This window comes from Astyanax mexicanus, chromosome 17 (genome assembly GCF_023375975.1).
Source record: "Astyanax mexicanus isolate ESR-SI-001 chromosome 17, AstMex3_surface, whole genome shotgun sequence".
NCBI lineage: Eukaryota > Metazoa > Chordata > Actinopteri > Characiformes > Acestrorhamphidae > Astyanax > Astyanax mexicanus.
Genome location: NC_064424.1, coordinates 15,462,530 through 15,606,113, shown reverse-complemented (window position 1 = coordinate 15,606,113; position 143,584 = coordinate 15,462,530). Strand labels below are relative to the sequence as shown.

General features: G+C 37.6%; 8 protein-coding genes, 1 long non-coding RNA gene and 1 other non-coding gene across 18 annotated transcripts; 6 read left to right on the top strand and 4 right to left on the bottom strand.

Moving 5' to 3' along the window:
- Window positions 1-5,839: 5,839 nt before the first annotated feature.
- On the bottom strand, window positions 5,840-18,629 carry stx5al (syntaxin 5A, like). Of its 3 annotated transcripts, XM_007244526.4 has the most exons (12): window positions 18,544-18,584; window positions 17,287-17,332; window positions 10,064-10,292; window positions 9,779-9,849; window positions 9,360-9,415; window positions 9,187-9,257; window positions 8,979-9,095; window positions 8,828-8,884; window positions 8,655-8,736; window positions 8,476-8,573; window positions 7,489-7,610; window positions 5,840-7,375 (listed from the first exon to the last, which is right to left on the bottom strand). In XM_007244526.4, exons 3-12 carry the CDS (start codon window positions 10,271-10,273, stop codon window positions 7,216-7,218), a joined length of 1,044 nt encoding a protein of 347 aa, XP_007244588.1. In that variant the 5' UTR covers window positions 10,274-10,292; window positions 17,287-17,332; window positions 18,544-18,584; the 3' UTR covers window positions 5,840-7,215. The 3 variants fall into 3 exon arrangements, with proteins under 3 accessions (XP_007244588.1, XP_007244587.1, XP_007244586.1); XM_007244525.4 differs by lacking the exon at window positions 17,287-17,332 and having other exon boundaries at window positions 18,544-18,629; XM_007244524.4 differs by lacking the exons at window positions 17,287-17,332; window positions 18,544-18,584 and adding an exon at window positions 11,253-11,399.
- Window positions 18,630-19,487: 858 nt separating this feature from the next.
- Window positions 19,488-25,355, bottom strand: adssl (adenylosuccinate synthase, like). The gene is made up of 13 exons (XM_007244527.4): window positions 25,101-25,355; window positions 24,410-24,512; window positions 23,134-23,202; window positions 22,904-22,954; window positions 22,710-22,776; window positions 22,505-22,612; window positions 22,310-22,391; window positions 22,081-22,207; window positions 21,817-21,971; window positions 21,162-21,286; window positions 20,941-21,038; window positions 20,696-20,845; window positions 19,488-20,566 (listed from the first exon to the last, which is right to left on the bottom strand). The coding sequence occupies exons 1-13, from the start codon at window positions 25,323-25,325 to the stop codon at window positions 20,514-20,516; spliced, it is 1,413 nt and encodes a 470-aa protein (XP_007244589.2). The 5' UTR covers window positions 25,326-25,355; the 3' UTR covers window positions 19,488-20,513.
- A 2,464-nt stretch (window positions 25,356-27,819) lies between these two features.
- LOC103028746 (CAAX prenyl protease 2) lies at window positions 27,820-35,114 on the top strand. Its single transcript, XM_049466764.1, has 8 exons — window positions 27,820-28,103; window positions 28,298-28,400; window positions 29,371-29,454; window positions 29,584-29,662; window positions 29,768-29,935; window positions 31,405-31,476; window positions 31,561-31,623; window positions 33,373-35,114. The coding sequence occupies exons 1-8, from the start codon at window positions 27,868-27,870 to the stop codon at window positions 33,594-33,596; spliced, it is 1,029 nt and encodes a 342-aa protein (XP_049322721.1). The 5' UTR covers window positions 27,820-27,867; the 3' UTR covers window positions 33,597-35,114.
- A 17,237-nt stretch (window positions 35,115-52,351) lies between these two features.
- Window positions 52,352-55,227, top strand: cd248b (CD248 molecule, endosialin b). Its single transcript, XM_007244529.4, has one exon. The coding sequence runs from the start codon at window positions 52,517-52,519 to the stop codon at window positions 54,626-54,628; it is 2,112 nt and encodes a 703-aa protein (XP_007244591.2). The 5' UTR covers window positions 52,352-52,516; the 3' UTR covers window positions 54,629-55,227.
- Window positions 55,228-56,345: 1,118 nt separating this feature from the next.
- On the top strand, window positions 56,346-59,363 carry LOC103029369 (prefoldin subunit 2). Its single transcript, XM_007244530.4, has 4 exons — window positions 56,346-56,489; window positions 58,114-58,202; window positions 58,548-58,671; window positions 59,075-59,363. Exons 1-4 carry the CDS (start codon window positions 56,397-56,399, stop codon window positions 59,258-59,260), a joined length of 492 nt encoding a protein of 163 aa, XP_007244592.2. The 5' UTR covers window positions 56,346-56,396; the 3' UTR covers window positions 59,261-59,363.
- Window positions 59,364-60,632: 1,269 nt separating this feature from the next.
- Window positions 60,633-60,714, bottom strand: trnas-gcu (transfer RNA serine (anticodon GCU)). The gene has a single exon. It is a non-coding gene; the product is annotated as a tRNA-Ser (tRNA).
- Window positions 60,715-64,150: 3,436 nt separating this feature from the next.
- On the top strand, window positions 64,151-68,085 carry zgc:110540 (deoxynucleoside kinase). Its single transcript, XM_007244531.4, has 7 exons — window positions 64,151-64,395; window positions 65,771-65,886; window positions 66,207-66,400; window positions 66,545-66,692; window positions 66,775-66,890; window positions 67,085-67,184; window positions 67,439-68,085. Exons 1-7 carry the CDS (start codon window positions 64,302-64,304, stop codon window positions 67,463-67,465), a joined length of 795 nt encoding a protein of 264 aa, XP_007244593.1. The 5' UTR covers window positions 64,151-64,301; the 3' UTR covers window positions 67,466-68,085.
- A 5,393-nt stretch (window positions 68,086-73,478) lies between these two features.
- Window positions 73,479-108,286, top strand: ankhd1 (ankyrin repeat and KH domain containing 1). Of its 6 annotated transcripts, none has more exons than XM_049466178.1 (34): window positions 73,479-73,951; window positions 88,127-88,280; window positions 91,880-92,036; window positions 92,318-92,480; window positions 92,709-92,856; window positions 93,011-93,244; window positions 93,377-93,471; window positions 93,701-93,938; window positions 96,173-96,364; window positions 96,461-96,570; window positions 96,689-96,776; window positions 97,159-97,286; window positions 97,486-97,629; window positions 97,839-97,941; window positions 98,050-98,952; window positions 99,109-99,242; window positions 99,939-100,050; window positions 100,137-100,282; window positions 100,426-100,568; window positions 100,712-100,925; window positions 101,528-101,703; window positions 101,809-101,971; window positions 102,102-102,197; window positions 102,313-102,429; window positions 102,573-102,738; window positions 102,864-103,365; window positions 103,616-103,738; window positions 103,845-103,994; window positions 104,143-105,782; window positions 105,870-106,055; window positions 106,149-106,403; window positions 106,568-106,743; window positions 107,361-107,525; window positions 107,701-108,286. In XM_049466178.1, the coding sequence occupies exons 1-34, from the start codon at window positions 73,673-73,675 to the stop codon at window positions 107,758-107,760; spliced, it is 7,860 nt and encodes a 2,619-aa protein (XP_049322135.1). In that variant the 5' UTR covers window positions 73,479-73,672; the 3' UTR covers window positions 107,761-108,286. The 6 variants fall into 6 exon arrangements, with proteins under 6 accessions (XP_049322135.1, XP_049322134.1, XP_049322136.1 ...); XM_049466177.1 differs by having other exon boundaries at window positions 103,583-103,738; window positions 106,571-106,743; XM_049466179.1 differs by having other exon boundaries at window positions 73,480-73,951; window positions 92,333-92,480; window positions 99,112-99,242; window positions 103,583-103,738.
- A 3,545-nt stretch (window positions 108,287-111,831) lies between these two features.
- On the top strand, window positions 111,832-117,127 carry eif4ebp3 (eukaryotic translation initiation factor 4E binding protein 3). 2 transcript variants are annotated; one of them, XM_007244533.4, is made up of 3 exons: window positions 111,832-112,161; window positions 114,646-114,810; window positions 116,628-117,127. In XM_007244533.4, the coding sequence occupies exons 1-3, from the start codon at window positions 112,029-112,031 to the stop codon at window positions 116,657-116,659; spliced, it is 330 nt and encodes a 109-aa protein (XP_007244595.1). In that variant the 5' UTR covers window positions 111,832-112,028; the 3' UTR covers window positions 116,660-117,127. The 2 variants fall into 2 exon arrangements, with proteins under 2 accessions (XP_007244595.1, XP_007244596.1); XM_007244534.4 differs by having other exon boundaries at window positions 111,835-112,161; window positions 116,631-117,126.
- An 11,431-nt stretch (window positions 117,128-128,558) lies between these two features.
- LOC103030867 (uncharacterized) lies at window positions 128,559-132,237 on the bottom strand. Its single transcript, XR_001518602.3, has 3 exons — window positions 131,940-132,237; window positions 130,552-130,637; window positions 128,559-128,735 (listed from the first exon to the last, which is right to left on the bottom strand). It is a non-coding gene; the product is annotated as an uncharacterized LOC103030867 (long non-coding RNA).
- Between the last annotated feature and the right edge of the window lie 11,347 nt (window positions 132,238-143,584).

Genomic DNA, 143,584 nt, shown 5'->3' with positions numbered 1-143,584 from the left:
AATTATTAATTGAATTTACAATATTATTAATATTATACAATTATTATTTACATTATTAAGCATTAAAATGAAAAGTCTAATAATGTTTAATAAATAACTAATATTAACTAGTGCCAATTAGTAAATTGTGAAGACAATACTTACATTTAACAATGTTTATTATAGTCATAAGTGACTGTAATAATACAATTCAATTTCCATTCCATTCTCACTTGTACATTTAATTGTACTGTATTTGATTATCAGTTTAGTATTAATTGTCAGAAAATGTCATTATCCTTTTACCTATTTATAATACCTCACATAGACACAAGATAGAAATATTTTTCCAAACACCTTCTACTCCAGATTAATAATGTGACTGCTGTTGGTTTTGTGTTCCTTCAAGTCTGAATGATAAGTAGGCAGAGAAACACCTGCAGAAGAGCAGCACTCTCCTGCACTTGATCAATACGCAAAGGAACTCTTACATTACGCATTAATCTAATCACAGCAACTCCAATGAGCTTTTAACACAGAGTGGAGACAGGTCAGTGTTGAGAAAGGAAGAACAGGAGTGAGGAGTTCAATGAATTACAGTCACTGCTCTGAAAATCATGTCTGAGCTTCAGCTCACATTTCCTAGACCTGAAGGTGCTAGTGGGTTCAAACTGTGGCATTGTGGCTCGAGGAATGTTTTATTCCCAAACAATTTCAGAAATAGAATGTCCCAACTTCGATAATTCATATCACCTTGCCATGAGCACACTGGCCAGTGTTCAGCCTAACAATATACAATGCCCTCCAAAAGTAGTGCAAAGCTGTAACAGTAAGCCTAATCCCTTTTTTATTTCCACTGTAGACTCAACATATTTGGGTTTCATTAAAAGATGAATATGACGCAAAAGCTCAACACTTTAGCTTTTATTTGCAGGTATTTACATCAGGATCTGATGCACAGTTCAGAAGATAGCACCTTCTTTCTGTTTTCACCCATTTTTCTTGTGAGCAAATGTATTGGAATATATAAACTTATAGTAAATTAAAGTAAATAAGACTTAATATTTAGTTGCAAATTCTTTGCTTGCAATAATTGTATTAAGCAACCTACATCACTAAACATCTGCATTCTTCTTTTATGATTTATGATTTATGTTTTTCCAGGCAGTGTGTTTTAGGTCATTATCATCTTGCTGCATGAAGAAGAATCTCTCCCAGTTAGTTTGGTTGTATCTTTCTTTAAACTGACATTCAACATGTTTCTGTAGACTTCTGTAGACTAGAGTTCATTGTACACCAATGAAGACTAAAGAACCTGTTCCAGAAGAAGCCATGCAAGCCCAAATAATGACACTACTTTCACTGTGTTTCACAGATGAGATGGTATGTTTGGGATCATGAGCAGATCCTTTCTTTCTTCAAACTTTAGCCTTTCCATCACATTAGTAAATGTTAATCTTTGTCAAGAAGTCTTCTGTGAACAGTAAATTGTGTAACACTTACTCCTGCCATCTGGCAGATTGTTGCTGATTCCACTAAAAGTTATTTAATGGTCTTTTTTAAAAGAACTCACAATGTCTCTGTCATCAACTGCTGTGGTTTTCCCTGATATACCTGTTCAACATATGTTACTTAGTACACCAGTGACGACTTTCTTCTTCAGGACATTCCAAAAGGTTAAACTGGCTATTCGGGCAATATTTGGGAAAATGGCTCTGATTGATTTTCCATCTTCTCTCAGCTTCACAGTTGCTTGTTTTTCACCCATAGACAGCTCTCTGGGTTTCATGTTGGTTACTCCTCTAACTGTAAAAGCACAGTCTGCACGGATAAAACCCAAATCTAAAACTGAGCGCAGACATTCAGTGCAGTTTATTGTATGAATAATTAATGTATGAGGACACACCGTGGTGCTATCTTCTGAACAATGTATTAAATACCGATGTAATTATCTGGAAACAAAAGCTGAAATATTGACTAATATCTCCACAAAACTGTAGGACACCTGGTTTCAGTTACATTTTGAAGCATTTAAATGTGAGGTCACTGTACAGTAAGAATTAATTAATAATCATCTTCCGTTGAGAGGCGAGGTTTATTAAGTCATTATCCAGACATGCAGGACAGACTGATCTCTTCAACTCTTACATATTTAACTCTCTAAAACAATTTTAAAAAGCTAACCCAGCACTCTTCTGCATATTCCACAGGGTCTGCTTGTGTTCTGAATATAGTTCTGAACACTCAGAACTACGCCCAGATATTGGTATTTGTGTCTTTTAAATTTAAGGGGTCAACGCTGCACTAGTTAATCTGTGCTGACATGAGACAAGACTTTGGCAGACGTTGCTGTCTGCTCCATCTTTATCTTACCTACTCAGATTTCCAGTAATGTTTTATTTTGATGATCCCCTGTAGCTTTGAAGTATCTCATATCGTCTTCAGTCTACATTTAAACACTTGCTGTGCAGTCCGATTTCACAAAGTATTCAAACCCATGTTGTTACACAACCCCACATCAGAAAACAGTATGGGACGATATAAAAAATGCAAATAAAAAAAAATTGTGTTTCTAACATTTAATTTCATTTAAATAATTTTATTTCATTGCAGACGGTATGAATTATTGATATTTTATCTATTTCAGGCCTGCAATACATTCCAAAAAAGCTGGGACAGGGCAACAGAAGGAGCAGAGTCTCTTATATGCAGATATGATAGGAGATTAAACAGACTGTAAAAAACTGTGACAAAAAATTGTGGAACCTTTTCAGAAAACCAAAAATCATCTACAGTACATATTTAATTTTATCAGAAGATTCAGAGAATCTGAAAAATCCCTGCAAAGGACAAGGCAGATTATCAAGATTGGATGCTGGTGATCTTTGCCTCCTCAGGCAGCAGAGCATTAAAAACAAGCATGATACTGTATTGGCAATCATTGTCTGTGAACACAGTTCTCTGTAAAACGGCGTCATATTTTCTGGGGGAAAAAAAAACACATTTAAAATGTAACCTTTTGATTAATCTGACCACAGAACAGTTTTCCAATTTGCCTTAGTCTGTTTTAAATAAAAATAAAATGTAAATATTGAAAATAAATAAAGGTCCAAATAAATATTGGAAACAATATTTTTTATTTTAATTTCATTTTTTTTCATACTATCCATTTCAAATTGTATTACAACTCCACTCAAACAATCATATAGGCCTCTATGTCTTTCAACTCCTTATTTATATTGCTAATAAGATTTTATTAGTGTACTATGTGTATTTCCTTGCCTTTTGAAAGTCTTTTCTCTTGATACTTTGTTAGTAAGAATTTGTGAGTCAAATTCAATTGAACTGAAGATTTGGTACACATTAATAGGTTAGGTAATATTCATGTAATAATAAGGCAAACAGATAGGCTTGTACACACAGAGCAATCAGACACAGGTGACACAGATAATTACTAATGAGTCACAGCAGAGGCAGATTAAGCACTAGTGTGTTGGACAGTTCCTGGGGTGCAGAGCAGAGACATGTGGCAGAGTTCTTCAGATATAGAGGATTATGGCAAGTGTAGTAAAACAGGACAGTGGAGATAGGACAGAATAGACAACTACATTCCTGTAGTCGTAGCTGGCGCCATGTTGTTTGTGCCCATATTTGGGGTTTCGTGTCTAGACTTGCAATATATTTGAGGTTCAGTGTAGCATTAGCTAAAAGCTAGCAGTTTTTTCTATTACGACTCTTAAACGATCTCATAATTCAGAGTATTCTGACTCAGGAGACAAATGTACACGGAATAAAACATATAGGGTTCTGAACATATTTACCACAGAATATGACAGAGTTTTTGAAAAGCCCTTTCATTCTGGCCATATAGAAATGTAGCTTAGACACCCTTTAGAACCCTAAATATGGGCATACGGGGACTACAGAGTGACACAGGACTGAAGTCTATGAAGAGAACCCCCAAGCATTACTGGAACATTGACTGTTAAAAGTACCTCAGTTCTTGAGCTAGTTAAATGTTTTTTTTTCCTCTTCAAACTAGATATGTCACTAAAAATGGTTCCATCCTACCTTTCAAATCTTGCAGCTGTAACTACTGCAAACAGTGAAAGGGATTTTCAGCTATAAAATTGAGCAACTTTTAATTAAATATTTTACTAATATCTCAGCTGTAAGCAAAACTAAACATCACTGCATTTATACACTGAATAACAATTATTAACCTTCTTAACGTTCACACATTCATGCTGTACCTGGACTTTATAATGAGGCATACTGGGTGCCACCACCACCAGGAGAGGGTAGCAGAGAGCTACAGGCTAAATTCCGGTACCTTTTAGTCCTGTAGTCTTCGTGTGTATACCCACAAGGACAACAAGGCTGTAGGACCCCGGTATATATGCATCACTGAGGTCCCTGCTCATAGAGGCTTGAACCCATTTCTCTGTAAAGATGCTTTGAGACATCTGTTGTAAAAGCTCTATATACATAAAATAAAATAAATTGAATTGAATAGTTAAATGAACAAACTATATGAACAGTTCATCACATACATTAAGACATTAATTAATAAACAACAACAAAAGAAACAAACATACATGAATACATTCATACACATAGTAATAATAATGTATATTTGAAAAAAGAAGGTGACTAATGCGGGTTTGCCCAAAGAAAATAGATCTGGATCAGAGTCTTCTGATATCTTTTAAACTGAGAGGTCATAAACACATCCTCTATGGCTACGTTTTTTATTATTATATCAGGTTTATTAAGTCTTAAATAAACATTGTTATTGATACATTAACACTGAGTGCCAGTGTTTTAACACTAAATATTCTGTGTAAAGTATTGTATTTTATTATTATGCATAGGTTCATTAACAGGCTAAAAATATGGCATGCGGGTGCCAGAATCAGCCTGAGGCATATCAACAAGATAGCTGGGGTTCCATACTGTGCTTCTGTTTGTCATTAGTCAAATCCCACCATCACTACTCATCAAAGGACTCTATTTGGTCTGGAAGATTTGTACAAGCAAAATTGCCTGCTCTGCAAAAGATACCAGACTGAAACAAACAAACTAAAACAAATGTGGGCTCACAAGTTTCAGAAGACTTCTACAATTATGCAGATGACATCAGTCAAAAAGCTTTGACTATAAAACTTGTTTTTTTCCAAGAACACTCTGTCCCTGACCCTGAAAGTGTAACTAGGCAAGGACATAACAATACATGTATCACAATAGAGGAGTTACAATTTTAGATATTTTGATATATTGTAGTACTGCAATTTTAGGAAAACATAGTTTAGGAAAACTATGAAAAACAATATTTTTTGCATAAAATAAAAAAAGTCAACTTTTTCTTCAATAATTTTAGGAACAATTACTATAAACAGTCTCACAATTCTCACTTTATTTTTTGTCATTTGAACTCAATATTGATATCTATCTATCTATCTATCTATCTATCTATCTATCTATCTATCTATCTATCTATCTATCTATCTATATGCCCTAATTTAAGATATAAAAGCAGGGATTTTTGATTAATTCAGGTCATAATTCAAGAATTTTGAGATCTAATAAATTGTACATTTTTGCTCACTCTAATGACATTTTCTTTTGCTTATTATAATATATAAATGTCTCAATTTATATAGTTTGTCTAGTTTTTCCTGATGATATTTTTTGCAGTGTAGGTGGACAACAATGTGCACCACTGTCTGACACCAGTCTTTACCTTGTAAACTACATAATGAAATTGTATTCTGTGCTTCTGAGAATCAATACAGTATTGCCAAACACAATATTGATATATCAATACTTAAAGTATAACCAGAGAAAAAACACAAAAAGATGTGAGAATCTGTTTTTAATTGTAGACTCTGATATCTGTACAAACATTGAACACTTAAGAGTGTTTTACATTTAGATAATATCTGTAGCTACAGTCACATATTACAGAAAGATTCAGTTCCCTCATTAATATGTAAGACAATTATCAAATATAATACACCTGAAAAGCATACAGGACATGTACTGGCTTTTTGGAACAGAACTGAGTGATTGATAAACTGCAACAGAAAATAAAAGACATGTATAAGCTTACAAATGAAGACTAACAGGCTAACAAGCTAAAGGAAATGCAAATGTGTGAGAAATTAAAGCTAAATGCAGCTCCATTAACCTTAACTGTCACTGCTGTAAAGGGGTCACTCCTTCCAGTTCATAGTAAAGCTTAATTCTATGGAGGGGAATGTTGGAGTAAACAGAGAGTCGACATTCACTGCTTTTCTAAACATTTAAACAAATTCACACAAATCTGCAATAAATTAGGTTTAGTTCCATTAAGAATAAAATCATTCAATATTTATTATTTCTCTGACACTGGATTCATGATAATACAGTATGACAAATAAAATGGCACTTGGGCAGCCACCACGATCACTGACCAAACACCTAGACCATGTTTACACTTCTTCATGGGACTCGTATCTGGACTGTATCCGGATTAGATGTTAGCAGTGTGCATTTACAGTTTGTTACTAAATGCTTCTCTGGTTTATATCCCTTTTGGGATTCTGCAGTAGGTTTTCAGCCTTCGGTCAAAAGTTTTATTTTGGAAAAAAAAAATAATTTTGGTGCATTCCTATTAAAAAGTAGGACAGGAATATTAGCTTAAACAGATTAATTTTGTACACAAATACTAAACAATGTTTTCAAGCCTGAGCGAAGAGAGAAAAGGCAGTTACTGGCCAGTGTATAATCAAATGCCTCCTGCAAGTTGATGATGAGCTATACAAGCTATCTGCACACCTGTATTTGGGTATCTAGGCAGAATAAATCAAGGATAATATTAATGTCTTTTTTTAATAATACAAAAACTAACCTAAGCAAACCTAACACTCAACTCATTTTGGCCATAAAAATAGGATCTATCCAGCATTACCATGTTATAGTAGCACTGGCACCAAATAACACTGCTCATGCTCCAAAGGCTTCTTTTATAAACTGATAATTTGTTTTCATGTAATAAAAGTATTTGTATTTGCAGACTTATATCCAGTCAGCGTAAGTGAAGAATAAAGGGAGCAGGAGGTCGAGAAAGAGTGTGTACACACACTCTTTATACTATTTCACATTTTAAACACCCCCACTTATTCACTCCTGTCAGAAATGGCTTCCTCTCAATAACATCTCTCAGGACTAAATACAACCAGGTGTCCATTGCTCTCAGGACAAGAAAACCACAAAAATAAAGAAGAAAATGATGAGGATGAGGAAGATTTTGATGAGCAACCAGCGGTTGTTGGAGACAGACTGAAAGTACTTGAGTATTTCACTGTGTGCAAGGTCGACATTGAGCTGAGTGTCCTCAACATTAGCATCAATCCTGTAAGCAACAAAAAACATACAATTAGAGAGAAAATATTTACAGATATCTATAAGTGTTGGTACTCTCTAGATCAGGTAAGATGACATCTTTTTTTTTTTTTTTTTCCTCACCTGTGAACAGTCTCTTCCTGTTCTTTAACCATGTGAGCCAGCTGCTGAAATATAGATCCCAGTTCCACGATTGTAGTCTCTATGTTCTGCATAGTGTTTGCTCTGTCCTGAATAAATGAGTCCTAAATACAGAGGTTAAATTTATTATGTTCAGAGGTTAGTAGCTTGGACATGTTTAGTGATTGCATGGTAACAATTTAATCTAATAAGCCATCAGTAAAAACTTTCACAGTCTTCTAAAAAAAAAAAAAAAAAAAAAAGAATTTGCCAACTCATGTAATGCACCCTTTAATGAGCGTCAGTCAGTGACTGGAACTTTAAATAATGTATCACCTAATGAAATAATGAAAATGTAATAAAAAACAAATAATCACTATTAAAACATTTCATAATAGAATATATATTGAACTACTGTCCAACCCAAATACATGGCAATATGATTTTTACAAATACGGCGAGCGAATTGAGACCAACTCTTAAAACACACACAAATGTGACTTAAAAATATAATCTACTACATCGTGATATGTAAATTTGTTGAGAAAGAAAATCAGCCTAAAAAACTATTAAAAAACACTGCTTCAGTATGATTGCCTTGTGGTCCAATTGTATAATGATGCCCTGAGGAAACATTTTAAAAATCTATATTTCAAAATGTAAATGAAAACAAATCAGCCAAAGTAGGCCTTTACATATACTTCTTTACATAAAATAAATTAAGGGACCGTGTAGTAACGAAAAAAAAAAAGGTTTGTTACCTTTAGGGTTAAATAAGAAAACTTGTTTGTCTGCCTTTATTCATGAGGACATTGTTTTTCCAAAATAATAGACATTTATCGGATCATTATATTTTCTAGTAACCCTTTGGACTACTATATACATTTTTAACAGTATATAATAAGTAAAAACAAAAAAGTAAAATTACGTATGTGAATGTTGCTGCTTAAATAACCCACCCAACCCTGTACACCATAGCACACAATTTACCTTCTTATTGATGAGCTGCATCTGCTGGCTGGAGTGCAGGTCCATGTTTATGGAGATATCCGCTTTTCCAGAACTATCTTGCATCAATACTGAGTTATCTATTTGTAAACCAGAAATCAGTGATAATAGAACACAAAAAGGCACATTTATTCACAGCATAAAAAAGTTACTGCTCTTACTAAAGCTGCTATCCTGGAATGAAGATGTGGAGGCTGAAGACTGGGAAAACTGCTCTTGTCTGCTCTTCTGCTGTTTCAGGTTCTACAGAGAGACAAGGATTCTGTCAGTAGCCACAAAAATGCAGTATTCATAAAACGAATTCACTGAATTAACTTGTTATAAAAGAATTTACCTCTGTTCTGACTTCCAGGACTGACTTAAAATCACTTGACATGGATGCCAACTTTGACTGGAAGATACAAAGTAAAAGGTTACATTTGTTTTACACGTATATGTTTTATTCTTCTATTTGTTTTACTGCAGCATATGTTTGGAAGACATACCTGTAATGAAACAACAATGGTATTGGAATGTGTTTGGAGATGTCTACTGTTTTGACTATTCTTAGAGCGGACCAGCTCCTGCAGCTGGGCTATCTGTTTATTTAGGTTGTTAATGTCCTGAAAAACAAAGAGTTTAATTATAAGTGTAGAAATAAAAAAATAAAAAAAGATTAGTAATGTGCCCATGCAAGACAAACAAATGGTTTACCTGTTTCACAATATATGTCAACTCATCGATCTCGGCAGCTTTGTCGTCAAAGAGGGATTTTCTTTTGGCAACTGTAATATAAAAAAAATAAAAACAATATGAATCTTAGCACATACATGCACTCGAGTTGTGCGCAGTGAAAATGTGGCTTAAAATTAAATAAAGACACTTGCGTATTGTGAGTTTTTCCAGCTTGGCAAAGGTGTTGCTAAGGTCCCTGCCTATCTGCCTGCAAAGGGGACGAAAAAAAAGAGATGTTTTTGTTTGCAGAAAAGAAAATGCAAAACAAATTAACACATTGTCTGTTTGTGATTTAAAAAATGCAATGTATATCCAGCAACAAAAGTCATTCTACCAAAACAGCATTGTTATTCAGTCATTTATACAGACCAGTGACCTTTTTGATGGTGTGACATTGGACGCTGAAAAAAAGTTTCTAATTCAAGTTAAAAGCAATGGTGGAAAAACAGATTTTTTAGTATTTACTATTCTGCCTTTGGTCAAATGCTCCATTTTGTTTGGTTTCAGTCATAAATTAGCATTTCGGTGCATCCCAAAAAAGTCTCATTTTTAAGAACATTGTAATACTCACTTTGCCACAAGAGTGAAGTCACTGCGCTGTCTGACTGCACTGTTAACTGGTCTAATGGTGTGAGCTCCATTCTGTAAAACAGCAGGTTAGGAGGTAAAGGAAAAGAACATTGTAACAAAACATGAATCACTTACATCAAAAGGTAAATCAAAAATCACCCACTGGTAAAAATCAAGACCTGTACAAAATATGACTTGCTGATATGCTCATGATATCCAAAATAAATAAACAAACAAATAAACAAATTTAACATAGTGCAAATTATACACGGGACCACATACTCACCTGCCTCCCCTGCAGGGATTTGCACACGGATTGAAACTCGCTGGTGCGGTCTCTGCAGGACATGCTGCTGGTGTCTACGGGAGTGGGCAGGGGCACAGCCACAGCTGGGGAGGACTCCAGTGGCTGGACCAGCTGGTACTGGGTCTGTGAAGGCCCAGTGTATACCCCATCCTCGCTGCTCCTAGGACCGTGGCGACGCCGTGTATTCATGGGTGCTCTGACTCATTACCTGTGATATGGAAGAATGAGGTGGAACAGGATTGAGTTTATCAATTATTTGTTATCTAAAGAACATCACAAAACATCTTAGAGACAATGGTCAGAATAAAATTAAAAAAAGATTGTAAATGAAAGTTATACACAACAACAGTGCATCACAAAAAAATGTAATATCATTGAAAAAGTTACTTTATTCCAGTAATTCAGTTTAAAATGTGAAACTCATATTACATATTACAGACGGGTCTATTTTTAACCATTTCCTTCTTTAATTGTTTATATTTATGGCTCACAGTAAATGAAAACACAAAAATTATTGTCTCAGAAAATGTTAACAGTGTGCCAAATACTGCTGGAAAATGAAATCCACATCTCCATAAAAGTAAAACTTCACTGACTTGATATAACATATAACACATTGGACCAAACACACCATCAGTAAATTTTGCATTTTATTTTAAAATCAAGGGACCAGAGCTGCTGGGGGTCTAGTGTGAAGTTTCCACAATCAATAATGGTTGGTATATATAAACTCAAACCTTAGCTAGTTAACTAGATTTTGTCCTTCATGTCATATTGCTGTTCTGTTACAAAACAGCTAGTTAACTAGGTTAAATAGCTAACCTAACTAGCAATGTTATCAGGTAATAACAATGGTTTATAAGTAACTGGTTACTGTAGACACTGCATGAGTACAGTAAGTTTAGATGCAGACAGTAAACTGATAGCAGTAGAACATCTCCTTAAATCTATCTAATCAGAATACAGCTGAAGATCTGCTAATGGTTAAACTCCTTACACAGATCCATAGTTAGCTCCATAGTTAGCATAACTAGCTTAGCCTAAAGGACTGAGCATCTAACGCTGCTTCCTCTAAACCCACAGAACACTCAGCGCTTCGGTACCAACCTAAAGAACAACATGACAACACATAAAACAGCTCTAATATTCACATTTCTGAATTCCTTACCGGCTAAACAGGGCTAATGTTTGTAGCTCTGCTACTTTTCCTTTTGGTTCTTAGCCTGTAATGAGCTATTAGCTGTCAACATCCGGGTTCTACGCCGATACGTTACGTCACCGACGCCACGTCTTCTTACGAGCTCGCAGTGTTACTTATTTCTCCAGTGTGGATAAAAATATAGAACATATAGTAAAAGTATTTTATTCTTATCACCATTTTTTTTTTATACATAAGTATAAACTTATCCTAATCATAAGTTTACTCATAATGTCCTTGAACTCATAAATAATCTGGGAAACAACACATTTACTTTGTTATTTTGTATTATTATTATTATTATTATTATTATTATTATTATTATTATTATTACTATTACTATTACTATTAGTAGTAGTTTTTTTCCTATATATTTGTTTTTCTTATATCCATTTATCTCATTTTTTAATGTTCTTTACCTTACATTTACTCATATTTAAGATGTTGCAATTATCTGTGCAGCATTAATTGTCTTTCTATCTTTCTACTTCTAAAACCTCCAAAATTATACACATGATACTGAAAAAAAGAAAATAAATAAATACATAAATAAAAACGTTTTTGGCAAAATATAGAACAAATGATTGTAAAGTGATTGTAAAGGGGAAAGTGATTTAAAAAATATTTTTCATCAATTGTTAAACCTACCCAAAGCGTTATTTTCTCTTTTCCACTTTTCCTCTTTTTAGACAGAATTTTAATTAATTAATTAAAGCTATTCCTCGTTTTTTTATGAAATATTACTTTTGGAGGATGCAGTAATGACATTTCAACACTAGAGGGCATACGACTACTACAAATTAATAAGTATAGCCACAGTCGTGTAAAAGTTAGTATGACCAAAACATGTATTAATATATTTATTTGCCTTTTGTTACCTATATTTTAAATCATAATAATAAAGGCATTGTTTTAATATTTTATGCCGACAAGATTTCTGCCAAAGTTTTAACAAATGTTTTTTTTGCCTATATTTATTTTTACTTAAACAAATTTAAATTAAACTAAAATTATTACTTTTCTATTAAGTTTCCACCTTTCTTTAATAGAGAAGACCAACTATAGACCAACTGTTGCTGCACAAGTAATGAGCAAACTACCACTAATTTAAGGTACAACTCAACAACTCAAATGTACTTTTTTGTTTGTATTATTATTATTATTATTATTATTATTATTATTATTATTGTTCAAGTTTACATAACTGTTTCAGTGAAGTACATTACAGTATTTTTCTTTTAATATCTGGTCTTCCCATTCCACTTCTACCTACACCCACTGCCTAATAGGTTTTACTATAATAGCAAAAATGCAGTTTAAATTCTGGATAGGCTTAATAGACTGTGACTCCTGAAAAACTGTTAAGAGCAGAGACAGAGATCTGATATAATAGAATTTACTGTTGCTCATGCATTATTTATCCAGATGTGTGCAACACGTATGCCCCACACTGAAATTCTACAGAATTCTGATGCTTCTCTACTATGACCCACACACTAATGGCACATGGGAACATGATTTTCATGATTCCAGTCAATACAGTGATTAATTAAAAAATTGAATTAGTCAAATTGAAGACAAGATAAATAATAATTTTCACAAAAGTATTTACTTAAAATGAGATTTGAAACAGAGCTGTCACAGAGAAACAAGGACAAGTGTGTGGTAAAGTGAACAGTTTCCCGCCAGAGGATCTGAGAGTGTGAAAGGGAGCGTAAAAAAAGTTCTGAAAGATTAGATGAAGCAAGGCCACGAAGGAGATGAAATGTGAGAAAGAGAGTTTTGTATTTTATCTGGGAACAGGCAGGCAGCCAGAGTAGCTGATAAAGAAGGGGAATGATATGTGCAGATCGCATAGTGCGTTTTAGAACCCTGACTCATTATATTTACGTCCCACACCCAGTTCACCAAAAGAGATTTAATGCCTTTTCAAAGATGTGGTAGTCAGTTTTCTGAGGAAACTTTTCCCCGTCAACTGTGCATCAGTAAAACTGCTAAACTCTGCTAGGTTTTGAAAAACGAGTTGCTATTTTACTCAGTCCTTGTAGCCACAGCTTTGTCCAGCAGGCTAGAGTAATAAAATAATAATAAAATCCAAGCAAGAATAACAATATAGTTATATTATGTATATTTTGGTAGGTTGCATACACCTACATACAAAAAGATAATTGAACATCAACAAACCCAACCATATCTGTAAGACAACAAACATTTCTACCTTTTGGGAGAAATTAGTTATTACTTTTGTAAGCTATTTTTATTCATAAATGAAGAAATCTAAATGAATCAAACTCAGTTTTTTAATGTAAAAAAAAAACTCCAAAAAAAAAAGCAAAACAGTTTTACCCACATAGTAATAATGTGTGATGTATGGTTATTCATTGTAAGGCCTGGTAATTCATTGTGCATGGTAATTGATGTTATGGTAACCGATTATTATCATTTTATACAGACTATATTAATTCGTTTGTGGCATTTATATTTATGTATATAGTCACACTCCTGTACTCACTAGATTGGTTAAACACTGGGTCCCGCACATGACACTGAAATTTAGACACATTGTGAAGGGACACGTACGTTCCGCTCTATTACAGAGCTAAAAACAAAGCTATGGTTTTTAGTTTCTGTGTAATTTGTAGTCATGATATTCTGGGGTTAAATAACAGGGCTGTATATGGGCTTTCTTTGTATTTCAGTTTAATTAAGTAATGGTGTTTCTCACATATTTCAAGATGTTTGTCTTGATGTAGTAAATTACAACACTAAGAAACAGTTAGTACAATGGTTTTATTTTATTCACTGTTTGCAAATATAAAGTATTTAAAAAACAGAACAGGAGAATACAAATGAAAGAAGTGGTTAAAAAATATAAATAAAATAATTTAATGTCTTAATTGGCTGGTATTCAACCAGCTACTTGTTACTATACACATCATCCTAATGGTTAAAGGCTCTCTACTCAGTCAAAGATACATTTCTGATACATACAGTTATCCAGTGTTGTGTTTCATTTTGATAACAACATTGTCGTCCTATTGCTCACCTTGATTTCCAGCCAAATTGACAAAAATATCTGAATGATACGAAGGATGCTGTGATGGCTACACCACAAATATCCCTACAAATATCTTGTTAACTTCCGAAACCAGTAATACATGTCTGATATGGCAATGGACGGCCTCTGAGGACTTACACACTGAATAACTGCCAGGGACACATTTGCTGGGCAGCTGCGTTTTGCAACAATTTCAGAAACCTAAAAGAGTTAGTGTTAAAGCTACTTTTGTAACAAAGGAGTATTTCTCTATGCAGTAATTCACTGCTGAACATGACCCCTGATCCTAAACTGTACTCTTCAACCCTCTAAAACACAGGCAACACTTCATTAAACAAGTGAAGTCTGAAACAAAAACATTTACTGTATGTGTACATACAGTGATGAAATCGGGGCACAGTAGCTAGAAATCGCTGACGCAAGCTAGACGCATCACTTGCACCATGAAAAAGAAGTCAGTCACTGTAGTTTAATCACACATTAAGGTATAGAGAGTTCTTGAAGTGATACTATAAGGACAACTTCCATAGAAAAAATATTTTTGTAAGAAATATTTGGTAAAGAATCTTTAAATTAAGTGTAAAGAAAAGTCCTTCACACTTATAGATCTCATTTTAAAAACTGTTTGTGCTTGTTTATAGAAGTTAAGCACTTCAGTGGCATCACTTTTAAAAACCTAGCACTGTTATATTTTATATAACATAAATAGGGGAAACATTAAAGAAGCATAAAAGAATGCATTTTAAAGTGCAGTGTACTCAATAAAAAAACAGTAGCACAGTGATTCAATCTGTGGACAGACAGACATCAGTCAAGTTCCTCTTGGGTCTGTAAAAAAAAGAGACAAAAAAAACTACATGGGATACAGTACTCTATGTACATAGATACATTTTGGCACTGCAAATTAGGTTTGTTCAAAACAATTTACAATCTTTTAACTATTTGCAATCAATCAATCAATCCAGACCATTCCACCAGGACAATTCTCCCAGTTTCAGAAGAAGTCCTGGAAGATTCTGTGTGGGGAGTGTCACGGGTGTACCGAGAAAATGTTAAAGAAATGATGACCACGCACAGTGGACAGCGCAGTAGGTGGTAATTATTGTGATCAGTGTAATTGGGCTAGAATTGTGTATGCATGCAAATCCCACAAGTCAGCGTAGTATTCTTTACCTTTCATAGAAAAATACCATAAGTTATGGGACATAATACTAGTTCCCTATCCCATGACATTTGGCATTGCAGTGTAACTCTTTAAAAAAAATAGTGAGGAAATGTGTTTTACCTGCAGTTACAGGTGCTGTGCTGAACAAAGGGTAACACGATCATCTCTCCTGTGTCCCTTAACACCTATTCACAAACGAGGAGATGCCATTAGTTAACAAGTTATAAATAAATCAAAGTGATGGCAGTATCTTTTCAGACTTTTACTCTGAATTTTTTGCCATACCTGCACCAAAACAGTGTCATTGTTTATAGGTGCACACGCCAAAGCTTCGTCACCACAGAACCCCCGACAGCGTTGCACAGGTACACAGCGAGGGGTAATGATGTAAGGAATTTCCTCAGGAAATTCATGCCACACTTGGACAAACGTTTCTCGTGGCCGGCACTCACTTTTACACAAGAGAGGTCGGAGATAACTCATTTCTAGCAAAACAAAAATCAAGAGCACAATATTAGATGTGGACTGATTCAAAATCCCACAGGATCCCTCTAAAATTACAGCGTTTGCCTCAATGGATGGAGCGGTTTGTCAAGCAACATCCCATTTAAGTCTTGCAACTGTGAATGATTGACCAACATTAGGGCATGTGTACTGTAAGTCAACTAAAAGGTCAGTTATTTACAGACACTAGAATGTCATAATTCATGTAAAAAAAACTTTGATAATTTACTTGTTTGTATTTAATTATTTTTTTATTTGTGAAAACAACACATGATGAATGGACCGATATGTATTATTAAATACTACATGCTTTATTAAAGCAAACACTCTCTGACTAATGATCCCCATTTTGCTGCACAACACTTAAAAACTAACCACACATTTATTACCTTATTTACCTTTTGGCCATTCCAAAATTCTAAGTATTATGGTAGATTTTGATTTTTTTTATGACAATGAAATCAGTGACTTTTCAGCTTCAGATACTTGTTTGATGATGTTGATTTTCTCCCTATATCTACTCTTTAATCGTTCTGTGCAGAGTTTCCCCAAAGCATAATAAATCCACCCAAAGGAAAAAAGGGAGTAGAATTTGATTAAAAGATTCATATCAGACTTTTATAATAAGGTCACAGATGAAGTTTCCTTCTGATAACTCTTCAAAGCAGATCATGTTTGTTCACAGATAATTAGTAGTATTCTATAGCATATAGAATAGACTCATCAGTCAACTCTTTTATTGTTCAACTATTTAAACCATTAAACCAGTAACTGTTGACAGAAACAGAGATGACATTTTTTACCATTTTGTGCTTTACGTAAAACAAAATTCCAAACAGAACATCTAAAAACAGATTTTAAGTCTGTCGACACATTGTTTATTTACATCATGGAAATGGATATACTGTTGGTGTATCATTATGTAATACAAGTCACATTTTACAAGAACATGTGGACAGAAAAATATAATTGTGAGAAAACATGATTACTTCCTTGTTATTCCAATGTAAAATCTAAGTTGCATGTATGAATAAGGAGTCAAAATATGTGTGGTGTTTGAATCATTTAGTTATTATTTTGTGTAAAAAAACAAAAACAAAATATACATCAAGCATCATTATTATTGAAAATTTAACAGAAGTATTATAAAAAAAAGTAGTAGAATTATTTAAAACTGATTAAATAAAAAAATATATATACAAATAGGAGAGCATTGGAAACATGGAATGTACTTATGCAGTTAATAAAGGGGTTTTAAAAAGATTAAAATGAAGTACCTGAGGTGGTGGACGTATTGTTGTCACAGTGAACTCCTTGTAGTTGCTGTGGTTTGAGAAGAGCAGAAACAGTGCATTTTATTAGGGCTGTGGTGGATGATAATGAGATTTACACAAATGTGTTGACAAACATTTCCATCGCAAGTCATTGCAGTTCCACATAAAAGAGTCATGATGACAGTCAGAGCTTCCTCACTCCTTCCAGGCAGTCATGGCATTCTCCTGTATTTGGTCACATCCAGCCAAGAGGTGCTTACACATGCACCAGCATGATTTACTTTAAACCGAAAACGCTTTTGGCAAAAATGGCAGTATAATTTCAGCACACTGTTATTTCTGCTGTGAACTCTTTTAGTGCACATGCATTCCTTCAAGAACTGATGCAATCACCATCTACAGATTACATGTGCTGGAGCTGGCAGCATTCTGAGGATGCAGGGACTGTTAAACTCTATTTTAAACAGGATTATAGGGAGCTGTAATGTAGTAAATGCTGTAAATATAGTAAATTAGGGTTGTGAGTGCCTGTAAAAAATAAATATTACAAAGTGCAGAATTTCTCAACCTAACTCAAGTATTTTGCAAATTCTCGAATGAATGCCATGATCAGTAGTTATCTTTCACTGAGCGCTTTTTTATTCTGGAAAAAAACGAACTGCTTAAAAAATATATAATAATGCAGTTTACCACCTGATGCGTTGAGAAAAATACAGTACCAAATAAGTACCTCATTATTTAACACTGTGGTATGGTGTTCCTTGAGCAACAAACCATACTTTGGGGTAATACACAATTTCATACCATACCATATGCTGAGATTCTATTATTTATCTATATATATTTATTGATATATAATATCCCTATACAATACAATGAGGCATATAAGGGAGTCATAAAAAATATGTATATTCTTAAAACCTTTTTCTTTTCTTTTTGGAAGTGGACAACTTTTGGTGGATCACAATTGTGATAAAACAGTTAATCTAATCTTTAGTCCAGAAGTCTCCCTTTCCTTAATATCAAAGTTTGATATATCAACAGAGACTTCCAAGCTCCCAAAAGATGGCATGAACTGTTCTCCCCAAAAATGAAAATTGTTATAGAGGGTTAAAAAGAATATATAAAATCTAAATATTTGAAACAGTTGATCAGAGGCAGTTGAAAATACACTGCTATGGGGCAGCAGATATATTTAGCTACGAATTTATCAGGAACCGCAGAAATATAACGTAACACATTATTTTGTTAATATCTTACCTTAAAGTCGAATTCCTGGGTCTGAGAAAAGAGCGCAGCGACAGTAAACACGCACAGTAATGCAGGCAGTCTCCCCACCATCTCACTAACAGCGCAGAACTCCAGTCCGAGTCTGAACAAACCCTCAGTCCTAAAACCACCGAGATGCTCCTCAAACCCCAGAACTGCTCCAGCCCGGTGTGTGTCCGCCCCCCGGAGAAGGAGGGGGCAGTGTGACCCTCTGAAGCGCTGCGCGCGCTCTGAAACACGTGCGGGACGGCAGCGCGGGAAAAACACGGGATTACGCAAATAACTGAAGCTAACAGTCCGTAACTTCCCCAAAATATAACTCAGATACTTCCTCAGAAAGGGATTAGACCTAGTCGTTCAAAAATGCTGTGTGAAAAACTGCCCCAAGAGTCTAGAAAAAGCTTTAAAAATACAACTCTGATAATGCTAGATTACTTTAGTCTTCTAGTAAAATATCCTATTCATAAGGCAGCTCTCTAGTCTATACCCAACCTAACTTTAGTTTTAATAGGTAGTTAAACAAAGTAAAAGTAAATAAACATACTATACTGAATATTACAGTTCATAGATTGTCTTAACTGTTTTTTTATGTATTACCCAAAATTATTTGGTTTTAAAAAATAATAATAATAAAAAAAGACTACTACTTTGTCTTCACTGCATGACAGATTAAATGTTATTTTAGATTAATTTTAGATTGGGGAACACAAACATATGCATAAAATGTATTTTTAAATATTCAAAACAGACGAGTCCAAACTGTACTCTGTAAAACTAGTAGGGAAGAAAAACAAACAAACAGCAAAATTACTAAAACATAAAAATATTAAAATTCTAAATTGTATATAAAAAAAATAAAGAACAATTTAAGCACATGCTTAACACATGCTTTTAGGGAGTTCTGGACATGAAAAAGACCAAAGAAACTGGGAAGGTGAATTGATTTGAATATTTTATTGTTCCGTTGCAGCAGCCAACAAGTCGGTCCATACACTCCAGCGGAATGCAAATAAATGCATCTACACATCACAGTTCTCTCTTGTGCATTTCTAACTTGATTTTTAATATGTTATAACTGTAAAAGAAAAAGTGAGGATTTTATATAGCTAGTTGCTTACAAAAGCATGTGTATTTATGCATCGCATTTACGTGAACATCCCTTTTGGTTTATAGAACCACTGGTCATAGCAGACCACAAAATATTTTCATGTACAAACTTTTTAAAAGAAAAAAAAGAAAAAAAAAAAGAAATAGACACTTCAAACCAAAAGGTCTTATACTGACCTTATACATTCGATTACGTACAAAAACATGTTCAGCTACAAATGACAAGGAACCCTTAAAAGTCTGTTTTCCATCAGTGATGAAAATAGTTGATTCTTTTAAAATGTAGTAAACTGTCAAGAGTTTGGTAAAGGTAATCTGAGTTTAAGGAATGGTAAAACACTGAGAGCACCAACACTGACCGTCTACAGACAATGGCCTGCCTGGTCACCAGAAGGACTAGAAGGAGCTATAGCTTGTTACCAGTAAATTATCTTTATATTACAAAGCAGTTCTGAAGAGAGCTGTGAGATGGAAAATAAGTAGGGTTTTGTGTTGCAAAATATATTTACAAAAATCTGAGGTTTCATCCAGGTACAGACTAAATTTTTCTAAGTGTGTATCTTAATAAAAGTGCCAATCTAAGAGTCAAAAATCAGAACGCTTTTTCAGATGTTTCAATATTTCATCAGTTTCATGGATGCATTTGCAACATAGTGCAATCCCTCACTATAAACTACATGGTCCTGAACTATAGTGATGATGCTGGTGCTCACTTTAAGTGGCCATTCTTTGGGTTTTAAACCCAAAGTTGGTCAACTCCGCACTGATCCACTACATAATATTATGGTCCTTATATTTGCGATGTTTCTGGTGAACCTACACGAGGTGGATTTCAGGTGCCATCATTCAGCAGCTTAGAACAGCTTGATCATGCTTTCCCTGGACTTGCCAACACCAACCCATTTTACTGCAAAACAGAAAAACAAATATTCAGTGTACAGTAACTAAATAAATCAAATCTAGGAACAGAATTAAAAACCTTTAGTACTTCCCACCGATATGCAAGATTTTCGGGAGCATTTTCTAGATGACTTACCTGGCACCTGTAAAAAGTCCTCAATGAAGCAAATGTAGGCCTGTGCCTGAGCTGGCAGTTCATCAAAGTTGCGTGCTCCCTCTGTGCTGCAGCACCACCCAGGTAATGTCTCATAGGTCACAGAGACCTTCGTCAGGACATCCATGTTAGCTGCCAAAGAGAAAATATGAACATGAAATCAGCCAAAAAAGAAAAACATCAGCTGAAGTAATTTAGTATAAATTTCCAAAAAAAAAAAAAAAAACCTGGAAAGCTGGGCAAGGGCTTGCCATCAACTGTATAGGCCACACCCACTTTTATCTCAGGCAATGTATCAAGTATGTCCAACTTGGTCAGAGCAATACTGCCATCGGAATAAAGAAAACCCAAAAATAAGATTAGCAAAAACAATGGCTGAGGAAATGAGGACATATGCATAGAATGCCTTTCTACGGATCATGCTGAGAGTAGACAGACAGACTCTTACGCTGTGAAACCGTTGACCATGTGAGCATAACGGACCAAAACCAGGTCCAGCCACCCACAGCGTCGCCGTCTGCCTGTTGTCACTCCAAATTCTCTTCCTTTGGACTGCAGCAGATCACCGACGTCCTACACAACACAAATTAGAACACTGTGAATTAGAATTAGCAAACATACACTGAGGGTCGGTTTTCCAGACAGGAATCAAGTCTAAAGAGATTTTACTTTGAGTGGAAACATTTCAATTGTGTAGTCAAAGAAGAACTTTCCCTGATTGGGAAATTGTCTCTGTATTGCCTTTACATGCACTTACACAGGTTGAATTGTGAAGCAGTGGAACTATGATTTTTGGAATTATCTTGCTTCATCCAAAACTTTTTGGAGGAGACGTGGAGTTTGGCATGAAGCAGGGTGTTGATTACCCAATATTACACCCTTGTCCTAAACAATGCTCCAAATGTACACCTTTATAGTTACTGATTGAACACGGATATGTACTGTGTAGCAGAAAGTATTCCCTGGACAGTACAGTTATTTGTACTAAAACTATTTAATACCCATGATTAAAAAATATATAATAAATAAATGAACAAACAAACAGATGCCTCAATACTTTTGTCTACATAGTCTCCATCTACAAAATTCTCAGACACACTTACATTGTTCTGCTCTGTAGGGAACGCTCCAACACCCACTCTGGTGGTGTATGCCTTCACCACACCATAGACTCGTCCAACATGGGACGGGGGCACACCAAGGCCTGTGCACACACCTCCAACAGTGCAGTTTGATGAGGTCACAAACGGATAGGTCCCTGAGAAACACATACATTTCATAGTTAATCATAAACAAGCTGTTTGTGTGAAAAAAAATGATAACTAACTGCCTACTACCCCACTATCATGCAAATCTATAATTCTTACCAAAGTCAATATCTAGGAGGGCTGCATTAGCTCCTTCCACCAGAATCTTCTTGCTAGGTCCAGTTAGGGCTTTATGCATGAAGTAAACCCCATCAGTTACCAGAGGACGCAATCTCTCTGCATAACCCTACAAGCAGAGGAAAAATTGTCAAACACTGGTTCATGTAACACATATTACCAGCTGCAATCATGTCCTGCATTAGCACAGACATGTATTTAAAATCATTACCATTAGTTGCTCTAGTTCTGCATCAACATCAATGTTAAGGTTGGGGTACATGGTCTGAAAATGGCTTGCCAGTACACGGAACCTGTGAAGAGAGAAGTCGGGCATATTGAAAAAGGACCATGGCAAAAGTATAATTAAGTACAACAAGAAAAATTGAACCTTATTTGCTCTCAAAAGTCCCTAAATGGTGCTTACTTTTCTTCAAAAACTGAGAAATCAGAGACCAAATCACACACTCTGAGTCCATTGCGTGCTGCCTTAGAGGAGTACGCAGGACCAATGCCCTTTTTAGTAGTTCCCAAACTGCAACACACAAAAAGACAAATGAAAACAATGAACAATAGAAGCAAGAGTAAACATACTTCTGCTTGAGAGGCGTTTAGAGAAAAGGGAAACCCACTTCTTCCCTGCCTGCTGCTGCCTCTGTTGCTCTTGTATCCCGTCAACAGCCTGGTGGAAATTAAACACTAGAAAATCCAGAGAAAGACAGTAAACTGGCGGCAACTTAATTCCAGAATAGAAACTTCACAGAACCAAATGTAACCAAAACCACATCGCTGACTCTAAATGACAACATGGGCTAAAAGATCCTACCAATATGTGCACGGTCTGAAATCTTCAGTCTCTCTTCCCAACCCTGTAGCCCTAAAATTAAAGAAAAGGAACGGTCTCTCATAAATAGAGGCCCACACATCAGTAAACAACACAGTAGCAGTGTATAAAGAAGAACTGCACAAAAGTAAACCACACTCGATCATTACATTAACCCATTTAACAATGAAACGAATTGTGCATTGTTTATTTCTAGCACACCTAAAGCTTACCATTGCCTTTCTGCATATTCTTCTCAGCCTCTTCAAACAACCCTGGTAGATGAATCACAACTCCATTTCCTACGTCAGACAGACAACAAAGTTACATATCAACGAAGTTACTTATCAGTTCACAGAGAGATAAAACAAAACAATCAGTAACACAGAACACAGAAGAAGCACTAAACAGCCAGCACTGCAACAAGCAGAGACTATGTCTATTTGTGACTCTCTTGTCAGCATTCAATTTTGAGCTGTACTTTGAGAAGATTTTCTTCTATATTGTACCATGTTGCCTACTATTTTACAACACCCACTTAATGGGCCAATAGTACCTCAAGGGAAGTGGACTTTAAAAAAAAATACTAAGCAATGAAAACATGCAAACAAGTGGTGACATGATCCACATTTTGCTTCCTCTTTATGTAATGAAATTATATAAAATAGCAAAAAAATAAAAAAGCATGGTGTTCTGAGGGAACACTGTACCACACTGGAATTGTATAAAGCCATTAGGCACACTAAATAGTGAAATTGTTTGGGACTGAGGATGGAGATGAGAATAAAGATGGAAATACCACAATAGTAAAGAAAAGAAACAGAAGATATTTAAAGCATATCAGGAAAGTTAATAGTTCTTTTTATTGTGAAACGCTGAAACAGCAATGACTAAATTCATGTTCACAACAAACATACCTATGTTTTGCGATCTGTGTCAAAGCAGCTTCACACTGCACAGATATACACGCTGGAACACAGAATCTTCTCGCTATATTTACTTTCTTGCTCCCACAACAGAGAGCTCTGACCATGTTAGCTTCATCTCCCTTCAAATATAAATATACCACTAATATAAATATAATGGCATTTTACATTTCTAACATTCATTATTTTATTTATCCACTATACAAATTGAGTCTTAAGAAGTGCAATGAATCGCAGAATATTGTTGTGATTAATCAGATTTTTTTTTAAATGACAACACTACTATCTATCTATCTATCTATCTATATATCTATCTATACACACACACACACACACACACACACACACACACACACACATTTAAACACCACTATGAAAACTAGAGTAACTAATTACAGTTAATCACAGAATATTGTTGTGATTAATCAGATTCAATGTTTTAATCGACTGACACCACTAGGTTAGTTATAATGTTTAAAGCTGGGGGTTCGCAGGGAGCCGGTGTTTAGTCCAGGGGGCGGTAGAGAGAGCCATCTCTCTCTTATAGGAAAAGAAGGTCAAATTAACTAACGTTAAAGCATACCGATAAAAGAGAGGGCCTTTTTATTGAGAACTCCGCTCGGTAACAGGTGAAAGTCGTATTCCACAGAGTCCACGACCACCGTGTGTCCCGCGTTGTTTCCTCCCTGCAGAAGAAACGGGAAGATTAGCCGCATGGCGGGACTGTAGGAGCGGGACTGCGCCGCTACACGCCATCCTGATACTGATCAACTCAAGGACATAAACAGTACAACTTCATTTACTCTGTTAAAGTAACGTTAGATTTTTAAAAAGAGAAGACACGAATAGGACCAGTTTACACCTGAGTATCTATCCAAAAACACTCTTCTCTGTGTTTATAGCATAAAACTCCAGAGGAGGAAGTAACGTTAAGTTGGCTAGTGGCCTAAAAAACTTGAAGGAAGTTTGTTAGACAATAACTAACTAAAGACATCACTATATATCAACGCCTGGGAGAAAAAACACACAACAATAACTATCTAAACCCCACTGATAACCCAATACAGCGCGTTTTAACTAGAGGTGGGTAACCCGGTCCGAAAAGTTAAAATCCATCCCATGATTTGGTCCCAGATGCCCAACTGCCTGAGTGGCTCGCTGCAGCACCGAGTCGCCCAGGCAGTTGGTACAAAACCCTGGAATGGATTTTTACTGTCCGTACCCGGGTTACCAACCTCTACGTATATAACCCAGCTAACACCATCCATCCATACCTGGCATCTGCACACAATGTCGGCGTCCATAGCCAACAGGTCCACCACTTTCCCCTTCCCCTCGTCTCCCCACTGAGCCCCCAGCACCACGGTCACTTTATTCTGCGGCTCCCGTGGAGTCCGGAGCGCCTCCACCGCGCCGCTCTCCCGCGAGCGCTTCACCGCCGGCTCGCCATTCAAACACGCCGTTTCCCGACCGTTCGACATCGTGCTGTCCGCTGCCATGCTGCTGCCGCTGTGGGGTGATGATGTGCTGTGGGAAGCTCTCTGGCCAACACCAGAGCCTGTTTATGGCGAGACTGCCCACTTTCTCTTCCCCTGCTTTATGAGAAAACCACTGCTTAACGCTAGAGGAAGCCAGCGAGAGAGTCCTCAATGAATAGAAGTGAATGGAGCTAAATGGTTAAATAAAATCTAATTAAAAAACTAACTAACTATTTTTCAGGATTTTCATTTCATTTCGTAAAATTAGCAAAGTATTTCGCTAAAAAGGCAAAGGATACTATGAAAGCTCATTTCCGCCTTTTGGGAAAAACTAAAGGTCATAATTATGAGATAAGTCATAATTATAAGATTACTGAGTCATAATAATGAGATACTACACCCATACATAGTATCTCATAATTATGATTTACCATCTCATATTTATGACTTAGCATCTCATATTTATGACTTAGTATCTCATAATTATAACTTAGCATCTCATAATTATGACTTACTATTTCATAATTATGACGTATCATCTCATAATTATGACTTTCTATTTCATAATTTTGAGTAATATCTCATAAATCTGACAGGGCATCTTATAGTTATGACTTAGTGGAGGACCCTTATTTTTGTCTCCACGTGGCAGAAATAGGTTTCCATAGAAATATCAAATAAATCCAATTAACTAAAATATTTTTTTAATATATATTTTTTTATTTCCATTGGGTTGGAGTAATGTGTGTAATACTTTCTTTTTCATGTAGACCTTTTATTTGCATAAACCATACAAAAAAAAAAAAAAGTTAAGGCTATAGTACTACTGTTTTTTTAGTGGGTGTGGCCAAGCTACTGTTTCATTGGCTGGTTCATGGTCTATTCTGATGGACAACAGCTCTCAAAATGTGTTTATATACAACAAGATATTCAAAAATGTAGAAAATACACGATGTCCATTGTAATGGATGCAGGGTCTGAAAGAGTTAAGCACTAAAGACAAACAGCATTACTGCTTCTGTGTGCTCCTGACTGGTTGGTAAGCTGATGCTGGAGATACAGCAGGAGTACTGTATGTAGAGTTTAAAAGGTTCATAATTGAAGAAATTAATCTTTTTTAATATTAAAATAATCAAATCGTAATAAACTGTGATTTTGCTCAATTGCTCCATATGAACCCATTCATTTTAGACTCACTCACGAGCGCCCTCCAGTTCCCAGACAAACCCAAAATAGACTCTTTAGTACGAAGTGGGTATTCTCCTCTACACACTCTCCACTCCACACACGCTTTTCAAAATACCGGTCCTCACTCAAGATAAAAAAAAACTTAAGTAAAACTAATTTATGTGCTTAGTAAACACTCACACAAGGCTGTTGCAGCTCAAAATAGCTCTGTAATGCTGGAGGTAAAGGTGTAAAAATTAACCAGCAGAATAAAAGCGTTAGGATTGAACACTGGCCCACACAGTGAGAATTAAAAATGATTTGTATGAGTAAAGTACTGCTGTGTTGTGTCTTACTTCACACTGAGGGTAGGGCTGGATTTGGCGGGTAAAGCACTGATGCCTGGTTTTGGCGCTATTTTCACACACTGTAGTTTTGTAGACAGCAGAGATCCACCATAACAAATACTAATGCATCTTAAAAAAATTAAATATCATTGAAAAGTTTCAGTATTTCAGTAATTCAGTTCAAAATGTGAAACTCATATATTATATAGATGAATTACACACAGAGTGATCTATTTTAAGCGTTTATTTCTTTTATTGTTGATGATTACATGATGGCTTACAGCCAATGATAACCCAAAAAAAACAGTATCTCAGAAAATTTGAATATTATATAAGACCAATTGATATTTTTGGTAGTGTGTGCAGTGTTCCAAATCCTGCTGGAAAATGAAATCCGCATCTCCATAAAGTTGTCAGCAGAGGGAAGCATGAAGTGCTGTCAGATTTTTCAGGAAAACACTGCACTGACTTTGGCCTTGATGTAACACAGTGGACCAACACCAGCAGATGACATGTCTCTCCAAACCATCACTGACCATCAGTAAATTTTACATTTTATTTGTAAATCAAGGGACCAGAGTCTGGAGGAAGACACACAGTCCAAGCTGCTTGAAGTCTAGTGAGAAGTTTCCACAATCAGTGAATAAGTGACTTTGTTTGTTAGTTTTTTGGAATTGGCTTGTTTTTCAGCTCTGTTTTGTTTATTCTGGATTTTATTGTGGATGATTAACAACAGTGTGGTTTGTGGTGTGTCAGTTCCATATGTACCAAACTCTCATTATTCAAATATGCCAAGGAAAACACAGCTTTACAAAATGTTGAAAGTAATGGAAATCTGTTTTGCTTGGTAAGAACTGGAATGGTCAAAATATCTAAAAAGTTGACCATCTTAAAGACACTATTTTTGTTTTGTATTTGTTATGATTTTGGTAGATTTGATCTGCAATCAATAAATCCCATCTAATTTCTCTTTGATCACTTTTGTCTATTTTCTCAAATCATTAATATGATAAGAATACTCTCTGCCCATTCACTGTATAGGCCACGTCATGGTGCTTAATCAGGATAAGAGCATTAACCTCTTTATGCTCAGCTCTCACTGCGGTCCCAGCAGCACCATGGTGGTGGAAGATGAGTCTCTACAGTTACAACCAGTGTTTTCAGTCTCTGACAGTGCTGTGTCTGAGGTGTTTGAAGGAGGATGCCACTTATCCTTCCTGTGCTGTTTATTTCTGGCCTGTTTGTATGTTGGGAGTCTGTATGTATGGCCGGCCAACTTACCCAGGTAACTGTGAAAGTGTGCTCAGATTACCCTTTGCCCTGTGAGATAGTATTGACCTGTTTTAGATGACGTAGAACATGTTTCAGACCCTTTAAAGCAACATAACAGGACACAGGTTGCATTAGTACACAGAATATAGAAACTTTGCCAGACTTGTTAAGATGTGGACCCTGTGTGTGTGTATGTGTGTGGTCTAGGGATCACCCCAAAACGATAAAGAAACGCTTCATTAGTGTGCTTTTTGCATCTGCTGTTTCACCACTGGTTGTGTGGGCGTGGATGCAGGCTGAGAAAGTGAAGGTGAGTGGACTCTTTTACATCATACACTTTAGTTCACTCCTAATTATACACACAGTCATGCTGTTTGCACACTCATAGGCACCACACCAGCATTTATTCTCACACTTGCATGTTACGTCATACACACTACTGTATGTACATACACAGACATGCATACACACTATATATACAATTAAACCACATGAACACACGTTTATACTAATAAAACACATCTGTGCATGCTACATGCTCCTTTGTACACCCTATATAACCTCTGAAGCATAATTAATAAAATACACAGGCTGGTATTGTACACAACATGTCATGACATAGTAATATTGTAATTGTAAAAATCGATATAGTGATAATAGCAGTATTAAACAGTTTATTATTTACTATTAAGTTTTAATTATTTCTTTTGGTTTAATTGTTTGCATTTGCAGTTAACATTAATGCACTAAATATTCTGCACTTTAGTAATTTGGTAGAGTTTTCGGCTACATTACTTTTCTTTTATTTTATATTATTATTATTATTATTATTATTATTATTATTATTATTATTATTATTATTATTATTATTATTATTATTATTATTATTATATTTTATACAAAAAGACTCTTGGTAAGTTACTGTTGCTTACAAAATAAGACAAAAATTTAGCAACTTTTATTTCTGAAAAAAAAAAAAAACAGAGTTAGACAAGAACAGGAAGGGAATGTGACATTTCCTGCCCTATTGCCCACTCTATTATGTACAGCACATTCACATTTACACACTCATGCACTATTTATTGTCATAGTTCACAGCTAGTATTTTTTCTTGTTTTATAACATTAATCTTCCATTTAAAATGTTTTTTTTAGCATTCTCCTGCAAATGCATCATGCTGGAGATACATGGATTCTACCTAACAACAATGATATGCAAAAACATTTTTGATACATTGTTAGATACTAATCAGAAATGTATTCATCATAATTTCTCAAAAGCCGAGCCCTCCTGTGTTGTCCCTGCTGGGGATTCGTATAGAGGGTGCAGTGCCTGCTGCTGTGCTGCCTCTGATTCTTACCATGGTAAATTTATTTCAGTATCTCTACTCTAAGTTTATCTGCAAAAAAACAACAAATAACAAAACAAAAACCAGTTATCTCATGATGCAGTGTTAGATGGATGTTGATGGTGATTTTTTAATATGTGGACAGGTGCTTTATCTTGGACCTTTGACTCAGATGGCCCTGGACAGCCCAAAGGGACTGGTACATGAGATTAAATCAGGCTTGGGTGAGTCTTAATAAGACACTGATTGTTTATTTGTGCATAAACTGTATTGATTACAAAGCCAACCTGCATCTGATGGTAAACATGATGCCTGAACTCTGCCTGTAGGCATGAAGAATGTGACTGACTGTGTGAGGGGTTTGCAGTGGCTGAGAAACCATGTTGTGGCACCTCTGACAGAAGAGTTGGTGTTTCGGGCTTGCATGCTGCCGATACTGGTGCCATGTACTGGTCCCACAGCTGCTATCTTCATTGCTCCTCTCTTCTTCGGCGTAGGTACGGATCTTAATTCTAATTACGTTTTTTTAATTGTATTAATCACAATAGTGGTGCCCGAAAAACAGACTATATAATTTTTTTAACTTTATTATAATATATCAGGGTGGTTAGTTATGATATTTACTCCATAATAAATCTGCAAAAACATCACCAGACTTTGTAAATATATATATATATATATATATATATATATATATATATATATATATATATATATATATATATATATATATATACATCCAATGCAGCCCTGGCCAGAAAGAAGCAAATAAAAAGATCAATAAAATAAATGTTTAATAAAATTAGACTGCAAACAGCAGAAAATTACATATAGTATTCATTGATCGTAATTTAAGTGCCTGCAAAGCTAAGGACAGACAGGTAAATAGGATACAAATAGAGACAGATAAGAATAAACTTTTTAGGATTTAGGGTTTTAGAAGTTGTATATAGGTTTTAAAACTACATGCAGGACATGCATATTTGTAGAAGTAGAAGTAAGGCAGTTTTAAAACTTCTCAAGTTATAAATATCTTCTGTATCTTCTAGTTATGTTAAATCTTTATTCTTGATTAATTGTACTACGATTACAAGAAAATACAATAATGCAAGCTATCAACCATTTAAATTTACAAAATATGAGTGTGATGGTTTATTTTATATCTGTTTCTATGTACATTATATAGATATAGATTATATCTAATAAAGAACTAAAATGACAAAATGAACTAAATGAACTAGTAAACAGGAAACACCTGGAGAAGGTAACAAGGGGGCGGAGTTCAAATGACATTGAATACTAGGGCAGAGACAAGGAGAACAATACAGAGCCAGGAAAACATAAGAGACCGGAAAAAACACAGAGATAGATCAGAAAGGACTAGGAACAGGATGAGGAAGTGACATATTAGTGCCATATCGCCTACTCTGTAATGTACAGCGCATTCTCATTAACACACAGACACCCAAAAAAGATGTACAGTATATTTAATAAAGGACTAAAATGCCAAATACACATAAACTCTACATTTGAATATTTTTAGATAATTTGAAAACGTGTTTACCCTTTGCTTTGTTTTAAAATCTCATGATGAATGAACAAAAAACTCTATTAGAAGAACAAATATGTTTTTTTCCCTTTTTTTGTAAAGTTATTTCTATACAGTATCAAAGAGTGTAGCTAAACTGTTGTAGGTGGATAGGCATTTATGTAAATTTTGTGGATTTCATGACATCACAAATCTGTGGTATTTAAACCAACATGTTTTTGACTCCTAGTTTCCATATACACACTACAGGAAGGAGTGGGCATGTATGTTGTAGAGTTTAAAACTCTCCTATTTAACCCTTTTTCCACAGAAAGAGCTTGTTAATAAAGGGATTGTCAAGCTTCATATTCCCTGACTTGCATATTTACCTTCTTTCTCATTGGCTCATTTGTTTATTTGGGTTTTGCTTTTACACAGCCCACTTCCACCATGTCACTGAGCGGCTTCGCTTTGGGAGTGACAGCGTGTTTGACATCCTGGTTTGTGCAGGTAAAATGAACTACAGTGTAAATATCAGTGTCTCTGTTTATACTGACAGGAATGTCTGAACTGCAAGTAATGGTTTTCTCTCAGTCTTTCAGTTCAGCTACACCTCAGTGTTTGGAGCCTACACTGCCTTCATTTTCATCAGAACAGGTTAATACCTACATTCATGTATTATACATTAAAACACACTTTAATGCCTGCTTATTTTACAAACCTTTTCCCGAAATGTTACAGTAAAATACACTGACATGGGATAAGGATTGTGCCATGACTTTTGTTACGCTCCATAGAAGCTGAAAAATGCTGCACTGACATGTAGCAACATTTTAAAAAAGTTTCAAGAACGTTCAAGAGCGAAAAATAATGTTCCAGGAATGTCATGAAAACGTGTGACATAACAATGGTTTGCATCACAACATTATTAAAACGTTTCTCACATAACATTCCCAGCTAGAGGAAAACTAAAAATATGGAAACGTTAAAAGTAACATTCCCAAAACAAAATGACCCAAGTGATGTTACAGTGTCATTACCAGAAAAAAATGTTAATTATAAAAGTTCTAGGAACATCCACAAAACAGGACAGATTAAATGATTTTAGAATGTTAACTGTAATGTTCAGATGGATATGTGTATGGGTCCACCTGTATTTAGTCACTTATCTGTTCGCACCACCAGTCATAGTTATTATTATGATATCCCTGTTCAATATCCAGGTCAATAGCAGCATTTACTAGGAGCTGGTTTAAGAGTATCTAAGCTGGTCTTTGATTGTTTTAAGTGGTTAAAAAGCTGGTCAGGTGGACAAAAACATTCCTTATTCTGCTACACAGCAAAAACTGTTAAAATATCAGCTAAGAGTTAATTTTCACCCTCAAAGTGTAATTTTAATTCAGATTCAAATGGTGTTTAGTGTTGCATATTTTAGTGTTACAAAAAACTGCCCAACTCCACGGAGATTTAAGTAAACTTCGCCCAAAAAAAACATATTATTTGCATAATAAGCGTGCCCCCCCCCCAATCTTATCAGTGTGTAGTCTTGCCCACCAGGGCTACCTTTTATTGGATATTCCATTCCATTTTATATAATTCTTGTTAGCCTAACCGACGTGTTGTAGGCTATGAGAACAAGCTATAATGGTCTGTACTGTAAATTGTGACAAAGTATTGCTAATGCATTGAGAACTTCAATGCAGAATTAGCTGGATGTAAGCAGGGATGTTTTATCCTGTATTTGGAATTAAAAACACAAGCTAAACTCCCCCGAATATTAATTCAATAATAAATAGTCATAAAAATTGAGAAATCTTCTTATAATTTAGTAGAATAACTCTTTTTAGTGTTAGCGTAGCAAATTAGGGAGTTAAACAAATACAAATGTGAGTTAAGAAGGAACTCTGGCAAGGTATTGAGTGTTTAACTATTTTGAAAGTGTTTATATAACTTCAATTAAGAGTGTGGAGCTACAGTATAAAATCCTGGAAAAGTGTTAATTTAACACTTGACATTTTGGTGTGTATCCATGCTGGTTTACCAGCTGTTGACCAGCATGGTATTCGTTTCTTTTGGGTTGTGGTCATTCTTGATCATGGTCGACATACTGATATGATTTTGCATGATTGTGCTGGTCAAGCTTTATCATACTGGTTGTCCAGCTTTGTCAGGTTAATCATTGGTCAAAATCTAAGCAGACCATCTTAACTAGCTTGAGCATGCCATGCTGTTTTTTTTTAAAGGGTTAATGTAGTTGGTCAATTAATTTACAGTAAACAACTTAAAAACCATTACATTTATTTTTTACTAAATAAAGAAAAAATGACTGAAGCTCTTTTTTTCAGAACTCCATCTATCCCTGAGTTTCACTTCATCACTCATCATCATGTTTTTTTTTTTCTTCAGGTCATCTGGTGGGGCCAGTGCTGTGCCACTCTTTCTGTAACTGGATGGGTTTTCCTGCACTGGGCTCAGCCCTGCAGCATCCACAAAGGCCAGCGCTCCTTCTCTCCTATGAGCTCGGCCTTCTGCTCTTCGCCTTCCTTCTTTTCCCCCTCACTGACCCACTGTTTTATGGCATGACGCCCGTCTGTAGTTTAATTCTGGAGCCTCGTTCAGTTTGCACCTGAATCATATAGTAATCAGTGTGTGTATTCAATTACTTTCATTACTATCATTCCTTATTTATCAATGGGCCCATTCTTTTTTCCTGCATTAGGACCTGAACTGCACTGACACAGTCTCTTTATGGAGCATTTTCCTGGCTTTTAACAGGGAAATCTGAAGATGAGAAGAGCTAGGAAAATTTCTGGGAGCAGGAAAAAGGAGGAATCTCTGGAGGAATTAAATATTTAACTCATACAGCCAACAGTTTAAGTTTAAGGAATGCTAAAGAAACACATTTTTCTCCATACACGTTTAAACTATGCCCACAGTTTTTAGAATACTTGCAGAATGAAAGACTTACATTTATTTATTGTCCTTCAAGGATATGACTCTTTAAACCTCACAGACGTCTCAGAGTTTTCAGTGCTGTACCATTTTCTGCCCCATGGTGGTGCTGAAGCCCACTGTCAACTTTTAACATTTTTCAGCCACAATTTTCCATCTGTCAGTTTTATGACATATGGAGTGCAAAGTGTCTTATTCTTTGTGTTGGTTTTAGCAGAACTGTGTAGGGTCTGCGCAGGATCGCATGCAATAGTACAGTAGTCACTGGTCAGATTGATACCAGATGTTAATGTATTTCACAGAAGTTCCACTTCAGGCCACTGAGGAGCCTACACACAGCTCTGGTTACCTGCATTGGGAATATACTCTAGATAGGTAGCTTTTTTCCTGTGTTTTTTTTCTGCATTAATGATTTATTTAAATACCAATACTGGACCACCCTAGACATTGTATATGCATTTGATTTACCTTTGATATTATCTTAATTTAATTTAAAGTGTTTTGTGTTTTTTTCTGGTTCTGTTGCAAGACAAAAAAAATATTCAAGATTCAAGATTTAAAGAGTTTTTTGTCTTGCACAGTAAGAAACAAGTTTCCTCGTGCATTGTGTCAAGATTTAATAATAAATGGACCAATAGAAATGCTCAAAAATGACTTAAAAAATCCCAATATTTAACTAAATTTGGAATACATATAATTATATAACATAGTATCTCTACTTTTTAGTTTACTACATAATTAATCATTTAAACACACAAAGTGCCCTATTCTTGATAAACAGACCAATAGAAATGCTAAAAAATGACATAAAATAAACTGTAATCTTAACAAATGAACTTACTGTTTTGAAGATACATGTTTTTAATTAGATACAAATAATATTCATCTTTGGTCTGGAGCATACATGTGCATTTCTTCCAAAAAAAGATATAAAATCTTGTGTGTTATTGCATCCCTATTGCCAACGCTGAGTTCAGAGATGTTTCTGTATAAGGTTAACATTAGGCTTGAGATTTGCACAATAAATTTTAAATTGCCAATTGAAAAATTCAATTTTTTTGAGTGGAAAAGAGATCACATTTTTATCTTAGGCATGTGCATTTGTCCTTGACACATTGGGCATGTACAGTTGACCTTGATATTTCTGATTCCTGAAAAAAATTGGAGGTTCTCTGTCCATCTTTGCTTCTCATGTATATTGCTTTTGTACTAAATTATTCCTAAAATCATTTAAAATGCTTTTGATCCGTACATTCATCTTTGTTTTGATATCTGTGGGTTAATATTTTAGCTGATCAGCTTATATATTTATATTTTTCTGTCCACATTTTTCTGTTGTTTTCCTTCGTTGTTATGAGTTCCTAAAATAACCTTTTCAAGCTGAAATATTTAGCGAGCACAAACAGACATATCCTGTCTCTTTCCTGTAAGGACTCTATTTTGAGTCACTTGAAGTACAAAGGTTTTTACACACTGCAGCTCGTGCCAGGTATCGATTTCTGCTGTGTTTTGCTTGGCGAGACGTTTTATTTGAAGCCTACTGATGGGGGTCTGCGTGTGTTTAGTTGCTGTCAGCACTCCAGCAGCGCGAATCGTCAATCGTTGCAGCAAATTGGACAGCGCTCATCAAAAATCATTGCCAATCATCATGCAGGTCCCGTCACAAAATAGAAAGCAGTTTGTTTGTTGTTGCGCTTGTCGATAAAGAGCCTGCGACTTAAAAAACTGAGCTGTTTTGCTTTAGCTTTTGTACGTGTGTGTGTGAGCATGTGTGTGTGTGGAGGATGGCTTTGGCTGTGCTCGGCATGCAGAAGCTGCTGAAGTCGGCTCCGGCTCCAGGAAACTTTAATTCCAGCATTCTCCCGAGGCCCAGTGGAAACCAAACGCAGCGCGGCTCAGCGCCGTAACCGGAGAGGCGCGGCGTGACACGCGGCCTGTCTGTGGGTCATTGCCGCACTCCAAACAGACCTGCTGACCCCTGCTTCATCCACACTGACCCCTCACAGAGGGGGGTGCAGAACAGAAGATTTCAGCACAGACAAAAGCCACATTGATAGGAAAGCTGAATACCCAAGCTATTTTAGGAAAAAAATCTCCATATTTAATGCCTTTTATAACTCTACACCTTGTGTCTGCATTCGGATCAGTAACTGAAAGATAAAACTAGGGTTCAAGGTGCAATAGGTGATTTGGTCAGTCACTCAGTTTTCCATGTCATTAGTGGAACAAAATAGCAAAACCAATTCTCCAATTTCAGTAATACTTAAGATGATAATGTTGATTTTGTGGTTTGAGAGCTAGCCTCAGCAAAAAAACGTTTTTCCCTTCACAAAGAAAATCTATCCAGAACCCATGTACCTATCACCCTTAATTCACCCTACTTGAAGAAAGAAGATAATTTTACCTTGCATCAAGACAGGGCTGGACTGGTAATCTGGCGTACCGGGCCGACAGTCTTTAGGCGCCAATGCAGACCGGCCCACAATTTAGAGGGGGTGGCCCATTGGCCCATCTTCAATATAGACAGTGGACTGGTTAAAGTAATGCTGTTGTTTTTGTTTTTAATAAAGCGCCACAATCAGGCTCAATGTTTGTTTGTTTCATCTAGATCGAAAGATCCTCTCATGATGACAGTAGGAGAAAACCCTGGTTTCAAGCATTTAATAAAAGAGCCCCATTAAACATTCCATCCCCAAAAAAACATGAAGTTGATAATGGATAAAGAATGCTCTATTAGTAGCCTGTAGCCTGATACAAATAAATGTTATAGCTGTTAAAAGGAGGAAGCATCTTTAACTTTAAAAATTAAAATTGAACTGTTGTATCAGAGAAATAAAAAAAATACATATTAGAGATGATTTCAATAAAAAGGATAAAAAAAAAATTTAACTACACAAAAATATAGCAGACAAAAATAGTGGAGTTAACAATAGACTCTAAACTTTTTATATTTAATATTCTGACGATACATTATGCGTCTCTGTAACCCTTACATACATAAATTACAAGTCGGTTGTGCTCTGCTAATTATGAGGGGCCGGTCTATACCAAAAATGCCAGGGCCGATTTTTTTTGTCCCAGTCCAGCCCTGCATCAGGAGTTCTCTTGAATGTTAAAGGGTTCTTTAACTTTAAGAAAATGACGTGCGGTATCCAGGATTCGCTGTCCCCAAATATTTCTCAGACTCAGAGTCCTTCTCAGATGTTCCATACAGATCATCACCCTCTAGAGCTTTTCCTCCACTGACAGCTCCTGAGATCTTTGTGAACTGTGTGTGATTAAGAGCAGAGCCATTTTTTCCCCATAAGCTTTGAAGCGTTTCTCTTCCCGGATCTTTGCCTGTTGTTATAATGTGTTCAACACACTTTTGTCATATACGCGCATATGGCTTTAACGGTACTCCTGTGGATACGTAGTTTTCCACTGGCTCTGTGAATGACAGAGCTGTCAGCGGGGGTGAAATATGCTGGTAGCTGCTCTATGTTGAAACCCTTTTATTTGGTACAACATTGATTTATTTGTCGTTCGGTGCTGTACAAATTCTGCTTTTGCAATCATCACACAGTTCCTAATAGTCACTGTCAGCGGGGAGGAGGCCGTCGCAACTGTCTGATGCGCTGTTTGTTTGAAGTGCTTCTTTGTCTGGTGACCTTGTAACTCACACCAACCACAAAGTGAGGGTCCCAGACTAAACATGCAGAATCTGAATGGCTTTGAGCTATAGTGGTCGAGAGTACTAAAATACTGTATGTCCACAGGGAGAACTTCATTTTCCTTTTGTTGCATGAAGAAAGATTTGTCTGAGTCTCAATGAGGTCAGTAGCTGGTTAGGGAAAAGAGGCTGTCACTGATTAGCACCCCGCTAGATGTAACAGAACAATGGAAATACTGAGGCAACTGTAAGTTCACTCCATCAAAATTTTACTTCATGACTCTCTGAAATGTCCATTCCAGAAGTCACCCTCTTGCTTTATTAGTTCTAACTTCTGCCATTCAGTTTGTGAAACGTGGAACATCTGATCTGCTTTTTTAATTAAATTTCCAGGCAAATCTTTAGCACTCACAGTTTTCTCCACATGCTGTTGTCAGCACTTTCTGGCTAATGTTGATCTTATTTTGGAAGCAATCAAGCACAATATTGCTAAACCTGCAATCTCCATTTAGGAATTTATCACGGATGACTCTCAGAGGTAACAACATTTCTTCATGTTCCTGCCAAATGTCCCTTTAATCTTTTTACAAACCCACTGAACTCAACTGCATTTAGATGACAAAAACAACATTTTCTGTCTAGAACTTAATATGTTTAAATGGACAAGTTTAAGCTTGAGAAGATCTAACACAGAGTATTAACCCTCTTAGACCATGTATGTAAACCAGTTCTTCACTTCTTTGTCATGATGATTTAACTAAAGGTTGATTGATTGATGATTGTTTTTTTTAAATAATTTTATTTCTAATTTTTCCCATTTTCTCCCCAATTTACACAGCCAATTACCCAACCCATTCATTAGGACTATCATTAGTGATACCTCAACACACCAGGAGGGTGAAGACTAACACATGCTTCCTCCGATACATGTGAAGTCAGCCACCGCTTCTTTTCGAGCTGCTGCTGATGCAGCATTGCCGAGCAGCCAGCGCGCTTGGAGGAAAGTGCAGCGGCTCGGCTCTGGTACATCAGCTCACAGACGCCCTGTGCTGCAGACATCACCATAGGAGTGATGTGGGGAAAGAGCGCCATCTACCCACCCAGAGGGAGCAGGGCCAATTTTGCTCCCTCTAATGCCGGCAGCTTGATGGCAAAGCTGCATGTGCTGGGGTTCGAACCGGCGACCTCCTGCTCATAGTGGCAGCGCTTTAGACCACTGGACCACTCGGCGCCCGATTGATGATTGTTTATTGGGTCTGAAAATAGAACCCTATGGGACGCCATTGCCAATTAATTTACAATAGTTTCTGCATTAATATCAGTAACTGACTAAAAACCAAGAGTTAAAGGCATTTAAAAAGTGTCTCTACCTCTCTACCTATTTGTTGCCACGTTGATTTAAATAATGAGGCCATCCGAAAGAGATCCAGGAACAATTTACTAGGGAAAGATCTTCTCTCTTCAACAAAAACAAGCAAGGTTTTCCAGTGTAATGCCTGCATGGCTGTGGTTTCCTGCTTGTCCGCGGATGTGGTTGTTTTTGAAGGCTTTTTTTCTTTAGAGGGAGAATGGTCCTCACACATTTCTATCGCTTTTATCTGGGTTGCCCTCATATATCATATAAAATTTTTTGTTACTACTGTTCTTTCAATGAGCCAAAGCAAATTTAAGAGAAGCTCTGCAGATGTTCTGCCATAGATGTGAGAACACTTCACATCACAAGAAACCACAGGCCATACCATATTTCCCTTACTCTCTTGTTATGTGTCTGAATTTGGGATTTCATCAAACCACAGCATTCCAGGCTAAGCTTCGACACGGTCAGTCAAATGGCTCAAGCCATGCATTCTTCTGCAGATTTTTAACACCTTAAAGAAATGGCTCAGCGAAAAATCTAATCTACACAATTACCCCTCTACCCCAGATGTAATCACTCAGCCATGATATGTTTTAAAATGGCTATGGGCTAATAGTTCTAACAACAAATAGAAGTCAGCTGTCATTACAAATTGCTTTTGCTTTTGCATATCCACACTTCACTTAACCGGCTCAAACCCAGTCCTGTGCTTGTGCTCTTTTATTTGTGTATCAGGAGGGTCTACTTACCCTAACTGTGGAAAAAGACAACCTTGTCAGTTTTTGTGGGCCACAAAAGACACGTTGAATAGAAATGGAAAATTTAACACAGCGTTCAGATTTTGCTTTTCATTCTGCAGCATATGTGCAGAATTAAACCACTCCACACACTGCCTTTGTTAAGGAGGCTTTGCCAGGTTTGCAATCTGTCACAGTGTATGGCTTTTTAAAAATGTACTGCTACTAAAAACAGAACAGAATAATGGAAATAACATTATTTGTAAGTAACACAAACTGTAAAGTGCAAAACCAATGCAAGAAGAGAAGAAGAGGAAAGTGATCAACAAAGAAGGAGATCTTCACATGAAAGGTGAAAAAAATGTTAGCTAGCTAGTCTAAACTAAATCATGTAGTGTGAAGTGCTGAAAGATGCTCACTGAGACACAAATGGTAAATTTCTAGATTGGTCAGTGACTGTGAGTCAAGAGCAGACTACTTACAGCCAATGGGGTTGCGTTAAGAGAGAACAATGTGTTCAACTAATCTGCCACAATCCACAAAAACAACCACAACATCATGTAATTAATGGCCCTGTGTGGCCAATCAGTCATGTAGTGTGAAAGCCACAAAGTACTGATACCTCAAAAAAATTGTGTAGTGGCATTAAATGTAAAGTCTATCTCTGCAGCAGACAACAGGGAGACAAGCAACCAGTCATAAATGACAATTCGCAATTTGTGACTACGATTTAGCAACAAGCAGCACGTTTCATGACCCTAGAGCAATAAGCAATAAATAAGTCAAATTATTTTTTATGAAAATTCGAAACTGAAAAAACAAAAATTATTCAGAATAATCATAGACATGGGTACCAAGGTCCTCAGCTTTTTCTCTCTGAACTTGTACTCATATTGTTATTAGTGTGGTTGTAAACATGGAAGAGAGGCTTATAACAACTTTTTCTTCTTTTCCTGTTTTATATGATGCATCTTTGCACATTTACAAAGACAATTCAAACAAAGAAAAGATAAGCGTGAAAGAAAGTAGTTTCTTGTGTCGGTGTCTCTGGTGGGTTGGTCGCTTGATAGATTAGTCAGCATGCTAACCATCCACACCAATACATATCCATATGTGTCAAAGTGAGTGGCCAAGATAAATATTGAGGCCATGTGAGCAACTTGTTACCTGTCATGGTGAACACAGGGTTCAGATTTGTATAGCTGGAAATGGCCCCAACCAAATTATGCTTCTTTGGTGGAAAAATGTTGTTAAAGTGTCCTCTAGAATAGCAAAAAGAAGAGAAATTGCCCTATTGGCAGCTCTGCCAACAGTGCCCATTTCTTTCCAAAAAATATAATGTTAGGCACAAAAAATAGATGCTTACTAAAGGTGTGATTATTACTGATACTCTGGTTCTTATGTATCTTAAAAACAATGTAAATTTTAAATGGGACAATTTTCTGTTATTACAGTCAATACAAAATGGAGGCTAGTGGTAATGCTCTATTGTATAGTATTTTTTAATTTACAGTGGCTAATAGCACATAATGCTCTGCAAATGAGCTCTTAATCTTAATTAAGGATAAGGACTATGTTATTGTATGTGGTGCATTATACGTTTTTGTGTGCTGGTGGGGCTCTGTACTGTGTCTAAGTGCCCCTTATTATTTTTTGGCCCCTGTCACCTCAACCAGCCATTATTCAAACAGTCATATATATATATTTTACTCTTTGAGCACAGCAGCTACCTTTTAAACTGGCAGAAAATGTCATGCTAAATTGACCAACAGAAATAAATAGTTGAAATTACCTTAACGACTTAAAATGACTAAAATTATGTTTATTTGTGTTTGTAAGGTTACATTTCCTTCTCCTATAAAGGTGCCACTGACGACATAACAATCCTGAGCAAGTGACGTGTGGGTGGATGTACAGGTCTTTTAAAGATTAAGGGTTTAGGCTGTGCTAGACTGGTCTGGCACTTGTTAAGTCACTTCAAAGTTATGGGTTACCCCCAGGCAAGTCACCCCACAATGCAAAATGGATTAGATAAATCCAAAATGTTTTTTGTATATTGTCTCTTGCTGATAAACTGACATTCGGATGGTTGTGATAAAGTGGTCGTGTCCTCAGTATAAATACCATTGCAGGAAACCAGCTGGTTCTTAGCTAGTGGAGCTCAGGGCCCAAAATAAAGAATCTGTGGGTAATAGAGAACACTTTCCAGAAGATGAAGAAAAAAAAAACCTTGAGAATTTCCTCGGGTGAATCAGTGGGCCACATGGCTGTGGCTAATAGTTTCAGTATGTCTAATGAATCCTGAGCCTCCATAGGGGAAGACATGCCATGGCACTCAGGGTCAATAAACAAACTGTGGGACCCATTAAACGTGCACACAAACAGCGAAGGGGACCTCAACTTGACACCTTGTTTTCACAGAGGCCGTAATCACCACCGAATGAGCACAATAAGTGTGAGTGAGGTGTTGTGATAGGGGAAGCTGCTTTTTAAAGACCAAATGAAATTGCACAGTCAGATGCATGTCGTCTGCTCAGGAATGATCAATGGTATGTGAAATATCCACAGAGGGATCCAAGAGTTCAGATTTTTTGCAGCTCTCCTCATATGATCCAACTGTGCTGCAGAAAGCTATACGATACTGCATAGCAAGTAGGAAAAAATGTAGCGGCCCCTCAGCTCTGGCATTTTTGCTGTCTTTACAAAATTGTGCATATTTGATACATTAAAGGAAAAATGTTCTTTTTTTTCACGTTTGAAAGCGTTCAATTTGTATGAAAGCCCATTTCCACCACCTAAAAATAAATCCAGTATTTTTTTCCTCAGAATTACGCAAATTGTTGTTATTTTAAATAATAATTATTTTAAGATACTTAGTCATTATTTTGACATTATAATTAAAATAACGCTCATGTTTGCCTGCTACTGTTGTAGTATGTCTGGCAACCCGGGGTGTGGAAATGGGACTGGGAAAACAGTGGTGGGCAGGTTTAGAGGCTAAAACCCACACAGATTACCATGACGTACCACATGACGTACAAACATACTGGCTGAAGCTGTGCTGAAACTGAAACTTAGAATGTTTCCATGATAAACCGCCTGGCCAAAAAAATTCACCACCTGGATTTAACTAAGCGAATGATGTGGGTTTGTTGCTGCAGTTGTTCAGGTCGAGGTTCAGCAACAGTATGTGCTAAGAGAAAAGGTCAGCTGACTACTTGAATATACTGAATATACTGAATATACACCAGGTTATTCCATCAATGGGTTTTTTCTTCCCTGATGGCACGAGCATATTCCAAGATGCGATATCAGGATTCATGGGGCTGGAATTGTAAAAGAGTGATTCAGGAAGCATAAGATGATCATCATTTTCACCCATGGATTATTCACCACAGAGTCCAGACCTTAACTCCATTGAGAATCTTTGGATGTGCTGAAGAAGGCTTTGTGCAGCGGTCAGACTCTACCATCATCAATGCTGCTGCAAGATCTTGGTGAAAAATTAGTGCAAAACTGGATTGAAATGAATCTTTTGTCATTGTAGAAGCTTATCGAAACAATGCCACAGTGAACATGTGCTGCAATCAAAGCTAAAGGCAGTCCAACCAAATATTAGTGTTACCATTTTTTTGGTGGTGACTTTTTTATATGATGACACACCCTGATCATTTTATGAGCTGCTGCAGAAAATATAATCCTTATTGGTCCTTTCAATCAGTTTTTTTGATTACACAGACCGTAAGATTGGGGCTTATCAAAAACCCAGAGTCATGTTGAGCATTAAAGGAACGCCAGTCGCCATTCTCTTCATTTATTATGTTGGACATATCCCAATTGCGTTCCTTTTCATATGCATAGAAAATAAACGTACAGTTAATAACATACTTAAATATTTATTGTAAGTTGTGTCTTCAGCTTCTCAATAGGTTGTTTTAGGTTTTGTGCCAGTGCTCTGTAAAGCTTCCAACTTAGTTGCTACAGAGCGTTAGTGGACAGAGCATGGATGAATCTTTTGGTAAGGTAATTTCAAATCTTTCATCTCGACAGCAGATATCAAAAACGTTTCAGGTTGAAATCTCTGGAGTTCAGTTTCTTTGCCTTCATAATTCACAGTGTGGGAGAATCTGTGTCCAGGTTCTTCAGGATCGGGGTAGAACGTTGTAGAGGAGAATGCTTTTGCAGTTCTGTTATTTGAGGGGCAGTTGCTCATTTCTGTCCAGATACGCCTCTGCAGTATGAAAGAGAGGCTCTAGGTATGTATGAAGGTTTCCACATCCAAGCAGTAAGGTCCATAGAGAGAAAAGTGCAGATGCAATATAGATTAGCATTAATGGAGGCAGCATATGCTACCCACATCACCAGTCAGCAGAGGGCTGAGGTAATAAAGAAAGGTCATCCTACACGTCCATACCTGGCTTGCCAACCTGAGTAAGACAGTTTTATAGGTGAAAGAATCGTATGGCTAAGCATTAATTGAAAGACCAGAGCACAGGTAATGGTGGAGACCAGGTCAGAGAGAATGAAGCTTCTCTCAAGGAGCTGAATAGTTTTTTTTTTTAGTTTGTGAAATGTTTATGGAATTTCTGAGACGAACACAGGGTTGGTGTGCTCATTTGAGCTTTCTAGAGAAGCACTTCAGCCAGGAAATAAAGGATTATGTGTTATATAATATCTGAAGTTATAGGAGTACTGACAAGCTACAGCCATATACTAAAGGCCAGTGAGACCTTTAATTAAATTACATTCCAAAGACATCTCCATCAGGTTGTTGGGTCTTAAGCCAAATTCTATTAAAGCACTGTACACGTGGCTTGAGCTTGAACACCAGCTTACATACTGCAAGTCAAAGTTAATGGAAAGGCCACTTTATGAATGAGGTAACAATGGAAAATTAAATGGAAAGGTTTTCTGCAGCGAGTCAAAGTTGGCAGCAGAATCTGAGGAGGCAGAGTGCATTAACAGCCATGAATTGAGTTGAATAGTACGAGCAGCTTGCTTGCTGCATTAGCTCAAATTGATCCAGCTTGTCAGATTCTCATTTTTGTTTAAAACACATCACACACATAATTTCACTTATTCATGCAAACACATATCAGTAGGGAGCACTCAAGTCTTCTAGGCCTTCATAAAAGGCCTAAAGATTTATGAGAATGGAAAAAATATATGCTTTCTTACACTTCCAATGCGCTAGACTTGTTTTCCTTGAGAAATATCTAAATATAAAGATAAAATGTTATTTAATAAAGGTGACAGTTCTATATAATTTAAGTTAGTTGGCTTACATTTACTTTAATTTTTAATTAATTTCAGACAGAATGAACCCAAGATATTTCAGATTTTGTCTGGTCAACTTAATTTCATCTGTTAATATACATCCATTTTTGCATTTTAGTCTTGAAAGGGCGATTTAGGACTATTTATGAGGTAAAAAAATGTGATGACAAACAGGTGATTGTTTTGTAGCAAATCATGATTTTGTACAAAAGCAAGATCCAAGAAAGGCAGAGTCTTTGAGGAGCAAAGAACATCAGAGGATCTCCAGTTTGTAAAAAAAAAACTAATGTGTGAGATAATTATTAAAATATTTAAAAAACAATGTTTCATACAAAAATACTGGAATGCATTTGCATATTTCTATCTCTAGATAGAAAAATGTCATTAAATAATTCAAGAAAACTTCAAAACAGAAGCCTTCTTTTTACCAACCATGTTTCTGGGCTTGGAGGCATCTGGGATGGACCATCACACAGTGAAAATGTGTAATACAGTTTTATAATACAAATATATTTTATTGTAATTTTTGTAATACAGATTTATTTTATTGGAAAAAGTACTTTTGGGGAATTTTTAAACAGTGTTTAAACATTTTCACAAGACAGCTTTACATTGATCCAGTCTAGTTTTGTAATGTTGCAATAAAACAGCTGCATGCCAGCTCAATTAGACTGTTACACGCTTTAAATAAAACATAGAATATCTAACACAAGCTTTAATAATAATATTTAATCTAAAACTGTCAAAAAGTATTAATATGCATGACATTAGCTTAGCATTAACATACTACTTGGACTGCAAAGGAAAGATACCATAAATGTGCATTATTGTACAGGTGTTTACATCTGTATTTTTTTAATAACCTATAGTCTTGACATTAGTGGCCTGAACTGAAGACCTAACCCTAACAGTCATGGTTCAGCACTGTTATTAATCTTCTAGGCTTAAATAAATATCTCTTCTGTTGAATGTCCTGCATTAATACCCTGGACAGTGTTTTTCAGCCCAGCCGTCAGAATAGTTAAGCCTAATTGAGAACTTATTTGCTAGCTGGAAATAAGAATTGTAGAAAAAACTGAACGGAGGAGTAAAGCATATGTGAAGGTAAAAGGTCACGGGGTTAGTGGGGGTCTATTAAATTTAAGCTATTGCAGCCGGCTGCAGAGGGCATTCCCATCTTCGAGTGTAGGGGTGTCGAGAAAGAGGGAAACAGGATGTTGATGTTGCCCCCCCCCCCCATCCACCTCCTTTCCCCACCCGCTCAAAATGAGCAACAGTTTCCCAACATTCCTCATCAAAAGATTCCCTAAGGCGCCACCATCGTGATTATGTGTATGGTAAAGGGCTGAGTAGTTCACGCTCTGCGGGAGGTAAATATATAAACAGCATTCTTTTGAATGATATGAAATCAAAAAAGGATTAAGAGGTCAGAGAAGTATAATGTAAATGATTGAGTATTTCCTGCTGACAGGAAACCAAATATTAAGAGTTTATATCAAGGAGAATCCAAATTTTCTTACTCTTGAAAAAAAGAGTTTGATGCAAATACTAACCTTTCAAAACATACCATTTCTCACCCAGCGCATTCATTCTATTTATGTGGAAATGGTGCTAAAGAAAAATGATGTTAAAGAATTGACCTTATTGTGATGTCATACAAAGCGGCACGTTTTCAGGTGTGGGAAGACGTTTACATACCTCCTCATAGGCATGAACGCTGTGGCAATATTGACCTTTTCATGATTTCTTTGAACTTTTCCTTGAAGAAAAGTGATCCTGTTTAAAAAATCCAGATCAAAACTAGCTTTTGCTGATAGCTAGTTTACATGTGGTCTAAACTGGTCTTGGATGCTCAAAGTGGTGCAAAAGGTCACTTAGCTTCCTTTAAATTATCATGATTTACTACAGCTGGTAGCTTCATTGTGTTTAGATAAAATGTAGTTGTTTTACAGCACTCACTGGATGGACCAACATCAACAGGAAAGTCCAAGGAGCTCGATGCAGATCTGTGGAAGTATGTTGGACTTTGTTACTGCATATTTCAAAATCATCAATTCAAACAATTGTACAAGCACAAGTTTAGGTTAATTTATGCTTCTGCAATTTATTTATGCCATGGCTTAACTATATGTGTAGCTACTGTATGTACCCTACACCACAGCCGCAGTGGTACTTCGACAGAAATGTACCAAAGCAAAGCAGACTGCAATATTTGTGATTCACGTGCTAAGCACTATTTTCACACCTCCGCATTTCAACATTTGATGGCATATTGCAAAGTAACACACACACAACACACAAGTATAAATGCTAACAATGATGTAGGCCACTTGCGCAGAACAGCGCAGACACTGCTTTGACTTAAACTGGCTTTTATTAATAGGCGCAACCACTTTTACCAAAGTCTGAAAGAAGACCAAAAGTTCAGTTAAAAGAAAATAAATTTGGATGGTCAAGATTGGAACAATCCAACAACCACCAAGACATTTGAAGCCTGCCATGAACTGAAATCTGCTGGAACAACAGCTTCACTGTCTACAAGCATGTTTTCATTTCCAACCCACCCAAGAAAGAAGCTCCTGCTCCAAAACTGACAACTTCAACCTTATCTGTGGTTCACAACTAAAGCATGTACAAAGAGGAAGCCTCCAACAGGACAGCTTCATGCTAAGACAAGAAAAGGATTTAGTTATTTGACCACAATGACAAAAAATATGTCTTAAAGTGTAAAAGTAAAGCATTCAGCCTTAAGATAACTCTATAAAATCTTAATGGTGATCCAGACATGATTGCACAGTTGACTGCTGTCGTGGTTTACCTCAGCCAGTGGCGATTGAACAAACTTCAAACATCTGCGATCAGGTATTCCTAAACTCAAATGCAATTTTAAAGACGTGTGTGCAAGATGTAAAAATAGGCTGTTGAAGGGGTGTAAGATAGCAAAAAGCATCAGGACACGCCTTGCACAGGGTGTTCGATAGTGCCCATGTAATTGCACAAAGAAAAAGAAATGTCCAACCAAACTATCTTTTGTATGGTATAGGTAGGTTTCACATAAGTTTAGTTTGTGTCACAAAAAAAGTTTTTGGACAGCAGACAGATGAGTTTGCAATTTCCCAAGATCTCCTCAAATCTTGTAATCTTTGACACTGTCACAGAACAACCAGTCGTGTAGTGTGAATCAGGCATCAAACAGTTTTAAAAGATTGTGATGCTCCTCTACTAACTTGTAAATGGGAGATTAGCATTGCTGTCTTTGCGTCTGTCACAGTTTAGCCCATGTCTGTCTTGTTTCTCCCTCATTTGGTCCCTTGTACTCCTCCCCTCTGTTTACCTGTCATGTGTTTTCCAGCCATGTGCTTCTGTTGTGTTTTTGGTCCTGTCTCAGCCCTAGCCCCACCCTGTCATTAGTTATTTGTAACCCCCCCCTCTTGATTGATCCTCAGGTGTTTCCAGTGTCCTGTTCCCTCCTCGTGTATATAAGCCCCTTTGTTTCAAGCCTTATTTGTCTAGTCTATTGTTGGTTTGTTTGCTGTCTGTGGTCAGGTTTGTGTCATGTCTCATGCTGTTTGTTAGATTCCTGTTTTCTAGTTTAAGTCTTCTGTAGTTTTGTATTCAGTGTAACTTTGGTTTATCTTGTTTGTTTGTTTGGTTTATTAGTTTGTTTATTTAATAAATATAATTATATATATATTTCTGCACTTACGTCCATCCTTCTCATTCGTAACAGCGTCTCTGAAATCAGCATCCGGCTAACTGCAACAGGTAACTTTGGAGAAGCATAGAAAACTTCTAAGTGCTGCATAATATAGTCTTATTAGTTAAAGAAATCCTGGAAAATTACTTTACAGTGTCAGTCCAGAAGATTAAAAGCATGAATTACACCTACTGTAAGAGGAGCACAGGAGGCAAAAATACCAAGTTTCTGAAGTGTTGCTTTAAGCATGCTGGTGGTAGCATCATACTTTGTTTTGCTGCCAGTACAACTGGTACATTGCAAGTGAATGTAATGGAAACAGAACATTATGGAGACGGCTGAAATATGGACACAACTTGGCATATTTGTTTTTACACTTTGCTTCTGTTAATAGTTTAGTTTTTTTGTGATAAGTGCAAATGCACAATTTGCAAACTTGATCGCCTGTCATGTTTGATGAAGTGTGCCTGAGATCTTAAACAGCTAGAAGTCTTTGAACTTCAAACGCTACATAAGTTGCAGCGATAAGTGCTGGTTAATGGCCTTATCTTGGACACTGATTTATGGAAGCTTTCTAAAGCTTATGAAAAAATGTTGCTCCTGTAGGGTTAACATTTGCAACTAATAATCTAATAATTGGGATGGACACTTTTCAAACTTTTCCTGCAATACTTCTTTTAAAATGTTTGCTAAAACGGTAGTGATGAGTAGCTTGGTAGCATGTGAGAACTTAAAAAGAAGTAGCAAAACATGGTACATTAAGCAATGGTTTGTGCAAATGCAGGACCTACATGATAAGATCTCTACACTCTGGAGACTGTAGGTCAGGAAGTGACCCTCTGCAGTGAACATGACCATTATTTATTTGTGATAAAATCACGGTCCAAGGCTAAGGCCGATCTGATTGTAGCATTTCCTCTGCAGACTGACTATAAAGCCAGAACGTTCTCTTTGTGGACTTAAACTGTTGCACAGACACTGTAGGAGCTGCAGGAGCTGTAGCTGGACAGCATGTGATGCCATGAGCAGCTGGGCACGATAAGCTTGTTTGAAAGTATGCAAGTTGTTTCTTGGAGGTGGGTTTTACAGAGTTAGTAGACCGTAATACTATATAGCACACCTTGCATTTTTTTACATAGTTAAACTGTAAACCACGTACAGCTGCACAAAGCAACATTTTGAGAAACATATTTTTAAAGCAATGGGAAAAAATGAATTTAACCAATGACCTGCTTCAGGCTGTGCAGACTGACTTTATTACCAGAGCTTCTGAGAGTCTGGAACTGAACTAGGTCTGTTTTTTTTTTGTGATCTCTTTTTACTATTAAGAGTGGTTTTATACAGCAGTGGAAAATATTGTTCAGCTGACCCTTGTGCAAACCGTTTCTATGTGCATAGACAGTGCATCATAAAAATGTTCCATAATACAAAATACAAGCACAATTTTGACAGCTTCACTTCTATGCCTGATCTGATCTCATTTCAGAAGGCTCCATCCATTTCAGGGAAAGATGCAAATCTAAACAGACAGTGTGGAATACAGGCCAGATGTGTCTACAGTAACCGTGATTCAACATCTGGGGAGTTAGAAAAAAAAAGCTACAGTGTCTCTGGAGGGTTATATACACAGAAAAGTTACTTTATGCCTGCTATTTATTTTCAGCTGCAAGATCAGATTTAGAGAGGTTGCATTTTCCATGAAATAATTCTTTTGTCTCTTTTGTGTAAACACAATAAATTACAGATTGAAGTTTCATACAAGCCTACCTTGGTCAGGGGCATCTGAGTCCAGGGAAAGGAAAGCTCAGCCAGAGCCAGGAATGAGCTGTTTGAATTGGAAGAGAACAATGCAGTTCTTGGGATGGATTTAAGAAAGGTACATTTTGGCTGAATGAGAAAAAATGTTACCGGCAGAGAAACCAAGACTGAACTCAGGGCTGAGAGCAACAGTAACTAAAGGTTAATTTGAATTACAGACATTTTTCCTCAGAGCACAAAAGCAGTCATCACTTTGGTTACTGGACTTCTAGACAGCTTTTAAATTTCCGGATGCCGGCACTGCTACAATACCCTACATTCATCTGCTCATTGACTTCTCATTCAGTGAAAGCTCATACTGAAGGGGCTATTGATTTCTCATCAGTTCATTTAGTAAATATTCAATAACAAACTGCTATTGGTTAAACTTATAAACTGCAAATTCAATCACAGCTGATTCATACATTTAAAGGTATCAGCTGGAGAAACAACATATTGTATACTTTTCTTTTATACAAAACCCAAAATAAGAAAACAGGGCATTATAAAAATGAAAAAAACATTATTTCTTTTGTTTACTTATATTTCATTGCAGACAGTAGATATTCCATGCTTTGTCTGTTCAATTTCATTTTGATTTGTACATCCATTCCTGCATTTTGGGATTGCAAACAATACAAATACAAAATAACTTGAGACAGAGTTATTTAGGGACAGCAAAAAGGTAAAATGAGGTGCAAAAATGAGCAGAGTTTAAAAAAAAAATAAGTGAGAAATTTATTGAAATTTACAAAATGGAATTTCAGTGCATGAAGGAAAAGGGGACAAGCCTAAATTGAACACTTATACTCTCAGATTCCTCAGGAGGCACTGCATCAAGAACCATCATTGAGCAATAGCTAATAAATCACAAGCGACTACTTGGAAATGCTTTACCATTCCAACATATTTTGGAATATATTGTGGTCAAAGTATTTTTTTAATTGTAATTTTCATACTTTCCCAACCTTTGGTTGTAGATTCAGAAATGGATGCAATTTACTGCCTTAGAGGTATGGCAGCATTTATTGAAAATTTGCTCATCAACGTTTATGGTTGCAAACCATTTGATGAGACTATTTTCTTTTTAAGGATTTTAGTGGAATGTTGTGGTCTTTGCTCCGTATGAACGCAGACATCCTGTCCCAACTATGAAAAATAAGAGGATCTGCTGTCTGTCTGTGTTGTTAGAGTTTATCCTTCTTGATTGTGCGTGTAATCTAAACAGAACAGCACAAAGAGATTGCATTTCTCATGCTTAGCAGAATCCTAAAACACAGGACTCTTCAGGCTGAATCTGATAAACATCACACTCATCTCTTTTCTCATCCCTGCATTTGAGTGTCAGATACTACAAACAACTTCATTACAACCCCCCTGAACCCTAGTTTGTTTACTTTGAAAAAGCATAGCTGATTATAATGGGCAAGTCTTATAAAAATGTGAAATGAGTTGCACAAGAAGACACAATAATTTATTTATATTGTCGAAGCTAACAAATTATGACATCTTATCTTATATCTGAGAAAATGAACCCGTTTGTAATAATAGAGTGTGAATTTATATGAAATTCTAAAATGAAAACCTTTCTCATCTAAAAAATAGAACCCAATGTATTTTGATAGGTATCAAAAAAGTCAGCAAAAAAGGAAACCTGTGGCAGAATCATAACAAAAGACTTTGAGGCTAACTGATGACTTTGTGATGGTGGGTAGTCGAAGTGATGCTGTTAGTAGATGACCAGAGGGTGGAATGGAGGGGGGGCTGTTGGCCGGGTTACAAACTATTTCCTTAAACAGACTTATGAAAACCATACGGCACCGGGGGGATAAACCACAGGCCAAAACTCCCCCTCCATGCACACACACACACACGATCGCTCGCTCATTACCCGCCCCCTCTTCCAAAAACATACGTCAGGGCCCTCCCTCGTTGTCTCTCTGCTGCAGACAGTCTGCAGACAAAAGCTTTTCTAAGCAGAGGGTCCACAACTTTAGGGGTGTTCATGAGCACTTGCAAAAGTTATTGGAAAAAGAGGGCTGAACGTGACTAATGCAAAAGGACAACTAGTAGGGAAAAGGATGTTGGCAGAACAAAGGAGGCATAGAGATTTTTCTCTGAGAAAGATGCACTGTGCTGCATATTCTTGTCTTATCCTTGTTGTGCTGTTTATTTACTGGCCTCAGGGGACTTCTGGACAGAATTTGGAGGAGCAGGATGGCATATGCAATGCTGAGGGATGCTACTCCATTCATTTCCAACGCAAGAACTTTCGGGAATCTTGGAAGAGCTGCAAGGAGAAAGGGGGCAACCTGGCTACGGTGAAGCGACCAGAGGAGGCAACAATAATTCAAGAGCTGCTTTCTGCTGGAGAAAGACATAGTCCCAGACCAAGACTTAGGCTGTGGATTGGGCTTCAGAGGCAGCCTCGCCAGTGCTCACCCACTCGTCCTCTGAGGGGCTTCACCTGGATTACAGGGGACCAGGACACAGAGTACACCAACTGGCAACGTCATGAAGTGCAGGGTGCCTGTGCTGCAACTCGCTGTGTGGTCATTACATACAACACTACTGACAAAAGCAACAGTGACCAGAACAACTTTAAGTGGCTGGACGGTACATGCACGGCGGCTGTGGATGGTTTCTTGTGCCGCTACACGTACCGAGGGATGTGTCCAGCCCTGAAGAGTGAAGGCAGGGGACCTGCACTCTACAGCACCCCCTTCAACCTGCTCAGTACCCTGCTCACACATATCCCCTTTGGCTCTGTGGCCACCCTGCCTTGTCCAGACAGTGCCAAGGGAGACCAGTCTGTGCTCTGTATGGTACATGATGATGGTAGTGTTGGATGGTCCAAGGATGCACCGCTCTGCTCTGATGCTCCAAAGGACTTGTGTGAGCAGGACAATGGAGGGTGCGAACACTACTGCGTAAATGCAGGTTCTCATTATCACTGTGAGTGCTCAGAGAATTTCATGGTAGGGGATGATGGGCAGAGCTGCCTGCCTTTGGATCCATGCCACAGTGCTGACTGTGAGTTTGACTGTGAGGCCACCTCTGAGGGATACCGCTGCAAGTGTCCTGAGGGTTACCTTCTTTCTCAGGATGGTCAAAACTGCCTTGACATTGATGAGTGCTCCCAGAATCCATGTCCTCAGATCTGCGTCAATGCGCCTGGAACATTTGAGTGTCGCTGCCTAGAAGGCTACCAGCTGTCCGAGTTTGGGGAGTGTTTGGATGTGGATGAATGCAAGGAAGGCAGCTGTGAGCACTCCTGCGAGAACTCTCCTGGATCCTACGCATGTCTGTGTTATGATGGATTCGCTCTAGCAACTGATGACCCAGACCGTTGTGAAGATATTGATGAGTGCCAGGATACTGACTCTTGTGAGCAGATATGTGAAAACTATGCAGGTGGATTTGAGTGTCGTTGTGAAACGGGTTACGAATTGCAGCAGGACCAATATTCATGTTTGCTTGTTGAGGAAGAAACTGGGTATTACACAACTGCTGCACCGGCAAATCCAACGTCCCTCCCTTGGGACGGTGCTGGCTACACAACTGACATGCCGACAGATGACAATAATCCAGAATGGCTCACTGATGTACCAAACATTGATTGGCTTCCTACAGATTTGAGTTGGCTTTCAGAGATTCCAGAGCACCAGGACCCTATTACCTCCCAGGAACCTGATTGGATGGAACAAACTCCAAGTTCTCCAACATCTGATTCCCCAGTGGATGCTACAGCCTCAGATACACCAGCTGATTTAAACATTGAGGATGAAGCAAATCGTTGGTTAGACACCATCAAGATATCAGCTGCCATTGATGAGACAGTAGGAGATGAAGGTTCATATGACCAAATACCTTCAACTGCCTCAACACTTAGGCCAAAGAAAAAAGGAGGTTCTGGCAGGGTCACGCCTTCAACATCTCAAATGCTTGAGGGTAGTGTGCCATCTGCTGCCAGCTCAGAGCAACATCCAGATGGCAGGAAGAAGCATGATAGAAGCTGGTTGCTAGTGGCACTACTTGTACCTCTTTGTGTCTTTATTGTGGTCATGCTAGCACTAGGTATTGTGTACTGCACAAGCTGTGCTGTTGAGCCACGCAACAAATCTGTCACAGACTGTTACAACTGGACCAACTCTAAACCTGCAAAATCAAAGAATGCAAAATCTCAGGCTTGAAAATTTTGCAAAAAACATTATGACTGTTATAAAAACAGCAATTCCCCAAAATGTTTTCAGTTCCTCATCAAACATTGACTTCACTTTGGTATTATGCATCTTAAAGGTTTCCAGTAACATATTTTGATGAACATGGTGGATTTTTAATCACAGCATCGACAGCTTGTTTCCAATTGGAACAAAGAAGAATGGTGGAAATCTTAATGCAAGCACATACATTTTCATTAGGATATACTGTTTTTGTGTAGGTGCTATTGCAATAGTACTGTACTGTAGTACTGTAACTCATAAACCATAAAGTTACGTAGAGCTTTAATCAGAAAGTTTTCAGAATGTATTCTTTGGAACTGTTTGCTTTTTATTCATATTTTTCAGCCTGCATTGGACAAATATATGTAGCTGATATGAAATAATGTTTTGTTGTCGTTGTTGTTTGGATTGAACAAGTTTGCTACTATGCTCATATCAATTTTTCTCAACTTATTGAAATATATGCATTTGAGATGGCCACACTGCTCAGTTACATGTAACTTGACACACTGAATTTAGAGTTATAAAAGATTTATGAAAAAATGTAAATAATTATTCTTTTGTTCCAACAGTGTCTTAAAAGTATTACTTTTGGTCGAATATTGTCACAAAATGAACTGCAAACATGATCTACTGTGACCTGCAGGTTACTTGCTTTAAATTTGTATAGAATGAGAATGATACACTATAAAACTTAAAACACAGAATCAGACTCAGCTTTGTTAGAAAACCAACAGTGAAACTAATAATTCAGCTTGCATTGTGTTACAGCGCCCCCAATTGGAAAATGTGATATTTAAAATACAATGGTTTAAAGTATGTTTGCAGATGTGTGAAGTCAGTTCACAGATCTCATACTCTGCAGATATTTGTGCTGAACTGACTTTGAGGACCCCTACTGTAGGCTGTCACATTAAGAATTTATCTTTTAAAAAAAAAGGTTTATTATTTCATTATTATTCTCAATATTAAGTTTTAATGATTTAAGTATGTCTACTTTTTTCACTCTCAAATGACAATTATGTGTTATATTTAGTTTTAACAGAATGTACTGGTAAGTTTCAAATACATTAATTGATATTATAAACTACAACATTATTGATGTAACATAAACAAATAAGACAGAAAATAGATCATATTGTGTATTTGATCTCATAAACCTATGAATTTCATATATTTTGTGTTTTAGATCAACAAGCTATTTTATGTTTATACAAGTATTTAAAAGCTGTTTCCTTATTAATATAGAATATGTCAAATATATAAAAGCTTGTCATTACAATAAAATCCATTCAAATCATATTTATTAAAAGGTAGCCTACAAATTAGAATGAGAACATATACAGTACCAGTCAAAGGTTTGAACATTTCTTTCTTTTAACATTTTTTTTATTATTATTTATTATCTACATTGTAGTCTAATATTAAAGACATGAAAAAAATAAGCGATAGGTATAGAATCCTTTTGTTAACAAAAAAAAGTTGTTTGACTAAACATTTTTTTTTAACTTTAAATTAACCAGGCAAGCCATGAAGAACAGATTCTTATTTACAATAACAGCTTGGCAAGTAGCAGAAGCCACCTGAGAAAAGGGTACATCAAAAAAGGTAAGGAAAAAATTTAATGATTGAATTATTATTCCTTAATAAAGACAGTAAAGGACTTTTAGTGTAGAAACCGGAAATCGTGCGGTTATGGTTTGGAAGAGAAGAGGAAGAAATAGTCACGTGTCTGAAAATGGCAGACTCCAACAACAGTGATGGGAGGAAAGAGGCTAACAGTAAAGCCTATAGCTTCGGAGGAAAGCAGTCTGGAGTCTCAGCAGAGCAGGTACTGGCTCATGTATACAGCGTACCTTTAATAAACCCACTGTGTAGTTATTTACACCAGGGTGGGGTTTATTTACAGCGGCGCAGCAGCTGTCAGAAACGCTCCGTTAGCTAACCGCTTCCTCAGCTAGCTATAGACACAACAGATCCTTATGGGCTCTTAAAGAAACCTCTAGTGATAATATTATGAAACAGAGTAAGTACGGTAGTAATCAAGATGATATGAGCGCATTTTATTGTTACATATGAGCACCAAAATATTGGATACACACAAAAATCTTTATATGAAACCTCTTTACAGAGATATTTGGTGTCGGTCTCACCATTGGTGCAGTAACAGCTTCTAAATGCATTTAAACAATAATGGCTATCCTGATGATTGGGCATGAGACACAAGTTCAGCTTTATCTCAGGTTTGTCTCCCTCCAGCTGGCCACCTTTGATGAGAATATCTAGTGTTGATGAAACAGCCTTCCAAAGATAACAGCGCAATATTATATATTGCAATATTGAATAGAGTGCTTTAATAGTGTTTTGGGTTTGTGTCTATATGAAAATTTAAAGTTTGCCATGGCTGGGGTTTCTGCTGCAAGCCATGTGTCAGCTTTGGCCCCTATCTTGCTTTAAAACATGTCTAGTCACTTATTTCTTGGGTTGATAAGACCAAGTTTCCAAAATAAGATCTTAGACCACTTTAACTGGCAAAAATTTTAATATGATGCTTACACAACCAATTAGTAGTAGTTTGTTTTCTATAATGTTTGTGGGAAAACCCAGCACAGTCCAGTGCTTTAATTAAGCAAGACATACTATTTCCGCTGCTTTGTAGAACACATAAAATACAATTTTTTATCTGAAGAAGTCCAGTAAGGTCCAGGTGGGCCTATTTTTTATTTTCCTATTATATTTGTAAATGTTGTTCTCTGCACACTAGTGAGACCTGCACCCAAGTTTTTCACTCACATGTACACCTGTCACCTGATGTGACAATAAAAATCTTGAATCTTGAGGTGGCTGTACATAAGTTAATTGCCTTACATTATGATGACACTTAGTAAGTAAACAAATACAGCTGATTATTTTGTTTTACAGCTCAAACCACACAATCTTCCATAGGTGAAAAAAAGTCCATTTGGGAGAATCTTTCTGTAGACACACAATATGTGTTAAGACACCTTCTCATTTGTTGTTTCTTCTGCAATCAACTTTATTTCAAAATAATTAATCCTGCATTTGGTAGAGTAACTGTGTCTACTGTCCAGGAAAGATGTCTTTTTATTAGGTTTATGAGTATTGCTGTGAGGATTTGAGTACATTTAGTGACAAGAGTGTTTGTGAGGTCAAAATGTTTGAGGATCGTTAACTCCCTAGCTCCCCAACACATATCATGAGTTTTGGATGAAGCACCATAATTTTACAGAACACAACATACACATCCATAAACGTATGCATTTTAATCTGTTTAGTGTATAACTGTATGTAAATGATGAGAAATCACTAATATTTTATAGCAAAAAAATATGACATGTCCTTAGATAATTTTACATACCTGTTTAACAAAATACTTGCCAGTGTATTTGTGTAATAATTAATTTAATGCATTTGTGACATGTTTTCTCTGGCAGGTGGTTGCAGGTTTCCAGCGATTACGGCAAGAGCAGCGCAGTATGGCCACAAAAGCAGCAGAGTTGGAGATGGAGATCAGTGAACACAGGTAATGTTACTAGTCTAAGAGGAAATGTCTATTGTGTAGAAGATATAAGGCTACACCATTTGTACATCATATTTAAATCTTGTAAAATGTTGTCATGTGGTTACCTCATGTGCGTAATTAAGATGTAATTAAGACAAAACACTTTCATTTCATTTTGATCTCAGTTTTTCTGTGATGGTGTACAGCTCATATGTTGGCCACATTTTATGATGATGTACTTTCATTATGCTAAAAGCATTTCAGTGCAGATGGAGTGTTAGACTGTTTTTGCACTTAATTGAGGGGTGTTCTATTTTACTGTCTGGCATCTCATTCTAAATTTAGTACCTTGTTTCTTTCCTGCAGTCTTGTGATTGATGCACTAAAAGAAGTTGACCCATCACGGAAGTGTTATCGGTTGATTGGAGGAGTGCTGGTTGAGAGGACAGTCAGCGAAGTCCTTCCAGCTCTGGAAAATAACAAAGGACAGGTAAAATGCATTAAAAAGGAGGTCCATTATTATACATGTTTTATTCTTTATGTTCATTGAGGGCAACAAAACACCACAATTTGTATCAGTATTTATAAAATTTGACTGTTTATGTAATATTTGGTATACACAACAGAACCTTACATTTCTTACATGCATACTGAAAATGATCTTGGTAAAGTGTGTCTGTTGCCATTTAGGTGTTAATATCAACAAGTATGAACTGACATTTTGGAATTGTATACATTTTGGGAACAATCAAATGGGAGCGAGTGTATGATACCTCTATGACATGTTTTTTTTTTGCTGGATGGGATGTCTGTATTACAATTTGCAGCACTCACCCCACACTTGCTAAAATAATTTGTTGTACTAATTTTAAGCTTTTCTCTTTGTTCTTTAGATCTCTAAGATAGTGGATTCACTTGGGTCGCAGATGCAGACAAAGGGGAAAGAGCTGAATGAATACCGTGAACGATACAACATTAGGATAGTGGGAGAAGACGAGGCAGCAGGGAAAGCTGCTGTAACAAAGCGAGAGAGTGAAGGAGGAGGCTCAAAGGGTGGGGCAGGGGTACTGGTGTCATAGTAAAAATGTTTAAAGATGTGTAGATTGCCATGGTTGCATGTTGTCCCCTTTGTATGTACATTATCATTTATTTTTATTAACACAATAAACAGTTTATTCACTTAATTACTCTTCTTTTTCAATGTTCACATGCTAGTATATTGCAAAACAAAAATAATGCCTTTTTCAGAGCCTTAAGCAAATGGGAATATCTGAACACTGGCTATGCAAATTGCAGTACTGCCTACTTTGCACTTGTTTTTTGTCTTTTATGTTGACTAATAGGAGTAAATGATCAGACCTAATCACAGATCAGTTTGCTTACACTGAGACACCTAATACAAATATTATAAGCCAAGGAGACTTCCTAGTCATAATATTTTGCTGTCCATAATTTGACTTAATCAAACCAGTTATGTCCATATTTCTATGGAATCAAGAAAAAATCTAATAGTCCTTTTTGTGGAAAAACAGAAGGATTTGATTGCATGTTACGAGGACCACATGGCAATGCATTTTAGACTTACACCAGTAATACAAGCCGTAACTCAATTTTACTGGTAAAAATTCTAATTTAATCTCAATAATACATATTTTTGCTACTTTGCTCCACATATATATATTACAATAAATCATATTACCAAGATGACATATCCTTAATGTAATCTAGTAATGTTAACATCTATTTAGTTTTACTAGTACACACTCCAGATATGTATAATCACTAATAAAATGAATTCTGATTAGTACAAATGTCTCCTAGTTTAGTTTTAACTTGTAGAAATGTGTTTAAGAAATGTGCAGTTTTAAATCGCTATAATATAATTTTAGATATTTACAGTTTACAAAAAATGCCTTTTACTAGGACTAAATAGGAGTAGATGGCCTGATTAGACCTAATCACATAACAGTTCGCTTACACTCAGACTATTGATGAATATATAATGTTTGCTGTTTAGAATTTGGCTTAATCGCTCTCTGGAAAACAAAGTATGTCCATTTTTTATGAAAATAGGAATAATGACAATGGCAACAATAGAAAGTTATTTTGGGTTTTTTTTACACTAGATGGCTAAATATTGCTGTGAGGATTTGATTGAATAAGGTAAGGCAAGTGTTAAAGTTGGATAATTAGTTTCGGATCACAAAGGAAAATTTATCTCAGAGGTATAAAATACACTTATTAACAGAATTCTGCTGCTGTTTTTTTCGGGGAACTTTACTCGATTAGGATCGTCTGTGCCTTCCTGTCAATGCTTTTCTATGGAGATTATAGCACAAACACTGTGAGCAGCTGAAACAGGTTAAAGTAGAGGGCTAGTTCTGTTTGCGTGAATTTTAGGACGCGTTTAGATACAAAATGGGTTTTAAAACAATGGCAAAAAGTGTTTTCCGACGAGGATGGGATTCGAACCCACGCGTGCAGAGCACAATGGATTAGCAGTCCATCGCCTTAACCACTCGGCCACCTCGTCGTGTTCATAGCGCTGTATCGGCGAGCTTATGTATTACGTACTGCTTTATACGTATTTTATCTCCAGTTTTGAACAAATGTTATTTTTATTTCGGCTTCTTCGTGAATAAACGCCGATAAAACAACAGGGCTCTTTTACTACAGCTAGTTAGCCACTCTGCTAACCTACCCTTGTATCGTTAGCTTAACCTACACCAGTTAACCTACGTTAGTTAACTATAAGCTAACCTAGCTAAATAGTTATATTAGCGAGCTAGATAGCGTAACCTTATCACACCACACGTTTAAATTGGCTCTGAAGTAAATGCAAAATTAATGTTTTACCTGTTTCAATGAACTATAACGTGTCTAAAACTCAGCGGTTAGAATTTCACCTGTCTCTCAGAGTAATGCTGCCTTCTGCTGGTCATAAAGCTAACGTTACTTACCTATATACAGCTCTGGAAAAATTAACTTCAGCCTCGTAAAAAATTAAGAGACCACTTTAGTTTCTGAATCAGTTTCTCTGACTTCTGAATCAGTTTCTCTCGTGTTTTTTTACTTATAATATTTTCAGAGATACAGACCTATAAAGCCTTTCTGCATGGAAACACTACCAGGACCACATGGCAAGCCAAATTAGCCTAAAATCACGCCAGCGATAAAAGTCGTAACCAGTTTTACTGGTAAAAAATTCAAGATTTATATAATACTTATTTTTGCTACTAATAATTTCAGCTCTACAGATCTATTACAATAAGTCATATTACCAAGATGAAATGAATCGAATTGTAATCTAACTTTACCTTTGATATCAACATTTCAATTCATACTGATAAAAAAATTCCAGGTCATTATCTGCAAATCAATTCTGACTTATACAAATATCTCTAAATCTCTATAATTTTAGATATTTACAGTTTACAACTTATAATATTATATATCATAATATTATATATATATATATAAAACTAGAATTGTAGCATAGGAATTACAGTGTCGATATCTGGATATACAACTTCTACTTGAAACATTTTTTTAAATATCTGTAACTAAAATTTTTACTAGTAAAATTTAATTATATTTAAGAGTGTTCAATTCCATGTACAGCACCAGTGAAAAGTTTGGACAAGCCTAATTTTTTTTTTTTCATTATTTAAACATTTTCTGCCTTGTACAATAATACTACAGTTATCTAAACTCATAATATAAAAAAAATATTTACAATTATTTATTAAACAAAAAAGTTTTTAAAAAATGTGTTTATGGTTAATCCAAAACATTTAAGAACTTTGAAAGTATCCTCAGGTGCAGTAAAGACCATCAAAAACATCTTGAATAAGAATTTTTACCAGTAAAAACTGACTTAGTGTATCACTAGTGTAAACTCTTATTTAATCCTACTGTTTGTTACATGAAACTGGGAAAATCCTTCTTGTCTGAATTAGAGAAATCAATAGTGAATAAATCATATGTATAGGAAAAGACATCATCCTTTAACCATGGGTGTAAATTTTGTGTTTTTTTTTTTATTATTTAAACATTTTCTGCCTTGTACAATAATACTACAGTCCTCTAAACTCATAATATACAAAATTGGGTGTTGGGTGTAAACTGGATCGTGAGATCACAATTTCGTTCCACCTCATGTACCACATGTGATGCGAACGACAATAAAATCTCCTTGAATCCTTGAATGCTGACAACATGAAAGCATCAGACGTCCTGGGAAACAGGCAAACGCATTGTTAAATCAGAAGCATTACTGACATCCTGGCATCGTTTAAGTAATCTGACTTCCAGAACTGGAGAGTGTCGCATGATAGTTACAAACTGATAAGGCAGAGACAAAGAGGGCAAAGGAACTGTTGACTGCAACACCTTAATTTGCACAAATTGTACAATGGGCAATGTGACATTGGAGTCTGTCCCTGTATAACCTCAAATCAGAACAAGTTGGAACAATATGGAAATGTTATAAAAAAAAACAGTGTTTTTTATTTTTTTTATTTTAACTTTTATTTCACTATAGATAGTACTACTCCCCAAAATATGTCATGCTTTGCCTGTTATATACAGTACATCCCAGGATTTTAGGCCTGCAACATATACCAGAAGATATAAGTGGTGATGGAACAACAGATAATAAAGAAACTAAAATGCAAGAAGGCAAATAAAGTAATGATGAGCAGAACAAACATGAAATATCTCAGGTTCATTACAAAAAAAGCAATTGGCAAAAACTATACACAAAATATGTAAATTTGGGCCTACATGCCTACATATTATGTAATTTTAGACGTCTACCAATGGGCAAGCAATTTTTTCTTAAAATAAGCAATGTCAAAGCCTCAAAATGAGTGAAAGCAATTCAGGCAGATCTGAAAACAAGAGTCAAATTGCTTAAAGATTATTATTCCTAAAATAAGCAAAATAATTCAATAAATCACACTTACAATGCTTAGTAAGACTTTCATTTGCTAAGATTTTTTTTGCAGTGTTTACACTGTATGCAATAAAATAAAAGTTAAAGCTAATGTAAGAAACAATGTGTTTTGTTGTGTTTTCCATATTTTCCCATCATATTCAACCAGCTTGGTCATACTGCTTTTGTAGTTTAAACATATTGATGATGCTTCTAGACCAACCAAAAACATCACTCAAAACAGTCAAACTCTATCCTTGTAAAAACTCTTCTTCCTGCCTACAGACGTGACACAATGTTTAGACTGAGATAATTAACCTATAAGAGCTAAAAGTTTCCCATGATTGAGATATTCTTACACAGTAGTAGTTTTCCAGCTCCAGCAGAACACCTTCAGTTATGGAAAATTTCGAGAATTTCGAGAACTGCTGCCGACTCACTGCTCCCACCTACAGTGGTGGTCAGGAATTTCACTAAACCATAAAGGTTTAGTGAAATGCAGCATAATTATTTTAAAATGTCTTTAAATAATTATCAAATAATTAAATTTAGATTTTATTTATTTTAAAATAATTCTTGATTATGGTAGATTATACATTTTTTAGCAGGCAGGAGTTTTGATGCCAATTAATATTTCACCACGTGCTTTTAGGGTATTACTCACCCCTGTGAGTAATACAAGTAAGTCTGTCTATAGAGTGGGAGCAACACAGACAGCTAGACAGTAGACAGTTAACTAACTACTTTAGCCTCGTGGCTTCAGTGCAGAGGACACTTTGGGTGTTGGTAGATAGTTGGGGTAAGAAGGAGATTTTTTTATATTTTTTAATATTTTTTTTATTTTTGTATTTACCTTGTTTATTATAGCTTGTTGTGACTATATTTTATAGTAGCATCATATAGCATTGTATTATGTATTATAAAGCATATTGATTAATAAATACATAATTAAATGTATCGTGGCTGTTTTTTGGGGGGCGTGTTTCACAGATGATGACGCTAACAGACTGACGGGCGGTTCCTGTGCCCACGTAATGCTCAGGTCCCGTTTCCTAGCCGCGAATTTTGAAGCAGAGCACAGAAGACAGAAGAGAGCTGAGCCGTGGTGTGCTGCAGTTTATTAACAAATACTGAGTTATTATTAGTGATATCGCTGGAAATAGTTGTGGTATAGTTTTATTAAAATGGCCACTCCTCCTAAGAGAATATGCCGGAGCCCCGTCTTTAACAACAGCTTTGAGAAGAGAGTAAAGAAGATCTCTATCGAGGGAAACATTGGTGAGTCTGATTCACAGCGAGGGTTTATTTAGTAAATTCACCTAGAATAGCTAATAGTTAATGTTTGTTGTGACAGAATTGTAAGCAGTGATATTTAACTGTTATGCAGTTTTTTTAAAGGATTTTTTTGTAGATTCTTTCTTCTTTTGTGTAGATTATCTGAAGTCCCGCACTTTGTTTGGCGCCAAATACTCGCGGGTTAACCAGTTAGGTTAGCTAGTTTATCTGATTTCTTAAATTATAAGTTTCTAAATTTAGTTTTTTTCCAACTGGAGTGTTAAAACAAATAAATAAAGCTTAGCTTGTTGGCTAAGATACTTACATTTATTTACTTTTTCTTTTGTCAGTCTGTGTTTAGCTGATGAATAGCCGAAGCCACGTTTAGAACCGCCGAAATACAATAAACACTGTTTGGTATTTAACTATTAATTTACACGTTGCTGTTTTTCCAGTAAATAAGTGTTTAATACTGATAACTATTGCAAGCTTAACTAATACACTCACGTTTATTTTAACTAGCTGACATTTTAATGTCTGTATGTGATATTTGTGTTAGCTAGCTGATGAGTAGCTGAAGCTAAAAAAAATTTATTTTGTTCTTTTAAACTGCGAGACCTGAAAATATAAGCATTGTAGTTTATAATAACCCATAAGTCATAAGAGCCCAGAGCTATTTCTGAATATTGATACCAAATTCAAAATTTAATCAGATAAGTTTAGTAAGTAGCTCATAGTCACTGTGAGCACTGATGTTATGTTTCATAACTGGTATTTTGACATGTTCTATAAAGTTACTTATATGAAATGTTAATCACTTTAATTAAAGACTTCATATTTTTCAATTGGTTGGAGCAGACCTGCAGAATAAAAAAAAACAAGATATTTAAAATGAACCAGTTTGGCCTGCAGCACTAATTCAGCACACATGCACTCTATAAATAAGGTCAGATAAACAAACACACCTTTACACACTGAGGTTTATGATATATCAATTAGGAACTTTAGAAGTTCCTAAAGGCCTGTGACACGTCAACATAGGTTCTTTAGATAAAGAAGCAGGTTAATTAAACATGCTAACCAAACTGTTGTTTTTGAATAATTTTGTAAGGCTACCTACCAAAATCTCTATTGAAAATGCATAACAATGAGACTGATTTTAAAGTGTCTCAGAGTTTGTATTATCACTGAGTTCTAATTAGAAATAAGATATTTTTCAATGGTTATCCTTCTGCTAACTAGTGCAGCACTAATGTAAAACTTATCAACTATTTACAGTGAGCGCTAGTCAGACTAAATTGCTGTTTTTTATTATTTTATACTGTGCATAAAGAATTTTTATCATATCAAAGCAATTTACTGTTTTTTTGCTGAACAGCTGCAGGTAAATCCACGTTTGTGAGGCTGCTGGAAAGAGAATCAGATGAGTGGGAAGTTATACCGGAACCCATTGGGAAGTGGTGCAATGTTCAGACAACAGATAATGAATATGAGGTATGGAAACTGTGGTTTTGTATTACATAAGTAATGATTTTGGATGAGATGTATATGACATCAGTATAAATGTTTGTTTAAACTTGAAAATTGCATTTTCACCCACGTTTGATACAATTCCTAATTATTTTCTACAATTACACTCCTATTCTTTTAATATATTAAATTAAGCAACTGAACAGTATTTATGATTGACAATGTTGAGAATGTGATCTTTTTACACTTACATATCAATGTAATTTAACTAGGGGTGTCCAATTTTTTCAATAAAAGCTGTATGTACATTTAAATATACCTAAAATCTAACTTGATCTCTTTAGGAGCTGAGCACATCCCAGAAGAGTGGAGGCAACCTGCTGCAGATGTTGTATGACAAGCCCAGCCGCTGGTCCTACACTTTCCAGAGCTATGCTTGTCTAAGTCGTGTTCGTTCCCAGCTTCAGCCTCCCTCTGCCAAGCTGCAGCTCGCAGAGAAACCAGTCCAGTTCTTTGAGCGCTCCGTCTACAGTGACAGGTACCTTACAAATAGTTAATGTCTCACAATTGTAAAGCATATAAAAGTTAATTAAAGCATTGTAACCTGCACATATTTAGAGAACTGATCATATTTGTGCTACATGTGACCTGTGTCTGAATGTTTATACTTATATTTTTGCAGATATGTCTTTGCTTCAAATCTCTTTGAGTCTGGAGATCTGAATGAGACTGAGTTTGCCATTTATCAGGACTGGCACAGCTGGCTCCTCTCTCAATTTGAGTCTGAGATTGAGCTTGATGCAATGATCTACCTGAGGGCAGATCCTGAGGTATTTATAATCTTCTCAAACAGTAAACATAATCATTTGGGGCCACATTACATCAGAGTTTAGCATGTATTTTGTTTTGCAGAGATGTATGCAGCGTCTTAAATTTAGAGGAAGAGAAGAAGAACTGGGCATTCCTCTTGAGTACTTGGAGAAACTTCATTATAAGCATGAATGCTGGCTCTACAACAGAACAACACAGTGAGTTCTGTACCTACATATATGCATTCTTATTTTAAAATTCATGAAATGTTTGCATTGTTTCTTTGCTCAATTACTAAGTAATAGTTTTACTATAATAATATAGCATATTATCTTTTTTTATTTATTTATGTATTTTTGCATATGGAGTTGTACTTGTTCACCAGCAATGCTGTTATTACTGTTATCCTCAGGCTGGATTTTGAGTACCTGAAGGATATCCCCATTCTGGTGCTGGATGTTAACGAAGATTTCAAAAATGACAGAATTAAGCAGCAAGGAGTGATCGACAAGGTAAACGCATATTCTAATAAAAGTCTAAATAATAGTTTTACAACAGAATGCTAAATTCATGATTGTAATATTTTTATTATTATTATTCAAGACAAAAATTTGACATTTAAGTATTTCAGTATCCATTATTTATTCTATAATCCAGTAGATGTTTTAACATTCACCTGCCCATTGGAAGTGGCTATTTATTTATTTAATACATGGAATGTATTACCTTGCAGCAAGTTTGTTTATTCTGTTCCATTTAATTACAGGTGAATGAATTCCTGAGTACGCTGTGACCCTGTACAATCAAGCTCTTACTTCATTGGACACCTTGGTTTTTTAGGTCAACCATTTTAATCCTTAAAACTTGAAAATTCTTCAGATCCAGCTCAGGACAGAGAAGGCAGTTCAAATGAAGGCAGTTCATTTGTTTCAGGAAAAAACCAACCATCGTTACCTCCAACAGAAGCCTGTCTTTTTAAAAATCATGTCATGAATTTTAAACAAATTATTCATAAGATTTTTTTATACCATGGTTTCCATTTGTAAATATGTATTTATATTTGAGACATTACAACTTGTTTTACAGTGCTTTTTTTATTTTTTTAAATGTGCTGAAAATTTTTGTGGAAAATACTAAGGGTTGTTTTCCCAAACAGTGATTAAGCCTAGTCCTGGATGACACTTTTTTTTCTCCAATGGAAAGTAAAATGTAATCTATGACAAGCCTTAATCCCTGTAAGGGGATCCAAAACTGAGTGGCATTCAAAATGCTGTGTATTTTGTATTTGTACAATTGCAAAAGGCATCCTAAGAAATGGTGTATAGTGTGTGTGTGTGTGTGTGTGTGTGTGTGTGTATAGTGTGTGTGGAGTTGGTATAAATAAACATGGATGCCATAAACACGAACAATAAATTGAGTGTGTACTTACTGTATGGAGTCAACAATTAAAATGTAAAAAAAAAAAAAAAAAGTGTACTACTGAACATTTGTCTCCTAATTTGTAATTATTGGAGATGCATTACATACTTTGCACATAGCTGGGGAGGAGGCAAAGCAATATATTTATATATACACATACACACACACACACATATATATATATATATATATATATATATATATATATATATATATTTTAATGCTAAGAAGCCGTAACATGTATATAGCTCAGGGAAAAAATAAGAGACCGCTTCGATTTTGCTATTTATAGGTTATATATTTGAGTAAAATGAACATTGTTGTTTTATTCTATAAACTACGGGCAACATTTCTCCCAAATTCTGAATAAAAATGTTGCCATTTACATTTATTTGAAGAAAATGAGAAATGGCTGAAATAACAAGAAAGATGCAGATCTTTCAGACCTCAAATAATGCAAAGAAACAAGTTCAAGTATTAAGAGTTCAGAAATCAGTATTTGGTGGAATAACCTTGGTAATACATTTTCATGCATCTTGGCATGTTTTCCTTCACCAGTCTTACACACTGCTTTTGGACAGTTTTATGCCACTCCTGGTGCAAAAATGCAGTCTTAGCAGTCTTCTTCTTGATTATATTCCAGAGACATTTATATGCCATAACATTTTTAGTGGTCTCTTATTTTATATATGTGTATATATATATATATATATATATATATATATAGAGAGAGAGAGAGAGAGAGAGATGCAGAGCAGCATGTCACACACAAGTGTTCTGGTTTTAAAATGGCTGTTTGACAGGATTTTTAATATTCCTTAATCATACAATTTCACAGTTAGTTTTACTTCATTTTGTTAAAGGTACATAATTAACCAAATTATGTTTAGAATTGAAGGCATTCTCCACTATATTAACCTAATCCAGATGCCCAAAAGTTAGAGCTGAAATGCACACACTGACCATTGCAAAATTCTAAAGACAGACCAACGTATCTGTCATACTGATGTATATGAGAACCAAAAGTTTACAGCATGAACTCAATGTCTTTCTGGCTGTGGTTGGTTCTCCATTTTTTTTCCCCATGATTCAGTCTCCCATTCTGCAAGGATGGTATCTCAGCAGCATCATGCCATTAAAGAGGCTGGTTCTTCTAAGATGAATTCTCTCAGTTGAAGTGTGTCCTTTGGAGCCAAGTGAGTGTCCTTTGCTGAGCAAGCACTTCTCCGGATTTCCTTCTGTCCCTGTAGGAAGTGACCTTTCAGTGCTGTTCATCAGATGCAGACAGCTTCTTGGGTCTTATTTGTGTTTTCTGTATTCATTTTTCATCTTGCACTATTTCTTTCTTTTGAGTTTTTAAGCTTAAATGCTTCACCTCAGAAATATTATTTTGCTTAGTGAATATTATCTTCAAACAAATAATACATATTACAATATTTGTCAAATGTTCTGTGTTATGCAGGTCAAAGATAAAATAGCATTCTTTATTTTCCTCCTTTGACCCTGTTTTTCAATGATCAACACTCCACAGGCCCACCACAGAGCAGTAGGATGTTGGGTCATTCTCAGCACTGCAGAGGCAGTTAAATGGTGGTGTTGCACTGGTAGAAACAAATCAGACAGCAGTAAAAGGTTAGGTGGGGGGCAATGGATAGTGGCTCAGGATTAGAAAAAATATATATATCAATGAGTGTATAAACAAATGAAAGGTCATAATGTAATGCTTGATTATCGTACATACATGTATACAGCATTTAAATAAAGATTTTCCATTAAAAGGAAAATGTATATTATACACCTAGGCTTAATCATTATCTGGGGGCAAAAGTTATAGAATGGTAAAAGTTTAGAACATGATACTATCCAATGTCAGTGTGAATACAAAATAAAAACAAATTCTCCACAGCAGCTCATTGCGTGAAAAGGAAATAGCAAGACCTATCCAGGACACAACATGAATTTCAGCTTTTATGACTTTTTACTTCTCATACTGTGAATATGATTATCATTTATGTTACAAACGCTCAAGTGAATATTGTGCCACTTCTTCTATGCAGCTAATTCACCACCTTTAACCAAATCTGAATTCTTTTGACTCTGCTCCAATATTGAACTTTCTGACAAAATATAACCGCACTGTTAACATGCATCACCATCTATTGATTTCCCATGGGTTCTCCAGCTTCCTCTGAGTCACACGAAGCCAGCTTACTGCATCTTACTGCAAACTGCTGCTAAGACAATATCAGCTAACAGCTGACAGACCTTTGCGGTGCACACAGTAATAAGGGAAGAGAGGGGCATGTCCTGTAAGAGTGAGATCCTGTAATTTCTAGGATTTCAGACCAAAGATGACTTTGGTGTCCCCTTGATAATAGTGCCAACATTTAGAAACTGCACCATTCAGGAGTGTCTAAAACTACCACCTGACTACCTAGTCACCCTTAACTTGATTAAGTCTAATGTGAAGTTTAATAATAAAAAAAAATGCTGACATGCTAAATGTAATGGGACCAGTATTGTGTTCCATGACTTTTGTCATGCCCTGTGAAAGATAAACATACTTATTGAGTCTCTTGCATTGAATGTGGGTGTGATTTAAGAGTCCCCTTTCTGTTCCCATGGATAGTTCTAGCCAGATGCCACTGGTCACAATCATTCCCAACCACTACGCTGTCCACTGTATACCATTCCTGGTACACATGTGATACTGTGCATGGACGAAAAAGCATAGAATTTAGGAAACGGCCACCCACTATCAAGCCTCCAATAAATGATGTTGATGCTTTTTTTTGTTGAATAATTGAATGTAGAAAAGCATGGGCAGCACAGTCTCTCAGAAGAGAAGAAAAGACAGGTTAAGCACCTCTGCTTGCAGGTCACAATTTTTGTGTTTCACCCACCCCATATGTTTTAATGACAGCTCATTTTTCATTTTCACCTCTAAACTGTCTTTTCATATCTTGTGTTTGTTTCCAACAGTTTTCCCTGCGCTAATATTGACATTTTATTTTGCCACAGTAATTGTTTTTTTTTTATGCTGTATTATAAGAAGGTGGGGTTACACATACGAATGAAGTGATTAACAGCCTTGGCTGGAACAGACCTTCTACGGGACCTTTCTTTTCAGTACATGGAGTACCCTTTCACATTAGCATTAGCCTTTCACATCTTGTAACTGCTGTATTATCTAGCATCTTCAGTTCATTTTGAGTGCAATTACTGAGTGGTACAAATATATTTTTCACCAGTTTTTTGATATCACTCAAATGTAACATAAGTTGCCAGGCAACTAAAGATTTTTATTATGTTAGCATAAAATAACTAATGTGAACTGGAGTATTTGTAAATTATTCTCTGGTCCAAATACCATTTTAACCATTGTATTGTTTTCTTTTCATTTTTACCGGTACATGCTAACTCTTGCACAGCAGCTCATGGGTTTAACTGGGCCGTAGTAGCTTTGGTTTTTCTCAGCGGAAACAAAGCTGAGCCCTGGTACAGTACATAAATGTAAATATAAACATTTTTATCATAAAACATATGAACCACACATTTAGCGTTAAAACACTACACTACATCTTCTGGACAAACTGGAACACCCATGGAAACTCTATGAAGCTGTTGACACTGATTAGGGAGAGGTTATTGAGCAGGTCTATCTAAATCTCTGTTCTCTACTCTGCAGACTCTGCTTGCACATTTGCCAACACAATTAACAATCTTGGATTAATTTCTATAGGACAGAAAGAAATGGCACATGGGTTGAATTGATAAACCATTTTGTTGTATATCATGAAAAGTAAAAAAGTAAGTTATATTCTGACTTATACTGACTGTGAAAAGCAATAGAATACTTGGATGCGTTTTGAGTGGGTTGAGCGACATTTGTGCCAATTTACAGAGAAGTGTTTCATGACAGTCTATGTTGTTAGCAATGTTACTCTAACATCACCTGCCTTGAAGTAAAAAAAAAGCACATGTCAAATACTAAAGTATTTGGTGGCTGATTGACTGTATTTGGGGTCAGGGACTAATTATGCTCATTTGAATCGTCACCACAATTTTCCTTTTACTGGGTGACTTTTAGAGAGGGTTGTATTGTCCCTGTTCAATGAAACTTAAGTATCTCTATTTTTGTTGATTTTTAGTTTACTACATTCTTTGACCACACAAACTTACTTATACACTGTTAAAATTTCTTTATGAATGACCAATATTTTTTTTCAATATTATCTGAAAAAAACTCTTTACCTTAATATCCATTTATAATTAAAAATAGTTTTATCTCTCTCCTGTAAATCTGCTGTTTTGGAGATACATGTTTTTCATTAGACAGCGACAATCTAAAGTTGTCTTTTGTGTACTATACTATACTATATTGATCGACTTCATGCATTTCATGTATTTTGTTCTAGATAGATTGATAGATACTTTATTGATCCCGAAGGAAATTAGGAAATTCTAGTGCTGGTACTTAACGGTGACTTCCCAGATTTCAGTTATTACACATAAATCACACTGGTATTACAGAATTGCATTAAAGTCATGTTAGGCACATGTGTGATAAAAACATTAAGGTTAAAATATAGTAAGTTCATCTGGTATTTCAGCCAAATCCATTTACAGTACATCATATCATCTTATCGTCACATAAGTATATATTTCAAATTGTCCTACAAATCATGAGATCAGTGCAAGTTCAACTATAATTGCAGTTTTGCTGTAAAGGTGTGGCAGGTGCATGCAGTTCACCTGCAAATTAAGTGAGAGACTAAATGGCTTATAACATGTTAGATATGGATGAAGTAAATCCAAATCCCTTCTAGACTTCTAGACACATTATCCCCCCATGAACTGCACTGCACTGTCAAGACCCTTTACCTACAAGGCTGAAACAAGTAACACACAGCATGTCAAAGTTAGATATTTCTGGTGCATGTTTTGGGCGCAGTTTCTGCACTGTGCTTGCTATGCTATTGCAGTAAAATGAAGTATCCTGTCAGGAAAACACATTATAAATTTACTGGCAAGTCTTATAAGTGACAAATACCAAACTTTACTAAACCAAATGTTACTCGTTACAAACAGTGTAAACATTACTTCCAGTCCAGTCATAAGGCTTGTTACCCCGAAGCAAATTAACCTCTACTTTTCTTATAAAGACAAAAATAGGCGTAACCAGAGGGCGGGAGCTGGTGAGCGGCGTGCCGGTGTCCAATCGCCTGCGCGGTCCGATGTTTCCTGGCGTTAAATCTTAAAGCCCTCCCGTAAACCAACCTTAACGTCGCATGCTTTCGCTCGAGTAGCGTGCGCTCGGACCAATCAGAGCCCCCGCTGTTACTTTGCCCTCCAATCATCTTCGTGCATTTTGAACAGAGGCGGGTCCATACAGAAATAGAACGAAGAGGGGTAGGTTGTTAGAAAGTTAATGGCTTGGGGGAAAGAGAATCTCTTCTCGCTTCGGGAGAGTTTGAGGATTTTTCTGAAGTAAAACGTGATCATTTTGTAACGATACAACCCCAAAGAAAGCGAAAGGACAACGTTACCTTCACGATATAAACATCTTATTTAGGAAAGTATGCAGGATGCTGTAGCCGGGACGGCAATGCTGACGGACGGCTTCGAGGACGAGATTGACTCGGTGACTCCGCGCTCCCCTGCGCTGGGGATGGGGGTTGGAGCCACACCAGGAGCCGGACTGGGAGGCCTCGGCATCGGCGTCGGTGGCAAGAAAGTGCGGCTGTTTGGCGAGGCTGGCGGGCCCGCGGCAGCAGACAGACTCGACTTTAAACTCACAGCGGCCGCGGTTCTCTCCTCGGGCCCCGGATCCGGCAGCGACGAGGATGAGGTTTCTGAGGTAAGCTAACGTTAGCTAGCTAGTTAGCTTAGCTTATCTAGCGTTAGTTTAGATAGATAGCTAGCGAAGTCTCCCGCTAGCTAGCTAGCTCAGCTAGCTGTTAGCTAGCTTTGGCTAACTGTAGCTCGCTAGCTTAACTAAAGCTAACTAACCCAGGGTGATGGCAGAGAGAGTCTGGCTGGCTGCTTAAGCCACCAAACCCTAACGTCGCCTGAAATTTAACCCTACTAATTAGCTAGCTAAACATTATAGCTAAAGTAAGCGTTGTTGTCTGCTTTAATAAAGTGCATTTTTGGCACCGCCATCCTCTTTAAGTGTGACATTATCTGAAGAATTCAACACGGCTCAGGGAACCCACGTTGCCAGTTGCGTTTCCAGATAGCTCGGGTTGTGGCAAGTTAGCCAGCTAGCCACTTAGCTAGCGTAGCTATGCTACAACTAGCAGAGTCCTGTGACGAAGGCTGCGATTTGGGCCTAAGCAGAGCAGCGGGCAACGCCATAGCCTGAGACTTCAGTTTTCGGTGCCGTGTAGTCTGGCATCCACAACTTTGTCAGTTGCTTGTAAGTCCAGGTCGTGTCGTTTATAACCCAGCGGTAATTTCCTAGCTGTGCAGAGCTTTCAAGAATGACAACCTGCAACATATTGACGCCTCCGGTTGGGATAAACGTCGTTAGCTTCGCGGCTAGCCGCTTCTGGGGCTAGCTATTAGCTAACCTACGTAACTCTAAATATTAGCGAGCTCGTAATGTTGACTAGCTCGGCTTATCGCTCGTTAGCTGGCAGTGAGCTGAAGCCCTGTGTTTTCGTGCTGTAACAGTTGTCGACCTGTCGTTATATAAAACTTAAGGTTTACTAATCTCCGCTGTAGCTAATATAGGAGCTGTGTTTTTACTCCAGACTCCCGACTGTTGATAAAAATGTACACCATGTTGCAACATTCTAGCTACTTAGCCTAATGTCAACATTGTGACTGGATAGGAAACAGATTTGGCCATATATACAGGACCTAATTAGCCACGAGATCGACACACATTAAACCAGAAACTGATGTTTTCTTTATGTTCTGAAAGTAGTAACTGATCAAAGGTGGTGATCGGATGTTTGGGCAGCGGTCATCATGACTCTTCTTGGTCATGTCACCACTACTGTAGCCATCATACTGATTACTGCACTAAAAGATAGCTAAACCTGATATCCAGATGATAATCTGTTACCTAGTTAAATATTTTATTTTTGTTTTTGTCGCTGATCCAGAGGAAACAGCCGTAAAGAAAGATTGCAGTATTTAGCTAGAAAACCCTTTAGCTGTAACTGCATAATTCTGGATTCAGAGTTAAACAATTTTAAACTCTTTCTCAGTGTAGGAGAGAAACTTGACACAGTTAAATAGGCAACTTTCAACTTTTTTGTCATAGTTCACATCTTATTTACTATCTACTTTTTTACATTTACATAAGCATTATTATTTATTTATTTTTAAACTTAGCACAGCACTAGGTCATGCGTTTTATTAAACGACAAAGATAGACGCTGCTATGTCTCAACTAAGATTCACATGCTGTTTTGGAATGGAACCAGTCAGTTTGAAATGTATGTAATATTAGATTATAGATACTAAGCTAGTTGATGTAGAGACACACCCACACACACACACCAGCCATGCTCCCAAACATGCACCAGTTTTTCAGGGTTGCACATGATTTTTCACCCATTCTGTTTGTAGGATAGGGGTGTGTCTGTTGCCTTTTATAACTTGTAATGGGTACCACTGTCCCATCTCTTGTGTTGTTGGTATTTTGTTTGGAATTTGGGGGAGGGGGTATTGAAAAGGGAGCTGACATCAGCCTCAGGTAGGGCCCAGATTTCCAACAAGAGCCCCTATTCACTCTACTCAGCTTCTTTCATGCTGTCTCCTGCATTACACTGTACTTTCTCACAGAGCACTTTACAATTGTCCAAACTAAAAATAAATTATGTAGAATTTATATGATTACTGTTTGAGAGACTGGGGCATTATCCTCATGAGGTTACTGACCATTTTATTGCTGATATGTGTTGTGGTCGGAATCTTTCTTGTAGTATTTGTCAAAACAATTTAAAAACCTTTGTCTCTGTTAAGAAAATCTATTGAAATCTTATTAAATATGAAAAAAAATCACACTTAATATCTAACTAATTGAATTATTGAATGGCCTGGACATGGGATGAAGAAAATTTGTTAGATATATAAAAATACTTTATTTCTGTCTTAATGTAAACTGACTTATCTGATGAATTATGTGCATTTCAGTCTCTGAGGGGTGCACTGTGCTGCTATCATGTTAAAGTTGACCAGTTTAGTTTTAAATAACAAATAATTTATTGCACACCTAAGAGTGGGTTGCACTAGTTAATTGCTCCCTGTAGGATTGACAGACATGCTGAGGGAGTTATGAAGAGGACATGCAGAATTATAATAAAGTTTGAGGATCACAGTTTCAAAACACGTAAACACTTGCTGTGAGTGGGCTTTACTAATAGTCAGTTTATGCAGTATCAACATGTAGTTATAACGTTCGTTGAGACCTAAGATTGTACACAATAAAGTTGTCAAACTTGCAGAAGTTTTATCAATTGTATTTTAAAACTTGTATAGGAAAGGATATTGCATATGAAGAAAAATACATTTAGAAGTACTGTGCGTAATTCAGTCAGGTTAAGAGATGCTTCACTGTGGTGACTGTCAATTTTAGATTCTTAATAAAGTTACATGTTTAAATATATAGACTGTTATTACCAAATGTTGTCAGTAAAAGTCAGTCTAATTTAAAAATATGTGCCTAAAATGTCAATTTAGGCAAACGTTAAAATTTGTTGTTTGCAGCTTTTACTCCAATCTTGGATATACAGAGTGCATTATTAGTATCATGACATGCTAAAATGTGTCTGATGACTTAAGTTAGAATCTGATAAATTTCTGTATTTTTTTAATATCGAAATTCATATCTAGAGCAGTGTCAGTTTTTCCCCCAATATTGTGCCGTCCATATATTTAGGCTGATGTCATTTATTGTTTACAATGAAAATTAAGTACTGTATAGGTTAGGTGTAGTTAACCTCCTGATTGTAGCTTATCACAATAGTGCCCCCTGAGTCTAAGTGAGTGGATAAATGTGGTGCCAAATGTCTTGTGAGTTACATGGGCAAGCAGCTCCTTTCCTAACGGCAAGATCAAGTATTAATCCTGTAGTGGAAACATGCTGACCTTATGTAATATATCTAGGTTGTGCTTGTAAGGTGTTGATTCATGACCCACATTATTTTTTAGTGTTTTATTTATTTTTCAGATTTTCCTTGAGGCAGCCCTTGTATGAGAGGGACAGGGTAACCATTTTTAACTCCATAAAAGAAAGTAATTTCTTTGATGTCAACAAAGTGTGGACATGAAAATTTACAATGAAGTTGAAATAATAGTTACAATTACCTGGTTGTTTCATTACATGAATGAAAGTGTGTGTGTGTGTGTGTTCACAAACCTGAGTTTGCATCAATGCAGAAATTATATTTCTCATACAGATATTAACACAAATACAGTTAATGTTCTACTTTGCTGGACTACAATAAATGTTTTCATGTATAACTTTGGCCATGTTCACTTAGCAGGTAAAGGCTTCTCAGATCTGATAATTTTTGTCATATGTGACAGATTTGTTGTGTGGTAGTGTAAATTGCAAAAACGCACTAAATCTGACTTTGGTCCCCTTTAATATGCAGTGTTGTATCCCAATACGTACCCAGTATGCGGGAATGTGGCACAGTCCGAACAGCCAGATTGAAAATGAATGCGTCTTTTACGTCGGAGCGTTCGTTGAGTAGAAGAGAAAATGAACGACAGCAGTGAGGGAGGTTTTTAGTGGCGGGATAGAAAGGTAACAGGCCTTATAAATAATTGGGATAGTGCTTTTGGTCAGACGAAATTAGAAAGCAAATGTCACTCTTACAGTACTGCAGGAGAATGTGATCAAATCAAGACAATGTTGAAAATACAAAATTTTAGTGTGCAGTTTAAAGAAACCACTGAAGCAACTAAAGAAGTGTCTGTAGCTAAATAACATGACATTTTTACAGGAAGCTTAAATGAATTATTGTTGTCTGTTTAGTCACTCACACTTTCTGAAATCTGAAATAAATGTAAAATAAATAATGGTCTCATTTAAAAAGTTAAACAGCCTAAAACAACAAATTTAGTGAGGAAAATCAGATTGGAATTATTTTATCTCCTGTGTGAAGGTAGCCTTTTGAAACATAAGTAAAAGTCTGATGTGATTATGGTACTGCTGATTCTATGCATTTCTACATGAATTGTTACTGTTTTCACAGTTCCATAATTATTTCTAGCACAGAAATTGGACCCATATATCCATTCAGTTCTAGCTGTGTCTGTACCTGCACACTAGCATGCTTCAGAGATGTGTTTCGAAATGTGAGGTTTTCAACTGGCCATTTATTATTCATCGGGAGATGCATGTTTGTTTCCTGTTTATTTACTTAAACTGAATGAACACACAGACTGAGGACTGAAAATGGCCTTGTGCTTATGTGAACATACGTTTCAGAATTTGTTAACATGTTGTTTGTCAGTGATTGTAGTTTAACCTTGTATTGTCTATGAATGGGTTAATGAAGGAACAGGATTTGATTTAATTTGCTTTAATTTTGCAGTAGGTTATTGGTGTTTTAGATTTTTTTAAATTAAATTTATTAGACTGTTGTCTTTTAATGAACAAAAAGGAAATTTAGTTGAAAAAAAGTATCCCACAAGTGTTTTTTTTCATATTCTGTGAATAGTTTTATTTTGAGTATAAATCAGGTGATTTGGTGACCCATACCACACCAAGAACCCCTACTGATTTTGGTGCCCCTCACATTAAAGTTACAAGCATAGCAAACATGACAACTTAATGTTTTTTATAAAAATTTAAAAACACTGTTTAGATCCACCGTTTTCAATGTGCATTGTTCTTTTTAGCTCTTTTTAAATATAAGGCAGTTAGTCTCGTCCCTGACAATGGCTCCTAGCCTTGGGACACATACTAATGCAGCGTAAAAAACACTGTTTTTTAGTCCAGTGTAGCACACCATTGCCTAGCATGGTGTGCATGTACTAAGCTGATAGTTAGTTAAATGACTAAATGATGGATTATTGAATTCTTGTATAGGGTAAAGAAAGGTTGTATCTGCTCTAGAAAACTCTGACACTGAACAATTGCAAATTACAGAGGTTTTTTTTTTTTAAACCAATAAATGACCAACTTTTAAATTAGAAACATTACCATTTAATTTTAAGTAGAGCTCATGTGGTTAATCTTGTCGTTGTACCAGTATTTCTTCTGATGTTTTCCAGAGTAAACTGCACAATTTTCCCATGCCCCAGGCTTGGGTGTTGCCTTTTTGAACATTTCTCCAAAAATTGTCTTTATGCAACATGGCAAAAAAAAAATGTTAAATGCAATTTGTGATTTGCAGTCAAAATGGACTAAAAACAGCATTAGTGTACACTTTCAGTTTCTGGGTGGGTCATGACTTTTCTATGTCAAGATGCTTAGTATATCTGCTGCTCAAGGAATACCCTTTGCCACAAACTAAAAGTTGGGCTGTAGCCACATTGGACTAAATATTTAGGCTTTGCATATTTTTACTCCTTAATTGCCTTTGATTCCCAAAAAACTGGACATTACAGTGATACTTGCTGGAGTGATGTTTTGTTCTGTTCACACATGCGGACCTTAAAATTTACTTGCACACATTCATGCTTAACGTGAAAGCCTTAAGAAACAGGAAGTGACGTCCTTAGCTTCAATCAACAGTAGTGATGCACAGAATATTTACCAAGTGAGCAAGTGAAAAAGGTGAATAATTTATGCTGAACGATGACCTATTTTAGCTCACATTGCAGTGTTTGTTAGGATTGTTTTCAGTAAGCTATCAACAGACAGGTGGAAAGACTGAGTTTAGACAGGGAGTTGGGTCTGTCATCAGCTTGGCGAGTAATCCAACTCGGAAAAATTTTAGCATCATGGTTCAGCCCAGCTAGTGCCAGCAGCGTTGCTGATGTCTGTTTGTTCAGCCGCACTGGCTGTGATTTAATCCTAAATAAGTGTTTAAATTCAAGAAGGCAACTTAAGCTTCATATTTCAAGTGATGACCAGCGTTTTACTGCTATGTCTTTATTGCCGTGTGTAGGGGGAGAAATCTATGAAATGTTTCCACATAAAAGTAGAATTAGACTAAAAAATATACTCCTTTCAAGTTAGCTTAAATAAATATGACCCTAAATATGGCTGCTTTTGGCATGTTAGTGTACAAATCGGTCATCTTGCAGACATTTATTGAACTTGGTTAAATGACCTGTTGAGGCACTTTCAAAGCCTGATACCACAATTGCAAATAAATTCAGATTTTATGATTGACTGATTAAAGCATTAATGGCAACTGGTAGTGATTATGACGCTAATACAGAGTCAATCAGGAAAAAACAGCAACCTGACAGGTGTGTTTTGATGTTTCTTTTCAGGCCTTTTAGGTAGCAACGTGTTTCTGCCGCCATTGCTCTGCCTTTTGCCTTCACTAACTGGTGTATGAGTGGTGTAATTGCAAAACAACTTCAGCACATCAATTCACATGTAAAAACTCTTACACAACAGGTTAATTTGATGTAAATTTTGAACATATCAGTCATAGAAATTATTCAAATCTGTGTTTATTATAAGTCACGTGCACCTTTGTGATACTCACCATCATGTCACTATTGTTTTACATTTAAATTAGACACAACTTCGCCTTTGGTTTATTTAAAATTGTGTGTTTTTTGTCACGTAACTGGTATAGTGGCACAAAACTGATTTTCTGTCCAAACCAATTTTTTAGGTGACAGAGCCAACATTTGTCTGAGCAGTAAAGTTGTGCTTCATGTAAAGTTTTGGTTTCACATTCACCAACATCACAGAAGCTATCGAGTTCGAGTGGCTCACAGCTGGGCTCATTGCAGATAATGCTTTAAAAAGGCCAGGTAAGTCTTATGTTTGTGTAATTACTAAGTAAGTAAGTAACTAAGCTACATTGTAAAAAAAAAAAAAAAAAAGACATTAGTTTATTTATTTATAATATTTTTTTGAAAAATCCTGCTACATGTAGGTCGCTGCTGTTGAAGGGCACACTGGGTAGTGGCATCAACAGAACTGAAGAGACGCTATCAAACACAGCCAGCTAGCTAGTTAAACATGACTACTGTTTAGCCATTTTAGTTTGAGCCAGAACCCAGCATTTCTAAAATAACAGACGATATCACAGGTCAGACAAGTCAGCCTGAGGATGACCAGTTCCTCTTGCTTTTAAAAGTTGTTTATTACTGGTGTTAGATGTTTTTATTAGGCCGTTGTCACTTATGATGCACTCATGTAAGTTAGAGTATTTTTTTTTGTACTGATAATGTAAGCTCTGTTATTGTAGATCTAAGATACTAGTGAGCTAAAATACATGTCCAATTGTTTGCTGTAATACCTATATAGTAGTCATTAATTAAAAAGTAAAATGTAACAATGAAACAATGATATCATTCACATTTAACTGATTTAAAAATAATTTTGTAGGCTCCCCTTGTCAGGGTGCATGATAGGAAAGGAGTGCGCTGACCTGCATTACAGGACTGCCTTGAATTGCTCTGTAGCTGGTAGCATCAAAGATTTCCGTGACTGCTAAGTCACTTTTAGGATCTGTTAACAAATGCTACCAGCTGGCGTTCTCTTTAATTAATTTTTTTAGCCTTTAAATTTTTAAAACAGGGTGTAAATATATCCAATTTCACTGCCACATATGAAAGTACCACATAAAAAAAATTGCACACAATCTTCTTATTTCATGCCATCCACATTGCAATCACTTTTTTGCACTGGCAGACTGAATTTAGCATGTGCTATCATTAATCTGAATAAATATAAGGTTGTTAATTATAAAATTTAGAATATACTGTTTGTTTATTTTGTTTAGCACACACTTGATTTGATTCTGCAGCAATATGAGTAAGAACTGCAGCAATATGTAAAGTAAATATAAATAATCCAAAGCTTGTTTCATTCATGCTCATCTGTAGCCTCTTTTGTACAAACACTTTGGGTGTTTATTTAACTGTAAAAAAATGGATTGGGTTAGGTGTTGATATAAATCACAGTGGGAATTCTGGTAAAATTGCAGCAGCAACGTGGACTAAACCTAGGACAGTTCCTGGGAAATTACTGGCGGGGTTCATATGTTGTTTCAAGTGTGTTAGACTGGGCTACTCTGTTACAGAAAAAGTTTGCTGTAAAATGTTCAGAAATGTATATATTATTAGTATACCACCCAAATATACTAAAGACCGTACATCATGACAATCTCAACAATATTCTGGGTTATCAAACTAACAGGACCTCGAGGTGCTGGGCGAAGTTTTGGGCGTAAGTTAAAATCTTAAACCTACACAGTTAAGTGTAGCAGAGGAATGTGTATATTGTGTGTGTTGTATGTGTGCCTGAGTCATGTGTGGTCTGTTTAATCACATGTGGACCATAGGTTATTGCTGTCAGTACTCTCTTTGCTGGTGTATTTGTTTTTGTGGACTCTGACTGCATGGAAGAGCTGAATCAATGACTGTAAAATATCATGGACAGTGCAATGTTTCTATTTTTGCTCTAGCAGTGTTCTTAGGAATGTAAAAAAACATGCTGTTTTTAAAAATTAATTTGAAGAATATAATACTGCTTCAAAATAAATATTATTTATTATGTTTCATTTATTGTAAATGAGTTTCATACTTTCATTATTGAAAAAACATCTATAAATATTTGTCCCTTTTTTTCAAATTATCTTATTAAGACTCTGATGTTGTATAAAATAATAGTGTAACAAAATAGATATGTATTTTTTTATTAAAAATGTCAACAAAAATGTACCACAATACTAATATCCAACATATTTAGTGCACACACAAACCACAAGCAAACAAACAAAAGTAATTAAATAAAAAGCAAAACAATTACTAAAATATGCTTGAAAATGCCACAATATGTTTTTTTAAATGTATCTGAATGTTTTGTGATATTAATGTGCATGATACAATATGGCACATCCATGCATCTGTATCACAAGAGTAAGGTTACACTTAAAAAAAAAATAAGTGATTGACAGCCTTGGCTGGAAACAACCTTCTGCAGAACTTGCATGTCACTCTGTCTGCCCATTACATGGAGTTCAGAGTTGTAGTTGAACCTACATGAACTGCACTTTTTTTGGTTAAAACATTTACATTTACTAAGCAAACTAGGTATCTAGTGGAAAAATCTGCTGAGCCTCTGTTTTTAGGCTGCACTGTAAACTCAAATAAGGGTGTTTTGTGGCTCCTGGTCTGAGAGAAGGGGTTGGGTCTACCAGCCGGGTAGGTGAGCCTGGCTTCAGCTCTGGTCACTGCTGCACAGGGTACAAATTTAAGAACTTGATTTTACATTCTTTGGAATGCTTTAAAATTTTCTTGCAGTTGTTTTTACGGTTTGTGGAGAAATAAAAAGGAACCTTAGCCATGTATTTGCGCTCACCAACAACCCCTTTTGTTTCTTGGGGAGCATAAAATTACCTTAAGCCTGGCTGCTTCCAGAATGTCTTTAACTGGCCTGTTTGTGTACGATGACCATTAATAAGTTTGATATCTAAGTAATTGAAGTCATTTTGTTATGTTCTTGGTACTGAAAAGCTGAAAATACACTACCAATTTCATAAAAAACACGGCTTTTATTCTGTTGCCTCTCTGTGCCTGCCTTTGACTGACTTTCCTATTCAAAGCTACGTAAATGTACGTTAATAGTCTTACCCAGGGGCTCTTACTGGTAGTGTACTGTGTTTAGGAATTGGATCCCAGGCTGCTGCAGAAAAGGCAGTGTTTTCCACTACGTTGCAACAAGACAGGACCAATCGTAATTTTATTTTTTATTTTTTTTGCATGTGTGTTTTCATATATTCCAGTATGGGCAATATAAGTAGTATTTAATATCATTCATGGTCTTGAAATTTTCCAAATGATGCCTCATTTTAGTACGGGCCTGAATTTCTCTTGAGTTTTTGTATATTTTGTATTCAGTTATAAATTGTTCATATAAACACAAATACAAGATGCATAAAATTTTAAACTGTTGTGTAGTTTTAGATTTGTTCAAGGTTGTTGATGGCTGTTGACGGACAGTGGTATTAGTTTTAATGGTGGATAGAAGTGGCTTCATCAAGGCTGGAGAACAGACAGGCTAAGGCTAAAATATTGGTATTGATATCGTTATTACTGAAATATAGGCGCTCTATACTCCCTATAATTTGTTTCCCAATTTAACATATTAGTTATTGCTTCATTACTCCACGGAGTGGCATTAGTTAAGTGAATGGTTAAAGCTGCAGTTAGGAATATTTTGCCCTGTGAAACTGACACCAATAAATAAATAAATCCTAGTATTTACTTATGTAGAAGCATTTTATCCTTTTCATTAACACAGGTGCTATGAAGTATTGTATAAGAATTGTCTTGCCGTGTATTGAGTACCGTTGTTATTGTTGTCAATGTATTTTGATATTATAATGTGAGACGCAATTTGATTTCCCCCCAATACTCATTAATACCAGTGTTGAACTCTACTGTGTGCTGCCATTGTTTTGTCAGCCTGTTTTTTTTGTTTGTTTGTTTCAAATATGCATAAAATGCATGAAACAAATGTTCTTTGTTGAGGATGGACTCCTCTCTCAAGTGTCCATAATCGTAGTGCAGAGTATTAGAACAAAACACAGTATGTTAGGAAAAGTCAAAAAGCTAAAGGAATCATGTGGCGGAAAGATTGAATTATGGAATTTGTAAAGTTAGAAAAGCAGCCATTTTTGTACTAGAATTCATGGACTCTCTCAGCTTGTACTTGGACAGTATTTTGAAAGAACTTGAAGAGAACTTGAAAAGAACTGAAGCATCGCATCATGATGCATTAGAAAGTTTACATGGAAAGGTAATATACTGTTTATCTTCCGCAACCTTGATGCATATCTGCAGTGAGGCAATCAAACTGAAAGGCATTAATCAGTTGATATTGACCCCAAAAGAACAGATCAAACTTTTTTTTTGAGTACCCAAATACCTGTGTACAATTCTACCCTGGTTTACGATATTTAATTGAAAGAAAGTTATTGAACTATTGTTGTAGTTGCATCAATAGAAAACTTGACTATTATATTATACTGTGGCAGCCAGCAGCTATTAACACTGATATAGATGTGGTGATAGTTAAACAGGGAGGGTCTTCATGTTTCTCTCTCTCTCCCTCTGTCTCTCTTGCTCATGCTCTTGCTCCCGCTCCCCTTTTAGTGCATGGATGAGGTAATGAGAGTCACTTGTTTGGATGTGGCCTGCACTCCCTTGTGAGGGAGACTCTCCTAAACTCAATCACCGACACACACCCTCTCCCTCTGCCGGCCTTTCTCTCTCCCTCTTAAACTCTCTCTCACTCTCCCGCTTGCTCGCTTGCTCACTCGCTCACTTGCTCCCTCCCTCTCAGCCTCTTACCCTCAGAGATGGATACTTCCCAGACTTGGATCCCAACTGTTCCAGCCACTCCATGGCCTCAGCACATTCAGATGCCCCTATATGCTTTTAATTATTCTCACTGCAGATGGACTTTTTGCTGACCACACCCGGCCTCACTGCATTTCCCTTCTCTCCCCTTTTTTAATTCCTGGCAGTCTTTCTAATTTTTTGGTCCATGCATTCAACTCCTGTGAACGTTTTTCATGAAAGACCCCTCCCATTGAAAATGTTCTGCTGCAGTGTTTCACTGTTTTTGTGGTCAACAAAGACTTGCCTGCTGCTTAGGCATAAACAGAAGAGTGGCACTGTGGTGTATTTTGTATTTTAGTGTTGTCTGCGATGGCTTTGTGGAATCTGGCAGCATTAAATGCCAAGACCTCTTAAATTATACAAACCAGCTGACTAAGTGAGCTCAGAGCAAACATCTTTCTACTGTGTGTCTGTGTGCTAGCAACAGTTTTAAGCTTTGTGACGAAGTAGAATTGTGTGAAATAAACTTGAATTGAAATTTGATTAAATAGAATTATTCGTATATTTGTAAACAACACTGCAGGACACATCATTTAGCTTCATATAGTCTAATCTAAGACTACATTTACATTACAAGCCTCATCAGTTCAGTCCATTTTTTGCTCAGATCAGATTAGTCTATTTTGGTGGTTCACATTTTACCTGTTTGTGTCTGTAAGACTAACAGATCTGTCTTTAAAACATTGAGCTTGTGTAGATTGATACATTTATGCACATTGCCTTGGTTAAGACATTTTGACTGTATATATCAACCACTCACTGGTTAAAATTTGGCCAATATTGTTTTGTAGTTTACACTTAAGACCGACTTCATATTTACAAAATACAGCACTCAGTGTATTGTCCCGCCCATCATCAAAACAAGCAAATCAACTTGCTGGTTATGCCACAAGCAGAGGAGGGTCGGTGTGATTGCAGGAAAGCCACCTTCTCTCTCACACAACCTGGGCTTGCCGGTCAGACTAATCACATGCCTTTGAATCTTGTATTTATTTATTTATTAATTTTATATATATATATATATATATATATATGTATATATATATTAAGCAAACCCTGACAAAAATGGAACTGATTCCTTTCAGCCTGTTAATGTTGATCATAGCTTTAAGGTCAAGGCACACCAGATACAGAACTGTGCAGACTCATGCTACTCAAAGTGGAAAAAATCTGGAATCTTGCAATTAATGTATATTCCAAGGCAAGTCATATATTACTTATGTTGTTTTGGTTTTAATTTAAAGTCGTAAGCTGTAGTGCTTTGAAAACTATTATAGTCCTTGAAAGCCAGTTCATGTTGATGTGCATTGTCAGCACTGGTGTGTACCTTCATTCAAAAACAACTAAAAGAATGGGACTAGCTCAGTTCATCATTACTGGATGTCAAAAGTTTTACCTGTTTTTGTTTTTCTTAGTAAAAACTTCCAATATATAGTTTTTATAATTAAAAAAATATTTGTATACAAAGTCAGTGTATCAGTACTGTTATTTTTATGTGTATTTGAATGACCCCAAACACTCGTCATATGTAGAAGAAAGGTTATAATGCTACATTATAAAGCAAGCCTTGGGAATCGCTGAACTCTGCCATGAATGAAAGCACACATCAGAATACTTAAGTTTTAAATCAGATCTTATTACATTTAATTTCATTAAAGGCTCCCATGCACTCCATTGCCAGTCCACTGCTCAGAGTTCTGCAGTAATTCCTTAGATTAGCTCAGCTGCTGTAGAAAAGGCCTCAGAAAGGCCTCGGAGGGTCAGTGACAGACACATACACTTGCACACGCTGGACTGCTGCTTTGCTGCTTCTGTTGACTTGTGTAGTTTTTGCCTCAGTTTTGTTTTTGCTGTGACTGTGCAGGACGTACTTCCTTAGGGGCGGAGCGGCAGGTGCGTGGAGGTCAAGGACGTGTACAGGGAAGGGGAGGGGAAACCTGCTGATCAGCTCATCTTGGTGCTTACTGTAATTCCACAGAGGCTCAGGGCCTAAATACTGCGTGTACCGTCTCTAGGCAACAGGCCTGGAGGGCCGGACCTTGTGGGCAATGTGAACTTTGTCACTAGTGCCCTCGTGTGTTAATTACCTGTTGCTGCTAAAGAAGGGAGACCATGTGTTTTAAGCAATCTTGGGGAAGATTGAAGAAGTTTCTATCATGTAGTCCGTTCAACTTTATTTTAAAAGATTATTTTAAGTTTACTTTGGGTGTTGAGAGAAATTTCTGTGCTTTCAGGTTCTGAATCATTAGATTTGAAATGATAACAATGAAATAAATGAAGCCTTCTGATACAATGATTCACGATGTACTCATTTGTCATAATGTGCACTTTGTTTCCGTTAGTCCACACTGGGGGAACTCTAATTAAAGTGTCATTATGATCGACTCTGACCATTAGTACAGTGGTTTAATACAATGTTTAAGATTTAATTTTGAACCATTTGCATATACATTTTTATTCTGTTTTACTGCCATGCGTGTTTTAGGATGATAAGAAAATGTTGACATTGTGCTTCGTTTTGCAGGTGGAGTCTTTCATCTTGGACCAGGAAGACCTGGATAACCCTGTGCTAAAGACGGCGTCAGAGCTGCTCCTCTCCAGTGCAGCAGACGGAGCAGACCTCAGAACAGTAGATCCAGAAACACAGGCCCGGTTGGAGGCGTTACTAGAAGCAGCAGGTATGTCCTGCTGAGAGCTCTCCATCTGCCCACCTTCACCTGCCTCTTTTAGAAAGCAGTCTTGACTGTTCTTACACCTCTGCATGCCGTCACTCACCTAGTCTGTGGGTTGTTTTCCAAGCATATAACAGCTGTGTGTACAAAAGCAGTACTGTCTCTTTGTATCCGTCTTCTGTAAATTAAGAATGATGGACCCTGATTATATCTTCATAAGACCGAGCCACATAATGTAAATGGTAACAAACCCAAGATGCATTTAAACTTACAAATCAAATCGCATAACCACTTCAGAAAGTGGCCTGCAGCATATTTGAGGCAAATTTTATAATAGTGTAAACACTTTAATCTGTCCAAGCATTCTGCAAGACACATTTGTCAACCAAAATGCTCACAGAGTAACAAACACCTCCACATGGGCACATGTTGTGTGTATGTGAAGATGACCACATATACAATTGAGAATTTTAAGACAGCAACCTCCTCCAGCATAGCACAGGAAGAGGCTGAACAGATGAACAACTGGATGCCACATAATAAGTGCATTATACACAGCAGTCAGTTTTCCGTCAGAGATATTGGAGACAGATTTGACAGTGGAGTGTTAATGTATGTGGTTAAAATCTTAACAGGATACAATCCAGATACTAGTTGCATGATGCGGCCGGATGTAAATGGGGTCCGAGTTTCTTAAAATACATCTTTTTTTTTTCTTGTGCGTTTTTTGCTAAAAGGTTAACTTTTTTGGCTAATGCTGAACAAGTGAAGTGTTTCCTGGGAAAACTCACTCTAGTAACTGACCCGTCACTGTGCAGAGTTACTGAGAGGACAGTGATAGAGATACCTATATAATGAGCGCAAGTTGCTCAGTATAGCTACACAAATCCCTAAAGCCTGTGTTTATTTTTACATGCTTCCCATCCTGTTGTGGTGTTACAGGTCTGAAAGCATGTGTGTCAGTGGTTCAAAGGCCCTAGTGTACATGTTAATGATCTGCAGCCTCCCACTGAAAGATTTAGGGCTCATGGGGGGAATGTTTTTAAACAGGACAGACACCAACAGGTAGAGTTGTTACAACTCTTGTAGCAACTTCACATTTGCTTGCGCTTGACTTTAGGTATATCCAAGGTGTAATTTACATGTCACTGACCATTAAGTTCAGCTGTGGCGGCCTGGGTGCGGCTCAGCGTGTTAGGCCTGCCTCTGTGTGCTGGGCATTGGTGAACTGGTACAGGCTAGCCCAACCCCGTGAGCAGATAGTTAGCTTGCAGGGGAAGCATAGGGGAGATTAGCAGGAACAATGGATTTCCATAGAGCAGCACCAGCTCCCATCATGACTCAGCAGTGGCCTTTAGTAAACCAATGCTCTATGTGCCTCTCAGCGAGTGTGTGTGTCTGTACATGGTCCACTGTATCAGTGTCCCTATCTGTGTCTGTACAGCATTTGGGCACGTGTTTCTTTTTATATGGTTTTGTTAGATTTGCTGTGTTCATGTCTGTCTATGAATGCTTTGCTTTGTTTTCTATGCTCTCTCTGTGTGCCTTTGTTACTGTCATGGTGGTCAAGTCATTGTCTAAAGCAAGAGTTAATAAGTCGTTGACTATTTATGCTGGCTATTCAGGCATGTTTTCTTTCGCTAGCTGTTATTCCATACCATAGACATCACTTGGTGTTGCCCATAGGTAGGCCTGTAACTAACAATTTATGTTTGTACCAGAAGTTATTGTAATAAATGATATATTTATTTTAAGACCATGTATGCCTCTGATATTATAATAAAAGCAATGAACTCTTTAAGTTAATTGAAAATGAACAGACATTGACATAAAAAAAAAACACACTTTACCGTATTTTTTGCCCTATAAGGTCTATCTTCATACATAAGGCACACTGGATTATGAGGCGCATTGTGCGACACTACTAAGGAACAAGGGTGTCGTAATGTTTTCCTTCTAATTCAGCAGGTCTTGCTGCTGGTCTGAGAGATCTGTAAAGCTGAGCTATGTAAACAAAACTGTAATTCTTAAAAAAAAAATTCTCTCTTCTGTTTCGATACATTTAAGACTAAGTTTATATTTCCAGATTTCTATTAAGCCTGTGTGCAGCAGCATTAGCAGCTAACCACTAGCACTACTAGTTAGCCACAGTTAGTGGCTAATTCCACCTGACAGCGCTACACTGTGGAACCCTGAGTGTTTTAATAAGTCAAGGTGATATTAGCTAGCGGTTTGTCCCACGTAGCTTGTTTTAACACAATAAACTTGCAGGCTACAGTCCGATTATACTCACTTTTGAACAGCAAAAGAGCTAGTGCTTAGCGTGGTTAGCGGCTAATGCTAATACTGCTCCAGTTTTGGTGCTGGAACACTAAAGTGAAACTCCTTTATAACGCTGTACTTCAGCAAAGTGGCTTTACTGCTTACCAGATTATAAGGGGACTTTTTAAGTATGCCGTGTAGTGCGGAAAATACGGTAAATGCCCTAAATAAATATTATTTTGTATTTTTTTTATTTATTTTATGCAGTTTTTAAACCAAATTGACATACAGGCTCATTTGTGTTAATACACTTTCTCACTAATGGGCAATACAAAGGTCCTGTCGAAGTATTGTGCGATATATTGGTAAAATAATTATTGTAACAGGCCTACCAGTAAGGCTACATCACTTTTTTGTGTGTCGTTTATCTAATGGGCTGTCCCTAATTTACATTTCCAGCAGTGATGTTTTAAAGGCCGGCTGTTGAATAATAGATCGGACGGATATCCGTTTAGTTGTAGGTAGGAAGGAATCTCATGAGTGGCCATCATGCTTACTGTTTCAAAGCCTGGCTTCTCGTTCATGCTTTCTACAGACAATTAAGTACACTATGGGGCAGCTTCCCCACACAGGGATTAAGCATAGTCTTGGACGACAGCATTTTGATGAAGTTGATGAGGTAAGGTGTTTATCCAAGATCCAAAATGTAGCAGAAAGCCTTTTCTGCAGTGTAGAGACAGTTATTCCAACCAAAACAGAATCAACTCTCTTTAATACCCTGGATTTCAGACGAAACAATGAATAAGCAGATGTCCCAATATTTTTTCTGTATATTGCATATGTTGCAGTCAAACTCCAGAGATTCAGAAACCATAAACTTTGATCACTTGTAATTTGAATAAAATTAACCAAAATGCTAATGAAATGCTGATATGATGATTTTGTATGATTCTAACATGCTCATGTCTTTTGACCTATATATTTATAAAAAATCTGCAATATTTATTAGGATAATTTATAAGTTTGTACTTTAATACTCTTGGTGCTTAGAATGTAGTTATGCAACATATTGGATTATACAAAAAAAAAAGAAAAGTAAAGAGAACACTGAAAACCACTTTAGGGACCAGCCAGTTTCACAACAGATTCGTGAAATTGGATGAGATTTTTGTGCATTACACCAATCTGCATGGTTTGAATATGGCTAACCAAGGTTTGTGTCTTCTTGTGTGTGTGTGTTTGTGTGTGTGTGTTTTTTGTGTGTGTGACTTGGGCCTGCACTAACCACCTATGCATTTGGCCTTGGGTGCTGTGAATTGCTGCTGTGTGGCTGGACACTGCAGGCATTGGTAAACTCTCCACTGCTGATGGCAAAGCCTTCGCAGATCCTGAGGTTCTCCGCCGCCTGACGTCATCAGTGAGCTGCGCGCTGGACGAAGCTGCCGCCGCCCTCACCCGCATGAGGGCAGAAAACACACTTAACGCCAGCCAGGCAGACAAGTAGGCATCTCCTCTCACATGCACACACCATATTTTTGCACTTTTGTATAACAGAGTTTAGTTTTTTGCATAAACCCATAGTAAAGCAGGTCTTGATTTGAATACACTGTGAGGTATACTTAGTAAGCTATTGACTATGCATAAATTTAATCCTGAGGCTTAGCTGAGTTGCACTCCTGCTTATTTTGTATTATAATCTGTAGAGGCCCGTAAGATTCCTGAAGGGTCCAGTCAGTGTAGCTAGCTTAGCTTCGCCTGCACAGTCGCAGTAATTGTAGCAGTCTGGTTATTTTTAGCCGTAGCCTGGCTGAGGCCTGCTCCGACGGAGATGTGAACGCGGTGAGGAAGCTGCTGGACGAGGGCCGCAGCGTCAACGAGCACACAGAAGAGGGAGAGAGCCTGCTGTGTCTGGCCTGCTCCGCTGGATACTATGAGCTTGCACAGGTAGGGGGGTGCACACTGCCTCTGTTATTCACACACACTGGTCTTTTTTTATGCTGCTGTTGCCCTGCCTACATCCATATGCAGTACTTCATGTTGCTAGGCCTCTATTTCTGTGTGGATCTTCATGTTTTTGTTAAGTTTAGATCTATTCTTTCTCTTCTGATGTTCATTGTAGCTTAATATGTTTAAAAAGGTTGTAATTTGAATGTGTTTTATGTTTATTCGTAGGTCTTGCTGGCAATGCACGCGAACGTTGAGGACAGGGGCATCAAAGGCGATATCACGCCTCTCATGGCTGCTGCCAGTGGCGGTTACGTAGACATTGTCAGACTACTCCTGATGCATGGAGCAGATGTCAACGCACAGTCCTCAACAGGTGCCTCAGCAAGTTCTTCTCAATAATCTTACCTTGCTAATGAAGTATAAAGTCATCATCAGTACTTGAAAAATGCATCTTATATAATTTACAGTCAAGCTTTTATGTTTCTCTCGTCTCATATGTTTTTCTTCCTCCTTCTACTGCTTCCCAGGTAACACCGCGCTCACGTATGCATGTGCGGGAGGCTTCCTCGACGTGGTCAAAGTTCTGCTGAAGGAAGGAGCCAACATTGAAGATCACAATGAGAACGGCCACACGCCTCTAATGGAGGCGGCCAGTGCGGGCCACGTGGAGGTGGCACGTGTCCTCCTTGAGTATGGCGCCGGGATCAACACACACTCCAACGAGTTCAAAGAAAGCGCACTCACACTGGCCTGCTACAAAGGTTTGTCAAAAACTTCCATTGTAGTTTGAACATTACATATGCACACACATGTAGGTGTATCCAAGCTGTGGGGAAAAATCTATAGTTTGATGGTGAAAGGCACAGACTGTGAGTCTTCTTGCTCTGATGCAGGGCACTTGGACATGGTGCGGTTTCTCTTGGAGGCAGGAGCTGACCAGGAGCACAAGACAGATGAGATGCACACAGCCCTTATGGAAGCCTGCATGGTAGGATTTTAATTTTTTTTTTGTTTCATTTATGCTTGTATTGCAGGTCTGGAATTTTATATAAAACAGCACTTTGCTAGCTACCAAAATGTAACCAATACTTGATGTTTTTTTATAACAGGGGTGCCGCACGCAGACTTGTGAGGGGACAATTTAAAGGGATAATATGTATAGAATAATATTTGGACTATTTAACTCATTCGATTTTTTTCCTACCTTTTCTGTATAGGATGGGCATGTAGAAGTGGCGCGGTTGCTCTTGGACAGTGGTGCACAGGTTAACATGCCAGCAGATTCGTTTGAGTCTCCACTGACACTAGCAGCTTGCGGCGGGCATGTGGAGCTGGCAGCATTGCTGATCGAAAGAGGGGCCAACCTCGAAGAGGTCAACGATGAGGGCTACACTCCTCTCATGGAGGCTGCACGTGAAGGCCATGAGGAGATGGTAGCTCTGCTTTTGGCACAAGGTATACACAGCGGCCATGGTTCTCAGTCTTGTGTAGAGTTATATTTTATGATCCCTGTGTAAAATGATCTGCCATCAGAAATCAAATCTCTATTTGTTCTTCTATTGGCGTCACATGAAGTAAGGGTATGTGATGGACAGATTCTAGGTTAACACCAATTAATATTATTAATAATTCACACAATCAGTCACTGTGCTAAACTGACTGAAAACTGTAATCTGACAAAATAAGACTTTGATTACAGATCAATCAAATATATTTGAGTATTCATGTAAAACCAGAGCCTTTTACATATATTTAGTATAGTAAATCCACACAGGGCTTTGGAACCATCAGAACCATTATCATTATTATTCATACTTAGAAAACTGTTTATGTTAACTTGTATAGACTACATTGCACTTCCACAACTTTAAACATTAGTTTAACACATTTGGTTTTGCTCTCTCAGGGGTGGGTTGAGGTAAGTTCCTCCCTATGTTTCTTCTAGTGTGGTGTTGATCAGCACAGGCATCTGTTGGCTGTTGTATCTAAGCTAGAATATTCAGTGATGCTTGTCAGCAGCAGTTTGAAAAGAATTTGTGGCTGACTTCACATGCATTGGAGGGGCATAAGTGATACAGAGAGAATAAGTAATTGGTGGCCAAAGTGGGCTTTAGTTTACACATCTTTAAAGTATATAGTATCTTGTTCTTGTAAAACAAATTTAGCCAGATTGGCTCAACATATGTTTAAAATATGTAGCGCAGGACCTCAGGTAATTCTGTAGCTTTTTAACTCAAATAAAATCAGTTGGTATTTATTAATCATTTAAAGCTTTGGGAAACTTAAAACCATGATAGATTAATCTTTCTCTTGAGCACAAATAATATACATATCATGACCAATAATTACATTTCTAATAAACAGTTGTTACATTACAGCGTTTTTGACCTCTGACTTTAAACTGGGATGTCCCAAGTCTGTTGTCCGTCTGTTTATATAGTCATTTGTCTGTTTGTTTGTCTGTCCATTTGACCGTCCCATCGGTTTGTCAAACCGGCTGTACTAGTAGTGCTTGTGTGTGTTTCCTGAATGCACACTCAGCAGTTAAGTGGCCAGTAACATTACTTTCTTAAGGGTATTCTAACATAAGCGGCACAGAGATTTTACTGAGGTGATACGATGGTGAATCTATACACAATAAACCAAGACAGCTTTATTGATGTAGCACTTAAAACATCATGTCAGCCAAAGTACTGCACAATTAAATAAAACTATTTTAAGTTGCAACACCACATTTAAGAACTTGCTTCATTTATTTCTCCTTGATGTGTTGTGTTTATCATGGTTTAGAGGGATTTTAATTGACTCTTAGACTTTTAATTGCTTATTAGACGTTTAAAGCCACTGCTCAAGAGGATCTGGCAAAGTTCTGATCAGTTTAATGTGTTATCAGATCACTAGCTTAATATGTATTTAGTTTTTCATCAGACTTTATCAAAACTTCCTACATTTAATTTGTATATTCTAAAGCAGGGGTGGCCAGAAGGAGAAATATATTTGAAGTCACGGGCCTCAGACTCTATAATAAAACAAACAATGAAATATACCACTTTAAATAATACATTTTCCTGATTACTTTCATTTACACATCATTTTAGTTGACTAACTATCTTTATCTATCTTTGACAGTGTAAACTAAGATTTTTCAAATTGAAGTTTCATTTCATGATGTCTCTTAATATTAAACTCCTTAATTACGGCAACTTTTAGACTCTTTGGCCTGTTTTTCTGCGCTACAACTGCGCACTCTCTCCGCTTTTAGACTCTTTGGCACGTTTTCCTTTTCTAAAACTGCGCACCCTCCCCTACTTTTAGACTCTTTGGCCCATTTTTTCTGAGCTAAAACTTCACTGTCACCGCTTTTAGACTCTTTGGCCCGCTTTTTCTGCGCTAAAACTGCGTAACCTCTCCACTTTTTGACTCTTTGGCCGTTTCTGACACCTAGCGTTCAAACATTGCTTAACAGCGGGCCAATTTTTTATTCTAGTTCTAAAATACCTCCAAAAAAGGAAACGTGCCACAAATGGCCCACGGGCCGTAGTTTGGACACCCCTGTTCTAAAGGGTTTAAATATTTTATATTATTTATATTATTATAAACATATTTTTTTTACTTTTCTACATCATCCTTTTGATCCTGCTGTTATGTGAATGTTTAAATGAGCTCTCTCCATGGTGTACTGTGCACAGGTGCCAACATCAACGCTCAGACAGAGGAGACGCAGGAGACTGCGCTGACTCTGGCCTGCTGCGGTGGCTTCTTAGAGGTGGCCGACTTTCTCATCAAAGCTGGAGCGGACATTGAGCTCGGCTGCTCCACTCCTCTCATGGAGGCTGCGCAGGAGGGTCATCTGGAGCTGGTCAAGTACCTGCTTGCTGCTGGTGAGACCTCTCATATTTCAAGTATGTTGTTTTTAATGTAGCTGTTCTTGTAATTATGTTCGAGGGTCACATGTTTCATTGCTCTCTATTCTCTAGGAGCTAATGTCCACGCCACTACAGCCACGGGGGACACGGCACTGACGTATGCCTGTGAAAACGGACACACAGACGTTGCCGATGTGCTGCTTCAGACTGGGGCTGACCTGGTGTGTGTTTGTTGAATTGTTTTGTATTTTTCCCCCTACTGTTCTAGTGATTTTTTTTTTTTGTTTTTTTTTTACATTTACATTTTTTACATTTTAATATATGTGGTTTGCTTTTTAGGAACATGAGTCAGAAGGTGGAAGGACACCACTGATGAAAGCAGCTAGAGCAGGACACCTCTGCACTGTACAGTTCCTAATCAGTAAAGGTTGGTGTCCACTACAGTCTAATAATTTAGTATATTTGATATAAAGAGCATGAATTAATTTCATTCTGATGACCGTTTTATTTGTTTATGTATAAAATCTAAGTAGATTTAGGATGATCTACTAATCTATTTGTAATCTTTCTTGTTGATTATTCCAATCCCATATTTGTGTTTCTATACATTTGAAGTTATGTAATCATGTAATTGTTTTTTTTTTTTTTTAATAACGTTTTTGAATTTATAGCAGTTAATTATCTTATCATACAGTTTGATTGACCTGCGTGTCATTTAGCTCCCAACTGCTAAACATTAGCCTTCTCTCGGTCCAGGTTAGCCATTTATTTATTTATTTGTTTATTTATTTTAATTTTTTTGCTTTTAGGTGCTAATGTGAACAGAGCCACGGCCAACAATGATCACACTGTGGTGTCTCTGGCCTGTGCTGGAGGCCACTTGGCCGTGGTGGAGCTGCTGCTGGCTCATGGTGCAGATCCCACTCACAGACTGAAGGTGGGTCCAGCAGTCTCCGTTGATACTTAAGAATTTTACTTTTTCAGCAGAATTTCTGCCTGGTTATATTGGAAGTCTATAGAATATATTTGGTTAATACTCTTTGTATTTTGCTTTGGACATAGTTAATGGGGTTCTTTACCAGATTATACACAGATTTCTCTGAAACTAATTGGGCATTGATCTCTCTTTTTAATAGGATGGTTCCACGATGCTAATTGAAGCTGCTAAGGGTGGTCACACGAACGTGGTGTCCTACCTGCTAGACTACCCAAACAACATTTTGTCAGTCCCTGCACCGGACCTGTCCCAGCTCACGCCCCCCTCCCACGACACGTCTCAGGTGAGAAGTTGTATCATATTTCAGTATGCCATCAACTCACTATCCAAAGAAGCTTTACACAAGCATGCAAATCATGATAATGTATGAAAAACAGCTGGGGAGGTCTTACTTTTCGGATTAATTTAATCAATGATGAACGTGTCTCTGGTTTGTGACTTTTTTTTTTTTTTTTTTTTTTTCCCTTCCCCTCCAATGTTTCATAACCACAGGCACCTCGAGTTCCATTCCAAGCCCTGGCCATGGTGGTACCTCCCCAGGAGCCAGACAGAGTACCCTCCACTATCGCTACGCCACCACCAGTCACAAACAAAGGTTGGTTATCTTTTCAGTTTAGTACCAAAATGTCAATATACTGTATCTAGTTTAAATGTTATTCTTCTGTTTTGTTTGAATGATGGTTTTATTTAACCTGCTCTCCAGGTATGTCCAAGCAGAGACTCAGCTCTTTGCAGGGCAACGCGGTGGCCACAGGGGGACTGGACGCTGACCTGTTACCACCTTTCCACCCGTACCAACCGCTGGAGTGCATCGTGGAGGAGACGGAAGGAAAGCTGAATGAGCTTGGCCAGCGCATCAGTGCAATCGAAAAGGCCCAGTTACAGTCGCTAGAGCTCATCCAGGGCGAGCCGCTCACCAAAGACAAGATCGAGGAGCTTAAGAAGAGCCGAGAGGAGCAGGTGCAGAAGAAGAAGAAGATTCTGAAGGAGCTGCAGAAGGTGGAGCGGCAGCTGCAGCTCAAGACGCAGCAGCAGTTCACCAAAGAGTATATGGAGGCTAAGGGGATCAAGGAGGAGCCGGGGCAGGTGGCAGGGGTGGAAGCGCCCGGCACCCCCCTGCCACTCCAAGCCACACAGCTGGGCTCCAGCACTGACGGCGAGGGCAACCTCGATGAGGAGGACCACCAAGCGGCTCCTGCAGATGAGGAGGACGAGGATGACGAGGAGGATGATGACGATGAAGACGATGAGGATGAAGACGATGAGGATAGAGACTACCCTGAGTTGCCGCAGGTGGACACTATCCTTTATCGTGAGTCTGCACAGCTGCCCCCTCCGCCGCCGCCTCAGCCCCACACCATGCAAGGCCCCACGCCTCCCCCTTTGCAGACCAGCTTTGTCCCCATTCAGCCCTTGGCAGCACAGCAGTCCACAGACTTCAGCAGTGCAGAGTACCCAGGCAGCAGCAGCCCGGACCTGCAGAGAGTGATGTTGGGCCAGCCGTTGTCAGGCCTGGGGCCTGGCCTTCTCGCACAGGCGCCCGATGGCCTTATGGTGGCCACGCCCGCACAGACGCTCACAGACACGCTGGATGACATCATGGCAGGTGAGTGGACAGTAGTTGACATCTGCAGCTTCTTGGATTTCACCTGCTTTTGGCAGATCCCCCTATAATTTGTGATAATGGTTTTGTGATGATGATTTTTTATTTATTTTTATTTTTTTTGTAACATTCATGGCTGATTTCTCATCCTGTCTGCAGCAGTGAGCAGCAGAGTGCCTATGTTAAACACTACGACCTCACCTATACCTCAGTCCACAACACAGACGCCCATCAACACTGTCTCTTCACCCTCCATGCTCCCGCTCTACCCGTCCGTTGACATCGATGCACATGTAAGCATTGAGCTCTGCCACTGAAATGGGAATGCTCAAGTGAAACCGAACTGGGTAGCTCAGGCTGGCTAAATTTTTTCTTTTCCTTGAGCTTTTTACCTTAAACAATGTAGGATTTAGGTTCTGCTGTTAAAGTCTTCACTGTCTGGTTTGGGCTGCCAACTGGCAAAACCATCACAGTTTTACCAGTTTTACATCAGTTAAAACAAAAATCATATGTATCATAGATTTTTGTATTAATCATTTGATTAATTGAAATAACCTCACTTAAAAAAAAAAGTAAATAAATTAAATGGATTCAAAGTGCCTACTAAATAGCAGGATTCATTATGGATCATAACGGGTACTTTACTTTATAAGTACCAAGTAGTAATGAAATGAGGAAAGAAATACTGTATAGAAAAAAAAAGATGCATCAAGATCGTTTTATCGCATCACAGACTTCTGAATTAGAATTGAATCGAATCATAAGGTACCTAGTTTGTGCCTAACAGTGATAGTGCTTTGGTTGTAGATTTTTTTTGTATTATTATTTAGGCAGTCTTGATTTAAAAAATTGTGTGGTCTTAAACAAATAAAATAAAAAAATTCCAAAAGGGTCCAATAGCACTCGTTGTATTAAAAAAAAGGCGTTTAAAAAAATGAAACGCCTTAGTGCAATGATAAGTGTTTTATTGTTTCTTCTCGCCCCCTCAGACGGAGAGCAATCATGACACTGCTCTGACTCTGGCCTGTGCTGGAGGCCATGAAGAGCTTGTGTCAGTGCTCATTGCACGCGGGGCCAACATTGAGCACCGGGACAAGAAGGGTAAGAATTAATTTAGACCACTACACACATAGACATTCTACTGAGACAAAGCTAAATCTGATCCTGTTTTTGCTCTCTATCAACAGGGTTTACTCCTCTGATCCTGGCGGCCACCGCGGGTCATGTTGGTGTTGTTGAGATCCTCCTCGACAAAGGAGGAGACATCGAGGCTCAGTCCGAGAGGACCAAAGACACCCCTCTCTCCTTGGCCTGTTCAGGTGGCAGGCAAGAGGTACGTTTTTAGAAAGCTATTAGTAGCATTTGTAAGTAAGCAAATCATTTTTTTTTTTAATGGCTGCGATCACTCTCTAATTTTATAAAAATATTTCCTTAAGTTCCAAAGAAAGAAAATAACTTTTGGCTCCATCTCTGCAGGTGGTGGAACTGTTGCTGCTCCGCGGCGCTAACAAGGAGCATCGTAACGTGTCAGACTACACACCTCTTAGCCTAGCTGCCTCAGGGGGCTACGTCAATATAATAAAAATCCTCCTCAATGCTGGAGCTGAGATTAACTCCAGGTCAGAGAATTTGTTCATTTAAACTTCCCTGTATATTTGCTTATCTCTAGGAGAGTTGACTATGATGTGTGAGCTGTAATCTTTTCCTGGAACCTTGCAGTTCTGTCTTTTCACTAATGCATCTTTGTCTTTGACCAATCTAGGACGGGCAGCAAGCTGGGCATCTCTCCTTTGATGCTAGCAGCCATGAACGGTCACGTACCAGCAGTAAAGCTGCTGCTGGACATGGGCTCGGACATCAACGCTCAGATTGAGACCAACCGAAACACAGCACTGACGCTGGCCTGCTTCCAGGGAAGGGCAGAGGTGGTCAGCCTTCTGCTGGACCGCAAGGCTAACGTTGAGCACCGCGCTAAGGTTAGGTGCCATTCTAGAAATTAGCTTTCTTTCTTCCTCACCCTCTAACTTAAATTAATCAAATCAGTGATTTAATAACTGTCAGAAACTGTCAAGTTATGTTTCTAGTGCATGTGTCAGGGTTCGTACAGGCATGAAAAGCCTGGAAAATTCATGGAATTTTAAAATAGCAATTTCCAGGCCTGGATAATTTTTAAAAAAATTAAAATACCCAGAAAGTTTTGGAAAAGTCTTGGAAATTTGGTCTACAAATCTTTGTTTCAGTTTATCAATAGAGAAAATCTATATTGAGTTAATAAATATATCAGCTTAGAGTTAATTCAGTAATTTAGCCAGACACATTTTATTATTACGGATTGAGTGGCAGATTCATTTTAGACTTTCTATAATCAGTTTTAATTATAGTTTTAGTTGATTTTTGGTTTTATTGTCTGCACTGATGATTTAAAAAATTGTATGGTCATGAAAATTAGTCTTGAAAGCATGGAAAAATCATTAAAAAAATAATGGATATTTATTGGTTATAAGTGTATGAACCCTGATTTGTACATTTTGTTTGCTCTATTGAATAATACTGATACTTATTGATACTCTTGTCATAGACGGGACTTACCCCTCTTATGGAGGCTGCGTCTGGTGGCTATGCAGAGGTAGGCCGAGTGCTGCTGGATAAAGGAGCAGATGTCAACGCCCCGCCTGTCCCCTCGTCCCGTGACACCGCCCTGACCATTGCTGCAGACAAGGGCCACTACAAGTTTTGTGAGCTCCTTATTAACAGGTGAGTAAAATGAAAAAATGTCAGCTTCTGAGATATAATATTTAACACCAACTTAATTGATAATTACATTAATCACGTTGCTCTTTTCTTTGTCTCTTTCAACAGAGGGGCACACATTGATGTGCGCAACAAGAAGGGGAACACTCCTCTGTGGTTGGCTGCGAATGGCGGCCATTTCGATGTGGTGCAGCTACTAGTGCAAGCTGGGGCCGACGTGGATGCAGCAGATAACCGCAAGATCACCCCTCTCATGGCAGCATTCCGTAAGGTACGTTCTGTAAGGTGTACGTTATGTGTTTGATGAAGGGATTGTATGAGGTAGTATATCACAGGAGGAAGAATGTGTGGGCTAGTACAGAGGAAGAAATAAAGCACTGTTTTTATGTTCCTGTTTGTAGGGTCATGTGAAAGTGGTGCAGTACTTGGTGAAGGAGGTGAATCAGTTCCCCTCAGACATCGAGTGCATGAGATACATCGCCACAATCACAGACAAGGTAATGAGTGAAGCATTACTTTGTACCCCATAGGTTAAGTTTGTAGTTTGTGGGTTTATTAAAATATTTTGTTGTAAAAAATTGCCTGATTTGAGTCTTGGTCTTGTGTTCCCAGGAGATGCTTAAGAAGTGTCATCAGTGCATGGAGACCATTGTCAAAGCCAAAGACCAACAGGCTGCTGAGGCGAACAAGAATGCCAGCATTCTGCTGAAGGAGCTTGATCTTGAGAAGGTATGCTTTAAAGTAAAGTTCCAGTGAGGAAAGCATTAGTTATATTTTTTATGAACAAAGCACCTTTGTAGCAGTTTCCAATTAGAGTGTTTAATTTGAAGGTAAAACTAATTTCACGTTCTGTTCCTTGGTTTTGACCACAGTCTCGTGAAGAAAGTAAAAAACAAGCTCTGGCAGCAAAGAGAGAGAAACGTAAAGAGAAACGCAAAAAGAAGAAGGAGGAGCAAAAGAAAAAACTAGAAGAAGAAGAGGCAAAAGTGAAGGATGTGTTTTCAGAGGCACAGGACCTGAAGGAGGACTCTGCTGAAGGTATATGGATTATTGTACCTTTTTAAAATCTAGCTCTGTATTTCCTTCCTTTTTATCTTTACTGTACACAGATGTCCCTCAGTAAGGTTTTCTTTAATCTTCAATCTTTTCGTCTGCTTCTGCAGAGGTGGAGGTCCCTATTGAGCCCCCAAGCGCCACTACAACCACTACCATTGGCATCTCTGCCACCTCCACCACCTTCACCAATGCTTTTGGCAAGAAGCGAGCCAACGTGGCCACCACACCCAGCACCAACCGCAAAAATAAAAAGAACAAGACCAAGGATTCACACAATGAACCCATCATACTCCAAGATCCTCAGGTGGCGCTGGCGCAGCAGAAGGCTGACAAAAACAAGATCCATGGTGAACCCAGAGGTGGTGGGGCGCCGGGAGGCACCAGTGACTCAGACAACCTAGACAGCACTGACTGCAACAGTGAGAGCAGCAATGGCAGTAAAAGCCATGAAATGGCTGACCTACCTTCCTCATCGTCCTCTTCATCTTCATCTTCGGCCCCAACAGGGCCCAGCCTGCCTCCACCTGCAACTGAGAAGCGGCAGGGCCTATCGCTGCCCTGTTCCCGGGAGGAGAAAGTTACTGTGTCCATCTCAAAACCACAACAAAGGTATGCGTTTTTGTAGGTTTTCAGGTTGTATTAGCTGGCTGGATTGGCTCAGGATGAAGCCTAGATTATTCTAAAGTGCAAACAATGTTAAATGTTACATTTATACTAGTGATAGTTGGATCCTTTTATCCAGATACATTATGATTTACGGTAGACGTGTATTATCATGACAATATCGTTAAATTAGTTCTCTGTAATACTATATTATCCATTACAGAGCTCATGAAGTCATTAGTGATCTGCCTTCCAGCTGCTTGCCCTCTTCGCTCAAGACCATTTCACTGCCAGTCACTTCACCCAACAGCAAAATGAACCTCACAAGCCCCAAGAGGGGACAGAAGAGAGAGGACGGATGGAAAGAGGTTGTTCGAAGGTAAGCAGCGTAGTGTGTCATCAAAAGGGTAATGAAGTTAGATGTCTGCTTCTGCATTACATTTTTATTTATGGGAAAATGCTGCGATTTTACCTGTTTTGTTCAGGTCAAAGAAGCTCTCAGTCCCGGCCTCTGTGGTGTCTCGAATCATGGGCAGAGGTGGCTGTAATATCACAGCCATTCAAGACGTGACGGGTGCACACATAGATGTTGACAAACAGAAGGACAAAAATGGCGAGAGAATGATCACAATCAGGTGCAAATCCTATTCTGCATATAACTAATTACTTTCTCACTGAATCAATGTTTTTTTTTCTTCTTTTAATGTATACTTTTGTGAACGTCCCTAGTGTGTGCATAGGTATTCTACGTATCCTTTAAACTTGTTGTCTGCTCTTTTTCAGAGGTGGCACAGAGTCAACACGGCATGCTGTCCAACTGATCAATGCATTGATCCAGGACCCTGCCAAAGAGCTAGAGGACCTGATTCCTCGCAACCACATTCGCCAGCCTGGCACCAACACCAAAATTGGCTCCACCTACACCACCTCCACGGGAGCCACGAGCACCACTGCAGCCACTTCAAAAGGCCTGCCGTCGGTTGTGCCCTCCTCCAACGTGTCTTTTCAGTCCTCCTCTAACTCCAGCTCGCAGCAAGCAAGCAAAATTGGCAAAAATATGCCGCCTGGTGTCAGACCCCCCTTCGTCTCTCTGCCACCACTGGCCTACACGCATCCTCAGCTGGCTATCTTGGCAGCTCAGACCATGCACCAGATTCGTCACCCACGTCTGCCCATGGCACAGTTCGGCGGCACCTTCTCTCCCTCACCGAACACGTGGGGCCCGTTCCCTGTGCGTCCTGTGAGCCCTGGCAGCGCTAACAGCTCACCCAAACACACCGGCAGTGCTGCCCCACGTCCTTCTAACTCTACCCCTGCTACCGCTGAGCACCCTGCCCCAGTGTCAACTTCTGCTGTCGCTCCTGGCTCCACTGCCTCTCCCACCAACTCTGCTCCCTCAAACACCCCCACACCCACCTCAGTCCGGAAGCAGCTTTTCTCTGCTGAGCCCAAGTCCGGCACCGCACCTGCCATCACCACCACTGCCAGCAGTTCTTCTGCTGCACAGGCTGCATCTGTTCCCCTCAGCTGTGCTCCCACCAATTCCACGACCCCTCCACCTCTGCCTGCCCCAATCGCCCCACCTTCACAGCATCCTCCAGTCCCCAAGCCAGAGCCTGCTGCCATTGGCACACCTGCTAAAGAGAAGCCGGCTGACCTGACGGTTCCTGTTTCGAGCGCTCCATGCGAGACCCCCAGCCCTTCAGCCCCCTTGCACTTCCCCGTGTCTCCTTCAGCACAGCCTGCGCTACCCATGCAGACAGAAGGCAGACAGCAACTACCCCTCCCCTTCACCTCCAGCACAGAGCCCAGTTCCTCCTCCACAGCCCAGCCTGGCACTACTCTACCCGTCTCTCGTCCTGCGCCACCCACCTGCAGCAACACCCTTACCAACACCAGCAGCACCTTACCTCACTACGCCACGCCTGGAGTGTCCCCTCGGATGCAGCCCCCGGGGCCCTACTACCCCATGGCTCCTGGCGCTCCTCTGCAAGAGCCGCAATCCGTGTACGTGCCCCCAGGTGCAACACAGGAACCTATCAAACAGCAGCAGCAGCCTCCCCCTCCCAGTCTGGTTGCTGCCAGCATGCCACCTCCCTCTCTGCAGATATCCTCCACCATGAACGTAATGAACGGCTCCCAGATGCACCTCCACAGTGGGAAGGCTCAGTTGCCCCCGAATTTTGGTCCTGCGGCTCTTTTCAATCACTTCAGCAGCTTCTTTGACAGCAACCAAGTGGGCAACAACCAGGTGTGGGGAGCATGTCATCTTCCTGCACGCACTCCACCAGAACAGCCCTACAGTGCCCCGGCTGCCTACATCGGAGGAATGGGACCGATGGAGAGCAGCATGGCCCCTCCTGATAGCTCCAAAGCACCAGGGTTTCGCTGTGCCTCTCAGAGAATGGCATCTAGCCCCATTGGTAAGTTTTTTTTAGTCTTTTGAAGAGGCAGACTAGAGTATAAACATATTTTGATTGAAATGTAACTTGAATATTTTGGTTTAATAGGAATGCACCCAATGGATCCCACTGGCAATTCCATCTCCTCCTCCACCGCGCTCACCAGCTTCGCCCCAAGCATGTCGGCCAGCCCTGTGTTCCTGCCGGGCCCTGCTCCTGTCGGAACGCCCTCATTTAGTCGTCAGCACTTCTCCCCTCATCCTTGGAGCGCCTCTACATCCTGTACGAGAATAAGTAAGGAACTTGTGTTCTCATTTCAAACAAGACGTACTACATTTTTATTATTAGGCAAGTGCATTTTAATTAATTTCTGCTTTCTGTGTTTAGGTGAGTCTCCTGTGCCCTCTGTATCATCTGGAGCATCTTCCCCTCTGTCCACATCCACCGTGACCCCTGCCTTGATCCAAGCCAAGCCCAGCAGCTCTAGCCAGCAGGACCGCAAAGTGCCCCCACCTATTGGCACAGAGCGCCTGGCTCGCATCCGGCAGACAGGCACAGTCAACCACACAATTCTGCCCTCCAGCTACACACCACCGGTTGGACAGGGCGGTATCTGGTCATATGGAGTTGGCAGTGCCTCTGGTAAGTCAAACAAATACTAGTGGGAGGAAACACATATATTTGTCTGCAACCCTGATTTTTAGTATACAATATATCTAGCTAGACCTAATCTTGATTCATAACCATAAACCTGTAACTGCATAGTGGCCTGTTTTTGGGGTAAAACTTTTTTTTTGTTTTGACAGAAGGGATGTCTGCTTGGTCTCAGCCTTTGATGGGAGGGCCAATGATGCACCAGCAATTACAGGAGCAGTCAGCATTTTCTCAGCATCAGGCTATGGAGCGTGATGACACCGGAATTGTGGCTCCCTCCAACACCTTCCACCAGCCCATGCCCACAAACTTCATGGATTTTCCAAAGGTTTGAGCACTGAAGCTTGCTACTAAAATTTTAAAAGACTGAAAAAATTAAAACTGAAAATGCTTTTGGATATTCATGTCTACAGGAGACTGATTGAATTCAGTGAGCATGTATGATGTCTTACACAGATCAAGCATAACCTACAGCACTGCTGTATCTGATCCAGTAATGGCGATAAAGCATACACTAACACACCACCCCTGTGGTAGTGTGTCACCGCAGAGCTGAGAATGATCTGCTGCCCAAATAAGAGCTGCTCTGTTGTAGTCCTGTGGGGTCCCTGAACATTGTAGCACAGGATGAAAGGAGGAGGATAACTTGTGTGTGTGTATATAGAGAAACAGGAAGTACTACAGTCTGTAATTAAAGACATACAAAGTATCCTATATATGCTTAGGAAAACCAAAAAAATAGTAATGGGAGTATAAACAAGGAAATGGTCTTAATGCTGTGCTTGATTGCTGTTCGTCAGTTAGAAATAAAAAGTGATAATGTGTTCAGACTATCATATCCTCTTTCAGCTTAAGCAATTCTTGATTAGGGGTTTTAAAAAATGTAGTTTAAATGTAAATCTGTTTTGCTGATTTTTCTTCTGGTCTGACTCTTTAATGTGTTAGGGGTTGCCGATGTCAATGTATGGTGGCACGATACTCCCTCCTCACCCTCAGATGACTGAAGGTCCTGGAGGTCCCATGTACAATGGGCTTCACACCACGGACCCTAGCTGGAACCCCATCCTGAAAGTGGTCCCTAACTCGGCTGAGAATTCAGACCCACAGCAGGTAACTATTGTAAGAAGCCCTGTCCTGTTGTGAGTCCATGAATAATGAACAAAATGAGTATTAACCTCAAGAAAGCTAATTCAAAAATCAATGATTCCACCCCAAATACTGGTTCTCATTTTTTTCTTTCCTGTAAATATGGTCTGTTCTGACTGTTGAAACCTTGTCGTTTCAGGTCTGGCCTGGGACTTGGGCCCCTCATGTGGGAAATGTGCATCTGAATCATGTCAACTAAACACACACCTAGAGACTGAGAGGCGTAGGAGCAGTAACAAGAAATACACGTTAAAGAACAAGATAATTACGTAATTACCAAAATGTTAACCTAGGAGTGTCCCCTTTCAAAAATTAAAATTTATGAAATTTGAGAGACGGACACCTTTGATGTGCCTAACTAAAAAGAAAGAATCCAGTGTGGGCTTTAACGTGTTTACCACAGTCTATGAACAAACCGATTGCCTGTTCAACAGGATACATTCTCTGAGTAGTATAGCCATTTTGACAGTTAAGCCCCACATAAAGTGTTCTTGGTCTGCAGGGCTCAATAGGACAGTGCGCTATTTATACTCGGCCAAGAACTAGATGATTACATAAAGAGAGAAATCAGACCTTTTAGAGTGGTAAATACATGTATAATTGTTTACATACTGAAAAAGGGTTAAAATGAGAGTAAATTTCATGTCGTATAGTGGCTCTACTTTATGTAGCCTGTATTAATGTGAAATATTTACCTTAATATTCAATAAAAAGTTGGAAATGTTTCCAAATGGTGTCATTATTTTTCTTTTAAATAAAGCTGTAGTCTTAAGTGTCAGTAATGGTAAATGTTCATATGAAAGACTGTAGCCAACATCTTTATCAGATGTGATTGTGAAAATAAACAGTAGATCAGCCAGCTGCACACAAGGCTAAAATGAGATCATAACATGAACTTCTTCTGCAGACAGGGGGTGCAGTTTCACATGGATCCACTCTAAAGTTCAGGGAGTGGAGTATTTGTGTATGTATGTGTGTGTGTGTGTGTGTGTGTGTCCCTTTTCGTCTCCATTGTCCCCACCAGATCTAAAAACACTAGATGCTAATTATCTGGGAGAACAGAACTTTCAAAAATCTCCACTTTGGAGAGTGTTTTCAAGAAGCTGTCAAAAAAAAGACAAAAGCCTGGGTTTTTAGCAGTATCCTGGTAAATTGGGGCTGGGCTAAAGTCCACCTCAGAATCTTGTACTTACAACCTTGCAGCTTGTAGATATTGCATTACACTCTTAAGAACATTTGTTGTCTGCTTTTCTGTTGCCAGAGATTGCCTGTTTTGTTTTTGCCTTTTCTGTTACAAAGTTGAAATATATTTACAGTGGCTTTTTTGACCCACCCCCAACTCAAAGTCGGAGCTTAACCAAACCCTGAGTTTTACCATTGATAAATAAAGTTTAGGTTGGTATGGGGTTCACATGCAGTCATGTCATAAATTCAGTATTCCTGACACCACTTAAAGGCAACAGAAACTCATACGTAGGAATGTTCGAATGTTCGAGTTATTAGAATGCCCCTCACAAGTTGGATTTCATACTCAAAGTCGAGAGGCCTGACCTCACCAACCCCATCAATCCCCCACAGTCCATAATCTCTGTCTGTCTCATTAAATCAGACACACATCCTGAATAAAGCATTGTCGTTTGAATTTTTGCTAACAGTGATAATCTGGAACATTTTGGTTAAATTTGCCATTAAACCAGCAGTAAAGGCGTATCAAGCCAGTTGGTGTGAACTCGAATGTCTTCAGTTGGCTGGATGTTTTGGGGAAAATCATTCCCAGATCTGACCTCGGACTTCATAGGTAAGCCAAATGGAATGAATGCAGCATCAGACCAAATCTATCTCCCCCCACTAAGTGTAGCCTATGTTAATCTGAGGTCTGGTACTACCAAATAATATTAGTTGTTTTTAATTACTGAAAACAACGAAACTTGAACATGTCGCTCAATTAAATCATTTATTTATTATGTTTATATTATTTATTTATGTTAGATACTCAGTCTCTGCACATCATTTTCTGAGAGATTGTTTGAATTGAACGATTCTAAAAACATGTTCAGACTGCTTGTTCAATTTAACACAAGGTGGTTGAGTTCGATTAAGTCCAGCTGCATCTTTTACTTCTTTCAACATTTATTTTGATGATAACATAAATACAAATGATAGGAATATAGAGAATGAAATAATACGTTTTTGAAAATGCACACAACATATTCATCTCTGTTGTACTTTCTTCTCTTTATATTTTTAAAATAGCATCGTTACTCCCATTTAATTTTAGCTTCTTTTCTTACCGGCTTCTGGTCGTTCAAAAACAAAACCCTATACAGATAAATCTCTCAATCCGGATTGAGTGAATTTGTCTGTGGCTGGATAAGAAGTATACGTGTATTTCATTCCAACACCCTATTGGTTTATGCTGATCCATCACATCTGCACGCGTCACGCTCAAGAAAATAGCAGATGTATGTATCCTAGTATGAAAATGAACCGTGCAGAGACTCTAGAGAACTCCAGACAAACGTCCAACTAAGCCTATATATTTGCATTGTACTAAGATGCATTCATTTTTAAATGGGCATATATGCAGAAACAATGAGTCTAGTGCATTCCAAATGTATCAACATTAACATTTTAATATAACATTTATTGTCATTATGGATTTTTTTTTTTAAACCAGGACTTTTATACTTTTACCTGAGAAAAAAGTGTGACAAAAAAAACTTGAGTTGATACTTAAACTTCTACTGAAGCATTTTTAAACTCTAGTATCTATACTTCTACCCAAGTAATGGATGTCGATACTTTTTACACCTTTTGATATTGTGGCGTCCTCCTTCCTCTTCCACGCCACAATATTGATAAACTAGAAAAAAAATCTTTATGGATCCAACATGCTCATGGAACAGAAAAGTACAAATAAAATTACAAATGAAAAGAATAATACATTACCCGAGGAAGGCTTATCAACATACGATAAATCATTATAAAAACAGATCATAAAAGAACTTTTTTTTATTGATTCTACTTAAATATATTGAAAAAAAGAATTTTTGGTATAGTTTTGCGTCTGAAAATGTTTGTTTGTGTATAAAGTGTTTTGCTAGTAGAATTTAAAAGTTTAAAAACATATATTCTTTGCGATAATAACACATACCTGTCAAGTTTTGGACTTAAAAATAAGGGATTTTTCCGCCGCCCCAACAGCCCAACCGAGGGCTAAAAATTAATATGTATATATATATATATATATATATATATATATATATATATATATATATATATATATATTATTTAATAGATTTAAAATTGAAATTGAAGGGTGCACAAATTTACAAAAAGGACATGGATCAGATATATTCCATAAGTAAATAATAGTCCTAAGGGGCCTACACAATTAATAATCTTTCATTAATACTTCTTTCTATCGTTCAGTCCACTCCTGATCAGTTCAGTTAATTTCAGCCCTCTCCACATTTTCTCTCTCTCTCCAGCTCAACCATCTCTTCTACCCCTTCTAAATAATACATTACACCACAATACTTGAGATTTAAACAAATTCTAACACACCCTAAAACTAGCCCTGAACTAATAGAGTTTGGAAATTATAGGTTTTGGCTGATCAGGCACATCAGGGCAGGGCATTATATGTATGTAGATTTTTCTCAAACCCTGAATATCTATCTAGCTAATTCTAAAGTTAAACTAACTGAGTCACAAGCTGGATTTTATTAAACACACAATGGGTTTAATTTATGTTTTGATTCAGAGAAGAGTCTTTTTAACCAGCTATCAGAAACAATCTCATCACAGTTTACATGGTTAATTACCTTTCTTTTAGAAAAATCTCCGTATATCCAGATTAGTTTTAACGACAGCTGCTCCGACTAGCTGCCTGAACTCACAGCGAGGGGAGGGTCGGGGCTTCCCCCACACTAAACTGCGCTCCGCAAAACCAGCAAGCTGATTGGCTGTTTCTCCTGAAAGGCGGGACTTTCTCCTTGAACCGGCAACACGATTGGTTAAGAGACACACAGCGGTCAGTGCATTGTCGCCTGTGGCCTATATTTTTTTTATCTAGTATAATACGGGAAATTTACGGTAAAATACTAATACGGGAGGACGGCGGGAAAGAGGAGTAAAATACGGTAGTTTCCCGGCCAAAACGGGAGACTTGACAGGTATGTAATAACATCTTATATATAATGAACTCTTTCACTGCTGTTACGTCAGCTCGGTTCATGCCCCGCCCCCTTTAACTACACTCCAAAAGCGCGCGGCTCTCCCGCTCTGCTGACTTCAGTCCGGAGACCCGAGAGAGCAGAGACTGTGAGTGAACAGGTAACAGAGCCGAGCCCGAATACTTCTCTCCAGAACCGAGCCTGAAACACAGTCCTGCTGTGTAAGCGCTGCTAAAGCCGCTGTCAGTACAGAACCGCGTCCTGAGGTCCGCTGAGAGTATCAGAGATCATGTCCGCAGTGTGTGAGGAGTCCTCGGGCTGCCCCATTCCCAGCCGAGCTGCTGCCGCCAAGAGCTGGTCTCCCCTCCCCGACTCCTACAGCCAGACCCCCGGGGGGACCCTCTTCTCCACCACGCCCGGAGGTGAGCCCGCCTGGCCCAGCTAATGAACAAGAAGGGCTTGTTTATTAGCTACGAACTAATAAACAAGCCCTTCTTAGATGGAAAGTCTTAGAGTGAAAGTTTTAAAGGGCTTGTTTATTAGTTTGTAGCTAGAGTTTGCGTGGGAGACAATAAATTGGGTTACAAGCACCAAGGTGTGTGATAAAAGGGTCTAAGTGAAGGTTTCAGAAGTAAAAGTAGTTTGTTCAAGTGTTTTCCAGACTGCAAAATTCCAGTTACGGTGAATTTCTATTATGACAAATATCTGGGCTAGTTTTGGATAAAATATAGACATTACAAAGCTATTTGGAGCTCCATTTTTTATCTTAATCGTGTGTATCTCCATGCTACTTGAGATGAGAGTAAGATAAAAAGTGTTAACTACTTCCCTACTGTGTTAAAAATGTGTTTGTTATGAAGCAAAACTCACTGTAAACAACTGTGTGTACAGAAGTGGTGTGTACTCACTATAGGCCCTTTTAAAAACGTTGTAATAGTACTATTATGCTAATACAATGTCAGATCAGTGGCATAATCTATTCTTAAAATGAAAATAATATAATTTATTGCAATTTTTTCTGTGAAAATTTACCAGCCACACAAGAATTGTCATTGTGGCAGGCCTGAAACTCACTTATAATATTTTAAAGACAAACATATTACTCCCTTCAGTGTTTATCATTTATTTATTTTATTCAAGCTATATTTAACAACAGTTTTTGAGGTCTGTTGAAAAGTTTTAGACCTGGCTAAGACTGCACACCAGGTTGCAAAATTCCAAATGATAATACAAATCCAGCCTAATGTCATGTCAAATCTAGAATCTTAACAGGAGCAAAAAGGCTGATCTGTGCTCTGTCCACAATATGATGGTCATGAGGATATTAACCACTAGAGCTGTAGCTAATTATGACCTGTGGTCTCACTCAATTGGCACAGTGAGGTGTAATACAGGTTGCTTAACGTAACAGATTGGACGCCTCCTGTTGAAGCTCAGAGTTGCAGTTGGCAAGGCACCACATGTTTGTTTACATTTTTGAAGTCACGCAATTGTCTTTTAGTCTCTGTGTGGTAATGTCTCGTGAGGCACAGAAGAGGAACCCTGAAGTGAGCCCTGTCCAAACACAACAAAGACAAGGCTAAAACAAAGTTAACAGGCTGGGAGAACAGCTCTCCATTTCTCCAGAGGAGTTTACCACTAGCATTGGGCTTAAGTTACCTGGTTAACTGACAAATCCTGCTTGAAAGTTGAAATTGTTAAAGCTAAAGCTGAGCGATATATGGTAAAAATATTCTATCACAATACACGTACAAAACGCATTAGAAATTGTAGATTTGTAAAAACTAGTTTAAATACCCTCATGCATAGTAGGGGTGTAAGAAAATATCAATATTGTATCATTTCATAATTGTTTTTGCAATACCTTATGGATTTTAAAAAATTAGATTAATTGAGCTAATGTAAAATTGATGTCAGATGGTGTTTTGTTGCTGTTTACACTGCAAGACAGCAGTGTTGTACTCTGGATAAAATTAAACATTTTTCGTTCATTTTTATATGTTTTTAATACACTTAATTTTAAGTAATACAATATTATCGCAATATATTAAATCACATATTGTGTCATGATTCATATCATATCACCAATGCACAGTCCTAAAGCACAGCACAGAGACATTTTTCTTTTTTAATTCAGTTTTTGCTGCAAATCATTCACTAATTGAAATTTCTGTATTGAAATGCACAGTTGAGTGAGTGTTATTTTAGCATGGCTGACAATCTTGATATTTTTGATATGCTTAAAAAGCATATATTTGATATAATAAGAAGATTTATCAGTATATGATAAAATTTAGTCATATTTCACACCTCTAATTCAACCTTTTGTTTTTAGTCTTGTTTACTTAACTGTTCTGTGGGACTTCTGTGCTGCACTGTGTTCTCATAAAGGGCGAAATTGCTGATTTGCAGTCAGTTTTATTGTTTATTTATCATCTTTGCTAAAATGAGTGTTTGAACTCCAGAGGACTGATTACAGATGTGGGCTGATAAAGTGTGCTGGGACCTGGTGGTGCCGTCAACATCCCATGATGTGGTTCTCCCCTGTACAGTGTGTAGCGTGCTTAGGTTAACACAGTTCACGTAAACAGGACCACCTTGTCCTTTTCTGTACTTTTCTCCTACTCAGCACCCCAATCAGCTCCCCTCTCTCGCTCTCCACCCCTCTGGGCTGGGCCATACCGCAGCAGCCGTACTGCTTGAGTTGCATAACATGTTTTGCTATACCCTAAATGTGAACACTGCCCAGGCCTTGAGGAAAAACACAAGATAGAGAAAAGTAAATCACAGCCAAAGTACTCTTAAGAACTCCTGCCAGCAATTTTTGGCTTGATCTTGGTTTGCATGGAGAATGTGGTCTGCTACATCATTTAACATCTGCACATAATTCTTATTTTTTAATGCAGGAACCAGAATAATCTATGACAGGAAGTTTCTCCTGGAATGCCGGAACTCCCCGATCGCACGGACTCCGCCATGCTGTCTCCCCCACATTCCAGGGGTCACCATGCCCTCTGTACCTACCCTGGGTAAACTGCCAGAGCAGGAGGAGGACTGCAAGGACCTCAGTGGTGAGACTCTTCACTCTTCACGTCTCCTCTTCATTCGTTATACACCTGATGTCTCTCACACATGTCCTGGCTAGAGGTATTTGGGTTTAAAAACATGTGCGCCCCATTGTCTAGCAAAACTTGAGGAGCAGGTTTCTGCATGCTAGACTAATAAAGGAACAGCTGAAACATTGGCTGTCAAATCTGAGGTGAATGAGAGTTGAGTATATACTGCTGGCCAAAAATGTGAAATTAATCAACTCAATTCCCATGAATCATTTCACATCAAAGCAAAATGACTGTTTTACACTTAGATTGTAATTATGATCTGTAGAAGACCATACAATCTGGGCACAGCTGGAATTTAGCCCCCACTTTTAACCTATGCATGCAGTGAACACACACAGAAGACACACATAGTGATACAGTGAGAACAATATAATTCCATTAGCGATGATCAGCCATCGCTGCAGCTCTTTGGGAACAGTAAGGGTTTAGAGTCTTGCTCAAGGGCCTAAATCCGGGTATCAAACCCACAACCTTGACATTATTGGTTCTGTGCTCGAACTGCTGAGCACCGAGTGTTACTGAAGCAAAGCACCAAAATATCAATAAGCAATGAATCATAATACATTTGTCGTGATCCACAATATTCTTTGTGGATTCAGTTCTTAAAAAAATGAATAAAGAGCACTTTCTTGTTTAACTGGGTTGAGTGCATTTACTCTATTAAATATATGATAATGTTTAGATGAAATTTCTTTTAATTGTCTTACTATTGGTGCATTGTGTCTGCAGATTGACGTTTATTACAAAAATGTCTTTACATTTTGTTACACAATATTTAGTGGAAAATCTGCAACCTTTTAAACATTAGTGATTTAGTTAGTTACCCCCTGTGATAAGGAAGTATACTTAAGAGCGTTAAAAGTATGTTTAAATTAGGTAAAGAATACTAAAAGTACATTTTCAATTTAATATACTTTATAAAAATACACATTAAATATACCTTTTCTGTATTTTCATAAAATTTATTTTTATAAGCAATGTGCTTTAAACTAAATGTTTTGTTAATTGAAAATACTGTATATATATCTTGGCATTAAATACAGCTTAAAGTGTTTTTTTTTCTCAGTAGCATTAAGGTGTAAACATTATATGCCTCAATATGCAAAGAAGCACATTTACAACATACTTTAAGTGTACTAATAATTATGTTTAAAAAACACATACTTAAATCTAAGTTTTTAGACATTATATAAAAATAGCACTGAAAAGCACAACCTAATACTTTTATGTTGTATTTAAATATAGCTTAATTACAATTGCTGTAAGTTGTTTCAAAGTAGTACATTTATTATGTATTTTAATATGTATTATTTTTAATGATAAAATGTGACCTTTGCCATGTTAAGTATACTTTTAAAAAATATATACTTAAATGCACTTTTCTTTTACAAGGGACAAGCCAGGTACTTGAGTTGATCATAGAGGTGCATGTGAAAGTAATCTGAAAATTTGTTATCTTCTTATTTACAGAATTAAATCAAATGATAGTATTCCGAAAATTCCTGGTGTTCTTAAGTCATAATGTCATGTTTCAAGGAGACTGTGCCACTCTTTTATGAGAAAAGCAAGCAAAAATAAGCACAACCTCACTCTTGACATGCGAGTTCTGTTGTATCAGGTTAGCCTAGCTGTTTACATTACACCCTGACTCAGAGGATTTTTTTTTTGAAGTAGAGGTCATTCTCTGTTTTTAAACACACTTACCCGTCTCTCTCTCTCTCTCTCTCTCTCTCTCTCTCTCTCTCTCTCTCTCCTCCTCTTTTTCTTAGCAGAAGACAGCCAGTTTGTGATGGACATCTGAATCAGTGATGCACCTCCTATGGAGATCTCATCTGTTGCAACCTTTTCTATCCTTTTCTGTCAGTGCTCCTGATTAGAGGAACCAGGGGTTCCTTTATTTGCAGTGCCTCCATACCTTTTTTTCTTCATATTGAATAGTAAAATGCTCAGACAGGGTTAACTCTGAGGTGAGGTGATGCATTTATAGTTTGGGAAAGAAATTTGGGATGAAATAAGTGACTAACCTCTGTTATTATGAGGAGACACTGTGAGGCTTCTGTGACCCGTGTACTACTTCACGTACAACAAAAAGGTGAACAAATGTATGTAATTGCATGCATATTTCTAATGTGGATTTTTTTTGTACTGGTTCTTCAGTAGGATGAAGATGGCCTGATGGTCACTGAAGTCATTATCTTGTGCTGAAAATGTTTCATAATGACTACGGTACAGGATGACACAATTTTCAATAAAAAAAGAAAGAAAAAAATTGTAACTCTTCTTTTTTTCTCCATTTACTGATCAGCATGATTGAGGAGCTTTTAAAGTTGCTGTATGGATGCACCCTGGTTTGAACACTCTAAACATTAAAGAACCTGAAACAAGCTATTTAGAAAGATGCCAGAACACTTAATTCCAGAAGCTCACATGGTCAGTTGTTTGGACTGAGACCAGTTGATACAGCAAGAGTGTGTGAGTGGGTGTGCTCAGATTTGTTTGGAAGGGAAGAACTGTACCCACACTGGCTCTTTGCAGACATTCCTACAAAAGGAGAACCACCTCCGGCTCAATTATCACTTATTATATTTTTAAAACCCCATGAGGAACTTTCCTCAGATAGGATTTAAGCCTAGTCTTAAAAAGTATTCTACAGTATTTGTAATGTTTTTTTTGTTTAATGAAATAATAATAAAAAAACATATAGTGTATGACTAGGCTTAATTCCTATCCAAGTAAACAAACCCATGACTTTTATTACATCCTAACTTAGGCCAACACAAGCAACTGATTACAATTGGCCCACCTGTAGATAACAGGGTTTGTCTATTGACTTAATAAATGCATTTGATTTTAAAGAGAAATTTCACATAAATTTATCATTGTGTTTTTTCAGTCCACATTTACTCTATAGGATTATTTAATGTAATACAAATAGATTTTGGAATAATGACACGCAAGAAAATAAAAATGTACTTCTTTTGTATTTAAATGGAATCCATTCAACACTAATCTTTAGTATAAACACAATCATATTTTCAGAAAAATCTGTTCAGCTCTAGGGTTGGATTCCCTTAAAACAAGCACTCTGAAATGAAAAGAATATGTAAATTTGTTTTTGTGGCATCAGAAAAACAGTGATTTCAAACTGTTTTTGCAGGTCAGCTTTCATAAATGGACAATGAGCACTGAGGATGTGAACTTAACAGTGAACAGTTCTTTATATTGTGTTAAATCTTTATGATTAAACAGGCCAGTGGAAAAATGCTAAAATACCTTGGAATAAAACCTTCAATGCAAAAAAATCCATTGGCAAAAACTAGACAAAATACATGTAAATTGATAAGTATTTAAATTAAGCAAAAAAAGAATCTGCTAATGCTGTGAGATTTTTTCTTCTCAGTAGGGTTTCTTTTTGTTAAAATAAGCAATAACAAAGTCTTAAAATGAGTAAAGTAAGACTTAAATCAAGCCAAAAAATTGTAGTTAAATTACTTAAGAATAAGATCATTATTCCTAGAATAAGTAAAACAATCTTACTCTTACAATGCCTAGTAAAACAAAAAGAATATCAGAAATTAGATGATTTCATTTGCTAAGATTGAGTTTTTTTCAGTGTATTTACATTCATTCTCATACGTTTTTTTCTGTCTTGTAAAATTGCCATTTTGGAGAGAATTATAAAAAAAAAAACCAAAAGCTAACTTTCTAATGTCAATGTATTTTTGAGCATTTCTATTTGTCCTGTCATTAAAAAAAGAATTCACTGCCTGGCCAAAAAAGGTCACACACACTAATATATCTGACTTATTTATATTAAGCAGCAAAGAAATTTACATGTAATATTTTTGTGTGACTGTAACAATATATTGTTGCTGTCCAATGAAAAACAAGTTTCTTAAAAAATAGCAACTTTACAGGAGAGAGATAAAACCTTTTTTACATCGAATGGAAGTCATTGTAATGTAAAAGTTAATTTCAGATAACATTGGAGTACTTCTATTGGTCCATTCATCAAGAAACTTTGATACAGTGTGAGGGACAGTTTTTGTGTTCAAATTATGTATAATGTACATTTATATATATGTATATATATATATACATATATAAATCCTTTCTTTCCATTAAGGGAGGGAAATTGATTTTACAAGTCAAGACAACCATATTTGGCATGTTAGTGTTTGACATGGGTTTTGCTTTTAACCCATATTTGCAGTGAACACACACATGCACACACACAGTGACATGTAGAGTGAGGGCATGTGCCCGGAGTGGTGGGCAACCATCACTGCAGTGCCCAGGAAGCAGTGTAGTCAGGTGTCAACCCTGTCAAATGTGAATAATATAAATAAAAAAAAAAACAACCAAAAGCACAGCATGTAAAGTCAAATGTCTATACCAATGAAAGATACATTTAGATCCACATGCCTAAAGCCATTTTTGGTACATTTTATTTTTATGCCCATCTCCTCTTAACCTTTGACAAAGAATATGCTGTGTGTGTTTCTCATGTGATCCCCTGAAGGTCTACAGCATAGCTGAAACAGTGCATGTCTGTATACTGATGTTTTTAATATCTCTTCTGCCTTCCCCATGATCTGCAATAGGCATATGTTTTCGCAAAAACAGCCCATTTTTCCTCCAGCAGAACAAATATATGTTTTGTCTGAAGCAGCCTGAAGGGATCTGTACAGTTGCTGACTTATAACAGTATTATATGTTAGATGTGACCTTATTAAACCTTCTGTAACCTGATCTCCACAGACTCTAGGCTTCTTCTGAGGAGTGTGTAACCTACTGTATGAGGATAGGATTCATTTCTACAGTCTTAACATGGAGCGCATGACATCACGACAGCTCTATTAATGGCACCCCCCTCTGCAGCGCTCTACAGAGTTTGGCTGAGGTTTTAGGAACGTGATATCACTTGTTCATGAAGTTCATTGGGGTTGAGAACCTGAGTGTTTGCATTGTACTGGGAGCTGTTTACTGAGGCATGCATGACTTCTCGCCCAGTTTTAACCTGGCTTCTGCAAAATCATTTTTGATCACGAGACAATGTGGCCTTGTCTTACCAGGAAATGTCAATAAGTACTAGAGAGTCACGCTGCATTCCCAAAAACATGTTTTTTTTTATGTCCTCAGATACCTATAAGCTCCCACAGCTGCTCCCTGTTTGCTACTAGTTCTTAAATACTCTGAAAAAAAAAGGTTGGCTAAAAGTGACAAGGCCCTAGATTGGAGTTGTGTTCAAAAAGAATAACAAATTTAAACATCTTGCTTTAAGGACTGCAAATGGCTTTAAATTTAACCATGCAAGCAAACAAATCCTTCAGACGTGCCTGTTCAATTTGTGTTGGGACACAAGGGATTAAATTAAGTGGAACTTTCATGTCTCAGCAGAATGTTGGTCATTGGCGGTCCAGCTGTTAAAAGAGAAATCCGGTATAAAATGGACTTGGCGTGTAGCAAACATGATAATAAATACAAACTTTTGTTGAATATCTCACCTCTGTTCAACCACCAGAATTCCAAAATACTGCGCTTTTAGCTGATGCTCCCAACAGCCTTACAATATTAGCGATAGGGGCATAGCGCTGTCCATGCATATTTTTACATCAATAACATGCTTAATGTACCTCTACACTCCAATAGTAGAATTCCAAGAGCCCTGGCGTTTAAAATGAGGTTCTGAGAACTTTGAAAGTGCACAGATAGTTTATTAAAAAAAAGGCTTAAAATTAAGTCATGAAAAGTCAAATGACGAGCACAGACGAATAGGTAGAATGGGGGAATATATTGCTAAATTAATGTAGTAAAAAATCCTTAATTTCAGCTGTTGATGAAAATATACACAAATATACACACCCTCACCTGCATTACCCTGAACATCCCCGTGCCTCCAACTGCCTCTGTGGAGAGGTCATTCTCTGCAGTGCATTAAAACCATCTCACTGTATTTCTCACGACTGACTGTATCTATTGTTAATCGAGATCAGATGTATGCTCACATTTTTGGTTCTTAAAATTCACTAAAAGTTTCTTTATTGTAGAAAAAATGTTTTCTTTAAATAATCCCTTTTGCTGCCTGTATTTTTTAAAGAGTGCAGCTTTATTTGTTCTGGTTTGAGTAGATTGGAGTTCAGTAAGCGACAGAGGGAGAAAAGGCACTGTGTGTTCATAATTTCCTGTCTCGTACTGAGAACAGCATGCCGGCTACTGAGAAACACTGGAACGCCACAAGGCCAATGTGTATCCCACATGGTCTGATTGTACACAGTTTTTGTATGTGTGTGTTTGATCTGAGCAAGCAGTGACGGCATTTCTCAAATAAAGACTGTAGAAACACCCTTGGTTTCAAATTCATATTTCGCTTGTCTCATTTCCTGGTGGGTTTAATCGCTCTAAAAGCGTTTAATTAAATCTTGATCTGTCCTGTCTGCCCATATGTGCTTCATTTAGTAAGACTGGCTTGATTCTGATCCTGCTGGGTTTTGCTGAAGGCCTACAGCTCACTTTCCTCTCATGTTTATGAAAGCAGTAACAAATGTTTTTAGTGAATTCTGAATCTAGTCCAGTTTCAGCGTGTTTTCCCAGCAGGGTGACGTAAATGTGAATACAGCTGCACAGTTTCTTCTGTTCTACACTGATAAGTGTTTGAAGCTTGGGGCTGGAGCACCTGTTGCTGTGGTTAATCTTATCACACACTTCTAGGGCTCCAACAGGTTTCAGAAAAGTCACTCAAATGTATTTGTTTCATGTTTTGTTTGCAGTTCAAATGATGCCAAGGTGATATTCCTTTTAGTGTCGTATTCCCCTCTGGAGGATTTTAGGGATTTGGCACATCCTTGGGCAGGTACCCAAGTGCTATACAAATAAATCTGCCTTACCTTATTTTGCTAGAGTCAGTACTCACATAAAAAAAAATATATATATATTGCTTGCTTTTATAATGCTATAATGCTAACTTTTAATGTATGGATGTATTTTTTTTTGTATATGTATATGCAATAAGAAAACATTTGCATCAAGTAATTGTGTAGGACATATGAGAGTCTTTGTTTTTATCTGTACTGAGCTGCTGTTGTGTCTGATAAGTTTTGTTTTTAGTGTATACCATTACCAGTATTGTCTGTTATGTACCTTATTTTTGGCATATAGGGCACTATCAATAAACGTCTAATTTCTGGTATATTTGAAGGCGCAGCGGATTATAAGGCACATTAAGCGACGCTAGTAAAAATGCCTACATCGAAGTGAACAAGAGTGTCGCCATGTTTCCTTTTAATGGGGAAGCTGGGGCCTTAGTAAACAAAACTGTAATTCTAAAAACACATTTTCTTTCAAAGTCAAATGAGTGCTAAGTATTAATTCACACAGATTTCTCTCCTCAAAAATGTTTATTTGGGTCAGTAAAGCGCTTCCGTTTATGTACAGTAAGCTTAGATTTACAATATTTTGTCTGTTTTATCTGTTAATCACAGCGCTAGCAGGAAGTAAATGCTGCTCGATAGTGCTAGGCTGAGAAATCCTGATTGTTCTGGCAACCCAGAGCGCTATCAGCTAAGAGTTGTTCCCACCTAACTTGTTTTAACACAACAAACACGCATGCTACAGTCCGATATACTCACCTCTGAACGGCAAAAGAGCTAGTGCTGCGGTTAGTGGCTAATGCTAATGCTGCTGCACCCAGCCTTAGTGCTTGTGAAACTTCACTGAAAACTCACCTGTATAAAGCTGTATTTCAGCGGAGTGGCTTTATTGCTCCTCAATACCTGACTGGTAGAATTCAAACGTAAGGCGCAACAGAATAAAGTGCGCTTATAGTCCGAAAAATACGGTAGTTATAAAGAACTCTTAGTGCAGTCTGGTCAGTGTTCAGCTGCTGTAGTGGCCTGCAGTGTTCATTAGGAATTATGAGTGAACTCATGGAGATCATATTGCCTTAAAACCAGTCTAAGGACATTACAAGAGAAGTAGCAGACATACAGTGTCCTAAAAAGCAAACATGGATTTATTTTAGTTCCAGACTAAGGGCATTCTGTGTTATCTGTATTTTGTGCGTCAATTATTATCCATTACTCGATTTAATGGACTGGTACTTTTTATATGCCTTCATATAAAACACTGGCCCAGTACAGAATTGTATTTTTTCTTGGTAAGAAAAAGATTTTGTTTATTGTCTTAAAATAAGACAATATGGTACCTGTAAACCTTAAAATGTCTTTAAAATAAGATATGTACTGTATTTTATGATTTTGTTTGTGTGGGTGTGCTTCAGCTAAAATCTAGACTTATTTAAGTTGCTTCCTTTTAACCGTTTATCATTTTTAGTGCCCTGTTAGATAATATAACATATGATGACATGATCTTTGGGAGTAAAACAAATTAATTAAAACTAACTAATTGTCATTAAGTATAATGATAGACCAAGGTATTGATATTGGTGTTTCACAGTTTGAAGGGAGTTTCCACTTCAGCTTATTTAACGCCCCCGACCCCCCCGGTTGGGCTGGTGTGACTATACATGTATGTGTTCAAGGCAGTATGTAGCGCAGTCACGTGCAAGAATGCAGCAACTCCTAGCATCACATTTCACCACCCCCACCGTGCACACACACACACACACACACACACACACAACATGAGGTCATACATATATATTCACACTGCAGTTGTAGTTTGTTGTTTAAGTTGTTTAAATTGCTCTGAAATCTTTATTGCTTTTACAGCAAATGTTTGAATAATATTCTGATCCACATTCTTGCTTTGTTTATATTTAGTTTATATATTTTTAGAAAAAGAAAAAAAATCTTAATTTTATCATACAAAGATTTCTACCATCAGTCTATGACAGTGGTCACCCACATTTCTCTAATACAGTTCTTACAGTGCTGTCTATGCTATCTATATTCTTTCTTTCTATATTTTTTGTTTAGAGACCAATTCATAGTGTAACTGGCTCTGATCACTATTCTGCCCAGCTACCTCCACCTAGCGGCCATGCATGGCATTGCTTTAATTCCCAGAAATGTGCTGAGTGGTCTCTAAGCCATCTGAGCCCATTCAGTAAGGTACAGAATTAAAACATTTAGAGCACTGGTCTTCGTTTTTGGAGGTATTGTTTTTAGAGTCATTCTGTATTCATAATTTATATACAGCTCTGGAAAAAAATAAGAGACCACTTCAGTTTCTGAACCAGTTTCTCTGATTTTGCTATTTTTGTTTTATTCTATGAACTACAGACAATTCCAAATTTAGTTCAGAAGAGTATATGAATGAATATACATATCTTATCACGGTGCTTTAATGTACAGGTGTGTCTAAAAAATATATAGAATATCTTTGAGAATAATTCAGTTTTAAATGTACATATATGTATAGATGTATTACACACAGTGATCTATTTTAAGCATTTAGCGTTATCTTTTATTGTTGATGAAAATTGTATTCCTTTTATCACTGATTGGTGGAAACTTCACACTAGACCTCAAGCAGCTTGCACTGTGTGCCTCTTCACTCTTCCTCTAGACTCTGGACCTTTAATTTCCAAATGAAATGCAAAATTTACTGATGGTCAGTGATGGATTGGAGGAGCATGTCATCTGCTGGTGTTGATCCACTGTGTTTTATCAAGTCCAAAGTCAGCGCAGTGTTTTACCAGAAAATCTTACAGCACTTCATGCTTCCCTCTGCTACTGACAACTTTTATGGAGATGCAAATTTATTTTCCAGCAGGACTTGCCACACTGCCCACACTTCCAAAGGTACCAATTAGTCTTATATACAGTAATATTTAAATTTGTTAAGATACTGATTTTTGGCTTTTTTTATTGGCTGTAAGTCATACTCATCAACAATAAAAGAAATAAACGCTTAAAATAGATCACTCTGTGTGTAATAAATACATCTATATAATATATGAATTTTTTTAGGACCTGTATATTGTGTATAATTTAAGCTATGTGTGAAATCATATCTTATCAGAATCCTATTTCATATATTTCTATTTGTGTTTTCTGCTGCCGTGAAGGACCTGGTACCTATGTTTTTGCATGTGGTACTGTGACGAAAATCTAATTTGATTTGATATACATGACTCTACATTTAATATACATACCAGACTTGACTGTAACTAATAGCTACATTCTGGTGATTTAAACTACTGTTTCAAACAAAATGTTAAAAAAAGCTAATATAAAAAAAGAACAACACACTTGCCCAGAATTCTTTCACATCTTTTAAAGTTTAATACTTTCCATGACAAGTCATTCATACATTAATTATAAAACGTAAAAAAAGAAACCAGTGCATCATAAAGAAAAGAAGATTTGGCATCATCAGTTTTTTCTCATATCTGATGAAAAGCTTGTTATTAACTGAGGCAGGTTGTGTTCCCTCTGCTTTCCTTGTTTCCTCTGTCTTTTGTTGGACATTGTTAGACTCACTCCCGCTCAGGCCTTGGATTCTCTCCTCTCCTGCTCGATAGCTGCAGAAACAGATGTGGATTAATCAAGACGTAACTCGTTTTGACACACTGAGTCTGCAGTGAATGGAACCAAATTCATTCAATTTTATTCCATGCAGTGAGTAAAGGGGGGGCTAAACTTCAACAAATGGGCCTCCGTGCTGAGTTGCATTAGCATGAAGAAACAGCAGAAGGAGGCAGCTGGAGCAAGCTGATTTCACACTGATTGCATCTGAAGTGGGCCACAGATGTGCACGCCCCACTTCCAAATTGTGTAGCTTCAGCACAGAGCTGATTAGATTTGAGTGGCTCCGTGGGGAAGCAGAAACAACAGTATTTCTATTAAATGCCGTTATGTGTGTGCCCTTATCTCTGTCAGTTTCACACCTTTTTTAGCTTCACTTATTGTTTAATGCTTGTAATTACTTAGCATGTGCTTTCTTACATGTGCCTAGCTGGTAGATTTTACTGGAGTGGAATATCAGTCATATTGGGTGTGCCAGACTGTCGTGCAGTATTTAATTAATCTACTTATTTAACTGCTCTGAAGAAATTTATATTTGCTATATTGCAAGTTGCTTTTGCAACTTAAAGTGACAGTCTATAAGATTTTGCTGAGGACGTGTCATTGCTTATGTGTAAGCATGCTTATAAAATGTGTGATCTCTGTTCAGAGTGGATGAATCTGATGATTTTATCAAGAACTCTTTTGTGCTCTTTTTAAATTCATATGTATTGAGTTTTCATCATTTTATTTCTATTTCTATTTTTATCCCATTTTCTTAACAATTTACACAGCCAATTACCCAACTCACTCATTAGGACTAAGACTAGCACACGGCTCCTCCAAAACATGTGAAGTCAGACTCTGCCTCTTTTCGAACTGCTGCTGATGCAGCATTGAGGACACCTTGTGCTGATCGACATCACCCTAGGACTGATGTGAGGAAAGAGCACCATCTACTCACCCAGAGAGAGCAAGGCCAATTGTGCTCTCTCAGGGCTCTGGCAGCTGATAGCAAGCTACATGAACAGGATTCAAACTGCCATCTCCTCGAGTTTGTGGTTCTGATATCTTCATATGTGCAGTAGCTCTTGTAATGGTGTCATTAGCAGCACTGTGGTTGATCAGCTAACCAGCAAAAGCTGTTTTGCCCACAAACACTTGTTTTTCAATAAATATATTAAGCTTTGCAGGAATATTAGCAGAAGCCCAATGATGCCATTCATTAGAATATTTTGTCTGGAATACTACTGCATTCTACTGAAACTAAGAAATCTTAAGAACAGCTGCTTTAATCAAAGAAACAGAAACCCAAAGCTTTATCATATTTGTCTTGAGACACTCACCCTCCTTGGTTGGCAATGGGTTCTTCTCCCGGGTTTCTGTCTTCTTCAGTTTTGCTTTGTCAAAGCTTGTGATTTCCATCATGTTGGGTTTGTCAGCCATGGCAGATCTGGATCTAAAAATACATTAACCATAAAGCATGAACTACACAGTACAAATCAAATACACAGTGTACACTTCTGTATTGTTACCAACCCTACTCCTGGAGATCTATCCTCCTGCAAACTTCACCTCACACTCCAATCAACCACACCCAAGCCCTGCTCATATGGGGCTCACATGAGTGGAATTTGGGCTGGGTGGCTTCCAGGGTTTTTACTGTAGTGAACATCATTGTTCCCATCACTGACCCCAATGGGGCCGGCATGGAAACTGTGAACAAAACATTCTGGTTCCCATACAGGCCCTACATGACCATGTTATCAGGGACCTGATTCATCCTAACCATTGCCCTCAAAGACCCTGATTAGCAGAATGATATTTTTAGATAAGGGTTGGAAATGAAACCCACAGAAGGGAGACGTCCAGAGGAGTAGGGTGGTGTTAACCTCTAGTGTAAATCACTCACAATACACCATACAATATACTGTACATTCACTATGTATAGACTACACATATCAGCCCCACCCAAAGTGCAGCAGTCTATCTATTTAACATAATTAGAATAGAGGTACCTATTTTCTGGGGAAAATGATTTATAACATTAGTGGAATCCTTTTGGTGCTCTAAAGAACCATTCATATATTTTCTTTTAGCATTTCCTTTATTGGTGTACTGTGGAAAGAACCCACTTTGTTTAAATGTGTAACAATTAAAAAGACTAGCTGGACAATGGGGATTTCAGTGAAATTATTTGTAATGAATAGAGCTAAATAAAATAGAAGACATCTGTACACTACAAGCCCTAGAATTTGAATTATACATTACACATAAGATTGTAATCCTTTATATAATATTTTATTCCATACATATCATATGATATTTAAAGACAATTATATGATGCATGAAATGGGATATTTGATGTGGGATATTGGACATGCTGACAAAATGCATCAATAGCAGCAGAATTTAAAAAACTGCTGTATATACTATTTAATAATTTGTATGGTACTGTGATTTAAATAAAAAATAATCATATAATAATACTTTTTTTAATATACAGTGCAGTTTGTCTGTGTTCTTTATGCATGATAACAAAATTCAGTCAAAAACATTTAATAACAATTCCATAAAATATTGGAATATTGCCCACTGATTTCAGATCATTCTTTTCAGTCAGTTCATTCTGAAATATTTACACAAGATAAAAACAAAATAATCAAAAAAGGCAAGTACAAATGACTTAAAATAGTTTTTTTTTTTTAACTCAGTTAAAATGAGGTTATTTCATGGCACTGACATAAAAAAATACATTATCCATTCACTCTATTAGCTTGATTGACTGATTTAATTTAAGAGCACAAACTGGGATAATAATGTAAAAAGAAATTGCTTTTGTTACAGGTTGACCAAGGTCCAATCTAATAGTTATCCTTTTAAAACATGATTATGAGAAAATACAGAATATTACAAATACTTTATACAGAATAAGTCAAATAAAGCTTTGATATTTTAGATGCTGAGATACACTAAGCATGTGTGAAAATGACTCAGCCAATTTTAAAGTCTGAGGCAGATCCTCTGCTGCACGCCCTTTCTCTCCTTCACTGATTCTTCCTTTGTTCTCTCCATCTGCATGTCTGTCACTTAGTACTCTCCCTTCTCTCCATCCCTTCACTCTGTTCCCTCTCTCCCACAGCTGATTTAAACATTTTTACTCTATTTAAAGTGAGTTTATCTAAAAACAGAGACTCACTCTTTCACACAAAAGCAGTATAACAGTCTTACCGAGTTCAGGGTGTGCCGGATGCTGGAGCTGTGGTCTGCTGGTGAGGGGCAGTGAGACAGTCTGCACGTGTGTGTCTCAGTGTGTCTGCTCAGGCAGGGGAGGGGGATTCCCATTAGTGAAGCCTGGGGCCTATCCGTATCTCCACCCCACCCTGACAGTATCAAATATTCATGGCTCTGAAAAAAAAGGCTGAGTGTAAGTGGGTGGATTTGCTGACTGTGCTCTGCAGAGAGCTGTACTGTACTGACTGTACTGTGTTCACTGTGGGAAAATGGAAAATGCCAAATCATTATATAATAAAGGAGAAGAGGCATTTAAAAAGACTAAATACAGCAAAAAAGGATGATAGCTTATACAGTATCAGTGAAAATGGTTCTTTAAATAAATGTGTACAGTAATGGTACAGTACATTCATATTACAAAATGAGAAGTAGAGCAGTACACACACAAGAAACTGGTATTACATTATGCATGATGACACAATTCAATCTTATGCAATACTGTAAGCAAAAGGGATATATTTTGTGTCATATTATAAAAACACACCATATTTGTAACATTTTTATCCAATCAGATCTGAACACAATACAAAATGATTCACTGTCTGCAAACAATCTTCATATGTAAGCCATTAATTATATGAAATATGTAAGAAAACAAGTATTGCAAAACAAATATTGCAACCATATTTTTTATGTCTTGTTCTAATAACCCTAATGGAAAGATTCATAGTTAAACCTAATATAAAAATAGTAATAAAAGTAATAAAAAGCAGCAAATCAGACAGTATATGTTGGCAAGCATACAGCAAAAAACAAATGCAAAGTAATCTGGAATTGTTTTGCTAATAACTAAGGTAACCCCTGAAGTTTTTAACCAACCAGAATAGATGTTATTAACATACAGACCCTCTTTTGCAAAAAAAATTATCAACAAAAATATTTAATGAAATCTTTCTGATGTTTTCCTTTTGACCTATTTATCATCAGACTATAGCCCTTCATTTTCTCTTTTTCTCTTTTATAGGGGGGTCCTCTGTGATTTTATTTCTGTTCAGAACGACCTCTGAGAAAATTACAGACTCCATGGTCCTCCAGTAATTCTGGTCCCGTCCGGATGCACTTCTCTGAGTTTCGTCACCTCACATTTAATAAAATAGCTTTCTGTCCACTGCTGCGCACCATAATTGCACTTTGGGTGTGCGTTTCACAACAGTGAGTGGAAATGGAGGAGCTATTGAACTCGATGTCATGTGATCGAGAAAGCCAAAAAACTCAATTGTTTTTTCAATTGCAGTCCGGATGCAAGAGTTTCATCACTGAGTAGAAGTGTGATTTTTTTTCACACATGCGCCCCTGACAAACTTATCGCACCTGGATAGGGCTAAGACACAATATGAAGAACAACTCATGTAAAAAAAAAAGAAGGTCAAAACATGACAGAACAAAATATTGTGATACTTTGAAATATCAACATAATCTTGCTCCACAAATAGAAAGCTGCACATTTATACCTACTAAGATGACATAAAAAGCGTTAGGTCAGTGTATTATGAAAATACAACAGAAACAGCAATAAACTAATATGGCACAGTTTTGCCACTAACTAAAAGTACTGAACACATACTGAGAGGCTACATACATCTGCTTTCCACACACAAAGACATTCCACACAAAGCTGAAGTGAAATAACTTTTAACAGCTGAAGAAACTCAAGTGTGGACCCGTACATAGCTGTGATTCCAGGTCTAGACCCTGACTCTGAGACAATGGAGGAGACGGGTATGGTGCGCGTCAGCTGCTGTCCTCCACGCTGTCCGACACCGAACACATGGTGGCTAAGAACAGCTGTGTCAGAAGACTCTTCCATATGGGGAGGAGGTGACTGCTAGTCTATCAGTTACACCCAGCTGCCCCCACAGGGGCTGGAGGAGGGGGCTTTAGGGCAGAGATCTGACCTTTACGCGTGGCTTAATAGAAAATCAAATCTTACCCTGACACCAAATTCACTCAGCCATGATGGTGAGCCTGTTTACACCTTGCAGTAACACGCAGTTCATGTCCAGATCAGATTTTTACCTATGAAAATAGATGGATCAGATTTGTCATAAGAACACATCAACACAGTCTGTATTTATTATAATACTCAATTAAACACAGGTAGTGAATCGAGTGTGTTGACAGAGGGAAAGGCTTTGGATGTCTGCAGTGGTTAGAGTCACTTTTGTCCAACAGACCAACTTCATCTGTGGAAGTGCAATGCTTATATAACAGAATGCACACTCAAGACTCTGTCTTTGCACATAATTGTCTATGTCTTTGCACTATTTTTAAATTTGCTGCTACTTATGACATTTACACTGTGAATACCCATCTCTTATTCCATACTGTTTTTCAGTCTCTATTGTTTACTCATTTTATTTAATCCTCACCACTGCACATTTTATGTACCTAATTTATTTACTTAAATATTAGATAGGTCTGTCTAATTGTCGTACTTGTGCACTTTACTGTTATTGTCAGTGTTTGGGATAGGCCTGTTTTATTTGTTATCCTGTCTTATGTGTTAGCGTTAGTAATGTCTTGTCATATCATTAATGAGGATGGTAAGAAATTTTAATTACTGTGTATGACTAGTACATGTGAAAAATTGACAAAAAAACAACATCTTTGACTTTCACATGTTTAAAACGCACTCCATTTACATTGTTAAATCTTCATTATTACATTGTTAGTCTTAGTCTATCATCCCTATACAGGTTACTAGTTAAATTTCACATTGATAATAAAACACTTCTCCTGATTGGTTTGGCCTATCTTGAGAAACTTCTTAAACCCTAATATGCATCATTCAGTCAGATCCCAGCTTTCAAAATAAAAACAGTGCAGGTGTGGAAGAGCTTTCTCTTATAAAGCTAATCTCCAATATCCTTCCTGTTATTTTCGGGGACAAATTTTAATTCTTTAAATCTAGGCTGAAAATATATATATTTTCACACAAGCTTGTAGTTAATTCACATGCACACACAACCAGTGAGGTAGAAAGTAAGTTCATTTTAACAGAAATTGTTCAGTTATATGGCAGAGCCCAGCTTTCTTTAAATGACAGTTTCCACTTAGATGGAAACTTGTAGATTTCAAGAAAGTAATAAAATTTAAAAGGCACCATAAAATTGTCAAAGTTTCAAAATATGCATTGTTAAGATATCCTGTCTGAAATTGAATTCAGTCGAAATTAATGACAAATTACAATTCCTTTTAATCTCTGCCTTCTGCCATGAGCCAATAATTTGTCATCAATCATATGTACTTATTTTATATAATTTTACTTATTTTTTTCCAACACATTTTTTGTTTGAGAAATATGTCACATTAAGTCACCTCAACATGCCTTTTGTAATCCTTTAGTCCCCAAAGGGCAATGCTAAAATCACTATTACAAACTGTACAGCGGGCAAGACTCTTATAGTTTTTTCATTTTTCATTGTTTTTTGATGGGATCCATGATAGGCCATTTCCTTCTGTCCACTGCCCGCCCACACTAAAAACTGATTTGCTGACTCATTTTTGTAGAGAACAGGCCAATCAGAACCCTCTCTGTTTTGCATGAACGTCATTAATATGCACACCAGGGAGCTCCTCTCTTTCCCTCTCCCTTTCTTTCACACACGGCATTGGGAAAAAAAGTCTGTGTCACCTGCGTGCACGTTTATGTTTACTCTTCCGCCAGTAGTTCTAGATTCCAGGATTGACATTGATATGCGGTAGACTTCCGCAACTTCCGGGAGACCTGGGGAATCTGCAATATCAATTTTTAAACCAGTCTCATCCCAGTTTTAGTATTTATAGACTGGAAATTATCCAGTGACAAAGTGAATGTTTATAGTCACTGACTTTTTATTTTTCACTGACTGATTTCATTCATCTATTTTCAATATGCATGTAAAAATATGATATTAAGTTCTTCCTATCTTCACACACATAAACATAGCCATGGTCTTAAAACTTAAGGCATAAAATAAAGTCCTCAGCCAGCTAAAGAGCACAACATCCTAATCGTCCTACATCTTACATTAAACCAAACAGCCACTTTTCATGTAAAGATTGTCAGGTCAGTGTATTTACACAAAACAACAAATCCTAACTTTAAAAAACAACTGCAGGTTTAAGAGAAAGAATAAGAGGGAGAAGAAATAAAACCTTATTAGATTTTAGTGTAAGTCAATGTAATTTTATTCTATGTTTAATATATTGTGAAGTAAGTTAATACAGCAGTGTGACTGAATATGTTGTGTGCATTTCACCACCAGATGGAGGCACTGTACAAGGAATAATTAAGCCTTACACAAGGATTCAAGGAGATTTTATTGTCATTCGCATCACATGTGTCAACAACACTTCCACTCTGGTCAGGAAGGCACATCAGCGGCTCTACTTCCTCAGGAGGCTGAGACGAGCTGGACTCGGGAGCGCAGTCCTCACCTCCTACTACAGATGTGTGCTCCAGCATCAACGAAACGAAATTGTGATCTTACGATCCAGTTTACACCCAAGAGCTGTTGTTAAAATATATATATAGATAAAATAAGATGACAAAATAAAAGAATACAACAAAATAGAATATACAAAATAGATAAAGATAAATACCAAATAAATAAATAAATAAATAAATAGGGAGGACAGGTAGCAGCAACATGAATTCCAGAGTGCAAGTTTGCTATAGCAGCATGATAATGGAATTAGAGCACTACAAGATAAAGTGTCTCAGTGCAGTTTAAGATGACAGTGTTTGTAAACAGTAATTTGTCCTTGTAAAGTGACGGTGCAGTGAGTTGTTAGGTGGAGTTTAAGAGTCTTACAGCTTCCGGAATGAAGCTGTTTCTGAGTCTGGCTGTTTTGCACTTGATGCTCCGCAGCCTCCGGCCTGAGGGGAGCGGGACAAAAAGTGCATGTGCTGGGTGGGTGGGATCCTTCCTGATGCAGGTGGCCCTTTTCCTGCATCTGGAGGTGTAGATGTCCGTGGTGCTGGCGAGCCACCCTCTGCAGTGCTTTCCTGTCTGCAGCAGAGCAGCTTCCATGCCACACATTGATTCTGGAGCACACAATGCTCTCCACCTCACATCTGTCGTAGGAGCAGAGGACTGCGCTCCCGAGTCCAGCTCGTCTCAGCCTCCTGAGGAAGTAGAGCCGCTGATGTGCCTTCCTGACCAGAGTGGATGTGTTGTTGCTCCAGGTGAAGTTGCTGCTCAGGTGCACACCCTGCAAGTACCTGTAGCTGTCGACCACTTCCACCGCAGATCCTCCAATGTGCAGGAGGAGGTGGGCATGCTGGCCCCTTCTGAAGTCCACAATCATCTCCTTTGTCTTCTTTACATTGATGTAGAGGTTGTTCTCTCTGCACCAACCCTCCAGGTGTTTCACCTCCTGTCTGTAGCTGGACTCATCTCTGTTCGAGATGCATCCAACCACTGCCGTGTCATCCGCAAACTTCACAATATGACAGCCTGGATGGAGAGGTGAGCAGTCAAATGTGAGCAGTGTGAACAGGAGGGGCCTCAACACACAGCCCTGAGGGGAGCCAATGCTGAGGATCATGGTGGGGGAGGAGATGTTGTGAATCCTCACAGACTGCGGCCTGTTGGTCAGGAAGTCTAGGACCCAGTTGCACAGGAAAGAGCTCAGGCAAAGCACTTTTCTGTTACAATTCACTGTGTTCTGTGATCAGTGAAATAACTGTAAAGTGTGGTATGTGAGTTATTAGAAGTTACTCACTGAAAGCTTCAGTGAACTATATAACTGATCTTGTATCTTTGCAGTAAGTGGTGCATAGTATTTGACATGATTTAAAATCTAAATATTGGATAGTTCCATTTTTGACATTTATTTAAAGCGGCATTCAGTAGTATTTTGTTTCTAAACTGAAAGCGGAATCATTTCTGTGTGCAGAAGGGATTAAATATCGTGTTTAATCAGTGACGTGTAGTGAATATAGTGGGTACCCCTTCTGCAACAGGGTATTTATAATATTATTTTTAAAGGTATTGCCTGAACCACAAGAGGAAAATGTGTTCTCTCTGTTTTGTCATTTGTGTCACTGGGAAAGGAAAATGTATAATTAAAGACTTTTAAATCATGCATTAGTCTGCTGGTACATGCTAAACAGGTTAGTTTGTATTCTCACCCAGTGATGCAACAGCATTCAACTACAACCAACAGCCATGGCAACAATTTCATAAACAACACAAGTGTGAAGGTTCTCCACTAGAGGGCGCTGTGTAGCTTCCACGTGTTTTTCAGATAGACTGAGACTAAGAGCTCTTCAGTTATTATAATCTAAGAGTGGTTCATATTACTCACTGCTGCATTAGTCAGCCACACTCAGACTAGTGCACAGACTCTCTTCATTGACCATTTAACACTCTCTCCAGCAGACTCATATTCGTGCACGAGCTCAGTCTAGCTCACGCTTTGCTCTCAAACACTGGACACTGGATGACGCACCACAAAAAAGAGGGACAAAAACACAGCAAATCTGTTGATTTTCTTGAACAACAGTCACACATAGAGTCTAAACCTTGTTTGTGATTCTGTGGCCATGTTTTTACATCTGCAGAAAAATTTCCCTGCTCTCTTTCTCCTCCTTTCTTCTCTCCCTCCTCCCCTCCTTCTCTCCCTCCTTTAGAAGCGAATCCACTTGACTTGGCGCAGCTGTGCGCAGCAGAGCACAGCCATGTTCCCCCCTTGTCAAAGTCCACTTCCCACGCCTCCGCCCCTGGCCCTCGCCGTTATCACTTCATCCACACGGCATTAATCATCGCCGTCGAGGGGGTCGAACACGGCTCCCTCTCAGAAGCAGCCGAGCGTTTAATGCCCTGAACAAGCGCCTAATATATCCTCACTCAAGGAGGGAAAGTGGTCGGCCACCACGCTCTTCTCAACCGGCTTCCTGTGAGACCTCAGACGCTTGACTCAATAAGTGCTTGTCATTACAGGCATGTGATGCAATCTGTGGACATCTATAATAAAGGCCTGTAGGTGTGTGGAAACACGTCAGTACCTAATTAAAATGAAAACCTAATATTTAACATGGTAACGTGATCATAGGTTTGAATTAAATTGTTCCACTCTGCTACATTTGCGCTCAATGACGATGTGTTTGAAATGTCATTTTCAGAGTGTGAAAGTCGCCATTACTATTCTCATCCACCTCATCAGCTCTGCAACAAATTACCCTATCCAGCACCTCAGACATATGTTAGCCACGTTCTAAAGCCTAGGCTGTAGCTGAAGTGGATGCCCTATCTGGACGGGATTAGTTTCTCTGGGGGTCCTGGGGTAATTTTTTTTCTTTTATTCCCGTCCAGTATGACCATGTATGTGTTTTTCTCAGATGTTACTGTACATGGTGAGGTAAGACTTGCATGCTTCTTCTCAGCAATGGTATTTTCATTAAAAATTGTGAGTATTTATAATATTCTTTAAAGGTAATGCCTGAACCACATGAGTAACATGTATCATTAAAGATGTTTTAATCATTTAATCATTAGTCTGTTGGTACATGCTAAACAGGTTATTTTATATAACAGAATTTATTACAAGTATTTAGACTGGGGTCAAAATGTTCATTTTCTTCTGAACATTTACATTTTGGCATATTTCTGATGTGATTGTGAGTTTAAAATGTACATTTCGAGCACACTATCTTTGACTGCAAATGTTTATTAGTTGAACAATATTAATTATAATCTTATCACAGTTGTTGCATGATCACATGAACCATTAATTTAATTTATATTGAGAAATATTAATTTGACTAAAACTACTTATGAAGCATTCTTTGTAAAAGAGATGTCAATAAAAGTCTACCTAATTGCAAATGATAATGGAATGATTTAAATTGAACTTGAAATTCAAGCTCAAGCTTGCATGTATGAGTGAAACATTTCAATTAAAACTAGAGCTTACATTGCCATTTTATGTATTACATTTAAGTTTACATTTCAGTACTGATTTATTACAAGTCAGTCAGTTAAATTTATTAAAAAATCTTTACAAATTTCTAGATATTCCACCATCAGCTGTGAGTGGTACTATTGAACTGTGGCAGACCACATAGACTGGAGTCTCTGAATGCTGAGGAGCATAGTGCATGAAAGTTGCCAATGTTCTGCTAAGTCAAATACTGTAAAGTTCCAAAACTTTAACCTTCAGTTCCAAACCGTGCACAGAGAGATTCAGGGCATGGGTTTCTAAAGCCTAGGCTTTAGAAACCCATGCCCTGAAAGAAAGTCTTACATCACCGAGGACAGAAACATCACCAAGCATTGGATAGAGTGATGTAAAGTACACCTACTACTGGACCCTGGAGCAGTGAAATTTTTTTTTAGTAATGTATCACACATTTATTTCAAGCAGTCTGATGGACATGTCTGGATTTGACAAATGCCAGGAGAACATAACCTGCCTGATTGCACTGTGCCAAACATTTGGTGGAGGAGGGATAATGCTACAAGGTTTTTTTTTTTTTTTTTAGAGGACTGCTTGACCTTGAAGGAAAATTTGAATTCTTTAACACTTTGGCCAATTGTATGCTTGAAACTTTGTGGAAGAAGCTTTTCTGTTCTAGTGCTGAAAGCAGCATCCTTAAAGGACTGATTAGATGATTTTGCTGTGGTAGAACTTGTAACTGAAGTTGTGAGCCAGACCATGTTGTCCAAAATCAGTGTCTGGTTTCACCAATGATCTTCTAGATGATTGGACAAAAATCCTTTTTTTCAAATTCATTGTAGAAAACCTTACAAAATTAGTGGCCTATGAATACCCATGGATTTAGAATGGGATAACATAAAAGCTTCTGTGGGTATAATTTGTGTGTCCCATTACTTTTGTCCATGTAGTCCACACACATATTTAGAGACCATTTAAGAGGATTTCATTTGCAATATTTTTTTTTATTCTTTTTCCAAAGGAAGCACTTTTTAGAGCGCCAGGCAACACTGAACTGTGAAGCCCCTTGTTCTGTACTTGTCACATATTTTTTGGGGTTTGCATCATCCTTGACATTAGCACCTAGTGTATAATAGTCCCACTGCAGTTCCAGAAGGTTTTTTTTTCAACAGTGTCATGGTGAAATTATTTTTTTGTTATCTAAGTAGCATTTAGTGAATGATTCTTTTAAATGAATCCTGCAGCATTCTGAGAATATGGAACAGAACGCTTGTTGACCATAAATGCTCTTATTATAGACTTTTTCACTAAGTACAAAGAGGCATTGCTCAATTACTTCAAATATTAATTGGTCATGCGCTGCAAATAAAGACAAAATGCTGAAATAACAAATCATTTTAGAGGTTCTTTTGACAACCCAACAAGTTTCTTCTATACCATTACCACACTTTAAAGCAGCACTAAATTGTAATAAGGAGAGACACTGTGGTACATAGATTTGTGTTAAATCTTGAAATATTACTGTCTGTTGACATGCTTTCCACCAGTTCTGTATCTCTTAACCTTACAAAAATGTATATGTCATTGCCCAATGAAAAACAAGTATCTCCAAAAGCGTCATAATGTCTTGATATTATAATGACATACGATGGAGAGCATCTTTTATATGGTTCTTTACAAATCCTTAATTAAATTACATATATTGCACTTTAATAGCTATTGTTATGAGTAAAACAAGCTCTTTTTACTAGTATATATGGAACCGTTCTTTGCTAAGACTGTAGTGCTAAGCAGTTTAACTTTGCCACTTTCATACTAAAGAGAGTTGTATCCGTGTACTGCCTTCCATATGAGGTCCAATACAGGACAGCCAATCAGAGCAGAGATCATTTACTGAGGCTAATGCTGCAATCATTTACTTTGGAAAGCAAGTGTTGCAACTGGGAATAATGTCACACCTAAGCTGACATGTTCTATTTAAACATTTAGATAATTGTACACTATTTTAAAACATTTCCAAAAAGCAGGAAGCTAAAGACTTTGACATTTTTTGCGACTGAGTTTTTTAAAAAATAATTTTATTTTTAATTTTTCCCATTTTAGGTAGGCCAACTGTCCCACTCATTGAGCTGCTAATCAGCTGAATATACCCTATCACAGGTGATGATGGCACAACACCAGGAGGGTGAAGACTAGCACATGCCTCCTCCGAAACATGTGAAGTCAGAGTCCGGCTCTTTTCCAATTGCTGTTGATGCAGCATTGCTCGGAGGAAAGCACAGCAACTCGGTTCTAATACATCAGCTCACAGATGACTTGTGCTGATTGACATCACCCTTTGTAATGAGGAGGGAAGAGAGCACCATCTACCCACCCAGAGATAGCAAGGCCAATTGTGCTCTCTCAGAGCTCCGACAGCTGAAGGCAAACTACATGACCAGGATTTAAAAGAGCAACTAGTGCTTAGCCTGTTGGACCACACGGTGCCATGCAACTGAGTTTTTAATAATCCTCAGTTTTTTATTGGAAATCCAGTAACTTTTCACCTAATGATAAAGTATAATGCTCTATTTTGCGCATCCAAGCACCATAAAAAACATGACCACATGTTGAAGTTGGACAGTACTGTTTAAAGTTGAAATTACATAATTGAGTTAATTGAAGAAATTCTGGCATCCCAGTTTAGATTGAATGCAGCATTCCTGTTAATGACAAATTGGCATAGCCAGCCTATTTAATTTTTAGGAAAAGTTTGAAAATTCACATGTAGAAATAAACTATATTAAAAACGTATGTTTCTCCTGCAGCTTAATCTGTTCAGCTGTACTTGCATAACCACTTGCAATATTTGGCCTTTTGGGTAGCGTTTGAGGCTCTCGCTCCAGATGTGTCTCAGCTCCAAGCAGCATCTGCCTGCAGAACTCCAGACAGAGCTAACTTCAGCTTCAGTGCTGCAGCATCAGAGCTAAAGAGACTGGCATGGAAATTCACAGCCAGATGTTGTTGGACCATATGTGTACTTTTTATAATAGAGGCTAAAACCAGCCGGCAAAGAGCCACAGGTGTGTGTTTGTGTGTGTAAGTGGTGTGAACATTCACCAACACTGGCTTTAAAACGGGGGTAGGGCAGTGACGGCGGCTGATTCTGAAGGCCAGACGTCAGCCTCTTGTACAGTCCTCTTTCAAATCTCTGAAGAGCCAACAGAACATCCATTCTTGCTCACTGCTGAGAGCTTTCGTTAGGGGAACCAGTAGCCATGGCAACCGTGTGCTAATGGAAGCCCTGACAAAAAAAGAAGTGGTCGTGAGACGCCGACCAGGTCTGACAGAGTGAATGCAACTGGACAAAAGCGCGGGAAAAGATTGAAGAAGAAACTGTCACATTTCTCTTTGGTGTGGAGCACCCACTTCTGCAGGTGCATCAAAGCCTCTTCAGCTGGACGTCTGTGTGTAGGTGTGTAGGTGTGTGTGTGTGTGTGTAGAGAGATAGAAGTGGTGAAAGGCCCAGTTGTAAGGGCTCAGAATCACTGAGGTTGACTGCAGAGTTAATGTTATAGGCTGAACTAGAATCAGACCGCTCTCTCTCTCTCTTTCGTACTCTCTCTCTCTCCCTCTTCCCCTCTCTCTCTCTCCCTCTTCCCCTCTCTCTCTCTCTCTCTCTCTCTCTCCCTCTTCCCCTCTCTCTCTCTCTTTCTCTCTCTCGCTCTCTCTCTCACTCTCTCTCTCTCGGCTTACATAAAGGCAGCGTGGCTATGGAGGCGGTTTACATAAGGGCTTCAGCGTAATGCTTCATCATGATGCTGCACACTGCCTGACAAATCACTCTCTCATAAAAGACCCCCTGCCTTTGTCTGTCTCCGTCATTCTCTCTCTCTCTCTTTCTCTCTCTTTTTCTTTCTTTCTTTCTTTCTGTTTACTCTAATTTCTCCCCCTCTCCAACTCTCATCTGTTTCTTTGTTCCTTTCTTCCCTCTTTTTTCCATCTTACATTCTTTCTCCCCATTTTACCATTCCGTCTCTCTTCATCTTTCAATTTCTATCTCTCCATTTTACATTTAACACATTGTATATTTTTCCACCTTACATTTTACTTACATTTTACATTTTACTTTCTTTCTATCCCTCTCTCTGTTTCTCAGTTTCTCTTTTTATTTTACAATTTACCCCTTTCTACCACTCTCTCCTTTTCCATTTCACCATTTTCTTTTTTTTCGCTCTACATATATCCAACTTACCATTTACTCACTCTCCATTTTTCTCCACCTATCCATTTTACTAATACTATTTTTTTAGTAGTATTCATCAATACTCTTTCTCTCTCCATCTCTCTTTCTCTCTCTCTCTTTAAATATCTCTCTTGATTTTAACCATTGAACCAATTTGTTTCTCTCAGTCTCTCCATTGCTCTTTCACAATTTTACCCTTTACCCCCTTTCTATCTATCTTCATTTTTACCATTCACCCCTTTCTATCTCTATCTCTCCATTTACCAATTATTCCTTTAAATATTTCTCTCCATCTTCTAATTTCTCGATATTTATATTTCTAAAATTTAACATGCATTCCCCCTTTTAGATTTTTTTCACTTCTTTTTTACAAGTCACCCCTTTTATTATTTTTACTTTCTATATCTCTGTTTTACTCTTCACTTCCTTTTTGTCTCTCTCCATTTTATTTTCACCTCCTTCTATTTCTCACATTTTCCATCTACTTGTTTCTCTGTCTCTCTGCTTCTCCCCCTCTCTCATTTCTCTGACTCTATTTGAGCTTTTTCTCCCTCTCTCTCTCTCCCTCCTCCAAATTAGCGTTCCTGCAGTGATTTTGCTGCATTAGCTCTGAGATATATCCATGCCTACTGTGATGGTGCATTTCAATGTGCGCGAGTCTCACTGTGAGGAGATGCTCGTGCAATAGAAACACGATCTCCTCCTGCTTCATAAGTCACAGATAGCTCTGTAAAAGCCGCCGCTGAAAAAGCTCTGAAACTTGAGATGGAAATGTAATGCAAATGCTTCACACGCTGCCGTGCAGTTCTTCATTTGCATGAGCCATAGGCAAGAGAGGTTTACAGGGCGTGTTTATAGATTTTGGTGTATTTGTTCAGACAGTGCATTTATAAAGCCATGTTTGAGAGACGGAGAAGTGCCTGGGTTACTCAAACATATATACACCCCCAAACACACGTACTGTAAATATTACGGGAATGCATTCCTGGGGTAGTGTAGTTAACTGGCTGAAACATGAAGTCAATGGAGAATCAATAGAACCAGCAAAATTAATAAAACAGTCTGTTTAAAATAGTTTGGAATTTTACTTATGAAGATTTTTTATAATCTGTCTATCTATCTATTTGGTTATCTATCTACGTTATTTATTTCATTACGAAGATGAAGATGATCTGTGCAGAGACTCAAGAGGTCTGAAAACAAATGTCCCAACACATTACATACATTTTCAATGAGCATATTAGACAAACCAAGTCTCCCTGAAGCTGCGGGAGTCTCCCGCATTTTGGTAGTGGCTCCCTGATGCCCGCGAGTCACATATAATCTCCCGGAATTCAGAACGAGTGCCCCAAGAGTGCACTGCACACAAGCGCACACATAGGCGACAGACTTTTTTTTAAATAATATTAAAAGTTTATATTTTTAATATTATATTACAATATTAATAATTATTATTATTAATAATTATTGTAATATGATATGAAATGTTTTTGATGTTGTGCAATTTTTTGTGATATTGTAACTGTCAATTTTTGTCAAATAAAGGCTTTTTTTTCCAAAAAACAAAACAAAAAAGGAAAGCAGAGGCAGGGCCTTCCAAAAAGAAAAAAGATAAAACTCATTTCACCTCTGAATACTCTAAATTTAATAAAAAAAAACCTCCCTGAAATCAACTTTTGCAACTTGGGATGTCTGATATATGCAGCTGAAACAGGTGAGCATAGTGCATCCCAAATTTATCAACATTAACATTTTAATATAACATTATAGTCATTTTGGTTTTTAGAAAAATGTGTTTTGGGGAGGAAGTAGTGCTCTATAGACTCCTGTTGCGTGGCCTAAGCTTTTGTCCTTGATGGCATCTTTTCCACTCAAATTATATATATTTTTTCTGTTTATACCATAATTAATTTTGAAACCAGAACTTTTATACTTTTACTTAAAGAGTAAAATGCTCGAGTTGATTCTTCAACTTCTACAGAAGTATTTTAAACCCTAGTCTACTTTCTGAACTCAAAAGTAGTGTAGAAGCTGTGTATACATTGCTGAATAAATTATTATGCTTGAAAGAACATATTTCAATGATTTCTAATAAAATATCTAAGAATATTGGTGTCATTAGAAGAATAAAAAATATTTTACCATATAAAATTCTTCTTAATCTATATTATAGACTTATTTATCCATATCTCTCTTACTGTAATATAATTTGGGCTAGTACTTACAAAAGTAGTATCAGCTTTTTACATATTCTTCAGAAGCGATTTGTTAGAATGGTCACCTCAGCAAATTACCATGCAACCTCACGTCCACTTTTTCAAAATCTTCAGATACTCAATGTGTATGAAATTAACCAGTTTCAAATATGTCAGTTTGTTTTCTCTTTACCAATAACCTACTTCCTGATTGTTATGAAAATAATTTTCAATATTACTTTCAAGTTCATCACTACTCCACTAGATCCTCTAATAACCTCCGTGCTGCTTTTTTTAGAACATCAATTGGACAGTTTGCACTTTTGCACAGAGGGCTTTTAATATGGAACTGCTTACCAACTCATTTGAAAATCTGCAATAGCATCACTAATTAAAAAAACAGCTTAAAATTGATCTACTCTCATTATAACCAATCCAAATAGTAAATATGTATTTGTGTATATTCTTGTAATTATGTATATTGAGTAACTACATATTACTATCATTATTATTATTATTATTATTATTATTATTATTTTTTTTTTGTTTGTTTGTTTGTTTGTTTGTTTTTTCTCAATATTTTTCTTTTTTCTGTGTTTCTCTTATAACTTAGAGGGAAATTACTTTGTACAAGCCTCTTTTAGGCTTTTTTTTTACTT

What these genes read in the sequence shown, in the direction of transcription:
- ankhd1 (XM_049466175.1), top strand. Translation starts at nt 73,673, where the DNA reads ATGCAGGATGCTGTAGCCGGGACGGCAATGCTGACGGACGGCTTCGAG. An exon ending in ACCACCAGTCACAAACAAAG is followed by an intron (nt 97,942 to 98,049) that starts GTTGGTTATCTT and finishes CCTGCTCTCCAG; the next exon opens with GTATGTCCAAGCAGAGACTC. An exon ending in TACATCCTGTACGAGAATAA is followed by an intron (nt 106,056 to 106,148) that starts GTAAGGAACTTG and finishes TTCTGTGTTTAG; the next exon opens with GTGAGTCTCCTGTGCCCTCT.
- zgc:110540 (XM_007244531.4), top strand. Translation starts at nt 64,302, where the DNA reads ATGGCCACTCCTCCTAAGAGAATATGCCGGAGCCCCGTCTTTAACAAC. An exon ending in CTCTACAACAGAACAACACA is followed by an intron (nt 66,891 to 67,084) that starts GTGAGTTCTGTA and finishes TGTTATCCTCAG; the next exon opens with GCTGGATTTTGAGTACCTGA. An exon ending in AGCAAGGAGTGATCGACAAG is followed by an intron (nt 67,185 to 67,438) that starts GTAAACGCATAT and finishes ATTTAATTACAG; the next exon opens with GTGAATGAATTCCTGAGTAC.
- LOC103029369 (XM_007244530.4), top strand. Translation starts at nt 56,397, where the DNA reads ATGGCAGACTCCAACAACAGTGATGGGAGGAAAGAGGCTAACAGTAAA. An exon ending in CTGGAGTCTCAGCAGAGCAG is followed by an intron (nt 56,490 to 58,113) that starts GTACTGGCTCAT and finishes TTTCTCTGGCAG; the next exon opens with GTGGTTGCAGGTTTCCAGCG. An exon ending in TGGAAAATAACAAAGGACAG is followed by an intron (nt 58,672 to 59,074) that starts GTAAAATGCATT and finishes TTTGTTCTTTAG; the next exon opens with ATCTCTAAGATAGTGGATTC.
- adssl (XM_007244527.4), bottom strand. Translation starts at nt 25,325, where the DNA reads ATGGCAGCGGACAGCACGATGTCGAACGGTCGGGAAACGGCGTGTTTG. An exon ending in CCTCCTAGATATTGACTTTG is followed by an intron (nt 21,972 to 22,080) that starts GTAAGAATTATA and finishes TGTGTTTCTCAG; the next exon opens with GGACCTATCCGTTTGTGACC. An exon ending in ATGGTCAACGGTTTCACAGC is followed by an intron (nt 21,039 to 21,161) that starts GTAAGAGTCTGT and finishes TTCCGATGGCAG; the next exon opens with TATTGCTCTGACCAAGTTGG.
- eif4ebp3 (XM_007244533.4), top strand. Translation starts at nt 112,029, where the DNA reads ATGTCCGCAGTGTGTGAGGAGTCCTCGGGCTGCCCCATTCCCAGCCGA. An exon ending in CTTCTCCACCACGCCCGGAG is followed by an intron (nt 112,162 to 114,645) that starts GTGAGCCCGCCT and finishes TTTTTAATGCAG; the next exon opens with GAACCAGAATAATCTATGAC. An exon ending in GGACTGCAAGGACCTCAGTG is followed by an intron (nt 114,811 to 116,627) that starts GTGAGACTCTTC and finishes TCTTTTTCTTAG; the next exon opens with CAGAAGACAGCCAGTTTGTG.
- LOC103028746 (XM_049466764.1), top strand. Translation starts at nt 27,868, where the DNA reads ATGGTGCTTAATCAGGATAAGAGCATTAACCTCTTTATGCTCAGCTCT. An exon ending in TGCAGGCTGAGAAAGTGAAG is followed by an intron (nt 28,401 to 29,370) that starts GTGAGTGGACTC and finishes ATTTCTCAAAAG; the next exon opens with CCGAGCCCTCCTGTGTTGTC. An exon ending in TGCCTCTGATTCTTACCATG is followed by an intron (nt 29,455 to 29,583) that starts GTAAATTTATTT and finishes ATATGTGGACAG; the next exon opens with GTGCTTTATCTTGGACCTTT.
- cd248b (XM_007244529.4), top strand. Translation starts at nt 52,517, where the DNA reads ATGTTGGCAGAACAAAGGAGGCATAGAGATTTTTCTCTGAGAAAGATG.
- stx5al (XM_007244525.4), bottom strand. Translation starts at nt 10,273, where the DNA reads ATGAATACACGGCGTCGCCACGGTCCTAGGAGCAGCGAGGATGGGGTA. An exon ending in GACTTCACTCTTGTGGCAAA is followed by an intron (nt 9,416 to 9,778) that starts GTGAGTATTACA and finishes TCCCCTTTGCAG; the next exon opens with GCAGATAGGCAGGGACCTTA. An exon ending in TGACATATATTGTGAAACAG is followed by an intron (nt 9,096 to 9,186) that starts GTAAACCATTTG and finishes TTTGTTTTTCAG; the next exon opens with GACATTAACAACCTAAATAA.